At 36.3% G+C, this 144,179-nt stretch overlaps 2 protein-coding genes across 3 annotated transcripts; one reads left to right on the top strand and one right to left on the bottom strand.

The window, feature by feature from the left end:
• Nucleotides 1-35,811: 35,811 nt before the first annotated feature.
• Nucleotides 35,812-45,350, top strand: TTC14 (tetratricopeptide repeat domain 14). Of its 2 annotated transcripts, XM_079155240.1 has the most exons (12): nt 35,812-36,124; nt 36,562-36,686; nt 36,779-36,978; nt 38,376-38,460; nt 38,721-38,850; nt 39,176-39,331; nt 39,728-39,799; nt 40,193-40,312; nt 40,404-40,526; nt 42,098-42,215; nt 43,193-43,302; nt 44,019-45,350. In XM_079155240.1, the coding sequence occupies exons 1-12, from the start codon at nt 35,964-35,966 to the stop codon at nt 44,932-44,934; spliced, it is 2,316 nt and encodes a 771-aa protein (XP_079011366.1). In that variant the 5' UTR covers nt 35,812-35,963; the 3' UTR covers nt 44,935-45,350. The 2 variants fall into 2 exon arrangements, 1 of the variants encoding a protein (XP_079011366.1); XR_013766451.1 differs by having other exon boundaries at nt 42,098-42,727; nt 43,193-44,157.
• A 15,617-nt stretch (nt 45,351-60,967) lies between these two features.
• On the bottom strand, nt 60,968-136,791 carry CCDC39 (coiled-coil domain 39 molecular ruler complex subunit). The gene is made up of 20 exons (XM_079100867.1): nt 136,586-136,791; nt 128,375-128,494; nt 126,641-126,787; nt 123,963-124,121; nt 123,083-123,175; nt 122,863-122,991; nt 119,378-119,569; nt 113,225-113,328; nt 112,785-112,917; nt 110,255-110,449; nt 109,173-109,337; nt 101,913-102,050; nt 100,041-100,249; nt 84,558-84,681; nt 65,256-65,415; nt 64,722-64,828; nt 63,830-63,970; nt 63,524-63,703; nt 63,294-63,379; nt 60,968-61,692 (listed from the first exon to the last, which is right to left on the bottom strand). The coding sequence occupies exons 1-20, from the start codon at nt 136,673-136,675 to the stop codon at nt 61,545-61,547; spliced, it is 2,820 nt and encodes a 939-aa protein (XP_078956993.1). The 5' UTR covers nt 136,676-136,791; the 3' UTR covers nt 60,968-61,544.
• Between the last annotated feature and the right edge of the window lie 7,388 nt (nt 136,792-144,179).

Genomic DNA, 144,179 nt, shown 5'->3' with positions numbered 1-144,179 from the left:
ATAACACAGTTTTCTCCATTAAAATCCCCATTACTATCCCTTTCCCCCATCCCTCCCCTTAATTCCCTTCTTCTGTTCTATTGGTCTTATTTACTTATTTGCTATTTACTTATTTTTTAATTGATGCATTAGAGTTAAATATAAAACTGTATGTATTGTGATATGTGATAAATATGCACATAGCATATTTTGGTCAACTTTATTCCCCAGTTCTTCCCCTTTGCCTCTCCTCCTTCTCCACCCTTGGTACCCTGCTTCTACTCTACTATTTTTCCTTCTATTTGTCCGGGAACATATTTCCTGTTGCTGTGCACAGACTTAGAATTTATATGGATCGATCTGCTGAATGTACCACCATAAGCCATATAGGAAAAGATAATATTTATTAAGACATATAAAGTATATACAAAAGGAAAACCATCCCAGGTAGCATGCCAATTCAGCACTGGAGAGGCATCACAGGCATTTTGTAGCATACATAACCAAAGAAAGCAGTCTTCTCACCTTTGAGTTCTTCTCATCTCTCTTAAATACACTGGAGTAGACATATAAAGTTATTGTCTGGAGCCACTGGGCTCAGTGCCATCAGTATGTTTGGTCTCCAGACCTGGATCTGGCCAGGAGCCAGGCCTTGAGAGCAGAAACCAGATGTCTTTAAGTTTTTTAATGTTCTCAGACAGAGAGCTTATCTGTCCATGAACAGAGCACTGCCAGACCACTAAGTTTCTCATGGAAATTGGTACTTCTTGCCCTGATTTCACCTTTTGGAAGCACTCTTAAACAAGACTTCATTTTTCTCTACACTATTTTCACAAGATCTCCTTTTTTAATTCATTTTATTCTCCTGGAGCTTTCACATATAAGCAAAAACATTTGACCATTGACTTCCTCAGTATAGTTTATTTCAGTTAGCATAATGTCCAATTCATTTACCAGTAAATGCAAGGATAAACTTTTAAAAGCCTCAAGAAAAAAATGTCAGGTCACATTTGGAGGTAAACCAATCAGAATTACTTCTGATTACTTAGCATCAACTCTAAAATCCAGGAAAGAAAATAATTATCAACCAAGATTGCTATATCCAGAAAAGCTACCCTTCAGAATTATAGCATAAATAAATATCTACTGGGCTGGGGATATAGCTCAGTTGGTAGAGTGCTTGCCTCGCAAGCACAAGGCCCTGGGTTCAATCCCCAGCACCGCAAAAATAAATAAATAAATAAATAAATAAATAAATATCTACCAAGATAAGCAGGAATTAAAATAATTCATGAGTACTAAGCTAGTATTATAGAAAATACTTAAAGGAGCACTACACACAGAGTAAAATAAAAACAAACTCCAGAGCTCACGAAAGGTAAATTTTATTGGAAGAGTAGCTAAACAAAAAAGAAACAGGACCAAATTGAACATTAGCTCAACCAAAATGCAGGAATTAGAATATTTATAATAACACAAAATGTAAATGGTCTCAACTCTCCAATTAAAAGACTGGTAGAATGCATTCAAAAAATAAGACCCAACTATGTGTTGATTTCAAGAGACTCACCTTACACACAAAGACTGCCAAAGGCTGAAAATTAAGGGATAGAAAACATTCCGTGTAAATGAAGCCCCAAAACAAGCAGGAGTTGCTACTGTCATATCCAACAAAGCAGACTTCAAGTTGAAATTACTCAGAAGAGACAAAAAGTCACTTCATGTTGGTAGAGGGAACAATCTAACAAGAATATATAACAACAGTAAATAATTATTCCCAAAACATCACTGTGCCTAATTACATAAAACAAACACTACTAAACTTAAAAACTCAGATAGACCCCAATACAATAATACTGGGTGATTTCACTGATAGGCCATCAAGATATAAACTCATTAAAGACTCTTCAGACCTAAAAAATATAAGAAATCAAATGGACCTAACAGACATGTATAAATATTTCAACAAACAACAGCTGAATTGACTTTCTTCTCACCTCCTCATACAACTTTTTTTCAAAATAGACCATATTTTAGGCCACAGAGTCTTAGCAAATAAAAAAAAAATCAATATAATTCATTGGAATTCATGCTAAATGAGTTGATTTTAGGTGTTCTTTCTACAAAAAACAAATTTTTGGTAATTATGTGAGACAATGAATTAAAGTTAATTTGCTTCATTCTAGAAACATTTTTATTACCTATGTGTACCCATAACACATTCTGTATACCTTAAATGTACACAATAAGAATTTTAATAGAAAAAAAATGTCAAACAGATGAATTCCATTGAAGAAATATAGTTTATCAAAACACTAGCCCTCAAAAAATGACACAGGCTAAAATGAAATGGTTTCAAAAGCAGATTGTAGCAAACCTTCAGAGACTATATTATACCAAAGTTTCTGTGTTCCAAAGAGGGGGTAGGGCAAAAAAAGTCTGCCTTATTTACCCTTCTAGATAGCTTTTTAACCTGACCCTATCCTGTATGCCAATGATTGCCTGAGCTCAGATTCTCATACTCTCTTACCTGAACTCTCTGATCTTTCCTCATCTAATTTTTTGCATGTTGAATCTAGAAAGGTAGCTTTCTGAAAATAAAAACCTGATCACATCACTTCTCTCTTTAAAATCCTTCAAGATCTCCCAATTTAACCAGAATAAATTTTAAAATCTTTAGAATGGTACACAAAGTCTCTTAAGGATAGTCTCTTACAAGGTCAACCCCCACCTGCCCTGCCATAGACCTACTGAGTTTCTGCAAGGTCTTGAATGTACCATGCTATCTCACATCTCTGTACTCTTTATCCTCTATCTGGAGTGTTTGCCCCCCCCCCAATTGCCCAGTTATAATTGTATACCATTTCTACTCACACTAATTCTTCAAGGTAACTTGTGTCACCGCCACTATCCTGTAGAGCAGTTGCCACTCAGCGCTGCAGTTGATAGAAGCAATCGAGATCCTTAAATGAATGAAAAGAGAAAAACATTTTAGTATATCCATACAATGTAGTATTATTCGCTGATAAAGAAATGAGTTATCAAGTCATGTAAAGGCATGGAGAAAACTTAAATGCATATTGCTAAGTGAAAGAAGTCAATATGAAACAGTAACATATTATGTAATTCCATCTACTCTATATGACATTTTGGCAAAGACAAACTATATAAACAGTAACATAATATGGTTGCCAAGTTGGGAAAGGAAGACACAGGTTAAGAAGTGCAACATAGGGGATTGTTAGGATAAGGAAACAATCCTATATAATACTATAATGATGATTAAATGACATTATGCATTTCTCCAAACTCAAAGAAATTCACATCCCAGAGTGAACCTTAAACTATAGACTTTAATTAGTAATAATGTATCAATATTGGTTCATCAAGTGTAATAAAGTACCACACTATTGCAAGATGTTAATACTAGTAGAAAAGGAGTAGGAGGAGGAGGCATCTGGAAACTCTCTTTGCTTTCTGCTCAATTTTTCTGCAAATCTAAAAATGCTTTAAAAAATAAAGTCTATTTTTTTCAAAAGTTATAGGTTCCTATTCCTATTGATATCTGTAATTCAAATTAACTTGTTTTTAAATCAACTTCTTTGATTTTAGTCTTTCTTTCCTCATTGAAAATCTTGGTTCCTAATTTTACCAATATACTTATATTTACTTATTTGCTTTTCCTTATACATCAATAACTTTAAAATACTAGGCTTCTTTCAAAATTGTAGCAAAATTACTAATAACATTAAATCTGCTGAATGAAACTAAGATTTCTTCAGTTTATTATATCCCAGTTAAATATAAAATATATCCCAGTTAAGATGTACAAAGTATTCAGATGTATGGATAATTGGAGTTATAGGAATAAAAGTTACAACTAGGAGACCTCTGCTATCAGGTTAAACATAATCTGTCTACTAAATACAACTATTAATTCAGGTTTTGGACTTATGAAGCTTACGGGACTTTTAAGTACTCCAGGTAGTCTCTTCGGGAGGCATTATAGAATTGAAAAAGTCAGATGACTATGAAGATTATTCTAGAAAATATATCAAAGGAACTTGAAGGAAAAAAAGAAAGAGTATTTTGTGAAGAAAAGTTGAGAGTATAAGACAGATCCTCTTAGTGATTTTGTGGGATAGCCAGGTAAGTAACTCTCTCTGAAGACTTTATCTAAGAATCAAGAGCACTGTTCAACTGCATTTTTCTGTAGGAAGTTTCCTTACAGACTTGATGTCTTGGAAGTTTGAATGCTCCAAAAGGAAACCATCCTTTTTCTACCTTGGTGATTAGTGGCTTTGCTGATTAATAAGGAAATATGTTCATGTACTACACCCCAAACACTATAAAACACTCTTCAAAAAGAGAGAGAAAGGAAAACTTTTCTTACGATGTTTAGTCAAGGTCAAATAACTAGCATATAATGCAACCAGTAGTAAATCCCAGATCAGAGCCATGGCCAGCATTCTGTGCACTTCTTCATTTAGTAGTCCTCCAGTATCCCTGCCTTCTGACCTGTGAGAGCCACTTATACTGCCTCGTATTAGTAGTTTATTTCTCTTAAATTAAATTACACTCTCCTTAAGAGCCGAAGCCACATGTTATTGTACTTTTGCCATCAACAAAAACCTTTGTGACTTAAAATTTGTCAACTTTGAACTTTATCTTAAACAGTGAAAATAAGTCACTTATTTCTACCTTTTAACTTTTAAAAACCAAAGCAGTAATTTCTGCTACAGAACTCTTACATAAGATAAATTTTTATTATAACATCTTTTTTCTTTAATATTTTATCTATGAGATTTCTGTGAAGATTGGCACATATTTTTTAAACTTTTGTTGTTGAAAGAGATTGAGAGGAAGTGTGCTATACACATGACAAGGGATATCTAGCAAACCTGTGGTTTAGATTATTTTTTCTCAGGTCAGGGGCAATGTCAAATATTTTGTTTATCAACATCAGTAGATATTGTGGTTCAGAAAAATATGTCAATCATATCTTTATTACTAGTTTGAACTGTTGTCTAAAATTGTGCTGCAAAAGTCAGGAAAATCTTGATGTGGAGAGAGTATCTTGATTGATTTAAGTGTTTTCAATTCAAGGTATAAAGAATATTTTGCTTCCTTGGACTAATATACTCATAGCCTTGAATTAATATTGAAAGTCCCTGTAGTTAATCCATTATTTATGTTCAGTGTAACTAATTATTTTAATATATCATTCAAAAAGACTCATCAGTGTTCACCAATTCAGACTAGTTAACATGGTAAAAAGTTTGAATGATAAATCATCTTGAAGTAATGTTAATATTTAAAATATACAAAGTAATTACATGATAACCTAGTTGAGTTCTTCATAAATTACTTCAGTTAATAAACTTGAAATTAACATGCTTATAGTTGTATCTTTCAGAAGTATATAAAGAACCACAGAAAGTTTGTTCTTATAAGCAAGTAGTTTTTTACATAAGCTTACAATTTCATTAACATTGTTAAATTTCTTCAGAAGTCCTTTTACATAGACAGTACAAAAGAAACCACTCAGCGAATAATCATGAGATGTAAATTCAGTGAATATAAATCAATTCTTTACTTATAAGTTGTTGCCTTTTAATTTGGTGTATTTCCAAATTATTTTCCTCATTTATGCACAGAAATTCAAGTAACTCTGTAAGACCTAGAGAAATGAAAACATAAATTTCTGAGAACATGGTGATGCCTCCCTAGAGCAACTATGGATAACAAAGAAGGTGCCACCATGGTGGCACTAAAGGGTAGTTTCTGGGAGTCATGAACTGAAAAGAATCCAAATATTAAAATGATTCACAGCTTGTACAGATGTCAAAAGTCCACAGATCCCTTACCAAAGAATTCCTAGAATTCCATGCATTGCAAAAAGTCTGAAGGCTTATCTTTACATTCAATTGAGCAATTACTATCAAGCAATACATTGTTCAAGTAGCAAATCAGATTATATCTCAAAATTATTGCACTTAGCTATACAGATTCAATGCAATTCCAATTAAAATCCCAATGATGTACCCTACAGAAATAGAGCAAGCAATTATGAAATTCATCTGGAAGAATAAGAAACCCAGAATAGCTAAAGCAATCCTCAGTAGAAAGAGTGAAGCAGGGGGTATCGCAATACCAGATCTTCAACTCTATTACAAAGCAATAGTAACAAAAACGGCATGGTATTGGTACCAAAATAGACGGGTAGATCAATGGTACAGAATAGAGGACATGGACACAAACCCAAATAAATACAATTTTCTCATACTAGACAAAGGGGCCAAAAATATGCAATGGAGAAAAGATAGCCTCTTCAACAAATGGTGCTGGGAAAACTGGAAAATCGTATGCAACAGAATGAAATTAAACCCCTATCTCTCACCCTGCACAAAACTCAACTCAAAATGGATCAAGGACCTCGGAATCAGACCAGAGACCCTGCATCTCATAGAAGAAAAAGTAGGTCCAAACCTTCAACTTGTTGGCTTAGGATCAGACTTCCTTAACAGGACTCCCATAGCACAAGAAATAAAAGCAAGAATCAACAACTGGGATAGATTCAAACTAAAAAGCTTTCTCTCAGCAAAGGAAACTATCAGTAATGTGAAGAGAGAGCCTACAGAGTGGGAGAATATCTTTGCCACTCATACTTCAGATAGAGCACTAATTTCCAGAATATATGAAGAACTCAAAAAACTCTACACCAAGAATACAAATAACCCAATCAACAAATGGGCTAAGGAAATGAACAGACACTTCACAGAAGATGTACAAGCAATCAACAGATATATGAAAAAATGTTCAACATCTCTAGTAATAAGAGAAATGCAAATCAAAACTACCCTAAGATTCCATCTCACCCCAATTAGAATGGCGATTATCAAGAACACAAGCAACAATAGGTGTTGGTGAAGATGTGGGGAAAAAGGTACACTCATACATTGCTGGTGGGGTTGCAAATTAGTGCAGCCACTCTGGAAAGCAGTAAGGAGATTCCTCAGAAAGCTTGGAGTGGACCCGCCATTTGACCCAGCTATCCCACTCCTTGGCCTATATCCAAAGGACTTAAAATCAGCATACTACAGAGATACAGCCACATCAATGTTCATTGCTGCTCAATTCACCATAGTCAAATTGTGGAACCAACCCAGATGCCCTTCAGTTGATGAATAGATAAAGAAACTGTGGCATATATATACAATGGAATATTACTCCCCCATGAAGAATGATAAAATTATGGCATTTGTAGGCAAATGAATGAGATTGGAGGATATCATGCTAAGTGAGATAAGCCAATCTCAAAAACTAAAGGACGAATAATCTCACTGATAAGCGGATGAGGACATATAATGGGGGGGGGGTAGGAGGGGTTAGTGTTAGGGTTAGGGTTAGGTTTAGGGTTAGGGATAAGGAGGGTGGTAAGAATGGAGGAAGGAAGGACTGTATAGAGGGAAAAGAGGGGTGGAGGGGTGGGGGGAAGGGAAAAAATAGCAGTATGAATCAAAGAGCATTACCCTATGTAAATTTATGATTACACAAATGGTATGCCTTGACTCCATGTACAAATAGAGAAACAACATGTATCCCATTTGTTTACAATAATAAAAAAATAATAATAATAAAATAAAAAATAAAAAATAAATTTTGTATATTTTTTCAAAAAATATTATTGCACTTACCATTTTGTTTTGAAAATTATGATGAATAAAGTATATATTATTCTGGGTCCTGGCAGAAAGAGATAGCTGATAAAAACTGGAAATTTTAAGAGAATTTAATATATTTGTAAATGTATGGAAAAAGGTTAAGGGAAACCAATTAGGAATAATGTTTTGTCCTGGGGCTAGCCATTCTGAAAGGTATTAGTCCCCTAGGTCTGATGGTGTGAAGTGAAAGAATAGCTACTCGAACATGGAGAGAAAAGGGCACCTGCTAACAGGATACTAATACCAATGATGAGAATCAGGGCCAGGTCCTGTTCCCCTGATGTGAAGATTGAATACCCTATAAGAAAAATGCCCAGGCAAGTGTGGATAGCAAGTTTTTTTTTTTTTTTTTTAATTTGGTTTCCCGGTCATTTGGTTCATTTTTTAAATTTTATTTATTTATTTGTTTGACACAACTTGTTTTCTCCTTTATTTGACAATTCCTTTAGGATAATTCCTCCCTTTGCTGATTTGCTTCTTTGTTTTTCATCTCTTCCTCATGGAATATTTTGCTGAGAATGTTCTGTAATGCTGGCTTTCTTTTTGTAAATTCTTTTAGCTTTTGTTTATCATGGAAGGATTTTATTTCATTGTCAAATTTGAAGGTAAGTTTTGCTGGGTATAAGATTCTTGGTTGGCATCCATTTTCTTTCAGGGCTTGAAAAATATTGTTCCAGGCCCTTCTAGCTTTTAGGGTCTGGATTGAAAAATCTACTGAAATCCATATTGGTTTCCCCCTGAATGTAATTTGGTTCTTTTCCCTCGCGGCCTTTAATATTCTGTCTTTATTTTGTATGTTAGGTATTTTCATTATAATGTGCCTTGGTGTGGGTCTGTTGTAATTTTGTGTATTTGGAGTCCTATAAGCCTCTTGAACTTGATTTTCCATTTCATTCTTCAGATTTGGGAAATTTTCTGATATTATTTCATTGAATAAATTGTTCATTCCTTTGGCTTGTTTCTCTAGGCCTTCCTCAATCCCAATAATTCTTAAATTTGGCCTTTTCATGATATCCCATAGTTCTTGTAGATTCTGTTCATGATTTCTTACCATCTTCTCTGTTTGTTCAACTTTGTTTTCAAGGTTAAATATTTTGTCTTCAATGTCTGAGGTTCTGTCTTCCAGGTGTTCTATCCTATTGGATATGCTTTCTATGGAGTTCTTAATTTGGTTTATTGTTTTCTTCATGTCAAGGATTTCTGTTTGGTTTTTTTTCAATATCTCTAACTCTTTATTGAAATGATCTTTTGCTTCCTGTATTTGCTCTTTTAACTGTCGATTGGTGCGATCATTCAATGCTTGCATTTGCTCTTTCATCTCATCGTTTGCTTCTCTGATCATTTTAATTATGTACATTCTGAACTCCTTTTCTGTCATTTCTTCTGCTATGCTGTCATTGGGTTTTATTGATGTAACATCTAGATTTGTTTGCAGCATTTTCTTTCCTTGTTTTCTCATATTATTCAGGTATCATTGGACCGCTGAGATATTGCAGATTTCCTCTATTGACTTACAATGTCCCTGAAGATTTCTATATATATCCTCCCTTAGCCTTCAGTAGGCTGAAGTCTTGGAGGAAGTTGATAATGCAGTGCTCCACAAGGAAGCTGCCTCTCTAGGAGTGGTGGCCTTCAGGTGGGGTATAATCCCTGCTAGTGGGCAGAGGTACCTCCACTTGTTGACCAATGGTCATCCAAAGGGGACCTAGGCTGTGGGCTGAGGCAAGGCCTGTTTGAGCCTGAGTCCCTGGTTTTACCGTCCTTGTGGGGAAACCTCACCCGGCAGGGAAGACTCACCCGGTGGGGAGGTGTCGCTGGTCAATTCCCTCCTAGAGGTTCCCCTCAATTTACAGCTACCGCCTGGGCTGGGCTGCCTTCCTCTGCAAAGTTCCCAAGGGGCCCGGCCCTACCTCCTGGGCCTGGGAGCCTCACCCTTCGCTGATGAATCTCCTTAGGCTGCCCCTCCTCAGAGAATCTGCCCGCAGGCCTGGAACCTTCGCTCCGCCCCTAAGCCTGTCTCTGTGTGGCTCTTCCACCCAGAAGCCTCCTAGATCCTGGGACCCTGCTCTGCTTCTAATCGCCTGGCTATGCGGCCCCTCCTCTGAGCAGCCACCTGGGGCCCCGTACAATCGCTCTGAGACCCAGAGACCCGCCACACACCTCTTCCTCCAGACAGCCGCCCAGTATTCTGGTGCGGTCACTAGGAGTCCAAGAAACTCACTGTGTGCCTCCTCCACCCACCAACCACCCGTAGCCCTGGGCAATCAGTCACTCCGAGTCGAAGTGACCCTCCCCGTTCCTCCTCCTTCTCCAAATAACCCCCCGGGTGTTCAGGAGCGGTCGCTCTGAGTGGCTCTGAATCCACGTGACCCGCTGCACGCGTCCTCTGGGCAACCGCCCGGAGCTCTGGTGCGGCCACTCGAGACCAAGCAACCCACCGCGCTTCCCCTCCAGGCAGCCCCCCTGTGTTCAGGCGCTGTCACTTTAAGTCCAAACAACTCACCACTCGCCTTCTCCTCTGAGCAGCCGCCTGGAGCTCCAATGCAGTCACTGTGAGTCCAAACGACCCGCCACGCTCCTCCTCCTCCTCCTCCTACTCTTCCAGGCAGGCCCCGGAGTTCAGAAGTGGTCTGAGTCCAAACAGCTCGCCACACAGCCCCTCCTCTGGCAACTGCCTGTAGCTCTGGTGTAGTCACTCCGAATCCAAGCAGCCATGCTCCTCTTCTTCCTCCTACTCCTCCGGGCGGGCCCCGGTGTTCAGAAGTGGTCGCTTAGAGTCCAAACAGCTCGCCGCGCGGCTTCTCCTCTGGCAACCGCCTGTAGCTCTGGTGCAGTCACTCCGAATCCAAGCGGCCATGCTCCTCCTCTTCCTCCTCAGGGCAGGCCCCAGTGTTCTGAGTCCACACAGCTCTCCTCGCCACTCCTCCCCTGGGCAGCCGCCGGAGCCCCAGTGGTTGCTCCGAGACCCAGCGCTGTGCCGAGCGGCCTCCTTTACGGTGCTCCCAGTTGTCCGAGCTCACTGCTCCAGCGGGGGGAGGGGTGTCTTGCCGGCAGCTCTACTTCACAAAGTTCCCTGCGTTCCGGGACCACCATCCCATCCAGGACGCCTTCCCAACGGGTGAGAGTCACCCGGCTGCTTTGAGTTGGTGCCAAGTGTCTCAATATCTCCTCTTTTGAATCCTGAGTCCTGGAGCAACATGAAATGCAGCCACCCTCTAGGCCGCCATCTTGAAACTCCAACATCATTCTTAATGGAGAAAAACTAAAACCATTCCCTTTAAAAACGGGAACAAGACAGGGATGTCCTCTTTCACCACTTCTATTCAACATTGTCCTCGAAACTCTAGCCAGAGCAATTAGGCAGGCTACAGAAATTAATGGGATATGAATAGGAAAAGAGGAACTTAAACTGTCACTACTTGCTGATGACATGATTCTATATTTAGAGGATCCAAAAACCTCCTCCAGAAAACCTCTAGACCTCATCAATGAATTCAGCAAAATAGCAGGCTATAAAATCAACACACATAAATCTAAAGCTTTTTTATACGCAAGCAACGAAACAGTTGAAAGGGAAATGAGGAAAACAACTCCATATGCAATAGCCTCAAAAAAAAAAAATAAATAAATAAAAAGAAAACTTGGGAATCAATCTAACCAAAGAGGTAAAAGATCTCTACAATGAAAACTACAAAACATTGAGGAAAGAAATTGAGGAAGACCTTAGAAGATGGAAAGATCTCCCATGTTCTTCGATAGGCAGAATTAATATTGTCAAAATGGCCATACTACCAAAAGTGCTATACAGATTCAATGTAATTCCAATTAAAATCCCAATGACGTACCTTACAGAAATAGAGCAAGCAATCATGAAATTCATCTGGAAGAATAAGAAACCCAGAATAGCTAAAGCAATCCTTAGCAGCAAGAATCAAACAGGAGGTATCGCAATACCAGAACTTCAACTATACTACAAAGCAATAGTAACAAAAACGGCATGGTATTGGCACCAAAATAGACAGGTAGATCAATGGTACAGAATAGAGGACACGGACATAAACCCAAATAAATACCATTTTCTAATACTAGACAAAGGGGCCAAAAATATGCAATGGAGAAAAGATAGCCTCTTCAACAAATGGTGCTGGGAAAACTGGAAATCCACATGCAACAGAATGAAACTAAACCACTGTCTTTCACCCTGCACAAAAATCAACTCACAATGGATCAAGGACCCTGAAATCAGACCAGAGAGCCTGCATCTTATAGAAGAAAAAATAGGTCCAAATCTTCAATTTGATGCCTTAGGATCAGACTTCCTTAACAGGACTCCCATAGCACAAGAAATAAAAGCAAGAATCAATAACTGGGATAGATTCAAACTAAATAGCTTTCTCTCAGCAAAGGAAACTATCAGCAATGCGAAGAGAGAGTCTACAGAGTGGGAGAATATCTTTGCCAATCATACTTCAGATAGAGCACTAATTTCCAGAATCTATAAAGAACTCAAAAAACTCTACACCAAGAATACAAATAACTCAATCAACAAATGGGCTAAGGATGTGAACAGATGCTTCACAGAGGAAGATCTACAAGCAATCAACAGACATATGAAAAAATGTTCACCATCTTTAGTAAATAAGAGAAATGCAAAACGAAATTACACTAAGATTCCATCTCACCCCAATTAGAATGGCGATTATCAAGAATACAAGCAACAATAGGTGTTGGAGAGGATGTGGGGAAAAAGGTACACTCATACATTGCTGGTGGGACTGCAAATTAGTGCAGCCACTCTGGAAAGCAGTGTGGAGATTCCTTAGAAAACTTGGAATGGACCTACCATTTGACCCAGCTATCCCACTCCTCGGCCTATACCCAAAGGACTTAAAATCAGCATACTACAGAGATACAGCCACATCAATGTTCATAGCTGCCCAATTCACCATAGCCAGATTGTGGGCAAGTTTTATTTAAAGTATACAACAGAGATAGACTTCTCTGAAGAGTAGTGGCCCCAGAGGTGGGTGTGTGAGGAAGTGGGGTGTCCTGTCCCTTTTATATATTTTAGGTTTCCTTTGTTCTCATGCCTCCTCCTCCATGCATCCTGCTTAGTGACCAAAAGGTGGGCCGAAAAGTGGAGGCATCCCAAGGGTGGGAACAAAGCTGCCCAGGAGTACAAGCAGGAAGGGAGTGGCCCAGGGGGCATTCATTAATAACTCCTACAACTCCCTGCAGGGAGAAATAATCCCCTGGAAGCAGGTAACCTTGGCAACAACAGGTGGAGGAGAGGAAGTGCTCCGGAAGTATTAGTATTTTATTTCCTCTTGAATCAGCCCCCATCTTTCTGACCCAATCATTCATTACCTACACTGACTGTCCTTTTGCCCTGCCAGCCTCAATACTTTGGAATATTTCAGTCTGAAGAGGTAGTATCACTTTTTCCCAAGATAAATGGTTTTGAAACCTAAAGGATTGCATAGTCACAGAAATTTAAAGCTTAAAAGGCCCAGGTTGTTTAGAAACTAAGAACCAACGAAGTTCAACTGACCCAAAACTAGATAACATTTTGAACCAAATCTTGACTAAATCAAAGTCTTTGTCCCAAATAAATTATATAATGATGCAGTAACTAGAGTATGTAGCTGCTTTATTTTAACCAGGGACACTATATGACACCATAACTCATAGTTTTGTTAAGTGAGTAGCAAGGAACTGTTAGGGATAAGCCTGTATGTGTATTTCCCTTAAATAATTCTGATATTTGGGGAAGAAAAGCTTTAACCAGGTAGACATAGGATTTGGTTCTCTCAGATCATATTGACAGGGGAAATGGAGATTTTTACTGCATGTGTATATTTGCTGATAAAATAAAGAACTTAATCATCACATCTCTAAAATGATAAAGAACATGATTTATTTTTAGCATATATAATTTTTTTTTGACCTTTCCTCTCATAATGTACCTACATATTAATTTTCAGATTGCTTACCTACACAAAGTACATTAGCTTTTCATTGGTTTGCAGCTTGGATTCATGTTTATTCCTCTACAGAAATAAGCACATCACTAAAATTACCCAGGAATGAATCCAAAGCAACATGCTTAGAAGAGCAACTGGGGAGCAGGAAATCATTTTGTGAAACAAACTGAAAGTGAAAACTCAGTATCTAGTGTGCTTTCTTTTCATCCTCTTTCTCCTCCTGGTTGTTGCTGATCCGAGGGAATTAAATAAATGCCACTATGATATCAAATGAAAGAGCTATCCATCTGAGACCTTAATTGGTCTCATTGTAGGGAACTGGTATCCTTGGAGATGATGTTTCCCCACAGGAATGCAGCAGTATAGTTTTCTGATCTTTCCCTATTTTCTTTAGGAGTCTCATCCTGGTTGAAACGGATAAACCTTCTACAAGTCTGTTGAGTCTCTCCATACCTCTATACTGTGAGCTTTCTTTCTGGTGGAAATGTTCACTTCTTTTTCATACAGCTCTTGGACCAAGTATGGTCAACAAACACTCCCCTGGCCACACTGTGCCTCCAGCATTCTCTGATCCATTGCTTTCAAGTTGCTCTACAATGGTGAACTTCAGCAAGCCTGCCAAAGTTCCAGACAGAAAGGGTAAGGTCAAAGAAGAAACCCCTAAGTAGAAAAGGAAGAGAAGCAATTTACCTACACTTCTTTCCTGACATTTGAACCAGAATTCATTCCAAGGGAGATACCTGCAGTTTAAATTTTTTTTTTTCAAAATTGTGATTTTTCTGGGCTAATGTGTTTTTACAGACCTGCTGGTCTTTTTCAAATATTGATGCCTTATCTATATACCTGAAACTTTAAAAAAAATTTTTTTTAATAAATAAAACAACAACAAAGCTGATGTTCTCTTTCCGTGTTTCCATCTTCATTCCTACTCTGAATTCTTACATGTTATTTATAATTCATAAGTAAATCCTTGTTTGTTCATTCCATTATCTCATCTATTGTTTCCAAAACTGCTTCTGTTGATAGGATTTTCATCTGGTTATGGTTCACATTTTCATGGTTTTTTTAATCTCTAGTGACTTTTGATAAATATTGGACATAGTAAATCATATTGTTGCACAAGTTTTATTTATTTCTTAAGAAAAAGAGTTTTGTTCTGCCAGGTAATTAATATACTTGATCATTTTGAAGCTTCTTTTTCAACTTTGTTAATGAGGATCTAGAACAGACTTTAGGATTAGATTTAGTTCTTTTTAGGACTAAAAATAAGAGTAAGGACCATTTGGGGATCTATAGTGAATTGACCAGTGTTCAGCAGGTCTTTCTACACGAGTTGGTCAGAATTAAAACATCTCTCCACCTTGCCAAAGTCTTCTGGTTGTTTAGCTCATGGCTTCCCAGCAGTTATTCTTTCCCTGGTAGTCATTCTTTGTCTGGCCTTTGGGTTCTCAGTCTGTATATGTATTCAGATACTCAAAGGAACACCTATGCAAATTTCTGGAGTTCTTTCCTGCTTGGCTTCCTCCTTTTTGGTCCTCCACTTCATTAGTTCCAGTTTTGTAAAAGTCTCAGTCTCTGATATCTGTCTACTCCATCTCAGCAAGGCTGCCATGCTGTCTGGTCTCACCTCTCTGCACCATTGCCGATTAAGTGCCTCTAGCCAGAAAACTGGGCAATTCCAGGAATTATCTATTTTATTTCTCTTCTCTCAAATATAATCCTGCATTGACTGTAATATAGTATCTAAAAACAGTTGGTTCATATACTTTGTTCAGGTGTTTTTGGGAGGAGTAGGACTTTTTTTGGTGAAAGCATTAATCTATTACCAGCTACTCAGTCATAGCTGCAAGGAGAAGTCAAAACTTTTGATTTTTTTTTTTCATTTAAAATATTACTAATAGTCCCTAAAACAATGGTTAAATTTCTATGACAAGTGCCCAGCTGAAGAATGGATCACTATTTACTCATTTGGACAGCAAAAATAAATAATTAATTCATAAGTCATATTTTCATACCTTAGCCTAAATTTCTATAGGTCTGTCAGCTATATCGTATGGTCATATTTTATTAGTATTTTAAAGGCCACACACCAGGTATATCATTTGGAGAGACAGGGCCAGAAGACTGCTCAAAAAACCACAGCAAAAAGGAATATACTAGAATACAGAAAGGAGAGAGAGATGAGAAGTAGAAATGACTTTTGGAAGAAGAAAGGAAAAGCAATTTCCTGAAGAACAAAAGAAGGATTAAGTTCTCATATTCCAATTAAAATTTTAGAAGTTTGTTAGGTGTTATTTGATCACTACATGGCTTTTGGGAATAGAACACAATGCACTGGAAGAGTAAATAGGAGATTTGCATAAGGAAGATCTGAAAGAATTTTCATAACTCCCTCCCAGACTTAAGATATGATATGGTGCACATACGCATATGTAACAACAAATCCCACCATTCTGTACCCGTTTTTTATTATGCACCAATAAAAAATATGGAAGGAAAAAAAGATGTGACATGGTGGTTATGGTAGAAAGGAAGTGCATCACATGCTCCAGGTGAAGATGGGTCTTGCATGGATTTTAAGAGAAACTTAAATAAACACCTATGAGTTTCAGGAAAATTGAGGAAGTGCACAACCTAAACAGACAAGCATACCAAAAAGTTCCAGGTGTATAAATAAGGCATCAATATTTGAAAAACACCAGCAGGTCTGTAAAACCATATTAGCCCAGAAAATCACAAGAATAATTTGTTATTGATCTGCTTTATTATTAAAATATATTCATTTCACTATAATTGGAATAGTCTATCATAAGAACACTGTCTCACAGTTCAACTCTCTTGCTCCATAAGCATTGATAAAAGAGGTTATGTAAAATTCAAAATATTTCATAAAAATTTTTTTTCTGACACCGAGGTTGGACGTGATCTCTGAGCCTGCCTGCCCCCCTACTGCTGAGGGACACTGCACTTGCCTCTGTGCTGACTCAGCGCACTCTCACTGGGGCTCCCCAACTTCTTTGGAGGCTGGTGCAGGCATTTTGAATTATTCCTGAGGGCGTGGCCTTCATCATCAGAAGGGCGGCTACCATTCTGAGACATCTACAGGAGACTGGAGGCCCTTTGAAGGGACTCAGGATTCAAGAAGAGGAGGTATTGAGAGACTCGGACCAACTCAGAGCCACCAGGTGAGTCTCTCCCACTGAGCGAGGCTGGACAGGACAGAAGCCCCAAAACGGGGGGAACTTCTTGGAGTAGAGTTGCCCAGTGAGACTCCCCCACTGGAACTGTGAACCCGGACAACCAGGAGCATTGTAGAGGAGGGCCACTCAGAAAGAGAGTCCTTCACAGGGCCAGGCTCCCCAGCCCAGGCAGTAGTTCCAGACCCCAGGGAATGTTGCAGAGGAGGGCTGCCCAGTGAGAGATTCACTCACAGGGTGAGACTCTCTGGCCCAGGAGGTAGGTCTGGACCTCTGAGAAAGTTACAGAGGAGGTCTGCCCAACCCAGGCAGTAGTTCTGGATGAAGGGAACTTCTTGGAGGAGAGCTGCCCAGTGAGACTTCCCCACTGGGCGAAGCTTTCCCACCAGGACAGTAGAACCAGAGACACAGAACAAGACCAGCCATACCCCAGCCCGCAGTTTAGTCACCCTTTGGCTGACCATACATCAATAAGTGGAGGCACCTCTGCCCACTAGCAGGGAATATGCCCCACCTGAAGGCCACCATCCCTAGAGGGGCAGCTTCATTGGGGAGCACTGCATTGTCAAGTTCCTCCAAAACTCAGGCTACTAAAGGCTAGGAGGTGAGTTATTGGAAATCTATAGGGCACTATAAGTCAATAGAGGAAATCTGCAATATCTCAGAGTTTCACTAATAGAGGGGAAGATACTTGAGCAATTTGAGAAAACAATGGAAAAAAATGTCCCAAACAAACCTAGATGATACATCAATAAAATCCAATGACAGCATGGCAGAAGAAATGTCAGAAAGGGAGTTTAGAATGTACATAATTAAAATAATCAGAGAAGCAAACGAGGAGATGAAAGAGCAAATGCAGGCTTTGAATGATCGCATCAATCAACAGTTAAAAGAGCAAATGCAGGAAGCAAAATATCATTTCAATAATGAGTTAGAGATACTGAAGAAATGCCAAACAGAACTCCTTGAAATGAAGAAAATAATAAACCAAATTAAAAACTCAATAGAAAGCATAACCAATAGGATAGAACACTTGGAAGACAGAACCTCAGACATTGAAGACAAAATGTTTAATCCTGAAAACAAAGTTGACCAAACAGAGAAAATGGTAAGAAATCATGAACAGAATCTACAAGAATTATGGGATATCATGAAAAGGCCAAATTTAAAAATTACTGGGATTGAGGAAGATTTAGAGAAACAAACCAAAGGAATGAACAATCTATTCAATGAAATAATATCAGAAAATATCCCAAATCTGAAGAATTAAATGGAAAACCAGGTACAAAAGGCTTATAGGACTCCAAATATACAAAATTACAACAGACCCACACAAGGCACATTATTATGAAAATACTTACAAAATAAAGACAGAATTTTAAAAGCTGCGAAAGAAAAGAATCAAATTATATTCAGGGGAAACCAATAAGAATATCAACAGATTTTTCAACCCAGACTCTAAAAGCTAGAAGGGCCTGGAACAACATTTTCAGCTCTGAAAGAAAATGGAGGCCAAACAAGATTCTTCTACCTAGCAAAACTTACCATCATATTTGATGATGAAATAAAATCCTTCCATGATAAACAAAAGCTAAAGGAATTTACAAAAAGAAAGCCAGCACTACAGAACTTTCTCAGCAAAATATTCCATGAGGAGGAGTGAAAAACAATGATGTAAATCAGCAACGGGAGGAACTACCCTGAAGGAATAGCCAAATAAAGGAGAAACCAAGGCATGTCAAAAAAAAAAAAAAAAAATGAGTCAAATGACTGGGAATACAAATCATATCTCAGTAATAACCCTGAATTTTAATGACCTGAACTCATCAATAAAAAGACATAGACTGGCAGATTAGATTAAAAAGACAGATCCAACAATATGCTGCCTGCAAGAGACTCTTCTCATAGAAAGAGATACCCACAGACTAAAGGTGAAAGGATGGGAAAAAAATACCATGTACATGGACACAGCAAAAAAAGCCAGAGTATCCATCCTCAGATAATGTGGACTTCGAGCCAAAGTTAGTCAGAAGGGATAAAGAAGGACATTACATACTGCTTAAGGGAACCATATATCAGCAAGACATAACAAACATAAATATCTATGCCCCAAACAGTGACTCATACATGTACATCAAACAAATCCTTCTCAATTCCATGAATCAAACAGACCACTACACAATAATACTAGGTGACTTTAACACACCTCTCTCACCACTGGACAGATCTTCCAAACAAAAATCAAACAAAGAAACCATAGATCTCAATAACACAATCAATAATTTAGACTTAACGGTCATATAGAGAATACACCATCCAACAAAGAGTGAATACACTTTCTTCTCAGCAGCACATGAATCCTTCTCTAAAATAGACCATATTGTGCCACAAAGTTACTATTAGCAAATACAAGAAGATAGAGATACTACCTTGTATTCATTCAGATCATAATGGATTGAAATTAGAAATAAATGACAGAATAAAAAACAGAAACTACTCTAACACCTGGAGATTAACTAATATGCTATTGAATGATGAATGGATAACAGAAGACATCAGGGGGGAAATAAAAAAAATTCTTAGAGGTAAATGAGAACTAAGATACATCATATCTCTGGGACACTATGACAGCAGTACTTAGAGGAAAATTTATTTCACGGAGCACATTAAATAAAAGAAGAAAAAAATCAACAAATAAACAACCTAACACTACAGCTCAAAGTCCTAGAAAAAAAGAACAAAGCAACACCTAGAGTAGTAGAAGACAAGAAATAGTTAAAATCAGAGCTGAAAACAATGAAACTGAAACAAAAGAAATAGAAAAAATTGACAAAATAAATAGTTGGTTCTTTGAAAAAATAAACAAAATTGATAAACCCTTAGCCACACTAACAAAGAAAAAGGAGAGAGAAAATTCAAATTACTAAACTTCGGAATGAACAAGGAAATATCACAACAGACACGAGTGAAATACAAAACATAATTAGAAGCTATTTTGAAAATCTATACTCCAACAAAATAGAAAATCTTGAAGACATCAAGAGGTTTCTAGAGACATATGAATTACCTAAACTGAACCAGGAGGACATACACAATTTAAATAGATCCATTTCAAGCAATGAAATAGAAGAAGTCATCAAAAGCCTACCAACAAAGAAAAGTCCAGGACCAGATGGGTTCTCAGCCAAGTTCTACAAAACCCTTAAAGAAGAGCTCATTTCAATACTCCGCAAAGTATTTCATAAAATAGAAGAGGAGGGAACCCTCCCAAACTCATTCTATGAAGCCTATATCACCCTGATACCTAAACCAGACAGAGACACATTGAGGAAAGAAAATCAGACCAATATCCTTAATGAACATCGACACAAAAATTCTTAACAAAATTTTAGCAAACTGCATACAAAAATATATTAAAAAGATAGTGCACCACGATCAAGTGGGTTTTATCCCAGGGATGCAAGGTTGGTTCAACATCCAGAAACCAATAAATGTCATTCACCACATCAACAGACTTAAAGTTAAGAATCACATGATTATTTCAATAGATGCAGAAAAAGCATTCGATAAAATACAGCATCCCTTCATGCTCAAAACACTGTAAAAAATCGGGGTAGTGGGAACATTCCTTAACATTGTAAGGACCATCTACGCTAAGCCCATGGCCAATATCTTTCTAAATGGTGACAAACTGAAAGCATTCCCCCTAAAAACTGGAACAAGGGAGGGATGCCCTCTTTCACCACTTCTATTCAACATTGTTCTCAAAACTCTAGCCAGAGCTATTAGACAGACCAAGGAAATTAAAGGGATACGAATAGGAAAGGAAGAACTCAAACTATACCTATTTGCTGATGACATGATTACAAATTTAGAGGAACCAGAAAATTCCACCAGAAAATTTTTAGAACTCATAAGTGAATCAGTAGAGTAGCAGGGTATAAGATTAATGCTCATAAATCCAATGCATTCTTATACATAAGTGTTGAATCTTCAGAAAGAGAAGTTAGGAAAACTACCCCATTCACAATACCCTCAAAAAAATAAAATAAAATAAAATACTTGGGAATCAATCTATCCAAAGAGGTGAAAGACCTCTACAATGAGAACTATAGAACACTAAAAAGAAATTAAAGAAAACCTTAGAAGATGGAAAATTTTCCCATGTTCTTGAATAGGCAGAATTAATATTGTCAAAATGGCCATACTACAAAAAGTGCTATACAGATCCAATACAATTCCAATTAAAATCCCAATGACGTGCCTCACAGAAATAGAGCAAGCAATCATGAGCCTCATCTGGAATAATAAGAAACCCAGAATAGCTAAAGCAATCCTTAGCAGGAAGAGTGAAACAGGGGGTATTGCAATACCAGAATGTCAACTATACTACAAAGCAATAGTAACAAAGACAGCATGGTATTGGCACCAAAATATCAGGTAGATCAATGGTACAGAATAGAGGACATGGACACAAACCCAAATAAATACAGTTTTCTAATACCAGACAGAGGTGCCCAAAATATGCAATGGAGAAAAGATAGCTTCCTTGACAAATGGTGCTGGGAAAACTGCAAATCCATATGCAGCAGAATGAAACTAAACCCCTATCTCTCACCCTGCACAAAACTCAACTCAAAATGGATTAAGGACCTTGGAATCAGACCTGAGATCCTGCATCGTATAGAACTAAAAGTGGTCCAAATCTTCAACATGTCAGCTTAGGATCAGACTTCCTTAAAAGGACTCCCATAGCACAAGAAATAAAAGCAAGAATCAATAACTGGGATAGATTCAAACTAAAAAGCTTTCTCTCAGCAAAGGAAACTATCAGCAATGCGAAGAGAGAGCCTACAGAGTGGGAGAAAATCTTTGCCACTCATATATTAGATAGAGCACTAATCTCCAGAATATATAAAGAAATCAAAAAACTCTACACCAAGAATATAAATAATCCAATCAACAAATGGGCTAAGGAAATGAACAGACACTTCACAGAAGATCTACAAGCAATCAACAGATATATGAAAAAATGTTCAACATCTCTAGTAATAAGAGAAATGCAGGATCCAAGATGGCGAACTAGAGGGTGACTGCATCTCCAGTCGCTCCAGAACCCAGGATTCAGGAAGGGGAGGCATTGAGAGACTCAGACTAAAATAGAACAACGGGGTGAGTCTCCCCCACCTGGTGAAGCTCGGCACGGGCAGCAGGCCCGCATTTGGGCAGCTTATTAGAGTAGGGCAGGGGAGCTAGAGTCTCCCCCAGGCAGCCCTGAGCACTCCGGCGGTGGGCTCCTCCCACAGTGCCAGATACTCCAGCTTCTCGGAGCAGGCCCCCCAATGAGAGCCTTTCTGCACACAACCAGCTCCAAGTCCCTGATCCAGCATGCGGAGAGCTCCGACCCACCCACAAGCTGCTTCAGAGACCAGGACAGGGCAGCCAGGGACTTCCCCAAGCAACCCGGCTCTCTCCTTGGGAAGTGCCTTTTTAGGCTAGCTTCTCTGAGCAGACCACCCAGTGAAAGCCTTTCTACAGAGAGCCAGCCAAAAGTCCCCAAACCAGCGGAGACCTCCGACCCGCAAGCAGCCTCTGGGACCAGGACAGGGCAGCCAGAGACCTCTCCAAGCGGCCCTGCCCACCTCCGGCAGCAGGCTTTTTCAACGGGGCGATCCAAGATGGCAGACTAGAGGGTGATGCATCTCCAGTCGCTCCAGATCTCAGGATTCAAGAAGGGGAGGCATTGAGAGACTCGGACTAAAATAGAACCACAGAGTGATTCTCCCCCACCCAGTGAAGCTCAGCCCGGGTGGCAGGCCCGGATTTAGGCAGCTTATTAGAGTAGGGCAGGGCAGCTAGAGTCTTCTCTAGGCAGCCCTGGGCACTTCAGCGCGGGCTCCTCCCACATGGCCATCTTCTCGGAGCAGGCCCCGCAGTGAGAGCCTTTCCGCACAGAGCCAGCTATAAGCCCTGGAACCAGTAGCGGGCTATGGACACGTTTCTTCGGAAGTAATGCACTATCAAGTTACTCCAAGACTTCAGGCTACTGAAGGCTGGGAGGTGATACACTAGAAATCTACAGGGACACTATAAGCAAATAGAGGAAATCTGCAATATCACAGAGTCCCACTGACATCTGACCAATATGAGAAAACAAGGGAAGAAAATGTCCCAAAAAAACCTAGATATTACATCAATAAAACTCAATGACAGCACAGCAGAAGAAATGTCAGAAAGGCAGTTCAGAATGTACATAATTAAAACAATCAGGGAAGCAAACGAGGAGATGAAAGGGCAAATAAATGCAGGCATTGAAGGAGGAGATGAAAGAGCAAATGCAGGCATTAAATGATCGCCCAATCAACAGTTAAAAGACCAAATACAGGAAGCAAGAGATCATTTCAATAAAGAGTTAGAGATACTGAAAAAAAAAAAAAAAAACAGAAATCCTTGAAATGAAGGAAACAATAAACCAAGTTAAAAACTCCATAGAAAGCATAACCAATAGGATAGAACACCTGGAAGACAGAACCTCAGATATTGAAGACAAAATATTTAATCTTGAAAACAAAGTTGAACAAACAGAAAAGATGGTAAGAAATCATGAACAGAATCTACAAGAATTATGGGATATCATGAAATGCCAAATTTAAGAATTATTGGGATTGAGGAAGGCTTAGAGAAATAAACCAAAGGAATGAACAATCTATTCAATGAAATAATATCAGAAAATTTCCAAATCTGAAGAATGAAATGGAAAACCAAGGACAAGAGGCTTATAGGACTCCAAATATACAAAATTACAACAGACCGACACCAAGGCACATTATTATGAAAATACCTAACATACAAAATAAAGACAGAATTTTAAAGGCCGCAAGAGAAAAGAATCAAATTATATTCAGGGGGAAACCAATAAGAATATCAGCAGATTTTTCAATCCAGACCCTAAAAGCTAGAAGGGCCTGGAACAACATTTACCAAGCCCTGAATGAAAACGGATCCCAACCAAGAAACTTATACCAAGCAAAATGTATTTTCAGATTTGACGATGAAATAAGATCCTTCTATGATAAACAAAAGCTAAAGGAATTTACAAAAAGAAAGCTGGCATTACAGAACATTCTCAGCAAAATATTCCATGAGGAAGAGATGAAAAACAATGATGCAAATCAGCAACGGGAGGAACTAGCCTAAAGGAATAGCCAAATAAAGGAGAAACCAAATCATGTCAAAAAAACAAAAATGAGTCAAATGACGGAATACAAATTATATCATAATAATAACCCTGAATGTTAATGGCCTGAACTCATCAATCAAAAGACACAGACTGGCAGATTGGATTAAAAAAGAAAAACCCAACAATATGCTGCCTGCAAGAGACTCATCTCATAGAAAGAGACACCCATAGACTAAATGTGAAAGGATGGGAAAAAACATACCATGCACACGGACACAGCAGAAAAGCTGGAGTATCCATCCTCATTTCAGATAATGTGGACTTCAAGCCAAAACTGGTCAGATGGATAAAGAAGGACATTACATACTGCTTAAGGGAAGCATAAATCAGCAAGACATAACAATCATAAATATCTATTCCCCGAACATTGGCTCATCCATGTACGTCAAACAAATCCTTCTCAATTCCAGAAATCAAATAGACCACAACACAATAACACTAGGCAATTTTAACACACCTCTCTGACCGCTGGATAGATCGTCCAAACAAAAATTGAATAAACAAACCACAGATCTCAATAACACAATCAACAATTTAGACGTCACCGAATTATATAGAATATACCATCCAACAAAGAACGAATACACTTTCTTCTCAGCAGCACATGGATCCTTCTCTAAAATAGACCATGTTTTATGCCACAAAGCTACTGATAGCAAATACAAGAAGATAGAGATACTACCTTTTACTCTATCAGATCATAATGGATTGAAATTAGAAATAAATAACAGAATAAAAAACAGAAACTTCTCCAATATCTGCAGATTAAATAATACACTATTATATGATGAATGGATAACAGAAGACATCAGGAGGGAAATAAAAAAATTCTTAGAAGTAAACGAGAACAAAGACACATCATATCAAAACCTCTGGGACACTATGAAAGCAGTACTTAGAGGAAGATTTATTTCATGGGGCGCATTCAACAAAAGAAGTAGAAATCAACAAATAAACGACTTAAAACTACAGCTCAAAGCCCTAGAAAAGGAAGAGCAGACCAACACCAAAAGTAGTAGAAGACAGGAAATAGTTAAAATCAGAGCCGAAATCAACGAAATTGAAACAAAAGAAACAATCGGAAAAATTAACAAAATAAATAGTTGGTTCTTTGAAAAAATACACAAAATTGATAAACCCTTAGCCACACTAACAAAGAGAAAGAGGGAGAAAACTCAAATTACTAAAATTCGGAATGAACAAGGAAATATCACAACAGACACGAGTGAAATACAAAACATAATTAGAAGATATTTTGAAAATCTATACTCCAACAAAACAGAAAACCTCAAAGACATCAACAAGTTTCTAGAGACATATGAATTACCTAAACTGAACGAGGAGGACATACACAACTTAAATAAATCGATTTCAAGCAATGAAATAGAAGAGGTCATCAAAAGCCTACCAACAAAGAAAAGTCTGGGACCAGATGGGTTCTCAGACGAGTTCTACAAAACCTTTAAAGAAGAGCTCATTCCAATACTCCTCAAAGTATTCCATGAAATAGAAGAGGAGGGAACCCTCCTAAACTCATTCTATGAAGCCTATATCACCCTGATACCTAAACTAGACAGAGACACATTGAGGAAAGAAAATTTCAGACCAATATCCTTAATGAACATCGACACAAAAATTCTTAACAAAATTTTAGCAAATTGCATACAAAAATATATTAAAAAGATACTGCACCACGATCAAGTGTGTTTTATCCCAGGGATGGAAGGTTGGTTCAACATCCGGAAATTAATAAATGTCATTCACCATATCAACAGACTAAAAGTTAAGAATCACATGATTATTTCAATAGATGCAGAAAAAGCATTCGATAAAATACAGCATCCCTTCATGCTCAAAACACTAGAAAAAATCGGGGTAGTGGGATCATTTCTTAACATTGTAAAGGCCATCTATGCTAAGCCCATGGCCAATATCATTCTAAATGGCGAAAAACTGAAAGCATTCCCCCTAAAAACTGGAACAAGGGAGGGATGCCCTCTTTCACCACTTCTATTCATATGAAAAAATGTTCAACATCTCTAGTAATAAGAGAAATGCAAATCAAAACTACCCTAAGATTTCATCTCACCCCAATTAGAATGGCGATTATCAAGAACATAAGCAACAATAGGTGTTGGCAAGGATGTGGGGAAAAAGTTACACTCATACATTGCTGGTGGGGTTGCAAATTAGTGCAGCCACTCTGGAAAGCAGTATGGAGATTCCTCAGAAAGCTTGGAATGGAACCACCATTTGACCCAGCTATCCCACTCCTTGGCCTATACCCACAGGACTTAAAATCAGCATACTACAGAGATACAGCCACATCAATGTTCATAGCTGCTCAATTCACTATAGCCAGATGCCCTTCAGTTGATGAATGGATAAAGAAACTGTGGCATATATATACAATGGAATATTACTCTGCCGTGAGGAATGACAAAATTATGGCATTCGCAGGCAAATGGATGAAATTGGAGGATATCATGCTAAGTGAGATAAGCCAATCTCAAAAAACTAAAGGACGAATGATCTCGCTGATAAGCGGATGAGAACATATGGGTGGGGTAGGAGGGGTTAGTGTTAGGGTTAGGGTTAGGTTTAGGGTTAGGGATAAGGAGGGTGGTAAGAATGGAGGAAGTAAGGAATGTATAGAGGGAAAAGAGGGGTGGGAGGGGAGGGGGGAAGGGAAAAAAATAACAGAATGAATCAAACAACATTGCCCTATGTAAATTTATGATTTTTAATTTAAAAAAAAAAAGCCTATGAAATCTCTATGATTCATATTACTACTGTGTTACAACTAAAAAGTGATGGTTCAGCTAATGCTGATACTGCATATAGACAATGTGATGCAGAATTTCTGAACATTACCAGATCCTTCAGCTGCTCTTCGTATAACCTGGCTTCTAGTTGCTTCACCATATTTGGGTGGCATTGCTCCAGATAGGCTTCATCACCTTAAAATATGGCATTGAAGTAAAACACAATTTTGATGGTTAATTTTGTGTCCACTTGGCTGGGCCATGGTGCCCAAATCTATGGTCAAACATTATTCTGGATATTTCTGTGATGGTGGTTTTGGATAAGCTTAACATTTAAATCGATGGATTTTGAATAAAACAGATTGCTCTCCATAATGTGAGGTCTCGTCCAATCCCTTGAAGAGCTAATTAGAACACAAGACTAATCTCTCCAAAATAACAGGAAATCCTGCCACCAGGCAGCCTGGAGAATGCAGCATTAGCTCTTCCTTGATCTTCAGTCTGCCAGGCCATCCTGTATATTTTGACTTGTTAGCTTCATAATCACAAGTCCATTTCTTACACAAAGTCTTTTTAAATACACATGTATACAACGTATTGCTGCTATTTGTTCTGTAAGCACAGAGCACCACAGAGAAACTATACCTAGTCACAAATACAATGAAATCAACAACTACATAAAAGGAAAAAAACAAATGTAAACTCAGAAACCTGAGTGGGAAGTGCTGGGGTAAAAAGAAGAGAAAAGAAAATTACAATTGCTTTTCTGACTAGTATATTATTTAACCTATATCTGAGCTTACAAAAAAAAATCTCTTCTTTTACAGTCAAGTTAAAAAATAAATCAAGTTATATACTCCTGGAGTACTGAGTCACTGTGCTCCTTTCACCTATCCAAAAAGCATTTTTAATCCACTTGCATTATGGATTAAATGTACTTATGTTGTAAAATAATGCCTTTGTCTGTTGCTATTATTTCCCATTGTCACACTGTGCTTGCCCTAACTACCTCCCAAGCCACAGATGACCCTACTGCCTCAAACTAAAGTTGATTTCCAGGTCCCTTCCACCCAGCCTGTTAACTGAGCCTTACTCAGCCACATATAAGATATACTATGTCCCATCCCTTACTCTGAGTAAATGTAATATTTATGTGTAAATTTTTGTACACAGTCATTCATTCATTCAAACACATTTATTTAGTGCCTGATGTGCACCATTCACTGAGCAAGTCATTGAGTACAGAGTCATGAGCAAGACAGATATGGTTCTGCCTTTATGTATCTTAAGAGTTTAATGGGAAATAAAGGGAATAAACTAGGTTAAGTATTACAATGAAAATAAATGGAGTGCTAGGAGGGAGTAGTCTTTAAAGTAAAACTCAAAGATAAAAAGTAAAGAAAAGTAAGGGAAGCATATTTCAGAAAACAGCAAGTACAAAATCTATGAGATGAGAAAAACTTGGAGTATTTAGAAAATAACAAAATCTATGTGATTGAATCCTAATCTAATGATCACAGTGAGAAGAGCTGAAAATCAGGACACATAGGCAAAGACCAGATTACGAAGGGCTTTATAAAGAATTTATTTGAGTAAAGAATGGAGCCTTCCTAATCTTGGAAATAAGATCATCTTCTGAGAAAGTGAAACAGGAAAGATCAAAGCATAATGAGTAATAATCATCATATGTGGAATGGGATATAAGTAGAAGAGAAAGTGTGTGTATATGGCTGGAGTGTATGAGAAATGCACAATCCCTAAACGACTGAAGTAAGGACAGAGAAAAGTGACTAGCACATGATTATAACTTAAACTGTAATATAAGCAATGATACAGAAGTAATCTGCTAAGGAGTTTAAGATATTTCTTAAAGCTGACTCTCTAGTCACAATTTGATGCGTGCACAGGGTGGGAACTAAAAGGAAAAGGAATTAAGGGATTGAGTTCTCAGTATCTTCCCGTCATTGCTTCAACTACTTGCTTCAACTATTGTCATCTTTTTTGTATACTGGACTTCCATTTTCAGAATGTTTATTGGAAACTGCATTTCAAAGCAGTTTTCAAATAGACACACATCAGTATATACATATACTATATAGTGGGGCAGTGAGGAATTATGCCCAGGTGAGCAGACTATTGATCACCTTAGCAGAAACAGTCATGTAGAAGAAATGAATTCTTAATATTACATAGTTTGATGATGTCAGTCATTAACATCTCCTGACAGACTACACTGGCTTTATTGTTTGTTTTCTTTTCTTTTTTATCTTTTGTCTTTGTTGATTTTCATTTTCTTTTATTCCATGCTCACGAACAAATTTCTAATTAAAGTTGGCTTTCTGTGGTAGAACATATTGATACTTAATATTGAGATCCTGATCCACATAATAATCATATCTAACCATCAATACATTGGTCATGATTTCTACAACAGCATCCAGTTAGTTTGATTAGAAAGAATCAGACTGCCAAGCTTAATTTGAAGTTCTATACTGAGGTTTCCCTGACTGTACTGGGGATGGAACCCTGGGCTTCACCCATGCTAGGTAGGTGCTCTGTCACTGAGCTACACATGAGCCAGGGAACGTCTGCACTTGAAAAACTGAGTAAGTGTGCCCAGAAGGCAATCTTCATGCCTCATGGAACTGCCACATAGACTTGGTAACAGTGATTAGCCAATCTCTTCCTGTGATTTCTGTTGCTGGTCCTTTTTGTAACTACAACTAAAAGAAAAATAGGATCTTATTCATTTAAAGAGAACAGCCACAGTAGGAAACATACTTACCAGCACTGCAATACAATAAGAAAATAACTTCATACTGATTTCATAGAAAAAGCACAGTGGCTTAAAGACAGACATACAGTCTTATCACTTGGACTATTTTTATCATTTGACAGAGAACATTAAGTGTTAGATCTCCAAGTTCACTGTGTCCAATCCCTTAATATTAAAAGTGACAAGAAAAGTGTAGGAGATTAGATGATTTGCCCAAAATTCTATAGATATTCCTCAACTAATGCTCTTTCCATTATGGTAAGTACAGACCTCACGGTAATATTTTCTCACATCTTGGTCTGGTTTCACTGAAATCTCATGTTCTCACCCTATGAGATGAGAGACAAATTTTAAAGTGAAATTATATTTCTTAAGAAATAAGAAGAGTTGTTTATTCTTTTTAAACTTCCCTCCCTCTCTTATGAGCAATAGGTATTTAGTTGATTTCAGCCCACAAAGTCACCCAAGTGTCGCTTGTATGATGAAAATCATGACGCCCCAAGCCTAAAACTTTGAGGCGACTCCCAACCACTCGCAGTGAAACACAGGTTCCTGCAATGGCCACAGAACCCTACACCTGCATCATCACTGTTCTGCCACGTTGTCTTCCCTGTGTTCCTTAAATATACTAAATGCCTTCCTCCTTTATGGCCTTTGTTTTGGCTGTTTCCTCTGCCTTTTCTCTCAAAAAAGTTAAAAGACTAATGCCTCATCTCCTTCAAGTTTTGGCTTAAATGTCACCTTTTCAATGAAACTTTTCCTAACTGTTCTATTCAAAACTACTACATCCATCTCCCCACACTTCCCATGCCCCTTACCTTGATTTATGCCTTTTTCTGTAGGATGTACCCCCTAATGTATTACATCATTTATTTGTTTATTATGTTGATTGTTCATTATCTGTCTCCCTCCAGAATATATTTTTTTTCACTAACATTTGAAACAGTGCCTAAACCTCAACAAATATTTGCTGGATTAATGCATTAATGCATTTGACAGGCTGACCACTCTGTCTACAGATAATCAAATGCCATATGTAAAGTGTCCAGGACCAAAGTTAAATCCTTTCCCTGCTATACTGGATCTTCCTGTCCACTCCATTAAGGAAAGTAATATAATAACCAACCAATACATTTCTAATTCCTGAAATTCCCTTGGTGCTGCCATCAATAAACTAAAAAATAATTGCTATTTCATAATTAACAATGAATTACTCTCATGGTTTAAAAAATGGATAATTTGCATTAAAATGGTTATCAAAGCAATCCAGAATTATTGACAAAGAATACTACCTATTCACATTAAACTTTCAATTTTTCTTGGTTATAATCCTCCCATGTTCTTTGTACAGCATTCTAAAAATTTACTACAAAATGAGAATCTAAGAATTTAAGAAGTGTGTGTCTTTATAAGAAGTCACGACTAACTATATGAAGATTAGCACACAAACCCATTCCTTTCAGTATTGAGCACATCTTTCAACCATTTTTTTCCCCAAAATCATGATGGATTTATTCTGAAATACCTTCATTCTATTTCCCAGCTTTGTTTGTAAACAAAAGCAAACATGGAAGAAATGCTGGCTGAGGCCAGCACTGCAGATGGCTACTACATACGGTCAAGCTCTGCAGAGCTCCAGAATGCACACCGTTCAGGGGTTAGGGTGCAAATGCCCCACCACTCTGCCCTCATCCTGGAGTTGTACAATGTTCACTCTGCGTCTCTTCAAAACTAACCAGCCTGGATTGGAACCAAAACCAGTGATCATTCATTCCTCTAGAGGAAAAAAATAAACTAAAAAATCCTAAGTTAATAAGCCCTGGGCAATAAGATATGGACTTATTTATACATTAAAATAATATTCTCAAAACACTTAACAGTCACTAAAAGATGGAGAAAGAGATAGAGACACAATTATCTAAAATAACTGTATATGATAGGTGATAGTTCCTCATCTCTGAATCCTTATTTGGTTGTCAGAATTTTTGGTAAATGATACACACTTTGGTACCACAATGATCTTATAGCACCCTCAAGTGGATTACATTGACAATGTTTCCAATCTTGAAGAGATGTGTTGTTCTTTGATGGGAAAAAGAGGAGTTAGAATCCTTTCAAAGACTATTGGAATGAATGAAGATGCATCAATCCTTATCAGATGGTTTATAGTTTGAATTATTCCTCTAATAATGGGGATGGGTTTTGGCTTATTAGCTAGACTTTCTATTAGCATTACTCAATCTTTCTTGAGTCACTTTGGGTGACTTTGAACAGAATTTTGAACAGAACACAGTTAGCTACATAATATGGTAGCAAAACTGTAATCTAAATATCTTGTACCATGTGCTTAGGAATGAAACCAAATGCCCCATTATTGGGGAAAAAAAAAGGTTAAAGCCTACCATTGAATATTAGCATAATAATGGATTTTGTATTAGTCAGGATTCTCCAGTGAAATAGAACAATAGGAGTTATATACACATTTATATCATAAAGAAGTGGCTCACATGATTATGGAGCATGAGAGAGACTGAGAAATTCTTTGATAGGATATCTGCAAGCTGGAGACCCAGAGAAACTGGTAGCATAATTCAGTCTGATTCCAAAGGCCTAAGAATGAAGAGTCAATGATATAAATCTCAGTTTGAGGGCAGAAGATGAAATAAAATGTCCCAGCACAAGCACTGAGTCAGGACAAAGACACTAATTCTTCCTTCCACAGTCTTGTATTCTATTCATATCCTTAATGTATTGGATAAGGCCCACCTATGCTGAGGAGGGTAATCTACCTTACTGTGTTCACTGATTCAAATGCTGATCTCATTTGAAAAATATCTTCACAGACTTGCCCAGAAATACTGTTTAAACAGTTAACATTGCCTAGTCCAGTCAGGTTGACACCTAAAATTATTCTAATATTTTGGAAATAAAATAAGTTCCATACATATATATTTTAAAACTACATCCTCCAGAAACACAACGTCAGTTAACTCCTTAAATTGTACGGCATAGTAGAAAGATGACTAGATAAACAGTTAGACAACGAGGATTCTATAGTGTTTGAACAGCAAAAGCATTTATTAACCTCTCCACATTTGTTTCTTCATTTTCAAGATGGCAGAGTGAAAAAGGCAGAGGCTACTAGTTTGTGGCTTCTTTGTGTATTAGTTAAGACTCTTGGCTCCAAACCATAAATCTACTCAATCTGGCTTATTCTTACCACATGACTCAAAAATCACACTCCTTGGTGATTTTCCCCCAAAAGTGAAAATTTAGGTTCATATCAAAACCTGCACATGGATATTTATCACAACTTTATTCATAATCTCCAAAACTTGGAAGAACCTAAAATGCCCTTCAGTAGGTGAATGGATAAACAAACTGTGGTACATTCAGACAGTGAAATATTATTCAACACACAAAAAATGAGGCATTCAGCCATGAGAGGACATGGAGGAAATTTAAATTATTAAGTGAAAGAATTCAGTCTGAAAAGGTTACATACTGTATGACCACAATAATATATTCTGGGAAAGAAAAACTATGAAGACTATAAAATGTTCAATGGTTGCCACTAGTTCTGGGTCAGGATAGAAAAAACCCAGATGATTTTTAGGGTAGTGAAACCACTCTGTGTGGTATTATAATGTTGAACATGTGTCATTATACATTTGTTCAAATCCATAGAATATACTAAGAGTAAACTCAAGGTAAACTAGAGTTTGAGTGATAGGATGTGTCAACATAGGTTCATTAGTTATAAAAAATATGCCACTCTGGGGGAGAATGTTGATAATGGGGGAGGCTATGTATTTGTAGCAATAAGACATATATAAAAAATCTCTGTTCCCTTCTCACATTTTGGCTATGAACTTAAAATGTATTAAGAAACAAAGCCTGTTTAAAAAAACAAAAAAAACAGAAGAGCCATAAAAAGATGCTCAGAAGGGAAAGGAAGAGGTAACATAATAAACCCCCTGGGGTCTTATTCAGTCAGTACCTGGCTTCCCTGACATACTCATCTCATCCTTAACCCCAGAAGAGGATGAGGTCTTACTGAAATTGTATCAGGATCAAGGAAGAGAAAAGAAAAAACAAACTTGTCAAGAGATACTTTTTATAAACTAATAGATTACTTGTCCTTTAATGGCAATATGAAAGTTTCTGAGATAAAAAAAGACTTTATCTTTTGCAGATAAACTAACAACTGTGCATATTATTTTGGGAATCCAAGAAAAGCTACACTGAGATATGCTGCTTCTGCCCTTGCTTGATGTGACTATCTTTCTTCACCTAATTTGTGTTTTTTGCTAAATAAATCATGAATTTAATCTAGGTGTGTATATGCACACAGAGGAGCAAGGGGGTTTTATCAACAATCTGTACCCCTCCTCAAATGACACACTTATGTAATGAAAATGTCTATAAACTAAAATGTCCTCACCTACTTCAAAATGTCACACTTGTGATCTCCAGAATGCATCTTGCTTTTTCACACCTCTACATCTTTAATTATATTGACCCCTCTGCCTGGATCACACATACTTGCCTTCCCTTCTCCCTGATCCCCAGCAACTCCGGTTACCTCACTTCCCAGAGAAGACGGATCTAACAGACACCACAGTATGTGTCCACACAATACAACTTTTCACTGTGCCAAATTTCTTTCTTCTTATGTCTATTCCATCAGTGAACTGTGGGCCACTCAAGAAACAGAAGTGTTTTTTTCTTTTTTCCCACATTTTTTATTGGTGCATTATAATTGTACATAATGGTAAGATTCATTGTTACATATTCAGACATTTACACATATGACAAGATCATTTGACCAGTGTCATTCTCTAGTAGTTCATTTTCTCTCCCCTCCTTCCTCCCCCTGGTCCTTTTCCTCTACTGATCTCCCTCAGATTTTCATGAGGTTCCCACCACCACTTTTCTTTTCCTTTTTATTCCCTAGCTTCCACGTGTGACAGAAAACTGTTGACCTTTGACTTTCTGAATTTGGCTTATTTCACTTAACATAAAGTTCTCAAGTTCCATCCATTTTCTGGCAAATGACAGAAGTGTTTTCTCCATCTTTATATTTCCAGGGTCTCAAGTATTTGTTAAAGGATGTACATATGTGTTTATTTAGAGATGAAATTTGACATCACATTAAGTTAGACATCAAGGATGTGTTTTCTGTGCCCTGCCTTACTCATTCCTACAGCTCTACTGTTCCCTGCCCCACTTCACTTAATTATTCATATTGCTTAATCTGGAAGTTTCTTAGAAAAAGTTTTTTTAAGAAAGCCAAGAAGTGAAAAAAGTATTTTCTTTCAGTGCTCACCTTGAGACGCAACATACGTGAGACTACTTTCTCCAAAATGAGAAGCAAAACTAGTTCCTTCGCTTCCTCTCCTCACTCCTTCCAATCCTATCATAGATTCAGTGTTCTGTCCCCTTCAAAATCAACATTGCCCCAACAGAAAATGAATTCAAATACGCCTGTAATTGTGGGAGTGATATTTAAGAAGGCTCTCCTTGGTACCTAATGTGATTACCTCCATTTAAGGCCAGTACTACACCAAAGGTAGAAAATCTCCACCTGAGTTTCAAGTACACCTGCTTAAAGTTAATTTCTCCCGGCCCTACTCTGTATACAACGGGCATCCGATAAATATCACCCTTAATGAATCCTGCTCATCCTCTACTAGAGGTAAACCTATAAAACCAGAATGGTATATGATTATATGTCTTTCGTAACTCTAAAATCGCTAACAATAAATGGGATAAGAATGGTAAACACAACTCCAGTTGCTTAAAAACTATTAGCTCCCTTCCTTTCTTCTGCACTTCAGATACCTGTCCAGGGCAGTCGTTTTAAGGTGGTTACGTCCGACACACAGATATTAACTTATCCTTTGTGCGACTCATTTGGGGTTCTCACCAGGTACTGGCATTTTGCATCGCCTCATGAAAATGAATTATTTACCCTAGATTACAGATCGGGCTGGTTCACACGTCAATTTTTTAAAGCAGTCTACCTGAAACCCTTGTCAGCCCTGACTTCAGAATACGCGTTGCCCACTCCTTCGGGCTTCCGTAATCTCGCTCGGTTTCGCGAGAACGAGGCTGAGCTCCGCCGCGCGGGCAGCAGGGGCGGCGGCTCGGGAACACTTCCGGGAGGTGAACTTGTAAGTGCTGTGTTTCCGGCGGCTAGGCTGCTGCCTCAGCCTCTGGGATCACCGGTTCAAGTAGTAGGCACGAAACTGGGTCCTAGCAGCCCACCGGCTGTCGGGCCCCGCAGCCTCTCATCATGGACCGGGATCTTCTACGGCAGTCACTGAATTGCCACGGGCCGTCATTGCTCTCCCTGCTGCGGAGCGAACAGCAGGACAACCCGCACTTCCGGAGCCTCCTAGGGTCGGCATCGGAGCCTGCTCGGGGCCCGCCGCCCCAGCAGCATTTGCAGGGCAGGTAATGGGGCTGCTGCGCCTCTGCGAGACGGGGGGTGGTGACGCCTTCCATCCGGGCTCGGCTCCCGCAGCCCCGGGCTGCGCCTAAAAGAAGCGGAGCGGTGGCACGTGAGACTGGTTAGCTGGTGCAGAGCGCTGAGTGGAGGAGGGTCGGCGCACCAGTTCTGTGTGCAAGGAGGATTGCGAGCTGAACTTTCTGGCACTGCTCTGTAGAGCCATAGATTCCTTAGTTAAAATCCCTTGGGCTTTTGTATCTGAAGCTGGAGGCGTCATGTTCTATGTTTTCCCGCCCTCCGCTTCCAAGTTGTCGAATGGGGGAATGCCTGACTAAAACTTTTTCCGGGGCTGTACGGAGTGGATTAGTCATAAGCAGAAGTTTAGACGTAAAACGGCTTTGCAAATAAACCAATTTTCTTAAGTTTTTGTTTCTTTTTTAAGAAAAGAGAAAAGAGTTGACAACATTGAAATACAAAAATTCATCTCCAAAAAAGCAGATCTGCTTTTTGCACTTTCCTGGAAATCGGATGCACCTGCAACTTCTGAAGTTAACGAAGACAATGAAGGTGATTTTAGAGTCCAAACTTTTCTAACATTGGAGGTTTGGTTTAACAGCTTTTCAGATAAAACAATTAGTGATGTTAAATATTTTTTTCAGATCATTATGCAGTCATGCCACCTTTAGAGCAATTCATGGAGATACCTAGTATGGACCGGAGAGAGCTATTTTTCCGTGACATTGAGCGTGGTGATATAGTGATTGGAAGAATTAGTTCTATTCGAGAATTCGGATTTTTCATGGTGTTGATATGTTTAGGAAGTGGCATCATGAGAGACATATCCCACTTAGAAATCACAGTAAGTTGCTGTTTTTCATCTCTGTGGATTACTTCTGGTTTTGATAGTCATCTCTGCAAAAAATTGTTTGCATCCAATTGTGTTTAAATATATCTGCTTTGGAAATTAAGCATTGGAGAAAAATAGTTTTTCTTTTAAAAGAAATTATTGGTGAGAGAGTTACAGTCTTTCTCCATTTCTGAATTTTGAGGTTTTGTGGACTCTGGTTATAGGAAGAGTTTCCTTTTTACACGCTCGGAAATATCAGTGGACATGGCGAAGTCCGTTGATATTCTGGACTTGTATCTTCTAATTGAACATATTCTTGATTATTTTATATTTGGCATTAGATGCTTGAATGTGCATAATTTAAAAAGAAAAAATTCCTGGGATTTAGAGTCTACCTAAATATAAAATTTGTCTGTTTATAATAAGACCCAAGATATAGTCCTGAATTAATAATGCATCACTTTTAAAGATGTGTTATTTGCTGTCTGTCCAGATGCATGGAAAAGAAGAAATGCAGAACTTTGGAGAATTCATAGTTCATTTTCATTGGAATCCTGTTCTTTATGGACAGATTGTAGTTTTATTTTTGACAAGTGCAAATCTGTATTTGGTTCCTAAAACTAATGAAAACATTCATGAGATTTTAGTTTTTGAACTAAACCAAAAAATGTTTTATTGTGTTGTACATAGAAATTTCTCATAACTAAAATCTTTAAATTTAGACTTTAGCTTTATCAGCAAGTTCATTAATGGATGAATAGAGGAAATGGGATACGTATATACACACATACAATGAAAAATATTATTCAGCCATGAAAAAAGAATGAAAATCTCTCACGTGTGGCAACATGGAGGGAACTAGAGAATATTCTACGAAGTAAGGCAGGCACAGAAAGACAAATGTGGCATGTTCTTATTTATAATGTGGAACTAAAACGTTGTTCTCAAAGGAGTGACTAGAATAGTGGTTACCAGAGACTGAGAAGGAAATGTGGGGTTAAAAGGAGATTGGTTATTGAGTACCAAAACACAATTAGGCAAAAGGAATAAGTTCTAGTGTGCTAAACCACAGTATGGTGCCTGTAGTTTACAACAATCTATTATATATTGTATGAAGAACTAGAGTTTGAAGCCCCCAAACAGAAAGAAATGGTAAAAGATGGAAATGCTAATTAACTTGGTGTGATAACTACACATTGTATACATGTATTGAGTTATCATTGTGTCCTAATAAATATGTATAATTATTGCATGTCAGCTAAAAAATTAGATTTTATAATGTTGGTTGTTTAAATGTTCATGTCAATCATTAGCTGTTTTTACTGAACAATTAAAAACTATAAGGAAAGAAGATACTGTTCTCACCAAAAAGTGAAATGAATATTGTTTTCAAATACTTCTCATTGCAGGCTCTTTGTCCATTAAGAGATGTGCCTTCTCACAGTAACCATGGGGATCCTTTATCATATTACCAAACTGGTGACATCATTCGAGGTGAGCTTATTCATCATACTAATAACACTCATAGTTGATGTTGATAGACCTTTATTTTATTCATTTATTTATATGTGGTGCTGAGAATTGAACAGTGCCTCACACATGCTAGGCAAGCTACCACTAAGCCACAACTCCAGCCCCAAGTTTTATTAATTTTAAAAATGTGGTCTAATGAGGATAGTGTTTAGAAAGTTTTATTTAATATATATTGTAGTTTGTTTTATTAATCAGTTTTTTTTTTTTTTTTTTCTTTTAAGCTGGAATCAAGGATATTGACAGATACCATGAAAAGCTTGCAGTATCTCTTTATAGCTCATCTCTTCCACCACACCTTTCTGGTATTAAACTAGGTGTAATTACTTCTGAAGAGCTCCCTTTGTATTACAGGTATTTATCCATACTATCTCAACAATGCTCATTACAAATTTCTTGACTTAAAATAGCAAATTTAGTCAAGCTTCCGAAAATAATGGAATTTTAATTTTTCATACTATAAAATGAATTCATCTTATTTTTCTAATCCTCAGAGCATTTCAGACTTGGTAGAATGAACTCTTTATGAACTGTCTCGTAACGGTACCAAGTTACTTCCGGGGGGTGGGTGGGAGGGGAATGCTATTTAAACCTCATCTAATAATATCTTTAAAGAAATGGGTTATGCTAATTATTTATTATTCTTGAATTTTTGTATTTTTGTCCCACCTGCCCTAAGGAGGAGTATTGAACTAAATAGCAATTCTTTGGAGTCCTATGAAAATATCATGCAGAGTTCTCTAGGATTTGTTAATCCAGGAGTAGTTGAATTCCTTCTAGAAAAACTTGGAATAGATGAATCTAATCCACCATCTTTAATGAGAGGCCTACAAAGGTATAGTAACATCAGTGTTATTCTCTAAGGTCGTCAGGGGAATGGGCTAAACTGAAAGGCTACATCAAGAACATACTGACCATCTTAAGCCTAGCAATAGAAATATGCCAAAGGTTGAATGAACTGGGTGATTTCATCTGCTTCAGGACAGTACTCCTATTAATGATTAGTTGTGTACCATGTAACCAAATAAAGAGGGATGTAAGAACTTTATAAAAATTTCGTGTGCATGCTTAACAAAAATTTAATTGAACAGCAATGTTAATTTCTGACAGTTCAAGGATTTTGCTATGTAAATGAAATACTAATTTCTTGCTTAGGTTTTATTCAATGTTGAATGCCTGTATGTCAGGCAGAGTGAAATGTTTATAGACTGACTTTGACTTTCTTTAATAGCAAAAATTTCTCTGAAGATGATTTTGCTTCTGCGTTAAGAAAGAAACAGTCTGCATCTTGGGCCTTAAAATGGTAGGAAGATGTTTTGTTTCAATCATTGCATTATCTAGTCTAAAAAATAAAGAGTATGGAAAACCAAGCATTTTATATCATCATTAAGACCAGAGTTTGTTCATACATATAAAATAAATCTTTTTAGTCATTGGTCTATTTTATAGGTATTATATATTAGTCTATTTTATAGGTATTATATTGGTCTTATGTTGTAAACTTAACACACTTAAGTTTATCTAGCATTTTCAGTTTTTTTTCAAAATTATGTTGATAGGACTGTCATCAATGTAATTATTATGAAAATATTAAGGCAGAGTGCTTGAGTATATTGCCAAATTTTAAGACATTTGCTTTTAAAACTTATTAACATTTTAGGAAATATTTGTGATGTTTTACTAACGTATTTTTTAGTGTGAAAATTGGAGTTGATTATTTTAAGGTTGGACGCCATGTGGATGCTATGAATGAATACAATAAAGCTCTGGAAATAGACAAGCAAAATGTGGAAGCTTTGGTAGCTCGTGGAGCATTGTAAGTGAATTGATGGATTTTAAGGAATATAAGGTAAATCTGAAAAATATAAACAGCTCAAGATTAAATTTTTCTTATTTAATATCTCTAGATATGCAACAAAAGGAAGTTTGAACAAAGCAATAGAAGATTTTGAGCTTGCATTAGAAAACTGTCCAACTCACAGGAATGCAAGAAAATACCTCTGCCAAACACTTGTAGAAAGAGGAGGACAGTAAGTGTCAAATTTTATATAATAGTAGAGATCTAAAATAGAACCAGCTACTATTAAAACCTTTATATAAGGAAACAGCCTCTTTAGCTCACTCAGTTCAAAACATCTTTCATTTCAAGTTTTGGTTGAAAGTATTTTTTAAATATAGTCCTTTTGAATTCTTCCCCTCCCTGCCTTATTACTGAGGTTTTTAATGATTGGATATATTTTGGTATCTCAAGTTTATTGCTCTGAATATTCTCATTTCATAGAAATGTAGATGGAAAAGTACCAAATATTATTTTTCAAGACATATACTAGGAGTTTTCTAATAATGAAGAATTTACTTTCTAATTTTACCATTCTAGTAATATAACATCAAAAATATATATTGAGTGTTCTGTAATTGTGAATAAGATTTTGCTGTTATTTTCAGCTTGTACTTCTGTCCAGGAAAACCCACAAATTCAGATTAAGTGGTACAGCATATCATTAAGAAAAGGCATAATTACTGAGATGTTGCCTGGCGTAGTACTTATGTTGCAAATAATTAATGACCAAACAGATCGGTGGAATTTATATTATACAGTGTTTTGAAGAAATGTAATGCTTATTAAATATCATTTGGCAATAGTCTGCTTTAATAATTGAGCCAGTTCATGGGATTAATAGCATATTTTTGCTTCTAATGCTTTTTTAAAATAGGTTCATTTCTTCTGTTTCAGAATTTGCCCAGTAGTTCCTGTTTGATCATTCCAGTTTGAATGATCACAAATTCTAAATTTAATAACTTTGCAGTATTTTTCACTCACAAGTACTTCTAATTAGTGACTGAAATTGCTTTATTACTGTTCACTAGATACATTGCTAGAACCTCCTGAGGTGTGTTTGTCTTACTTTCCATGTACTAGGTGTCTTTTAGCTTAGGGAATGGCAAAATTAACCAGTTTTAAAGACAGAAATACTGGTGATCTTTGATTTATTTATCCTTTACTGCCTCCATCTAGTCTACTGCCACAAAAGTGATCCTGATGGTACCTTTTCCTTCTTTGAACTAAAAGCATCTTACAAAGTCCTTTCACTTCTGTGTCCAAACTTTCTAATTTCAGTTTTTCACAGCATAGACTTCTGAACCTTATCTAATGATTATTGAATCTAAAAACTAGTAATATATTATACACGTGTGTGTGTATGTGTGTTGGTATTTCCAAAGGATTTTAACAGTGAATTTTCTTGGAAAAAAAATTTGTAAAAAGGAAAATTTTTTATAAATTAGTAAAAGCCCATGTGTATAATTTTACGTTAAAGCTCAGGATCACACTAAGTTCGCAGATATCAATTTATCATGTATCTTCCTGTATTTCTACAAAAAAATGTGCCAATATTGTTAGTTACTAGTAATATATTTTCATTTGTTTTATGTAGTTGTTTTTTTTTTTTTTCCGCAAATAAATTAGAGTTAAGAAACACAGTTTAGGTGTGGTTTTTGGAAAATAATTTGGTAACCATGACTTTTCCCTAATAAGTTTCATCATATAAGCCTCTTACCTATTTGTGTGTTTGGGTGCTTTTATTGTTTGTATTGCTTTTAGGCTAGAAGAAGAAGAAAAGTTTTTAAATGCTGAAAGTTATTACAAGAAAGCTTTAGCTTTGGATGAGACTTTTAAAGATGCAGAGGATGCTTTGCAGAAACTTCATAAATATATGCAGGTGATTCTTTATTTCCTCTTAGAAACCTAGAGATATTTAAAAGTAATACCAAAGTATAATGTTCTAGGGAAAACTTATAGATTACCTAGTGAAGCATTATGACATTCCTTTTTAGATATAGCTTTTCCTAATTGGATTTGGCATTGCTTCGTAGTGCCTATTCCTTTTTTCGTTTGTTTATATTCAAAAGTAAAAATAGCCTTATAAGAAAATTCCTTTTACCTAAATTCATTATGAAGTTTTGAAAATTGTCCTTTATGGGCTTACCTGATGGATATTAAAATTATCAGTGTTGCTACTATCTAATTGAGCTAATTATAAAAATCTTTTTGAGACATATTTCCTCTGCCTTTTCCTGTAATACTGATGATGATGTTTTCTCATGCATTTTCTTCTGAATTGGACCATTGCTGCTGTGTCTGACATCTGGTGCTGCTCATCCCCATCCACAAACTGGAAAATGATATCTTATGTAATCATGCATCCAACTGGGCTGTGCTATTTTTAAAATGGTTTGTATTTGAACGTGGTGATTTCCTCCCTTCAATTCACCTTAATGGAATATGTTTATTTGCATCTAACTTGTAAAATTTATATCCTGTTTACATTTTTCAATTTTTTAAAAATTCTTTTTTTGTTGTTTTTGTTTTTGTTTTTTGTTTTTTCATATGCTTTTTCCCCCCTTCTCCCCCTTTCTTGCACTCTGGGTCATTGGTACCACTGCAATGGCTTCCCCTTTTTTCATGGGATACCAACTGCAATATGGTCCTCAATACTGTTCTGGCCATTCCAATGATTAATGCCAAACATCTGTATGATTAATTTTTTTATGTTGACAAATACTTGTTTAATGCTGGCTATATGGTTATTTGGTTATAATAAATTGGGTTTCTGGTTGGGGGTGGTCTTTTGAATATTATTTTGTATATTCTGCTATTTTTAACGTGTGGTTTTTTCCGATATCTGGGTTCTAAAAGAAATCTTTGGAATTAAGAGAAAAACAAGCTGAAAAGGAAGAAAAGCAGAAAACAAAGAAAATAGAAACAAGTGCAGAAAAGTTGCGTAAGCTCTTAAAAGAGGAGAAAAGGTAAACTATAATATTCAGTATTTTTTAACTTAAAGCAACTACTGAGTTGAACCCAAAGTGCCATATGGAGGTAAAGTAAGTAAAAAAAAAATGTATTTCAAATGATGTCTTAAGAATTCTTAGCAAGTTTATGTTCAACTTTTTTCCTATAAAAGAGATTAAGTGGAATCTAAGACTGTAAAAAAAAAATTAATCTTAGAATTAAAATAAGTTATTTTAATTGTCATGAAGAAATGTTTTAGAACTAGAGCAGGTTCTTATCTAAGGATGGTTTTGTTCCCCAAAAGACATTTGTCAGTGTTTGGAGATACTTGGTTGTCATAAGTGATGGTATGCCACTAGCATCTGGTGGACAGAGGTCAAGGATTCTGTTCAACATCCTGCAGTACACAGGACCTACACCCTCACAAAGAGCTATTTGGCCCAAAATATTAGTAGTGCGGAGATGGAGAAACAATGAAACTAGAGACAGTCAGATATAGAAACTTCAGTTTTCTGTGTGTTAAGATAGTTTTTAAGGTAGTGTTAAAAATGTCACTGTGTCCTTCAGAATTGATGGATTTGAATACAGTGACACCTATCTACATAGGTATTTTTCTCAGAAGTCATGCTCAATGACAAAAATTGGACCTCATAAGTGAAGCAATAAGATTAAAAATTTATGGATAATTTAGTTTTGTATGTAACATCTGATGAATGAACTACCTTTTTTGTAGGCTAAAGAAGAAGAGAAGAAAATCATCTTCCTCTTCAAGTGTTTCTTCTGCTGATGAATCAGTTTCTTCCTCATCCTCTTCCTCTTCTGACCACAGAAGGCATAAGAAACGAAAGAGGAACCGTTCAGAGTCTTCTCGAAGTTCCAAAAGGCATTCATCTAGGGCATCCTCAAGTCAGATAGATCACACTAGGAAAGATGAATGCTATCCAGTTCCAAGTAATACTTCTGCATCTTTTCTTAACCAAAAACAAGAAGTGGAAAAACTGCTGGAAAAGCAGGACAGGTTACAATACCAAAAGACACAGGTAAAAGAGAAAGATAGATGCCCTGTCTCTTCCTCTTCAGTTGAAATACCAGAAGATTTTGGAGGTAGGTCTGAAGATCCAAGAGATTTTTACAATAGCTATAAAACCCAGGCAGGTAGTAGCAAAACTGAAAAGACATATAAATCAGAAAGACATTTTTCCAGTAGAAGAAATTCCTCAGATTCCTTCTGTAGGAATTCAGAGGACAAGATAAAAATGTATGGTCATAGGAGATTTGAAAAGGACATAGAGGGGAGAAAAGAGCACTATAGAAGGTGGGAGCCAGGTTCCATGAGGTATTCCACTTCACCAGCAAGTTCAGACTACTCTTGGAAGTCAGTTGAAAAACACAAAAAATTCACTTGCCCTGGATCACGTGATTTCAGTAGACATGAGCAAAGATATCGGGTAAATACAAATCAAGGAGAATATGAAAGAGAGGACAATTCTGGGGAAGATAACAAAACAGAGATTCCAGAAGAAAGTGGACTAAATAGCAAAGAGCAATCAGAAAGCAGAGTTAAAAAAAATTTACCTCAAAATTTACTCAATATATTTAATCAGATAGCTGAGTTTGAGAAAGAAAAAGGAAATAAGCAAAAAAATTAATATGCCATGGAAATCTGCACCATTACACTAATATGCTGTTAAAATTTTGGGGATATTTAGTCTTAACAGTCTGATGCAGAAATATCTGATCTTAAGATTATTTGTATAAATTACTGAATCCCTTTTCTCAAATTTTATTTGTTTCAGTTGTAGGTCCCCTTGTCACAGCTTGAGTTTTAGACTTTTCATGGGTATGTTTATGTACAGTGTATTTCTTACTCTCTTTAAACTACTTCACCTGAAGATAATTCTCTGACAGCATTGTTTCTTTGTCGTACCATGGTGTGCGAGAATTTTGTGGCCCACCTATCTTGCTGTTTGAGAGAAAATTAAATTCATACATTGAACGTTTGGATCATTTTCATCAAAAATTGTTGTCCTCTTCTGTTCAATTAAAAGCCCTCAGCTTTTTGAAAGGTGTGTTTGGGTGTTTTTTGAGTGCTATTTTTATCTCACATTTAACTTTTTTTTTTTTTTGTACAATTTCCTTTTAGACTGGTAGATTATGTCTTAAGTTTTCCTGTAAGTTAATTACAATTAATTTTTTGTGTGTGTGTGTGTGTGGTGCTGGGGATCAAACCCAGGACCTCATGCATGCTGGACAAGCCCTCTACCACTGTGCCACATTCAATGGCTTCAACCAAGCTTAACATGCAAGATGATTAGAAACCTAGTTTGCTTATTCTTTACTTATTGGTACCATTATGGCTCTATGAAATTTTTTTACTTTAAATATTGACAAGGCCCTTAGAAACTATATTCTAGGCAAGAGTAGATCAGAATAGAACATAATCCTTTTAGCAAAAATAGCAGAGAAGCACACTAAATCTGGTTATTATTTGGAAGAAAAAATTAAGAAACTCAGTTTTGTAGAGGCTCAGTTGGGAAGTCACTGGGCATGTTTTTAAAGTTTTGAGCTTATCTGCCATTTTTTACTTTACTTATCACCTTTCCCGTATTGCCATCTTTCTCAGGATTTGAATAAATGACTAGATGTCTTAACCAGAGCCTGATTTTACTCAATGTCAATTTTGGCAGCTGGAGCTAAAGAAAGAAAGAAAACTTGGTTTTCAGAGATTCCCAAAATTACTGAAAATATAACACTCTGGAAGATACAGATAGGTGTCAGATGCTAGGCCCCTGATGTCTAGAAAAATTAAGATTCTAGAAACTATAAACAGCATTGGACTTCTATTCCTGCTGCCAAAGATGATAGAGGATGAGTATAGGTTGGTGGTAAATGGGTATCTACCTGCAAAGGCTTGAGTGAGAAAATGATCAAAGAAGTGACTCATTCCTTGTTCTGTGATGCAGTGCTTCCCATAAAATACTAAAGCTTCAATATTGGTGTATACTATTTGTGTCCTTAAAATTCTAGTGAGGGAAGTCCAAATCTGAAATTCATTTTGTAGTGGAACAGGAAAAAAACTGGCTAAAAGTGGTAGTTATGGCATTAGTAATAGGCTAGTCAGAATAAGATGACAGGCTAGAGGGAAATGGCATTTCTCATAGCTTGGCAACCTGGTGTTCAAGCAGCGGGAATATTGCTTTTCTGTGAGACATGTGAAAGAGGAATTTCATCACAACAACACTAGATAGTCAAAATGCCTTAGAGACCTAGAAATTTGGGATATACTAAATAAGGAGAAGGGACAAAAATAGGGCTAGGTTACTGATGGAAGCAGTGGAACCAGCACACAAGAATGAAAAGATGAAGAAATACAAGACACTCCTAGCATGGGAAATCCTGAAATCAGAGGGGCAGCTTTCGCTGGATCAATCCAGAAGCTACTGGGCACAATTAATTGGTACACAAATGTTGCTGTGTGTTTAACAGTTGTCCACAGAGAGCTGAGGTAGGAACCATCCTGAGCCTACCAACTACACCACTGGCCAGCATTGGATCTAAGAAACAAGGCTGGCTCCCATACACAGCCAAGGCAGACGCCAGCCACCCTGACCTGGACTGAGCTTACCAAAATCTGGAGAAAATTAGGCACAGAGAATATGTTGCTTAGGGAAATAACAAGTCAGGAAGAATCCAGTTCCCTCCCCACTTTGGACCAGCCGGGGCAGGTCAGGAATTGGAGACAAACACCAGGAGGCTGGGAAGGAACAGGACCAGCTCCAGTGGGTTCATCTCCTGAATTGGTGTGATTGCACTCAGAGATGGACCCTGGGAGGCCATTAAGGGCAGTACCTGTGAGCAAGTGGAAAGGGACCAGCTCCTCTGTCTTACAAGTAGATGCCTGGCGAGACTGCTGGGGTAGTCTCCCAGCAGTTCCCCATCTGATGTGTTCTAAAGGTCCATGAATTTATATCTTCATGACAACTAGCCATGCAATAAAGCACCTGGGGCCTCACCAGACCTAAGCCCCGTCCCTGAGAGTGCCATCTACAGGTACTCATCTCACAGAACCTACCCATGACTTCACTCTGGAACGGAGCTGACAGTATTTTCCATCCCAAACTTCATCTAACACTAAGAAGGGAAGTAGAGGTTTTAGAACTCCTACAGGCATCTTTGTGAGCAACACAATAAAAAGAAAGGTGTTGACAAACTGCAGCCACTACTCTTGCACCTGGTACATACCTTGAAAATAAATGGAAAGAAAGATAGTTGGGCACCAACAGAAAACATTCCCACTGACATTTTGTGCACAGCAATTGGAAAGGACTCCATAATTTTTCATCAAGATTTTTTTTCTTGTGTGCTAAATGATTCATGGATACATAAACATATTTGTATCTGTTTTCTCATTTCTAGCATTTTTTTAAGTTGTAGATGGATACCTATTTATTTTTATGTGGTGCTGAGGATCAAACCCAGGGCCTCACATGCACTAGGCGAGTGCTCTATCACTAAGCCATAACCCCAGCTCCTATAGCATTTTTTGAAGGTATTTTTCTTTGCTCTGTCTTTTAAGGGTTAGGAATTTCGATTAGTATACTTTGGTTTTGTATTGTTTTCTTCACTATTCTGTTCCCCTTGTTTGTCCTCTTTCTCTTACAACAGCCAAAGTCTATTGTTCTCTTCTTCAGTCCTCTTTTAATTTTTTATTTCTATTTTTTCTCCACCATGATAACTCTCACACCCTATGTTGCTTTTGCATTTCCCACATTCAACTGAAGAAGAATCAGAAATTGCAGACCCTTTTCTACACACCTATCTCTCCATTTTTCCTCTTAATTAACTCTATTCTTAACATCTCTTAGTATTCATTGGTTATATAACACCAGACCCCACGACTAATACTACGGAAGTCAAACACCTACTGTTTGATTTTACATCAGACATGATCACTTACTATTCTTAGTGATGGAAACTGCTGATCCTACCAATTCTGTTTATTGTGCCAGTTAACATTGTTGATGTCATAATAGAAACCAAGTATTTTATTGCCATTTATTGTTTCCATAGATGGTTGCTGCTATTTGGCTTCCCCTAATCTGTGAGGTACCAGAAACCAATAGGGACACTATGAGTTCATAGGGCAGAAACTCTGCTGCTTCAGATCCATTCAGATGGATGGGCAGACGTGCAGACAATATGAAAAGCAAGGGAACAAATCACACCAAATAACCCAGGTCTTAACAGACTTCATTGATACCACAGTGGATGAAATCTCAGAGAAGGAACTTAGAAAGTTCATAGTTAAACTGATCTGTGAGGTAAAAGATGGTGTAAGGAGTGAAATCAGAGAGAAAATACAAGAAGTAAAAGATCACTTAAATAAGGGGATAGAGATCCTGAAGAAGACTCAAACAGAAATCCTCAAACTGAAGGAATCAATAAACCAAATTAAAAACTCAATGGAAAGCATAACCAATAGACCACATCACTTTGAAGGTAGAGCTGCAGGTAATGAAGACAAAGTAAATAATCTTGAAAATAAAGCTGACCATGGAGAAGATATGGTAAGAGATCATGAACTGAACTTCCAAGAAATATGGGATAACATTAAAAGGTTAATTATAAGATTTATTGGGATAGATGAAAGCTCTGAAGTACAAACTGAGGAATACACAATCTTTTCAATGAAGAAAATAACAATTTCCCAAGTCTAATGAATGAAATGAAAAATCAAATACAGGAGGCATATAGGACTCCAAATATACAAAATTACAACAGACCGACTCCAAGGCACATTATTATGAAAATGCCTAACATACAGAATAAGGCAAGAATTTTGAAAACTGCTAAAGGAAAATGACAGGTCACATTTAGAGATAAACCAATCCAGATCTCAGCTGATTTTTCAAAACAGACCATAAATGCTAGGAGATCTTGGAATAGTATATAGTAAGCTCTGAAAGAAAATGGATACCAGCCAAGAATGCCATATCCAGCAAAAGTGAGCTTCAGAATTGAAGATGAACTAAAAACCTTACACAATAAACAAAAGTTTAAGCAATTCACAACTAGAAAGCCTGCACTATAAAACATACTCAGTAAAATATTTCAGGAAGAGGATATGGAGAATAAAAGTGAAAACCAGCAGAGGGAGAAACCACACTAGAAGAACAGTCAGGTAAAGGAAAATCTAATTCAACTTAAAAACTAGAAATGACAGGGAATAAAAGCCATCTCTCAATAGTAACACTGAATTTTAAAGGCCTAAACTCATCAATTAAAAGATACAGGCTGACAGATTGGATTAAAAAACAAGACCCAGCAGTATGCTGTCTCCAAGAGACTCACCTCATAGGCAAAGGCATACACAGACTGAAGACAAAAGGATGGGAAAAAAACATAATGTACATAAATCTATAGATCTCATAAACAAGCAGGGGTTTCTGTCCTCATCAGATAAAGTGGACTTCAAGTAAAAGTTAATCAGAAGGGACAAAGAAGGTCACTGCATACTACTTAAGGGAATCACACAACAACAGGAAATAATCATAAATATTTATGCCCTAAGTAATTGAGAACTACACATATCAAACAAACCCTTCTCAATAGCAAGAATCACATAGACCACAACCCAATAATATTGGATGACTAACATGCCTCTGTCATCACTAGATAGATCTACTAAATGAAAATTTAATTAAAAAAACTTCAGAACTAAAAAATACATGACTAATTTAGACATAATAGACATATCAAATATTTCATCAATCAATGACTGAATACACTTTCTTCTCAGCAGCACAGGGAACATTTCCTAAAATAGACCACATTTTAGGCCACAAAGCAATTCAGCAGATACAAAAAAATAGAGATAATACCCTGCATTTTAACAGATCATAATGTAAAGAAATTTTAAAAGTATGATAAGATAAAAAGTAGAAACTAACACCTGGAAACTAAATAATTCACTATGAATAATGAATGGATAGCAGAAGCAATCAGAAATGGAATAAAAATACTTGGGAGCAAATGAAAATAGAAATACAACATATCAAAATCTCTGGGACACTATGAAGATGATTCTAAGAGAGAAGTTCATAGCAATAAGCTCATTCATTGAAAGAATAGAAATATACCAAAAAGATAATCTAAAACTACATGTCAAGACCCTAAGAAAAGAAGAACAAACCAAAACCCAAATCAATAGAAAATAGGATGTCATTAAAATCAGAACTGAAATCAACAGAATTGTGATTAAAAAGACAATTCAAAAAATCAACATGACAAAAAAGTTAGTTCTTTGAAAGAATGAACAAAATTGATAAACCCTTGCCAAGCTAACCAAAAGAAAGAAAGAAAAAACTCGAAAAGTTAAAATCTGTGATAAGTATCACCACAGATACTACTGAAATACAAAGGATCATCAGAAACTATTTTGAAAATTTATACTCCAATAAAATAGAAAATCTTAATGACATTGACAAATTTCTAGAGACATATGACCCCAGGAGGAGATGGAAAATTTAAACAACAATTTCAAGTAAGGAAATTGAAGTGGCCATTAAAAGCTTACCAACAAAGAACAGCCCAAGACTGGATATATTCTCAGCAGAGTTCTACCAGACCTTTAAAGAACTAAAACCAACCATCCTCAAATTATTCCACAAAAGAGAAAGGAGGGAACTCTTCCTGACACATTTTATGAAGCTACTATTACCCTCATATAAAGACACATCAAGGAAAGAAAACCTCAGACCAATATCCTAGATAAACATAGATGCAAAAATTCCTAATAAAATATTGGCAAATCACATACAAAGCACATTAAAAAGATAGTGCACCATGATTAAGTAGGTTTTATCCCAGAGATGCAAGGTTGGTTCGACATATAGAAATCAATAAATGTAACTCATCACAGAAATAGACTTAAAGACAAGAATCACTTGATTATCTCAATAGATGCACAAAAAACATTTAATAAAATGCAGCATCCATTCATGTTTAAAACACTAAAGCCCCCCCCCCCCCACTGCAGACGGATGCTAGTCGCCGGGCCCACCAGCCCATGCTGCACTGACTTGGTGTGCCCTCGCTGCGGCTCTGAGCTTCTCTGGAGGCTGGTGCAGTCATTTTGAATTATTCCTGATGGCAGGGCAACCATCATTGGAAAGGCAGCTCACTTCCTGAGACACCTACAGGAGACTGGAGACCCTTTGACAGGTACCTCTATTTACTCTCTTACATCCTATACCCTTCACCATCCTCTTCATTCACCTTTAGAAATACTGTAAATAATATTCAAACTCATCATGATTATTACAATAATGTTAAAGTCTTTATAGGGGCTATTTGCTTCAGGGCTGCATTTTCTTTGTATTGGGTGCTGCTAATATTAATCTCTCCCTCAATGGAGAGGGACTGGAAAACTGCAGGGTCACAATAAGCCTGCAGGGGGGTCGGGGGGGGACTTCAACATCAGATCTTCACTGCTAGAGGGGAATATACAGAAACAATATGAAAAAACAGAGGAAGAAAGTATCCCTAACAAACCAAGATGCTATTTTGATAGATTCCCATGACAGCATGGCAACACAAATGACAGAAAAAGAGTTTAGAATCTGCATAAGTAAAATGATCCATGAAGCAAAAGATAAGAGAGCAAATGCAGCAATGCATGAGCACTCCAATAGACAGTTAAAAGAGCAAATGCAGGAAGCAAAATAACACTTTAATAAAGAGAGATTCTGAAAAAAAAAAAGAAACAGAAAAACTTGAAAAGAAACAATAAACCAAATTAAAAACTCATTAAAGCATCATGAACTGAATAGATCTTGTGGAAGACAGAATATCAGACAATGAAGAAAAAATATTTAATCTTCAAAATAAAGTTGAACAAAAACAAGCTGAGAAGATGTTAAGAAATCATGAATTAAACCTCCAAGAATTATGGGATATCATGAAAAGACCAAATCTAAGAATTATTGGGATTGAGGAAGGCAAAGAGATACAAATCAAAGGAATGAACAACCTGTTCAATGAAATAATATCAGAAAATTTCCCAAACCTGAAAAATGAAATGGAAAATCAAATACAAGAGGCTTATAGAACACCAGGTGAACAAAATTAAAACCAATCCACACCAAGGCACATTATAATGAAAATGCCTCACAAACAAAATAAAGATAGGATTTTAAAGACTGCTAGAGAAAAGCATCAGATTACTTATAAGGGGAAACCAATACCGATACCAGCAGATTCCTCAACCCAAACCCTAAAGGGTCTGGGACAATATATTTCAAGTTCTGAAAGAACATGGATGTCAACCAACAATTCTATACCCAGCAAAACTAACCTTCAGATTTGACGATGAAATAAAATCTTTCCATGATAAACAAAAGTCAAAAGATACAAATAAAGTCTGAGCTACTGAACATTATCAGCAAAATATTTTGGGAGGAGGAAGTGAAAAACAACAATACAAGTCAACAAAGGGAAGAACTACCCTAAAAAAAAAAGCAAATCAAAGGAGAAACCAAATCAAGTTAAAAACCAAAAATAAGCCAAAATGACCAGGAATACAAATCACATCACAATAATAACCCTGAATAGTAATGGCCATAATCAAAAGACACAGACTGGCAGATGGCATTAAAAAGAAAGACCCAACAATATGCTGCCTTCAAGAGACTCATCTCATAGAAAATGACATCCACAGACTAAAGGTGAAAGGATGGGGAAAAACATAACATGGGCATGGACTCAGTAAAAAAGCAGGGGTCTCCATCCTCATATCAGATAAAGTGGACTTCAAACCTAAGTTAGTCAAAAGGGATAAAGAAGGACATTTCATACTGCTTAAGGGAAGCATAAATCAGCAAGACATAACAATTTTAAGTATTTATGCCCCAAACAATGGAGCATCTATGTACATCAAACAAACCTTTCTCAATTTTAAGACTCAAATAGATCAAAACACAATAATAGTGGGGGACTTTAACATACCACTCTCTCCACTGGATAGATCCTCCAAACAAAAATTGAACAAAGAAACTATAGAACAAAGTAATACAATCAATGATATAGATTTAATGGACATTTACAGAGTATCTCATCCATCATCGAGTGAATACACTTTCTTCTCAGCAGCTCATGGATCCTGCTCCAAAATAGACCATATGCTATGCCACAAAGCAGCCCTTAGTAAATACAAAGAAATAGAGATACTACCTTGTATCCTATCAGACCAAAATGGAATGCAATTAGAAATCAATGATAAAGTAACAAACAAAAACTACTCCTACACCTGGGGACTAAATAATATGCTATTAAATGATGCAATGATAACAGAAGACATCAGGGAGGAAATAAAAAAAATTCTTAGAGGTGAACAAGAACAATGACACAACATATCAAAATCTGAAAGGATACTCTAAAAGCAGTACTAAAAGGAAAGTTCATTGCATTGAGCTCATATATTAAAAAAAAAGTCAACAACTAAATGATCTAACATTACATCTCAAATCCCTAGAAAAAGAAGAATAGTTCAATGCCAAAAAAAAAAAAAAAAAAAAAAAAAGAAGACAGGAAATAATTAAAATCAGAGCCGAAATCAATGAAATTGAAACAAGAGAAACAATTCAAAAAATTAGCGAACCAAAAAGCTGGTTCTTTGAAAAAGTAAACAAAATTGATAAACCCTTAGCCACACTAACAAGGAGGAGAGAGAACACTCAAATTACTAGAATTCATGATGAAGAAAGAAAGATCATGACAGACATCATTAAAATACATAACATAATTAGAAACTACTTTGAAAATCTATACTCCAACAAAATAAAAAATATCAAAGACATTGACAAATTTTTAGAGACATATGATGCTCCCAAACTGAATCAGGAAGATGTACACAATTTAAACAGTTCAGTTTCAAGCACTGAAATAGAAGAAGCCATCAAAAGCTTACCAACCAAGAAAAGCCCAGAACCAGATGGATTCTCAGCCAAATTCATTAAGTCCTTTAAAGATGAACTAATACCAACACTTCTCAAATTATTCCAGGAAATAGAAATGGAGGGAACCCTTCCAAACTCATTCTATAAAACTAGTATCACTCTGATACCAAAACAACACAAAGACTCATCAAAGAAAGAAAAGTTTAGACCAATATCCCTGATGAACATAGATGCAAAAATCCTTAACAAAAATACTGGCAAACTGCATACAAAAATATATTTAAAAGATAGTGCACCATGATCACATGGGGTTCATCCCAGGGATGCAAGGTTGGTTCAAAATCTGGAAATCAATAAATGTAACTCATCACACAGAAATAGACCTAAAGTTAAGAATCATATGATTATTTCAATAGATACTGAGAAAGCATCTGATAAAATACAATACCCCTTCATGCTGAAAACACTAGAAAAAATAGGAATAGTAGGAACATACTTCAACATTGTAAAGGCTATCTATGCTAAGCCCATGACCAATATCATTCTTAATGGAGAAAAACTGAAAGCATTCCCTCTAAAAACTGGAACAAGGGCTGGGTATATAGTTCAGTTGGTAGAGTACTTGCCTTTCAAGAACGAGGCCTGGGTTCAGCACCGCAAAAAAATAAAAGTAAAAAAATAAGTGAAAGAAAAACTGGAACAAGACAGGTATGCCCTCTTTCACCACTTCAACATCATCCTTGAAACACTAGCCAGAGCAATTAGACAGACCAAAAAATTAAAGGGATACAAATAGGAAAAGAAGAACTCAAGCTGTCACTTTTGCCAAAGACATGATTCTATATTTAGAGGAGCCGAAACACTCCATTAGAAAACTTCTAGAACTAATAAATGAATTCAGCAAAGTAGCAGGATATAAAATCAATATGCATAAATCTAATGCATTTTATTCATAAGTGGTGAATTCTCTGAAAGAGAAATTAGGAAAACTACTCCATTCATAATAGCCTCCAAAAAAAAAAAAAAAAATACCTGGAAACCAATCTAATAAAAGAGGTGAAAGACCTCTACAATGAAAACTACAGAACACTAAAGAAAGAAATTAAAGAAAACCTTAGAAGATTGAAAGATCTCCCATGTTCTTAGATAGGCAGAATTAATATTGTGAAAATGGCCATTCTACCAAAGGCACTATACAGATTCAATGCAATTCCAATTAAAATCTCAATGACATTCCTCATAGAAATAGAGAAAGCAATCATGAGCCTCATCTGGAAGAATAAGAGACCTTGAATAGCCAAAACAATGCTGAGCAGGAAAAGTGAAGCAGGAGGTATGACAATACCAAACCTTAAACTACAAAGCAATAGAAACAAAATCTAAATATAGAATCATGTCAAACTACAGAGCAATAGAAACAAAAATGGCATGGTGTTGGCACCAAAATAGACAGGCAGACCAATGGTACAGAATAGAAGACACAGAGACAAACCCACATAAATACAGTCACCTCATACTAGACATAGGAACCAAAAACATACAATAGAGAAAAGATAACCTCTTCAACAAATGGTGCTGGGAAAACTGGAAATCCATAGGCAGTAAAATAAAATTAAACCCCTATCTCTCACCCTGCACAAAACTCAACTCAAAATAAATCAAGGACTTAGGAATTAGACCAGAGACCCTGCACCAAATAGAAGACAAAGTGGCCAGAATCTTCATCATGTTGGCTTATGATCAAACTTCCTTAACAAGACTCTGAAAGTACAATAAATTAAAGCAAGAATCAATAAATGGTATGGACTCAAACTAAAAAGTTTTTTCTCAGCAGAAGATACAATCAATAATATGAAAAGAGAGCCTACAGAGTGGGAGAAAATCTTCTCACATGCACTTCAGATAGAAGTGGAGATAAGTGGAGACTTATCTCCAAAATTTATGAAGAACTTACAAAACTTGACACCAAAATAGAACCCAATCAATAAATGGACCAAGGAACTGGACAGACACTTTACAGAAGAAGACACACAGGCAATTAATAAATATATGAAAAAAGTGCTCAACATCTCTATTAATTAGAGAAATGCAAATTAAAACAACTCTAAGATTTCATCTTACTCCAATTAGAATGACTATCATCAAGAACACAAACAATAATAAATGTTGGCGTGGATATGGGGGGAAAGGCACACTTTTACATTGCTGGTGGAGTTGCAAATTGGTGCAGTCACTCTAGAAAGCAGTGAGGAGATTCCTCATAAAACTTGGAATGGACCCACCTTTTGACCCAGTTATCCCACTCCTGGGTTTATACCCAAAGGACTTAAAATCAGCATACTACAGTGATGCAGCCACATCAATGCTTATAGCAGTTCAATTCACAATAGCTAGATTGTGGAACCAACCTAGATGTACTTCAACAGAGGAGTGGATAAAGAAACTGTGGTATATATACTCAATGGAATATTATTCAGCCATAAAGAATAATAATATTATGACATCTGCATATAAATGGATGGAATTGGAAAATATCATGCTGAGTGAAATAAGCCAATCCCAAAAAACCAAAGGCCAAATATTTTCCCTGATAAGTGGATGATGATATATAATGTGGGTGGCGGGAGAGTAAGAGAAGAATGGAGGAACTTCAGATTATGTAGAAGGAAATGGGGGGGGGGGGGTAATGAAAAATTGTGGAATGAAACAGACATCATTACCCTATGTACATGTATGATTACACGAATGGTATGAGTCTACATCATGTACAACCACAGAAATGAAATTATGTACCCTAATTGTGTACAATGAATCAAAATGCATTCTGCAAAAAAATAAAATAAATTTTAAAAAATTTTAAAAAATGTAAACATTGTAAAATCTATGTATGACAAACCTGAGGTCAATATCATTCTAAACAGAAAATTGAAAGCATTCACTGTATACACAGGAACAAAACAGGGATGCCCATTTTCACCATTTCTATTCATTGTAATCCTTGAAACTCTAGGCAGAGAAATTGGGCAAAAGAAAGAAATTAAAGTGATACAAAGAGGAAAAGAAGAGTTCAAACTACTATATCTATTTTCATATGACAAGATTCTGTATTTAGAAAACCCAAAAACCTCCACCAGAAAACTTCTAGAAATCATAAATGAATTTAGCAAAGTTGCAGGATACAAAATTTAACACCCAGCAATCAATTGCATTCCTGTACTCCAATGACAAAGCAGCTGAAAGAGAAATTAAGAAAATCATCCCATTCACAATCATCTCAAAAAAAACAAAACCTTGGGAATCTAACAAAAAAGGTGAAGGATCTCTATAAGGAAAACTACAGACCACTAAGAAAGAAACTGAAGAAGACCTTAGAGGGCAGAAAGATCTCATATGTTCTTGGATACACCAAATTAATAATGCAAAAGTGACCATACCACCAAAACAGATCCAATGCAGTTGCCATCAAAATTCCAATGATGTTCTTCATAGAACAGAAGAAGCAGTCATGAAATTCATCTAGAAAAATAAGAGGCCTAAAAGAGCCAAAGTAATACTTAGCAAGAAAAGCAAAGCAGGAGGCATCACAATCCCAGATCTGAAATACTACAGAGCTTATATACTATCAAAAACAGCATGGTATTGGTACCAAAAAAGACATGAAGACCAATGGGACAGAAAAGAAGACAAAGATAAACCCACATAATTACAGTTATCTCATCCTAGACAAAGGTACCATAAATATAGATTAGAGAAAACATAGCCTCTTCATCAAATGGTGCTGGCAAAATGGAAAATCCATAGGTAGTGGGAATGAAATTTAACCCCTATCTCTCACCCTCAACCAAACTCAACTCCAAGTGGATCAAGGACCTAGGCATTAGACAAGAAACTCTGAACCTACTAGAAGAAAATGTCGGCCACATACTACAAAATGTCTGCTCAGGAACTGAATTCCTTAACAAGACTCCTAAAGCTCAAGAAGTAATATGGATAATCAATAAACTGGATAGTATCAAACTAAAAAGCTTATTCACAACCAAGGAAATAATCAAGAGCAGAAAGAGAGAGCCTATAGAATAGGAGAAAATCTTTGACACCTGCACCTCAGTATTCGTCTCCAAGATATATAAAGAACTCAAAAAACTTAACAATAACAACAACAACAAAATAACCCAATTAATAAAAGGACAAAGGAACTGAACAGACACTTCTCAGAAAAAGAAACATGAATGGTCAACAAATATATGAAAAAATGTTCAACACATCTCTAGCAATTAGAGAAATGCAAATTAAAACTACACTGAGATTTCATCTCATTCCAGCCAGAATGGCAATTATCAATAATACGAGTAACAATAAATGTTGACTAGGATGTGGGGAAAAGGTACCTCATACATTGCTGGTAGGACTGCAAATTGGTCCAATCACTCTGGAAAGCAGTAAGGAGATTCCTCAAAAAACTGGGAATAGAACCACCATTTGACCCAGCTATACCACTCTTTGATATAAATCCTCAGTCTCATCAATGTTTACAGCAACATAATTCACAATAGCAAAGCTATCAAGCAAATCCAGGTGTCCGTCAACAGATGAATGGATAATGAAAATGTGATATACACAATGGAGTATTACTCAGCCATTAAGAAGAATGACTACGATATTTGCCAATAAATAGATAGATCTAGAGAACATCATTCTAAGTGAAATAAATTAATCCCATAAAGCCAAAGGTTGAATGATTTTTCTGATTATGTGGAAGATAATCCACAATGGGGTGAGGGAGAAGAATAGAAATTCAGTGGATTAGACAGAGTGGAATGAAGGGAAGTGAAGGGGTAACAGGAAAAGGAAAGACAGCAGAATGAATCTGAAATGATTTTCCTATGCACATATATGAATATACCATACTGAATCCCACCATTGTGTACATCCTCAAGAATGGGTCTTAATTAGAATAAGATATATCCCATGCTTGTACAATTATATCAAAATAATTCTATTATCATATATAACTAAAAAGAACCAAAAACAAAAGAAATAGGCTAGTCACTCAAGCATTAAGTCCACAACAAGATACTTAAGAGTTATTTCTATGTACTAATAGCTCTAGTATCAACACTTGATAGTCATACATAATGAAGTTCTTAAAGAGTAAAAACTACCTCTTGGCATAGCCCTTGACCCTTGGGAATCCCAAGTATAGCTTACAATTTTACACATACCATTTTATATAAGAATTAGGATAGTGCCTTCTCCTGTTGTCTACCTGAATTTAGAAATTACAGCTTTCCTAGGACATACTGAATTGAAGGAATGTACAAACCAGTTTCTAAGGATGTGTTTAGAAAGTGCTTCACAGAAATTTTCTTTATATTTATCATATATATTTTCTATATTTATCATATATCATATATTTCTATATATAATCATATGCATCAAATATATCATACATATTTCTATATATATATCATATATATATATATATATATACAAATCAAGGATTTAAATTGTGAAGAATCCCTAGTGAAATCTTCACTAATTTTCTGTGCATCAATAAGACTTATTGTACATATCCAGGCTGGCTCTGTCTTGGTTTCCGTAAGTAGAAGCAGCATGACTTCTGGATGTAAAGAAAACACCAAATTTGAAAAGGAGTTCATCGTGTCTCACCATTAGCATTATTACACTCAAGTTGGAACTATTATTACAAGGTTTAATGTTAACTTGTATGCTGGCCTAAGAAACTAACCATTACACAAATTCTGTGCTAGGTTCTAGTTAATGACTCAAATAGGTAGAAGTTGCTAGTTATAGTGTAATTAATTACTGTGTCAAGCCCTGTGCATTGTTTAGATTATGCAATTTTTTCAATAAATTTTGAAGTACATAACTTACTATCTGTATTACAAATAATGTACAAAAGCAAAAAGTAACTCTGAAGTCAGAGGTTGTAAGACAACCATCTGCATTTATGGAACACAGTGTTTAATATTTCAAGTTCCAAGTAATTTACAAAGTATATATGACTGAGAATTAAGAACTTTGGTAAATAAAGCAACTATAAAATTAATCAGTTTTTAGAGCTTACAAATAAATCTCATGCATTGGAGCAATGTTTTAACTAAAAATTGCCTAGTATTTTACCTATATTAATCATTGGATTTTACTACTATGCTTTTCCTGGTTATTTCCAAAACAAAACCATTTTTCCAAATGCTAATCAGGAGAAACGGATTTACTACCACTACTGCTTTTCAGAAGGAACTGCATGATGGTTCTAAAACATGACAGTTGTAGTGAATATTTTTTCCCAAGGTTTTTAGGAGACACTTGTTTCCATACATGAATTATGATACCTTTATTTGAAATCCAGTTTTATAATATTCCACGCTCTATTCCAAGAATTCAGAATTCTGGGTACAAAGTATTAACCAAAAAAATTAATTATGAATCTAGTGGTTCCAATTCTAAATCTAATAATCTACTTCCAATTTAAATTTATAGAATTCTAATAGCAAATCATATCATATCTAGCTTTCTCTAAATTGTTAATTAAATCAAGAAGATTTTTAAAATATATTCTTATTCTTTATACTTGGTTGGCTGTATCTTGAGAGTAAAAGATTTAATGTGTGTATTTCTTTCAAAGCCAAAGTAGAGTAATTCTTAGGAATTTAAGATATATTTTTTATTGATAAACTGAATTTCGTTTAGTAGTATTTTCTTGGGGGGGCGGAGGAGTTGGGATGTTATCTTTTGGTTACAAATTATACCAAAAGAAGAAACTGCCTTTAACAGATTTATTTTTCCCTAAAAGTCTCGGAAATATGTCTCTTTGAATAAAGAAAACCTAATATTGGGGTCTTCTAAGGTAAATGAAAATTTTCTTATTATGCACTGAATCTTTAGAAGTTTCCTCCTGAAAGATTGTTACATTAGAAATGTGCAGTTTCATGAAACAATGAAGCAAACCATTTTTTTAACACTACAAACATCGAAATTACAAGAAAAATACCATTTTCTCTGTACTTAGATAACATATCCTTACCAACAATCTGCTGTTATTATTCTCCTCCTCTATGCATAAAATAATAGGAAAACTAAGAAAATTACCTTTTTGTTTTATAGACTATCAGTTTTTGCATTTTCTACTGGATTAAAACTTTCGTCTAATCATTTTTTTATTTCTAATACTATTTCAGTAGTCCTGTTATATCATTATTATATGGAAACAAAAAAATAGAATGGGGCTTACTATGAGACTTTAGTTTTTGTATTTAAAATATGTGCAAAAGAGTTCAAATTCATTTGCTGCTCCTTTTGTTTTTATCACTACTAGAGCTACTAGTTGGCCTAGAAGTTCTGTCTACTGGTGCAGAGTCTGGGAAGTTGAGTTCTAATACTTTAATCGAAGTCTGAGAAGCAGAAACACTTGTGGAACTTGAAGATGACCTAAAAAAAAAATTATAAATTTAATGCAAATTTCGTAGCTGACCTGAAAAAAAAATATACTATGAAATTTAGCCCAAAATTTAGATTTGCTACAGACCCCTCTTATTATTGACAAAAGATGTCATAATTCTGTAATTAAAAAGATGGAGAAGTACATATTATTAATAGCACTGATAAATTTTTAAAAAGTATGACCATTAACTGATATCAAAAAACAATTTGGAAAAAGATGAACATAGATTCAATAAATAGCTAAATATGTTACTATATGAGAAAAATGTTTTCAACGTGCTATGGTTTGTATCTGGAATGTCCCACAAAAGCTCATATGTTGAAGGCTTTCTGCCCAATGCAGCAATTTTGAGAGGTGAGGCTTTGGTGAAGTGACTGGGTCATGAGGTTTCTGACCTCATCAGAGAATTACTCCATTGAGGAATTCATAACTGAATTGACTATTGAGAGGTGACAGAAAGTACAGGAAGTAGGAATGAATTCATAGGAGTGGATTCTTAGTAGATAGGTGCTCGTCTACTTCCCAGCCCCTTCCTTTCTCTGCTTCCTAGCCTCTGCAAGGTGAGCAGCTCTGTTCCACCACACTTTCTTCACCATGACACTCTGCCTTGCCACAGTCAACTCTCAACTAAACTTCTGAAACCAGAAGCAAAAATAAATCTTTCCTCCTTTAAGTTGTTTTACTTGGGTATTGTGTCATAGCAATGAAAACTTAACACAACAACTATAATCCATTTCTTAGAGTTAGAATCATTAAGTATTAAAGGTGTGCAGGATGGTAACAAAACAGGGGCAAGATTTTGCTGCTAAGAAGAGTAATCAAAATTATAGCTTATATAATAATTGAAGAGGAAAATGAGAGGAATGTTGACAGAAAATTGGGATCATTTGAAAAATAGCCATATAACTGAAATGATAGCTTTTTAAAATATATTTTAAGAAAGTACAGGGAAATGTAAGTAACTACTTAATATATTTATGTAGAAGTCAATTTTTTATACTTAAAACATTATCTTTTAGAATTCCCTTTTTCTTGGAATCTCTACATGGACAACAGAAGGTAATAAGTAGCTGCTGACTATAGGAGACTGGAAATTCTAAAATAAATAATTTTTTGTTTGCCAACAAAGCACAAGAGTACTGATTAAGCATCACCAGTGACAGAATTCTAAATAACAATAAACTGCAGAAGGGAAAAAACAGTTTCCTTTTTATCAGAACAAAGTATTCTAATTATGTATAATTTCACTATGCGGTTTTAATCACAAACCCATATGTCCTTTTATGGCTTAAATATTTCCCCCAATCCCAATGCTAGCTATAACCCCCAAATTTCATTCTGCTTTATCCTACTAAAATAGTTGTTAGTCACAGACCATGTGTCATAATAGGAAAGGTGACAGCAGAAGTCAGAGGGAAGTCTTGCTCTACTTCCTATTTCTACATGTGACCTGTGTGATGCTGGCATAGTGAGGTAGCTGAGGGTGAGGAGAGGGCTGGCTAGTCCAACAGCTGTGATAAGGAAGAGGCCGGATGCACCCAGGGTAGCAGCTGTGAGAGTTAAGATGTTTTATTAACCTTCCACTTACCTTACTGACAGTAGTGAAGTCTGTGAAGGAGATCTGGAACTCTGGCGACTGCCTCTAGTACCAGCTGTAGGTAGTTCTAACCCATTCTGGAAGAATATTTAATAGTAATCATTAGTCCTAACAATTTTTTAGAAAAAAATAATTTAATTAGTTTTGCTGTATTATAAATATTATAAAAATTTGTATTTTCATGGAGTATAGCATTTACTTATTAGAGAGTACTGTAATACCTGTTCAAAGTATGTTTGAAGAATCAGTCTGATCTCAGCATTTTCTTCTATGACATCAGATAACATTTCATCAATGACCTTGTGAAACTGTCTCTCTTCCCGAAGTTTAATGTCTTGTTCTTCTAGTGTTTCTTCTCTTGTTTCTTTCAAAAGACGGATTTCTTTTGTGAGTTTTCCACACTGTTGATAAATAATAATCAATTATTAGATAAACAGATTTTACAAAAATTTTGAAGGATAAAGGAGAATTTGGGTTTACCATTTGCGACTTCAAAAAACTAATTGGTTTAATAAAAATATCAATACCTGTTTAGTTACTCTCTCTAATTTTGGTTTCTGGTCCTCAATTTCTCTACGTAGTTGAAATGAATAAGCTTGCTTCTCTGATAATTTTTCTTGAACATTATTTGCTAAATGTTCTATAACTTCTAAAGTGTTTTTCATGCTCTGCAAAAATAATTAACATACTTATTGGTTAGAATAAAAACTGGCATTGCTTCTCATTTGTCAAGTATTTAATTTTAATTCATTAATTTTTATATATAATACATACCTAATCTATTGGTGCCTAAGTATAATGGTCCTGTGGACTAAATTTTCTATATAAATCCACTGGAAAGGATTTTCATGGTACTTAGAAAAATCAGCAATATAAATAACTTGTAATCATGTAATTTTATAAAGTTCGTAATTTATATTATTTGTTACATCTTTATTTCTAAAAGTTTTTTATATAGGGTCTGCTTAAGAAGCATATAGTTTTGTCTTTCAGTGACTTGCTTTATTTTTTGTTTGCTTTTTAAGTAAAGAAGACTTGAACCCAGGGCTTCATGCATGCTAAGTGTGACTTGCTTTAGTAACTACTTTCTGCTATTTTTATCTTTTAAATGTCAGGTAGCAATCTTAATGTGATTACTAAGGAATTAAATAAGAGTCAGAGGATAGATTATAATTGGCAGCTATGATTCATCAACAAACAACAAATGTCCGTGCTTCTCATTGGAATTTTAACTGATTTACTTAATATTTCACTTGTTTTCTCTCTTTTAAATGAGACTCTTATATCTCTTACTATCTACTTCCCTAAGGATGTACAAAAACTCTATTCTTTGTGTAAGATCGAGAAAATAGAAGTAGTAATAATGATAGTTGACCTTTATTAAGATACTATAGAGAGTAAAGGTACTATAGAATTTACCTGGATATCTTCTTGAAGTTCTCTTATTTGTCTTTGTTTATATCTGTATTTTTCATCAGCAGCTCTTTTCTGTTCTTCTAGTTGAATTTTTATCTCATATTCATCACCTAGAATTCATAGACTTTTTAGCTAAAACTTTCAATATGTACTATGTAGAAAGAAATCTTAAAGTATTACACTAAGTTTCTAACATGTTTTGTTATGAAAGGTTACATTCCTTGTATCTACTTGAGGAAAGGCAATGTGAGCATGTAGTAGCCATTTATTGCCTAGTCACAACACAGCAGCAATATGCTGCAATTTTTTTCAAATTTGATATTAATTCTCTAGGGAAGTAATATGCCATATACAAATAGAAACAATAAAGAAAATAACATTTTAACACACCAATTACAAATAAAAGGGAAAAGAAGGGTGATTGGTTTTTCCTACTCAATCAAACATAGTATATTTTTGTTCTCCATGTCTCATGACGTTCTTCAGGTTAAAATAAATACACACTTCATTGTACATATTTTAATAACTCCCACATACTAGATGGTGTCACTTTTTTAAAAGATTGTTTGTAATTGTTGTTGCAGCTCTTGAGCACTTGCAAGGTGTTTTCCAGAGCATAGATTTCTTTTTCAGCTTTACTGATCTTAGCATCCAAACTATCACCTTCCCTTTGAAGTTCTTCTTTTTCTTGAGCAGCCTATAAAGTATAGAACAGAACTAGTTAAATAAAGGTATTTATCAGGAAGAAAAATGTCTGTCTTTGAAGCAGAAAATAGTTAACTCACAACAATATCAGTGTACCTACCTCAGGGCCTACACATGGGACCAGGAATTTATTTCCTGCACTTGATTTAGAGTAAAAGACCAAATCTTCAGGCCTCCAAAATATGGCACATAGGATACAAAACCACGATGGGAATATAACTAGCCAAAGCTTACCTAAAACTAGCCAACAAAAAGTTAATCGTGTGTAAACCGTACTGAAAACAAAAATGGGGCTTACTAGAGAGGGGTGAGAAACTCAGTATTCAGTCTGAAGAATGTTTTTGACCTCAAAGAGGTTCAGGAACAATTTCTCATTTCAAATATTTGGAAGGAGTAAAAGCTGAACCAGGTATATCCAGGGAAATAATTTCCTCTGTATGTTTTATTATAATTTAAAAATAATTATGTAAAAAATAGAGATCATTGTGATAAATATAACTAGAAAACATGAAGTTTATAAATTGCTAAAAACCAAAATTTCCTTTGAGTGTACATATACAGGGAATTTTTACTAGGGTAACTATGCCACTGAGCTATACTCCCTATAGTTCAAAGACCCTCTCCAATTAAAGGTTCACAATAAAACAAAATGTACATTGAAAATTTGATTTTTAAGTCAAAATCAACATTTTTATTCAATCCCTAGATATATATATATATATATATATATTTTCAAACCAGAATTTGGTCAATGAGAAAGTCTTTTTTTTTTTATTGTAAACAAATGGGATACATGTTGTTTGTTTGTTTGTACATGGGTTAAAGGCATACCATTTGTATAATCATAAATTTACATATGGTAATGTTGTTTGATTCATTCTATTATTTTTTCCCTTCCCCCCACCCCACCCACCCTTCTTTTCCCTCTATACAGTCCTTTCTTCCTCCATTCTTGCCCCCCTCCCTAACCCTAACCCTAACCCTAAACCCTCCTACCCTCCCCTTATGTGTCATCATCCATTTATCAGCAAGATCATTCGTCCTTCAGTTTTTTGAGACTGGCTTATCTCACTTAGCATGATAGTCTCCAATTTCATCCATTTGCCTGCAACTGCCATAATTTTATCATTCTTTATCGCAGAGTAATATTCCATTGTGTATATATATATATATATATACATATATATAACCACAGTTTCTTTATATATATATATAAACTATATATATATATAGTTTCTTTATATATATATATAAACTATAACCACAGTTTATATATATATATAACCACAGTTTCTTTATCCATTCATCAATTGAAGGACATCTAGGTTGGTTCCACAATCTGGCTATGGTGAGCTCAGCAGCTATGATGTGGCTGTATCTCTGTAGTATGCTGATTTTAAGATCTTTGGGTATAGACCAAGGAGTGGGATACCTGGGTCAAATAGTGGGTCCATTCCAAGTTTTCTAAGGAATCTCCACACTGCTTTACAGAGTGGCTGCACTAATTTGCAGCCCCACCAGCAATGTATGAGTGTACCTTTCTCCCCACATCCTCGCCAACACCTGTTGTTGCTCCTATTCTTGATACTCGCCATTCTAATTGGGGTGAGATGGAATCTTAGGGTGGTTTTGATTTGCATTTCTCTTATTACTAGAGATGTTGAACATTTTTTCATATGTTTGTTGATTGCTTGTACATCATCTTCTGTGAAGTGTCTGTTCATTTCCTTAGCCCATTTGTCGATTGGATTATTTGTATTCTTAGTGTAGAGTTTTTTGAGTTCTTTATACATTCTGGGAATCAGTGCTCTATCTGAAGTATGATTGGCAAAGATATTCTCCCACTCTGTAGGCTCTTTCTTCGCATTGCTGATAGTTTCCTTTGCTGAGAGAAAGCTATTTAGTTTGAATCTCTCCCAGTTATTGATTCTTGCTTTTATTTCTTGTGCTATGGGAGTCCTGTTGAGGAAGTCTGGTCCTAGGCCAACATGTTGAAGATCTGGACCTACTTTTTCTTCTATAATCTGCAGGGTCTCTGGTCTGATTCCAAGGTCCTTAATCCATTTTGAGTTGAGTTTTGTGCAGGGTGAGAGACATGGGTTTAGTTTCATTCTGTTGCATATGGATTTCCAATTTTCCCAGCACCATTTGTTGAAGAGGCTATCTTTTCTCCATTGCATATTTTTGGCACCTCTGTCTAGTATGAGAAAGTTGTATTTATTTGGGTTTGTGTCCATGTCCTCTATTCTGTACCACTGATCTACCTGTCTATTTTGGTACCAATACCATGCCGTCTTTGTTACTATTGCTTTGTAGTAAAGATGAAGTTTGGGTATTGTGACACCCCCTGTTTCATTTTTCCTACAAAGGATTCCTTTAGCTATTCTGGGTTTTTTATTCTTCCAGATGAATTTCATGATTGCTTGCTCTATTTCTGTAAGGTACATCATTGGGATTTTAATTGGAATTGCATGGAATCTGTATAGCACTTTTGGTAGTATGGCCATTTTGACAATATTAATTCTGCCTATCCAAGAACATGGGAGATCTTTCCATCTTCTAAGGTTTTCTTTAATTTCTTTCTTTAGTGTTCTGTAGTTCTCATTGTAGAGGACTTTCACCTCTTTTGTGAGATTGATTCCCAAGTATTTTATTTTTTTCGATGCTATTATGAATGGGGTAGTTTTCATAATTTCTCTTTCTGAGGACTCATCACTTATGTATAAAAATGCATTGGATTTATGAGCATTGATATTGTAATCTGCTACTTTACTGAATTCACTTATGCGTTCTAAAAGTTTTCTGGTGGAATTTCCTGGTTCCTCTAAGTATATAATCATATCATCAGCAAATAGGGATAGTTTGAGTTCTTCTTTTCCTATTTGTATTCCTTTAATTTCCTTGGTCTGTCTAATTGCTCCGGCTAGTGTTTCAAGAACGATGTTGAATAGAAGTGGTGAAAGGGGGCAACCCTGTCTTGTACCAGTTTTTAGGGGGAATGCTTTCAGTTTTCACCATTTAGAATGATATTAGCCATGGGCTTAGCATAGATGGCCTTTACAATGTTAAGGAATGTTCCCACTATCCCTATTTTTTCTAGTGTTTTGAGCATGAAGGGGTGCTGTATTTTATCAAATGCTTTTTCTGCATCTATTGAAATAATCATGTGATTCTTGACTTTAAGTCTGTTGATACGGTGAATGACATTTATTGATTTCCAGATGTTGAACCAACCTTGCATCCCTGGGTTGAAACCCACTTGATCATGGTGCACTATCTTTTTAATATATTTTTGTATGCGATTTGCTAAAATTTTGTTGAGTTTTTGCATCGATGTTCATTAAGGATATTGGTCTGAAATTTTCTTTCCTCAATGTGTCTCTGTCTGGTTTGGGTATCAGGGTAATATTGGCTTCATAGAATGAGTTTGGGAGGGTTCCCTCCTCTTCTATTTTATGGAATACTTTGAGCAGTATTGGAATGAGCTCTTCTTTAAAGGTTTTGTAGAACTCGGCTGAGAACCCATCTGGTCCCGGACTTTTCTTTGTTGGTAGGCTTTTGATGACTTCTATTTCAGTACTTGAAATTGGTCTACTTAAATTGTGTATGTCCTCCTCGTTCAGTTTAGGCAATTCATATGTCTCTAGAAACCTGTTGATGTCTTCGAAATTTTCTATTTTCTTGGAATATAGATTTTCAAAATAGCTTCTAATTATGTTTTGTATTTCAATCCTGTCTGTTGTGATATTTCCTTGTTCATTCCGAATTTTAGTGATTTGGGTTTTCTCTCGTCCTCTCTTTGTTAGAGTGGCTAAGGGTTTATCAATTTTCTTTATTTTTTCGAAGAACCAACTCTTTATTTTGTAAATTTTTTGTATTGTTTCTTTTGTTTCAATTTCATTGATTTCAGCTCTGAGTTTAACTATTTCCTGTCTTCTACTACTTTTGGTGTTGGTCTGTTCTTTTTCTAGGGCTTTGAGCTGTAGTGTTAGGTCATTTATTTGTTGATTTTTACTTCTTTTATTGAATGCGCTCTATGAAATAAATTTTTGTCTAAGTACTGCTTTCATAGTGTCCCAGAGATTTTGATATGATGTTTCTTTGTTCTCATTTACCTCTAAGAATTTTTTAATTTCCTTCCTAATATCTTCTGTTATCCATTCATCATGTAATAGCATATTGTTTAATCTCCAGGTGTTGGAGTAGCTTCTGTTTTTTACTCTTTCATTTATTTCTAATTTAAATCCATTATGATCTGATAGAATACAAGGTAGTGTCTCTATCTTCTTGTATTTGCTTACATTACCTTTGTGGCATAATATATGGTCTATTTTAGAGAAGGATCCATGTGCTGCTGAGAAGAAAGTGTATTCACTCTTGGTTGGATGGTATATTCTATAAATGTCCGTGAAGTCTAAATTATTTATTGTGTTATTGAGGTCTATGGTTTCTTTGTTCAATTTTTGTCTGGAAGATCTGTCCAGTGGTGAGAGAGGTGTGTTAAAATCACCTAGTATTATTGTGTTATGGTCTATTTGGTTTCTGAAATTGAGAAGGATTTGTTTGACATACATGGATGAGCCACTGTTTGGGGCATAGATGTTTATGATTGTTATGTCTTGCTGATTTATGGTTCCCTTAAGCAATATGTAATGTCCTTCTTTATCCCTTCTGACTAACTTTGGCTTGAAGTCCACATTATCTGAAATGAGGATGGATACCCCAGCTTTTTTGCTGAGCCCATGTGCATGGTATGTTTTTTCCCATCCTTTCACCTTTAGTCTATGGGTATCTCTTTCTATGAGGTGAGTCTCTTGCAGGCAACATATTGTTGGATCTTTCTTTTTAATCCAATCTGCCAGTCTATGTCTTTTGATTGATAAGTTCAGGCCATTAATAGTCAGGGTTATTATTGAGATATGATTTGTATTCCCGGTCATTTGGCTCATTTTATTTATTTATTTATTTATTTATTTATTTATTTATTTATTTATTTATTTATTTATTTAGACATGACTTGGTTCTTCCTTTATTTGACAATTCCTTTAGGTTAATTCCTCCCTTTGCTGATTTGCTTGTTTTTCATCTCTTCCTCATGGAATATTTTGCTGAGAATGTGCTGTAATGCTGGCTTTCTTTTTGTAAATTCTTTTAGCTTTTGTTTCTCATGGAAGGATTTTATTTCATTGTCAAATTTGAAGGTAAGTTTTGCTGGGTATAAGATTCTTGGTTGGCATCCATTTTCTTTCAGGGCTTGAAAAATGTTTTTCCAGGCCCTTCTAGCTTTTAGGGTCTGGATTGAAAAATCTGCTGATATGCGTATTGGTTTCCCCCTGAATGTAATTTGGTTCTTTTCTCTCACAGCCTTTAAAATTCTGTCTTTATTTTGTATGTTAGGTATTTTCATTATAATGTGCCTTGGTGTGGGTCTGTTGTAATTTTGTGTATTTGGAGTCCTATAAGCCTCTTGAACTTGATTTTCCATTTCATTCTTCAGATTTGGGAAATTTTCTGATAGTATTTCATTGAATAGATTGTTCATTCCTTTGGTCTGTTTCTCTAAGCCTTCTTCAATCCCAATAATTCTTGAATTTGGCCTTTTCATGATATCCCATAGTTCTTGGAGATTCTGTTCATGATTTCTTACCATCTTCTCTGTTTGTTCAACTTTGTTTTCAAGGTTAAACATTTTGTCTTCCATGTCTGTGGTTCTGTCTTCCAGGTGTTCTATCCTACTGGATATGCTTTCTATGGAGTTCTTAATTTGGTTTATTGTTTCCTTCATTTCAAGGATTTCTGTTTGTTTTTTTTTTTCAATATCTCTAACTCTTTATTGAAATGATCTTTTGCTTCCTGTATTTGCTCTTTTAACTGTCGATTGGTGTGATCATTCAATGCCTGCATTTGCTCTTGCATCTCGTTATTTGCTTCCCTGATCATTTTAATTATGTACATTCTGAACTCCCTTTCTGTCATTTCTTCTGCCATGCTGTCATTAGATTTTATTGATGTAACATCTAGATTTGTTTGGAACATTTTCTTCCCTTGTTTTCTCATACTGTTCAGGTATCACTGGACTGCTAAGATATTCCAGATTTCCTCTATTGACTTATAATGTCCCTGAAGATTTCTAGTGTATCCCCTCTTAGCCTTCAGTAGCCTGAAGTCTTGGAGGAAATTGATAATGCGGTGCTCCACAAGGAAGCTGCCTCTCTAGGGGTGGTGGCCTTCCGGTGGGATATATTCCCTGCTAGTGGGCAGAGGTACCTTCAATTGCTGACGAATGGTCATCCAAAGGGGAACTAAGATGTGGGCTGATGCAAGGCCAGTTTGGGCCTGTGTCTCTGGTTTTACTGTCCTTGTGGGAGAACCTCACCCAGCAGGGAAGACTCACCCGGTGGGGAGGTCTCGCTGGTCAGTTCCCTCCTAGAGGTTTCGTTCAATTCACAACTACTGCCTGGGCTGGGCAGCCTTCTTCTGCAATGTTCCCAGGGACCCGGCCTACCTCCTGGTCTTAGAATTCTCGCCCTTCGCAGACGAGTCTCCTTAGGCTGCCTCTCCTCAGAGAAGCTGCCTGCAGTCCTGGAGCCTTCGCTCCGCCCCTCAGTTTGTCTGTGTGGCTCTTCCACCAAGAAGTCGCCTAAGTCCTGGGACCCTGCTCTGCACCTATTCACCTGGCTATGCGGCTCCTCCTCTGAGCAGCCACCTGGAGCCCCTTACAGTCGCTCCAAGTCCCAGTGACCCGCCACACGCCTCTTCCTCCAGCAGCCACCTGGTGTTCCGTGCGGTCGCTCTGAATCCAATTGACCCACCGCGCACCTCCTTGTCCTCCAGGCAGTCACCCAGAGATCTGGTGCATTCGTCACGAGTCCCAGGAACTCACTGTGCACTTCCTCCTCCCGACTGCCACCCATAGCCCTGGTGCAGTCACTCCGAGCCCAAGCGCCCCGCCACGCTCCTCCTCCGGACATCCGCCCGGAGCCCTGGTGCAGCTGCTCCAAGTCCAAGCTATGTGCCGAGCCCATGCTTCTCCTCCTCCTCTGGGCAGCCCCCGGTGTTCAGGAGTGGTCGCTTTCAGTCCAAACAGCTCACCGTGCACCCCCTCCTTTGGGCAGCCTCCCAGAGCCCCGGTGGGTTGCTCCGAGTCCAAGCGCTGTGCTGAGCTGCCTCCTCTCCGATGCTCCCAGTTGTCCAAGTTCACTCCTCCAGCGGGGGGAGGGGTGTCTTTGTCGGACAAATCTACTTCACAAAGTTCCCTGCATTCGGGGCTACTGCCCCATCCGGGACACCTCCCCAACGGAAGAGACTCACCCGGTGGCTTTGAGTTGGTCCCAAGTCTCTCTATATCTCCTCTTCTTGAGTCCTGAGTCCTGGAGCAACATGAAACGCAGCCACCCTCTAGTCCGCCATCTTGAATCTCCCCACCGAGAAAGCCTTATTAGCAATGCTTTAGTTCTTAACATTTTCATCAATATTTGTTTCATTATGCTTTAGTACGTAAGTTGCACATATTTTTAGAACAAATATAATTTTTAAAAAGCCACAAATGCTTGAAGAGACAGATGAACTTACCCTGATCTGAACATTACACAATGCACACATGTATGGAAGCATCACCTGGTAGCCCGTAAGTATGTACAAATTTTATATGTCATAGTTCAGAAAAAAGAAAGATAAAAGTTGTTAGATATGTTATACCTAAGCCCTTTAAGTTGTGTCTGGAAGGGGCAACTATTTTACTTAAAATATAAATAGCATTAGTGGAGGAAAAAGATGGAATGATTCAAAACAGATGGGTTTTAACTGTGGATTGACTACCAGTGAGTTCAGTGACATTAGTAAACCATTCTCCTCCTTGGAGCTCCATTTCTTTGTTTTTCAAATGAAGGAGTTAAATCTGTTCATCTTATACAAATTCCTGCTCTAAATCCATATATACCTTGAAATTCTAAAGTTTCTCCATCTGCTTCTAAATTGGAGATTATATAATGTATTTTTTATTTGGGGTTAGAAAAGTTGGTATTTTGAATCTTTAATAGCTTTCTAACATTTCAAAGCATTTTCAAGTACCTTAGAGTTGGACAATTTCACTAGATTATGGTCATAACTGTACTTATAAAGACTAAGAGGAACTTGGAGATAAGATTTGGAAGATACCAGTTCTTCATTGGTTATTGATTGTATTTTTCAGTCTGGTTTTTAAGAGTCAGATACTGTGAGATACTAAGATTGATAAAATAAAAACAGAACCACGTATGCTCCATAGACCAGCTACTGCTGTAGGACCAAAAACAGGGCTGTGGGTTGAACTGGGTCCATGAAAAAAAGACGTGACTTTATTTGTAAACAGGGTCTTTGCAAATATAATCACAATAAGGTCATTATGGTTGGCCTTAATCCAATATAACTGATAGTCTTACAAAATGAGAAACTTGAACACAGACATACAGAGGGAGGACTGCATGGAGACGTAGGAAGAACACCATGTGAAGTGGAAGGTACAACTTCACAAGCCAAGGAACACCAAAGAGTGTCAGTAAACCAGAAGAGGAGAGAGGTATAGAACAGATTCTCCCTCAAAGCCATCAGAATGAAGCAACCTTGCCAACACTGTCATCTTGGACTTCTAGACTCAGAAGTATGAAACAAATTTTTGTTGTTTGATCCATCTAGTTTGTGGCATTTTGTTATGGCAGCCCTAAGAAACTAGTAAGAAAGTCAACAAAATTTTTCATGTAAAGGGCCAGGTAGTAACTATTTTAAGGTTTTGGGCCATTCAGTCTATGCTGAAACTACATACCTGCCATTGCAGCAGGAAAACAGTCACAGAAAACACATGAATGAGTGATTATCATGTCTTATAATACTAATTTACAAAACAGGCAGCAGGCAGCATTTGACAGGGGCCTGATTTGCTGACCCCTAGTTTACAACATGCAGAAAACCGAAGAGTTGCTAACACTAATCAAACTCCTCTTAGCCAGAGCTATAAACTTACATATATGTTCCATCAAGAAAGATCCTTTTGTAGAGAATTATTAAGAATAAGGGAAAGGGAAAGGGAAAGCTCTTGAATTGACTAGATTTTAAACCTAAATCTATTTTAAAAAAAGTGATTCTGAAAAACAGAACCACTTTGAAAGATAAAAATTAATTTCTAATTGGCAAGTTCAATTTTTTCCTAGTGAAACTGTTAAAATATTATTTTCCAAAGGTTAAAAGTTATTCTCATACAAATATAAAACAAAAAAGCAGAGTTGTGTTCCCACAGGCCAAAATTCATTTGTTTTGTTAGCATTTGTGTTACTATAGTTATCTACAAGTTAATATCTATCCCCATAGGACAGATAAAATAAATTAGTTAATATAGAGTCAAAGGTATTCACCCCAATTCAATCAGATAATCCCTGAAGGGCCTGCTAGGAAATGCCAAGAATTTGGCATCACCATGTAATGGTGTCATTGTACCCAGTAACTGCTCTTCATTTTTACACCATGGATATTTGTTCCTGATAAAAGCTAGACTGAATTTAGTTAGAAGGGCTTGACAGTCAGGGCAAGATGGTGAGTGAGGAGGTGAGGGCCAGAATAAAGGAGCATGGAGAGGGTCTTCTAATGAGGTCAACTCCTGGTTGACAAAAGTGCTCGTGAACACAAGCAGAGGACCCAATCAACAGACATTTCCATACTTGTGTGTCCGAAACTACTTACCTGCCATTGTAGCAGGAAAGCAGTCAAAAATAACACACAAATGGTGGGGGGATCCAACAGAAAAAGTGAAACAGACTCATGGACAGAGGAGCATCGATCAGTAATAGTGAGGGCAGGGGAGGAGATAGGGAAAGAGGAAATTCCAGAGACCATAAAAAGAACAAGCCGGGGGTTTCAAGATGGCGGCCTAGAGGGTGGCTGCATTTCATGTTGCTCCAGGACTCAGGATTCAAAAGAGGAGATATTGAGACGCTTGGGAGCAACTCAAAGCAGCCAGGTGACTCTCACCCCCTGGGGAGGCATCCCGGATGGGACGGTGGTCCCGGAACGCAGGAAACTTTGTGAAGTAGAACTGCCGGCGAGACGCCCCTCCCCCCGCTGGAGCAGTGAACTCGGACAGCTGGGAGCGCCGTAAAGGAGGCCGCTCGGCACAGCTCTGGGACTCGGAGCAACCACTGGGGCTCAGGCGGCTGCCCAGGGGAGGAGTGGCGAGGAGAGCTGTGTGGACTCAGGACACCGGGGCCTGCCCTGAGGAGGAGGAGAGGAGCGTGGCCACTTGGATTCGGAGTGACTGCACCAGAGCTACAGGCGGGTGCCAGAGGAGAAGCCACGCGGCGAGCTGTTTGGACTCACAATGATGCTTCTGAACCCCGGGGCCTGCCCTGAGAACGAGGAGGAGGAAGAGGAGCGCAGCCGCTTGGATTCGGGTGACTACACCAGAGATACAGGCGGTTGCCAGAGAAGGGGCTGCGTGGCGAGCTGTTTGGACTCTGACCACTTCTGAACCCCGGGGCCTGCCCGGAGGAGGAGGAGGAGGTGGAGGAGGAGCGCGGCGGGTCCTTTGGACTCGCAGTGGCTGCATTAGCGCTCCAGGCGGCTGCTCAGAGGAGAAGGCGAGTGGTGAGTTGTTTGGTCTTAAAGTGACAGCTCCTGAACACAGGGGGGCTGCCTGGAGGAGAAGCGTGGTGGGACACTTGGTCTTGAGTGGCTGCACCAGAGCTCCGGGCGGTTGCCAAGAGGACCCGTGCAGCGGGTCACATGGATTCAGAGCCACTCAGAGGGACTGCTCCTGAACACCCGGGGGGTTATCTGGAGAAGGAGGAGGAACGGGGAGGGTCACTTCGACTTGGAGTGATTGATTGCCCCGGGCTACAGGTGGTTGGTGGGAGGAGGAGGCACGAAGTGAGTTTCTTGGACTCCTAGTGACCGCACCGGAATACTGGGCGGCTGTCTGGAGGAAGAGGCCTGTGGCGGGTCTCCGGGACTCAGAGCGATTGTTCGGGGCTACAGGTGGCTGCTCAGAGGAGGGGCCACACAGCCAGGCGATTAGGTGCAGAGCAGGGTCCCAGGATCTAGGAGGCTTCTGGGTGGAAGAGCCGCACAGAGAAAGGCTTAGGGCGGAGCGAAGGTTCCAGGCCTGTGGGCAAATTCTCTGAGGAGGGGCAGACGAAGGAGATTCATCTGCGAAGGGTGAGGCTCCCAGGCCCAGGAGGTAGGGCCGGGCCCCTGGGAACTTTGCAGAGGAAGGCAGCCCAGCCCAGGTGGTAGCTGTAAATTGAGGGGAACCTCTAGGAGGGAACTGACCAGCGAGACCTCCCCACCGGGTGAGTCTTCCCTGCTGGGTGAGGTTTCCCCACAAGGACAGTAAAACCAGAGACTCAGGCCCAAACAGGCCTTGCCTCAGCCCGCAGCCTAGGTCCCCTTTGGATGACCATTGGTTACCAAGTGGAGGCACCTCTGCCCACTAGCAGGGATTATACCCCACCTGAAGGCCACCACCCCTAGAGAGGCTGCTTCCTTGCGGAGCACCGCATTATCAACTTCCTCCATGAGTTCAGCCTACTGAAGGCTAAGGGGGGATATATATAGAAATCTTCAGGGACATTGTAAGTCAATAGAGGAAATCTGCAATATCTCAGCGGTCCACTGATACCTGAACAATATGAGAAAACAAGGAAAGAAAATGCTGCAAACAAATCTAGATGTTACATCAATAAAACCCAATGACAGCATGGCAGAAGAAATGACAGAAAAGGAGTTCAGAATGTACATAATTAAAATGATCAGAGAAGCAAACGATGAGATGAAAGAGCAAATGCAAGCATTGAATGATCGCACCAATCGACAGTTAAAAGAGCAAATACAAGAAGCAAAAGATCATTTCAATAAAGAGTTAGAGATATTGAAAAAAAAACAAACAGAAATCCTTGACATGAAGGAAACAATAAACCAAATTAAGAACTCCATAGAAAGCATATCCAATAGGATAGAACACCTGGAAGACAGAACCTCAGACATTGAAGACAAAATATTTAACCTTGAAAACAAAGTTGAACAAACAGAGAAGATGGTAAGAAATCATGAACAGAATCTACAAGAACTATGGGATATCATGAAAAGGCCAAATTTAAGAATTATTGGGATTGAGGAAGGCCTAGAGAAACAAGCCAAAGGAATGAACAATTTATTCAATGAAATAATATCAGAAAATTTCCCAAATCTGAAGAATGAAATGGAAAATCAAGTTCAAGAGGCTTATAGGACTCCAAATACACAAAATTACAACAGACCCACACCAAGGCACATTATAATGAAAATACCTAACATACAAAATAAAGACAGAATTTTAAAGGCTGTGAGAGAAAAGAACCAAATTACATTCAGGGGGAAACCAATACGCATATCAGCAGATTTTTCAATCCAGACCCTACAAGCTAGAAGGGCCTGGAAAAACATTTTTCAAGCCCTGAAAGAAAATGGATGCCAACCAAGAATCTTATACCCAGCAAAACTTACCTTCAAATTTGACGATGAAATAAAATCCTTCCATGAGAAACAAAAGCTAAAAGAATTTACAAAAAGAAAGCCAGCATTACAGAACATTCTCAGCAAAATATTCCATGAGGAAGAGATGAAAAACAAAGAAGCAAATCAGCAAAGCGAGGAATTATCCTAAAGGAATTGTCAAATAAAGGAGGAAACAAGTTGTGTCAAACAAATAAATAAACAAAATTTTAAAAATGAACCAAATGACCGGGAAACCAAATCATTTCTGTATAATAACCCTGAATGTTAATGGCCTGAATTCATCAATCAAAAGACATAGACTGGCAGACTGGATTAAAAAGAAAGATCCAACAATATGTTGCCTGCAAGAGACTCACCTCATAGAAAAAGATACCCATAGACTAAAGGTGAAAGGATGGGCAAAAACATACCATGCACATGGACTCAGCAAAAAAGCTGGAGTATCCATCCTCATTTCCGATAATGTGGACTTCAAGCCAAAACTAGTCAGAAGGGATAAAGAAGGTCATTTCATACTGCTTAAGGGAAGCATAAATCAGCAAGATATAACAATCATAAACATCTATGCCCCAAACAGTGGCTCATCTATGTATGTCAAACAAATCCTTCTCAATTTCAGAAACCAAATAAACCACAACACAATAATACTAGGTGATTTTAACACGCCTCTCTCACCACTGGACAGATCTTCCAGACAAAAATTGAACAAAGAAACCACAGATCTCAATAACACAATCAATAATTTAGACTTCACGGACATTTATAGAATATACCATCCAACCAAGAGTGAATACACTTTCTTCTCAGCAGCACATGGATCCTTCTCTAAAATAGACCATATATTATGCCACAAAGCTAATGTTAGCAAATACAAGAAGATAGAGACACTAGCATGTATTCTATCAGATCATAATGGATTGAAGTTAGAAATAAATGAAAGAGTAAAACACAGAAACTATTCCAACATCTGGAGATTAAACAATATGCTATTATATGATGAATGGATAACAGAAGATATTAGGAAGGAAATTAAAAAATTCTTAGAGGTAAATGAGAACAAAGAAACATCATATCAAAATCTCTGGGACTCTATGAAAGCAGTACTTAGAGGGAAATTTATTTCATGGAGCGCATTTAATAAAAGAAGTAAAACTCAACAAATAAACAACCTAACACTACAGCTCAAAGCCCTAGAAAAAGAAGAACAGAACAGCACCAAAAGTAGTAGAAGACAGGAAATAGTTAAACTCAGAGCTGAAATCAATGAAATTGAAACAAAAGAAACAATACAAAAAATTGAGAAAATAAATAGTTGGTTCTTCGAAAAAATAAACAAAATTGATAAACCTTTAGGCACACTAACAAAGAGAAGACGAGAGAAAACCCAAAAAACTAAAATTGGGAATGAACAAGGAAATATCACAACAGACAGGATTGAAATACAAAACATAATTAGAAGCTATTTTGAAAATCTATACTCCAACAAAATAGAAAATTTCGAAGACATCAACAGGTTTCTAGAGACATATGAATTGCCTAAACTGAACGAGGAGGACATACACAATTTAAATAGACCAATTTCAAGTACTGAAATAGAAGAAGTCATCAAAAGCCTACCAACAAAGAAAAGTCCGGGACCAGATGGGTTCTCAGCCGAGTTCTACAAAACCTTTAAAGAAGTGCTCATTCCAATACTTCTCAAAGTATTCCATAAAATAGAAGAGGAGGGAACCCTCCCAAACTCATTCTATGAAGCCAATATCACACTGATACCTAAACCAGACAGAGACTCATCAAGGAAAGAAAATTTCAGACCAATATCCTTAATGAACATCGACGCAAAAATTCTCAACAAAATTTTAGCAAATCGCATACAAAAATATATTAAAAAGATAGTGCACCATGATCAAGTGGGTTTCATCCCAGGGATCCAAGGTTGGTTCAACATCAGGAAATCAATAAACGTAATTCACCATATTAATAGACTTAAAGTCAAGAATCACATGATTATTTCAATAGATGCAGAGAAAGCATTTGATAAAATACAGCACCCCTTCATGCTCAAAACACTAGAAAAAATAGGGATAGTGGGAACATTCCTTAAAATTGTAAATGCCATTTATGCTAAGCCCATGGCTAATATCATTCTAAATGGTGAAAAACTGAAAGCATTCCCCCTAAAAACTGGAACAAGGCAGGGATGCCCTCTTTCACCACTTCTATTCAACATCGTTCTTGAGACTCTGGCCAGAGCAATTAGACAAACCAAAGAAATTAAAGGGATACGAATTGGAAAAGAAGAACTCAAACTATCCCTGTTCGCTGATGACATGATTATATATTTAGAGGAACCTGGAAATTCCACCAGAAAACTCTTAGAACTCATAAGTGATTTCAGTAAAGTAGCAGGTTACAAGATCAATGCCCATAAATCCAACGCATTTTTATACATAAGTGATGAATCTTCAGAAAGAGAAATTAGGAAAACTACCCCATTCACAATAGCCTCGAAAAAAATAAAATACTTGGGAATCAAAAGAGGTGAAAGACCTCTACAATGAGAACTATACAATACTAAAGAAAGAAATTAAAGAACACCTTAGAAGATGGAAAGATCTTCCATGTTCTTGGATAGGAAGAATTAATATGGTCAAAATGGCCATACTACCTAAAGTGCTATACAAATTCAATGCAATTCCAATTAAAATCCCAATGACGTACCTTACAGAAATAGAGCAAGCAATTATGAAATTCATCTGGAAGAATAAGAAACCCAGAATAGCTAAAGCAATCCTTAGCAGGAAGAGTGAAACAGGGGGTATTGCAATACCAGATCTTCAACTCTACTACAAAGCAATAGTAACAAAAACGGCATGGTATTGGTACCAAAATAGAAAGGTAGATCAATGGTACAGAATAGAGGACACGGACACAAACCCAAATAAATACAATTTTCTCATACTAGACAAAGGTGCCAAAAATATGCAATGGAGAAAAGATAGCCTCTTCAACAAATGGTGCTGGGAGAATTGGAAATCCATATGCAACAGAATGAAACTAAACCCATATCTCTCACCATGCACGAAACTAAACTCAAAATGGATTAAGGACCTCGGAATCAGACCAGAGACCCTGCAGATTATAGAAGAAAAAGTAGGTCCAAATCTTCACCTTGTTGGTCTAGGACCAGACTTCCTTAACAGGACTCCCATAGCACAAGAAATAAAAGCTAGAATCAACCACTGGGATAGATTCAAACTAAAAAGCTTTCTCTCAGCAAAGGAAACTATCAGCAATGCGAAGAAAGAGCCTACAGAGTGGGAGAATATCTTTGCCAATCATACTTCAGATAGAGCACTAATCTCCAGAATCTATAAAGAACTCAAAAAACTCTACTCCAAGAATTCAAATAATCCAGTCAACAAATGGGCTAAGGAAATGAATAGACACTTCACAGAAGAAGATCTACAAGCAATCAACAAACATATGGAAAAATGTTCAACATCTCTAGTAATAAGAGAAATGCAAATCAAAACCACCCTAAGATTCCATCTCACCCCAATTAGAATGGCGATTATCAAGAATACGAGCAACAACAGGTGTTGGCGAGGATGTGGGGAGAAAGGTACACTCATACACTGCTGGTGGGGCTGCAAATTAGTGCAGCCACTCTGGAAAGCAGTGTGGAGATTTCTTAGAAAACTTGGAATGGACCCTCCATTTGACCCAGCTATCCCACTCCTTGGCCTATACCCAAAGGACTTAAAATCTGCATACTACAGAGATACAGCCACATCAATGTTCATAGCTGCTCAATTCACAATAGCCAGACTGTGGAACCAACCTAGATGCCCTTCAATTGATGAGTGGATAAAGAAACTGTGGTATATATATACAATGGAATATTACTCAGCCATAAAGAATGATAAAATTATGGCATTTGCAGGCAAATGGATGAAATTGGAGAATATCATGCTAAGTGAGATAAGCCAATCTCAAAAAGCCAAAGGACGAATGATATCGCTAATAAGTGGAGGATGACACATAATGGGGGGGAGGGAAGGGTTAGAGTTAGGGTTAGAGTTAGGGTTAGGGAGGGGGGCAAGTATGGAGGAAGGAACTACTGTATAGAGGGTAAAGAGGGGTGGGAGGGGTGGGGGGAAGGGAAAAAATAACAGAATGAATCAAACAACATTACTCTATGTAAATTTATGATTACACAAATGGTATGCCTTTACGCCATGTACAAACAGAGAAACAACATGTATCCCATTTGTTTACAATAAAAAAAAAAAAAAAAAAAAAAAAAGAACAAGCCAAAACTCCCCTGCTGGATTCCCAGCTCTGGAGCCCCTTTGGAGAAGTCTATCTCTGTATCTCTTTCGTCTTTGCAATAAACCTACTACTTGCTTGCTATCTCTGTGTCCTGTTCTTCAATTCTTTGCCAAAGACAACAAACCCAGCACCCCCTAGACAGTAACAGTTACAAAGAAATAAAGGCTCATTTTTTACACATGTGAGTCACATGAAGTATTATCAGTAAAAAGTTTAAACATATTACACAATAAGAAAATGGAAATAACTATGTGGCAAGCTGTGAATCCCAGAGAAGATGGAAGTAAATTGATACTTAAGTGATATCAGTAAATTGAGGGTACGGATAGCCTCAAATTATTTAACATGTTATGTATCCATCACTTTCACTATAAATAGAATCATACTCTTTATCACTAAAAAAATCTTACCTGTTTTCCTGAGTAGATTAATCAGCATCATCACAGCAATAGCAATAATAATAGCTAATATTTGAGTGCCATCTTGTGCCAAGCACTGTCCTGAGGGCTTTGCATATATTTTCTTATTTACTTCTTCCAACAAAAGTAACAATATTACCATCCTCATTGTGCAAGTGAGAAAACAGGCCTCAAGTAGTCATACAACTTATTCAGTATCACTTACTTGAAGTAAAAGCAGGATATGGACAGAGGCATGCTTAACACCAGTACATGTTGTTAACATAGCCCTTGTTGGTAGAGAAGCATAACTGGAATTGCAACATGTCAATTCTTCCAACACCTAAAGAATTAGAGCCTACCCATCACCCTATGGGGCCCTTTAAAACCTGGGAGGGGGAGTGTGTTGTTTCTATTCGGTAGAAGCCTGAGGTTATAACAAAGATTTAAGAGTTAGCACTGTTTCCCATAGGTTAAGCAGAGTTTCCAAGGGTTTCAGTGGTAGGCATGTCACACTCGATGTATGTGTTAGGGGAACTTGAAGAAAGGCTACTGAAGAAAACTTGGCTGCTTAAGGAGATATGTAGAAGTTGAAGACAGCATCCACAAGGACCATTCTCTGAAGGTGTGAATTGGGGAGATATCCTTCCTACCCCTATCCATGAGTCCAAGTTACAATTTTCATTCCTTCCTTATAGTGTTTTGAGTAATTCCTCAAACCTTTCTATGAAGAAATTCACATCTATTCATGGTATTTTCTACATGGAAAAGATGAATGTAGCAGTACACAGGAACAAAATTATATCCAATTCCTGATCAGTTCTGGAGTTCCCTCTTCTGGGTTCTTAGGTTTAAGATAACCATGGGATGGCAGACAACTCTCAAACATCAGAAAAGAAAAAGCAGTTTTTTTGGGTGCAGTGGTGCCTGCCTGTAATCACAGCAGCTTTGGGAGGCTGAGGCAGGAGGACTCAAATTGAGCCTTAGCGAGGTCCTAAGCAACTTAGTGAGATCCTGTCTCAAAATTAAAAAAAAAAAAAAAAGTGCCACTGGTTTCAAGAGAGAGAGAGAGAGAGAGAGAGAGATAAAGCAGTTTTACCTGATCTGTCTCCTTTACAGTAAGAGGAAAAAGGAGCAGCCCTCTTCCTCTCTCTACAATAGGACTGCAATGGTAACTGGAGTTTAAGACTCAGAAGTATTATAGTTCCCAGAGAATGATAAGGTCCTGGGTATGGCATATGAGTGGGTCACATAATGAAATAAAGCGTTAAGGAGTTGAACAGGTGTCCCACGCATGCTGAAGGCCCCCAGAATGATATGTCTTAGAGTAAAACAGATTTTGACCTTGACTAGATGAGGGAAAGTGACATGATATAAATGATAGAAAAAAAAGATGGTTAAAGAATTGTCAAATAGATTATCCTGAACTCAAAAGAGAAAGTTAGCAGTAGGCTTTGGGACCCAGAGGGCATACTTGAATCTCTCAGATTGGAGGTATACAGAACTGACAATGCGCCTGCCGTGCAACTGGGAGGCTAAGGCAGGAGGATCACAGGTTCAGAGCCAGTCTCTGCAAAAGAGAGACCCTGTCTCTAAATAAAATACAAAACAGGGCTGGGGATGTGGAGTGCCCCTGAGTTCAATCCTGGTATGGGAGGAAAAAAAACTGAAAATGTGATAATGCTTCATTATCTCCATCTAGCAACTAATATTTTGGACCTTATTAGTGTACTAGCTAATGACCCTAACTAACTGAAATAGTTGCTATATTTCATGGAAAACATTTGCTCTTTTGGTTCTTTTAAATCCAGAGGATTACTGTGAGTGAGTTAACAATGAAAGAATACTTCATACTATCACATCTGTAAATCAATTAAGATACCTTTATTACATAATAGGCCTGTGTTTTCTCCTCTTCTCCCTCAGGAGGCAGCATAACAACAGTAAGAATTTCATATCTATTCTTCAGCTTATTGATTTTACTTAGCCGCTCATGAAACTCAGCACTAATACAGAGAAAAAAAATTAAAGGAAAATTAATTTACAAAGTCATAGCTGTGGAACCCCAAGTGTAGGCAACCCAGATATCTCGTAATAGGAAATAAACAAATACGCCTAACTTTTACTCCAGAGTGAGATACTACCATGTGCTCCTGAGGCACATTCAAACATCTTTGAAAAGATAGTGCAGAACAGGGCAGTAAATACCTCCCCCTGCAAGGCATGCATAAATATGAGAAGCTGATAGAAAACTGTCTTCCAACATTCCAGATTCAGATTCTTAAGTTTTTACTTTTTCCTTTTGTTGTAATAAATTTATATTTTACAAGATATTTTTCAGAAGTTATTTTACAATAATACTAGTAGTGCTAATATACTCATGGCAATATGGAGGGTGAATCATTTACCCACCATAATCTCATGAAAGTAAGACGAAAAACCATAGTGGCAAGAAATCTTCAACCTACCAGTTTTCCTGCACCAAGAGGAAAGTAATGTCAAAATATATTTAGTGTCATAAGTTAAAGATTTTCTTATTTTTAATTGCCACTAATGTTTCATCAGAAAAAAAAATTTACCAGTCCTTCATGTGATCTAAAATGGCTTGCTAGCCTTCAAGCTTAACATAGCAGACTGAGTAGAAGTTTATGTCTTTTTTTTTTCTGAGATGAAAAAGTTTTTTTAAGCCATAATATCCCTAGAAACAAGAAAGACACAAATATTTTCACAAATCCATAGAAAAAAATGGAAAACAGATGGGATAAGGGTGATAGAAAAAGATAGATGCTCCTGGAAGATTACTGAGGCAGCAAAAACTGTTTTCCATCATAGAAGTTTGAAGAAACCCCAAATTCAAGAATTATAGTTTAAAAAGCAAGACTGATCTGTGAGGCTACCAGCAATAGGCAGTTAATAAAAGGATTATTCACAGACCATCTGGGCCATTCCCCTCAACACCCCCATAGTATACAGAGATGTTGACAGGAATGGTCTCTACTCTGATGATAACTGAAAAATCACCAGAGTAGCATATACGCTGGTGCTAGAGAGAAAAAGCAATTCCAGGCTTTCACAACAGTGGAAGTAAATGAAAAAGAAAGGCAGTTCCACTTAGCAACATAATGAAGTTCTCTTCATTCAAAATAAATACCCCCTAATTCTTGGTAACAATGGAAGTCCTGACCCTGCCTATCAACAATCTATGCTCCTTAGTGTAAAAACAAGTCAAGAGCCTAAAACCAGGCTCCCATTTGGGGGAGAGATCTGTTGAAGAAAGAGATCTACTTAATTACAGAGAAAACCCTTACCAACTACCTATCCCAATATCCACAGATTATTAATTAAGCATTTATTAATAAGTAAGCCAAGGATCATCAAACATTTATGAAATGCTAACAGCATGAATTGAAAGAACAAAATGAACAAAGAACAACAAATGCTGGGAGACAGATAATGCATTGAATAAAACTCTTAAAGTATTCTAATTGGTATTAGTATTTAGTATTTAATATTCTCTAAAATATGAAAAACTATCAGCTCCAAAAATACCCATAAAGCAAGATGGGCTGTTAGGAAAAGAAATGTCTAATGAAAAAACAACAATTCTTGCAAATGAGTTCTCCTTTTCAATAAACATCAGTAAAGAATAAAGATTCAGTTTGTAAGTTGCAGAGATGAAGAAATGTGGAGGAAGCTAACCAGAGAGAAAAGGAACTAGGGAGAGAAAAAAAAAGAATACTTAATAAAGTAAATAAGGTAGAAAATGAGAGAAAAGTTAAGAAACCTAGAGGACAGCATCCACTAAGAATGAGCAAAAAATGGGAAAAACAGAAAGTGTTGGTGAGAAAAAAAGGAATAGAGAAAAATAGTCCCCTGACCTAAAGAACGATGTGAATAAAGTAATTAATTGAAAGAGTTCTCCACAAGTCAAACAAGAAAAATTTAAATACCCAGACATGAACAGCAAGGATAAAGAGATTGTCCCAAAGCTTTCAAAGAAACCCAACAACAAAAACTAGGTTCCCTATAATGTAAACTGAATTAGCCTGGAATCAGACCTCTCATAAAAACATTGTATTCTAAATATAATCAGTGTTTTCAAGGATACATGAAAGATGAGAAGGGAAAAAGTAGAAGTAAAAGGTTCTAAGTCTTTTCAAGGAAGGGGAAAAGAAAAGTCTCTTTTGAATTTACAAATAACCAGAAAATAATTAGATTTCTTTTCAATTAAAAAAGGGGAAAATAAAATTCATTAAACCAATAAAAGACAGGAGAGAAAGAAGGATTAAATACATGGTAATTTCTTAATGTTTATTGAAAAGTCATATGGATATGAATGTAGATAGATGTAGATATAGACACCATGTGAACCAGCAATTTCTCTCCTAGGTATTTAGCCAGGAGAAAAGCAAGCACATGCCTTTGCCAACAATACATATGTTCATAGCAGCTTTGTTTATAATAGCTAAAAACTAGAAGCAACATGAATGTCCATTTTTCATCAGGTATATGTGTAAACAAATGTGAGTATCATTATACATTAGTTTTGAGAAAATAAATAGAGTCAGCAAATCATCCTGACTGCCACCTGTTTTGTACAGCCCATAAGTAAAGAATGGCTTTACATTTTTAAATAGTTGGAAAAAAACAAAATAACTAAATTTCATGAAAGATGCAAACAAAATTTCATTGTTCATAAGGTTTTCTGGAATATAGCCATGCTCATTTACTTATATATTTTCTATGGCTGCTTTCACTCCACAATGGCAGAGTTGAGTTATTGAAATAAAGACCACAAAGTTTGCAAAGTATTATAACAATTACTATCTAACCTTTGCAGAAAAGTGTGCCAATCTCTGATGAAAAGGAATTATTAGTGATTATACACAATATGGATGAGTCTCAAAATAATTATGTCAAATGAAAAAGTCAGGAAAGGCATATTTACTAATGATTGCATTCATATAAAACTCCTGAAAATGCTCTCTAAGGAGATCCAAGATGGCAGAATAAAGGAGGCAGAGTTCCTGGCTGCTCTGTAGCATGAAATCAAGAAAGCAGATGGGTAGCTACTCCATAAGGTGGGCGAACTAAAAAAAAAAAAAAAAAAAAAAAAAAAAAAAAAAAAAAAAAAAGGAAGGGGATGCTTTACAGGAAACTAAAACTGGACATTCAAAGCAGATCAGGGACACAGGAAGCTGGCTATAATAAAATAAGGAAAAAATCCCCAGTGGCACAGCCAAGCCAGAAGTTTCAGTCAGAAAGGTCCCTCTGTAAGCATAGTAGAGGGATAAGGGAATTAAAAGAACCCACATTTTTGGGGAGGTCCGAGGCATGTCTAGGTATTTAGTGTTTAGAGACCAAGGACATTGCCCAACAAACCTGAAGGACTTGCTGCATGATATCCAAGTGTGGGGAAAGAAGCCACCATCTCTCCAGGTAGAATGAGGAAGACAAAGGAAGGAACCATTTTACAGCTGCAGTGTGGGGGCCAGCAATTGAGGATGCTGATTCCTGGCAAACCCAAATTTGACCCAAAATACAGGCCCAGTAAACAAGGTGCACGACATAGAGTGTACTTATGTGACCAGAAGAAAATCAAACATGGAGAGAGGCTTACTACAAGGGACAACTGGTCACAGAAACCCACCTGGCTCTAGCCCTCCCCCTCCAATCCAACTGTTTGTAAGACTGGCCAGGAAAGACTCATCTGGCTGGGAATATGGAAAGGTCCAGGGGCAGGAGAAACTGTTTGGAGATTGAACTTGAGACCAGGAAATGAAGGTCTGCAGGTGACATAGGGGACTAAGAATTGGCTTCCCCACCACATGAGGGGAACCCAGGGAAGCTCTGGGTTAAAGTTCTAAAACACGGGCCAGCAAGTACTGGGTGCTGGAAGTGTGCTGATTTAAAATCTCCAGACCAGTTGGCATTCAGTGAAGATCTGGAGCCCCCCTAAATCTAAAGTGCCTCCAGGAATTCCACCTGTGGGATTACCTTTCTCACTCCAGCAATCCAGAGAATGGAGCATCATGCTCTAGATGACCCCACCTAAAACTGCTGAGAAGAGAAACAGACTATTTTGAACTCCAACTGAAAGAATTCTTTAACTTTTCATAAGCTATTTTTTTTAATTATTTTTCACTGTTTGTGACCTTAATGGTACATGGACATTTATACAGTTGCCTTTTTCTTTCTTTTTTACTTTTCATCTCTAGCATTTTTTAAGTCAGTTGTTTACATGGATTAGTTTTTGGCGAACTAGGATGTTTGATTAGTATATTTTGGTTTTGTTTTGTATTCTTTTATTTTTATGTGTAATTTTTTAATTTAAATTTTTGCTTTATGTACATTTTTTTCTCCTACTTCTGTTTCCCTTGATTCTATTTTCTTCTGCTAATAGCCAATCTCCATTGCTCTCTTTCACTCTTCCATTAATCTTTTACTTCTGTCTCTTGTCCTCCTCCCTCATAATCATCACATCCTATATTACTTTTGTTCTTTTCCTTTTCCACCATTTGAAAATATAAACCCTTTGCAAACACTGCTTTTATTATAGGCATAACTGAGTCCTATCATTTCTGCTTATTGTGATAATTAACATTATAGATGTCATAATGGGAATTATTTGGTTTAATGTTGTTTGCATTGGTTATTGTTATTATTTGTTTCCCCCTAAACAATGAGGTACTGGAAACCTTCAGAGACACTATAAGTTCACGGGTAGAAACTCTACTGCCTCAGATCCACATGTTAGATGGGCAGACATACAAACAACATGAAAAAGCAAGGGAACAAGTTGCCCCAAGCAAACCAAGATACTCCAAAAACAACAGAATCCATCAAAACTACAGTGGAAGAAATGTCAGAGGAGGAGTTTGGAATGTACATAGTTAAACTGATCTGCAAAGTACAGGATGATGTAAGACAGCAAAGACAGGTAGCAAAAGATCACTTCATAGCTTCGCAGATTGCTAGGTGACGAGGTGGGAGTACCTGACCCACGTGGCTCTTCCCCTATGGAAGAAGTGACTCCCAGACCCAGGAAATCGAGAACAAATACCATGCCCTCCCTGCTCCTCCTTTCCTCGGCAGGAAGTCTACTACCCTGAGTGGCATCCCATGACTAGGGCAGGGTTTGTGGGGACGTCTCCTTCCAGGCAACTTGAGACTGCATGTCTTCTGCATTCCAGAGGCAGCTCTATGTAGGCACCACTTCAGGACCCTGGCCCACCCATGCCCTGCACAGACTTGGTGCCCATACTGCAGCTCCCCATCTACCAATATGTTTGGAAGCCAATGCAGCCATATTGGATTATCCCCAAAGGGGAAGCCACCACTTTTAGGCAGGGCAACTCCCACCCTGAGATGCCTACTAGAGACTGGAAGATAATTAGCAGGTACCTCTTTTGCATCAGGCTACTGAAGATTGGGAGGTTTGGATAGTACATGACTGTTATATTGTAGACTTTTTTTAAAATTTTTAAGCCTTTACTTCTTTATTTTTCTTGCTCTCTTTTCCTTTTATTTACCTGTTTCCTCAGAGTCTCTTTCTCCCTTTTCTCAAGCTAACAACTAATTTTCTTTGATCCTGCTCTCACTCCTCCCATGACCTCTATGTACTCTCTTCTTACCCCATTAGCAATTACATCCTACACCCCTCTCCATCCTCTTTGTCCACCATCAGAAATTGTAGATCTCATTACAAACCTATTGGTTATACTGTAGATAATAAACTCATCCTGTTTATTACTACAATACTGTTAATGTCTTCATAGGGCTATCTGGTTTAGGGCTGCATATTGTTTCTTTTGGATGTTGCTAATATTGACCTTTCCCTTAAAGGAGAGGTATTGGAAACCTGAAGGGTCACAATAAGCCTACAGGGGGGAAACTATAATACCTCAGATCTGCACTACTAGAGGGGAAGATATAGGAACAACATGAAGAAAGTGTCCCAAACAAACCAAGATGCTACATTCATAGAATCCAAAGATAGCATGGCAGAAGAAATGTCAGAAAAGAAGTTCAGAATGTACATAATTAAAATGATTCGCAAAGCAAAGGATGAGATAAGAGATCAAATGCAGGCGATGAATAATCACTCCGATAAGCAGTTAAAAGATCAAATGCAGGAAGCAAAAGATCATTTCAAAAAAGAGATAGAGATTCTGAAAAAAATAATTCTCAACATGAAGGAAGCAATAAACCAAATTAAAAACTCAATAGAAAGCATACCCAACAGGCTAGATCACTTGGAAGTCAGAACCTCAGACAATGAAGACAAAATATTTAATCTAGAAGATAAAGTTGACCAAACTGAGAAGATGAAAAGAAATCATGAACAGAACCTCAAAAAATTATGGGATACCATGAAAAGATCAAATTTAAGAATTATTGGAATTGAGGTAAAGAGATACAAACCAAAGGAATGAACAACCTATTCAGTGAAATAATATCAGAAAATTTCCCAAACCTGAAGAATAAAATGGAAAATCAAATACAAGAATATTATACAAATACAAGAAAATTATACAAATACAAGAATATTATACAAACACAAGAAAATTATAACAGATTCACACTAAGGCACATTATAATGAAAATGCCCAACATGCAAAATAAAGAGAATTTTAAAGGCTGCAAGAGAAAAGCATCAGGTTACATATAGGGGGGAAGCCAATAGGGATATCAGCAGATTTCTCAGTCCAGACCCAAAAAGCTAGAAGAGCCTAGAACAACAAGCTCTGAAAGAACATGGTTGCCAACCAAGAATCTTATACCCAGCAAACCTAACCTTCAGATTAGATGGTGAAATAAAATCCTTCCATGATAAACGAAAGTTAAAAGAATTTACAAATAGAAAGTCTACACTATAGAACATTCTCAGCAAAAATATTCCATGAGGAGGAAGTGAAAAACAATAATGCAAGTCAGCAAAGGGAGGAACTACCCTAAAAGAAAAGCCAATCAAAGAAGACACCAAGTCAAGTTAAAAACCAAAAATAAGCCAAAATGACCAGGAACACAAGTCATATCTCAATAATAAAATTCAAATTTGACTTACTACAAATATTTCTATACTATTACATCTCAGGCCCACATCAAATTTGGAAGATGCTTTGGGGTCTTGTCCTTGTGTTCATTATTTTCTCCTAATTCACTTCCAACCCTACCAAATGTCCATTTTTTCAAAAAAATAAAGGTAGAAGTTGGAAGAAAGTGGTAAATGAACTTGGTACAGTTTAAATAACCTTGGTGACTTCCTGGTTTCAAGCCCTGAAGATCCTTCCTTTCCTTTTTTTCTGTTAACCATCATAATGGATCCACATCTCTACCCATTTCCCTGACTTGGGCAAGAACTATTCCGTACCAAGTTATATAAAACCTTTCCTCAAATTCTAAGCATGGGAAGGCACAAATTTCAGTCTCTTTTGTTTTGAGAATTCTTACTTTCTGACACCTATTGGACAGTACTCAAAATGAACTAAAGCAAGCTCTGTCTTTCAGTCATAGACATTATGTTCATGGAAAAAATGGAATTGTATGGTAATCTCATATCAGAAAAGTTATGTAAAAATTCTAACTGGAACATCAGATAAATGAAGAACCTAACTTGGGAACCAGGTAAATAGAAAGGTCTCAGGAAAAAGAAAAACAGGAAAAAAAAAAGTATTTCACACATTTTACCAATGGAAATAATTAATTATGATCATTTCTATATTCCTTTTACCAGTTAGTTCAAATTCATAACTCTTGGGGAGAGAATCTTATTTTCTAAACTTAGCTTTATGCATGATCTTTTATCTTTTTGGAAAGAGGAAAAATCAGATGAAAATATATCAGGAACTCTTCTGATCAGGCAAACACTTGGGTTTACTATCCCACAAAAACTGTATGCAGTGGGGACCTTGATCATAATGGGAACAGTATGTGACCTCCTATCACATGTATGTCAACAAACAATTTTATGGCCAACATTCATTCTTTCACTACATATGTCAGGAATTATTTCTGGCACTAGAGATTTAATTGTATATAGTTATGTAATGCACAACTGTGTATTGTATATAGTAATTTCATGAGATAATAATTGAGCTGAAAAGTTCTGATTACTCATGATGGTGTAAATGTCTTTACATCATAGCACAATGCAAGAGTCAGGTGTTTCTGGTGATACTGTGTAAACAAACCTATTATACTCTAGCCATATAAAAATGTAGCACTTTCACTTATATATAGTACATGATGCATGAAAATGACAATAAATGACTTTGTTACTCGTTAAAAGAAGAGTAAAATTGGATAACTATAATAGAGCTATATTAAAGTAATAACCAAATACTTAGGATGGGGACATGCTGGGTAGGGCCCAAATAGAGATGTGTATGTGTGGATGGTTGTATTTTTATCCGAATACATTTTTATGATAAAAATGTAAACTGGTTTTCCCTTTTATTTCACAAGTTTAAGCAAAAGGAGCTAAATAAAAAGGAAATTTCAAAGTTGTGAATATAAATTAAAACATAGTATGCACTTATTTTAAATAACCAATATAAATTTTACAGAAATTATTTAATTAAATACAAGTCAGTTTACTTTATATTCAGTCTACAACTTTCCTAATGAGCAGCTGAACACTTTATTGACTTCAGACCATTCATGAATTCATTCATTTATTCATTATATCATTCAGCAAATATGGAATTTGGCTTAAGTGTTTCAATGCTAGTTTCTGGGGATGAATAAATCAAACCCCACAGTTCTTGCCCTCTAAATACTATCTTTAATTTTGGAGGCATTTTTCTTCAGTCAAATATATGTCAAAATAGACCTAGTTTTACATCTATAAAAAATAGATGTAGCCCTACTGAGAAGTGAAGAGAACTAATTTAAATACCTTCTCTTTCTTTATCAGAGAAGTGGCTAGAAAATGTGTATGCTGAGTTGCCACACAAGAAAAAAGCAGAGGTAATCTTTCTTACCCAAGGATTTTGTAGATTAATCACAAGAGCCATGTAAAGTCATTACTGGGGGTAGACATCCCTGTAACAACTTTCAAGGTCTTTTATTGGCACATACATAGCTAAGTGTTTGTAAATATTTTGCTCTAGCCTAGAAAAATGGAGGCTTCCATTAATTCAGATTGTCCCAATAATGTTTCATCTTGAATAATCATTGAAAAAAGTCAGCAAAAGGAAGCAAACTGTGCTGTCACAATTTAGAAGTTATACATTTTTAAAAAAACCTATGACAATTTAGAAATGAGAGACAAAATTGTTTAATGAGACTGGTACTTTGGAATTGAACATCATTCAACATATTTATGTTTTCTTTAAAAAGACAAAATGGACCCAGATTTTCCTATCTGGACAGTAGCATTATTCACTGTATTAATTTCTTTAAAGAAGAACTATCAAAAAAAAAGAAGAAGAAGAAGGAGAAGGAGGGGGAGGAGGGGGAGGAGGGGGAGGAGGAGGAAAAGGAGGAGGAGGAAAAGGAGGAGGAGGAGGAGGAAAAGGAGGAGGAGGAGGAGAAGGAGGAGAAGAAGGAGGAGAAAGAGGAAGAGGAAGAAGAAAGAAGAAGAAGGAGAAGGAGGGGGAGGAGGGGGAGGAGGAGGAGGAGGAGGAGAAGGAAGAGGAGGAGGAAAAGGAGGAGGAGGAGGAGGAGGAGGAGGGGGAGGAGGGGGAGGAGAAGGAGGAGGAGGAGGGGGAGGAGAAGGAGGAGGAGGAGGAGAAGGAAGAGGAGGAGGAAAAGGAGGAGGAGGAGGAGGAAAAGGAGGAGGAGGAGGAGGAAAAGGAGGAGGAGGGGGAGGAGAAGGAGGAGGAGGAGGAGGAGGAGAAGGAAGAGGAGGAGGAAAAGGAGGAGGAGGAGGAGGAAAAGGAGGAGGAGGAGGAGAAGGAGGAGAAGAAGGAGGAGAAAGAGGAAGAGGAAGAAGAAAGAAGAAGAAGGAAGAAGGAGAAAGAAGAAAGAAGGAAGAAGGGAGGGGGAGGGGGGGGAGGAGAAGGAAGAGGAGGAGGAGGAGGAGAAGGAAGAGGAGGAGGGGGAGGAGGAGGAGGAGGAGGAGGAAAAGGAGGAGGAGGGAGAGGAGGAGGAGGAGGAGGAGGGGGGGAGAAGAAGGAGAAGGAGGGGGAGGAGGGGGAGGAGGGGGAGGAGAAGGAGGAGGAGGAGGGGGAGGAGAAGGAGGAGGAGGAGGAGGAGGAGAAGGAAGAGGAGGAGGAAAAGGAGGAGGAGGAGGAGGAAAAGGAGGAGGAGGAGGAGGAAAAGGAGGAGGAGGGGGAGGAGAAGGAGGAGGAGGAGAAGGAAGAGGAGGAGGAAAAGGAGGAGGAGGAGGAGGAAAAGGAGGAGGAGGAGGAGAAGGAGGAGAAGAAGGAGGAGAAAGAGGAAGGGGAAGAAGGAAGAAGAAGGAGGAGGAGGGAGAAGGAAGAGAGGAGGAGGAGGGGGAGGGGGAGGGGGAGGAGGAGGAGGAGGAGAGGAGGAGGAGGAGGAGGAGGAGGAAGAAACCCTCATAGGAAAATAGCTAGTCACAAGGAACTGAACCATCCTCATCCTGGACAGCAAGTTCTCACAGCAAATTGACAAACTTATTGAAGCATAATTTGGCTTCCTGCATCACTTGGGGAACAGGAACAGGAACATGTGATTGTGTGGGTCACAGCAGCTTACTTTTCACAATTACTTATCACTATAAATTAATAATTTGTGTCTCTGGTATTGTATGGAAGTATATGATTCTAGATGAATACCACCTTTGCTTTTGTAATATTAAAAATAAATCAAATTTGGTGATGCAAAAACTCAAAATTTGACCCTGGACATGACCCTATGATGATTGGACGCAGGAAGGGAATTAATGCCATTTCAGGAAATGCCTTCCCCATCCTCTATCAAGAGCATTTTAAAGTCCAAAATCACTAGCCACATGTCCCAGGGAGAGAGTCACTCATTTTCTAAAGTTTTAAAAATTTCTACAAACATGATTTTGCAACTCTCAATGTGTTTATTAAAGTATTTTGCAAAGATTTTAATTCATTCCCAAATATTAATTTGGGAGGATTTTTTTTCCTCATCTGAACACTAGATAACACTTTAAAAAAAGTATTATATTTGAGTCTTTGTGTTTTCAAATCTTTATGTAACACCTTTATAAATCAGCCTACACTGATAGCATCAAACTGGTTCAGGGTGAAAAATAAACTTCCAAACTTAGGGGAAAAAAAGAAAAAGATCACTTCAATAAAGAGATAAAGATTCTGAAAAAAAAAAACCATAAATCCTTCAAATGAATGAAACAATAAGCCAAATTAAAAGTTCAATAGAAAGCATCACCAACAGACTAGACCATTTGGAAGACAGAACCTCAGACAATTAAGACAAAATATATAATTTTGAAAATAAAGTTAACCAAGGAGAGAAGATGTTAAGAAACCATGAACAGAACTTTCAAGAATTATGGGCTAACAGGGAAAGACCAAATTTAAGATTTTTCAGGATAGATGAAGGCTCGGAGATACAAACCAAAGGAATGCACAATCTTTTCAATGAAATAATATCAGAAAAGTACACAAAGCCTGTACTTCAGAATATTCTCAACAAAATATTCAATGAAGTTAAAATGAAAACAAAAAAGTGAAAACCAGCAAAGAGAAGAACTACACTAAAGCAACAGACAATCAAAGGAGAAAGTAATTCAAATTAAAAACTAGAAATAAACCAAAATGACCAGGAACACATTTCATATATTAATAATGACCTTGAACATTAATGGCCTAAAGTCATCAATCAAAAAAAACATATAGATCAGAAGACTGGATTAAAAAATAAGACCCAACAATATGCTGTCTCCAAGAGACTCATCCCATAGGCAAAGACAGCCATAGACTGAAGGTGAAAGGATGGGAAAAAATATCTCTCTCACATGGATTGTGTAAACAAGCAGGGGTTTCTATCCTCTAAAATAGACCGAGTTATGTAAGCTATATAATTGTAATTATACAATTGTAATATTACCTTAATACATTTTTAGCATCTGTAGGGTTGTTTTGATAGCTCCCTTTCCATTGATACTTTTTCTTGCTGCTTTCTTGAGGAGACTTTTAGATTTTTATTAACTTTTATCTGTATTATTCCTTTCCTATTTCATATATTTATGCTCCTCTTATTTTTTCCTTACTATTACCTAATTTGAAAATAATTTGATAATCTAGCTTCTTTCTGATACAAATACTTTAAGTTGTAAGTGTGCATCTGAGTACTATTTCATCCCAGAGATTCTGATATTTTAAGCTTTTATTATCACTTAGTTCAAAGCACTTTTTATTTAACTTTTCTTGTGCTTTCTTCTTTGATCTATGAGATATCTATAAATGTTCTGTTTAATTTTGAAGTAGTTGAGACATGGGGGTGGGGTTCTATATATCTCAAGGTGATTGATTTTAAATACAATAAATTATGCAGGAAAAATAGTCTGCATGATTTCAAATTTTTAAAATTTCTCAAGGCTTATGACAGAAGATATCCTGTCTTTATTAATTTTCTACTTGTCATTTTTGTGTATAGTTCTCTATAAATAACAAATAGGTCAAGGTAGCTGATAATGTTGTTAAGCCTCCTATAGCATTATTCCTTCCAGTAAAGTGAGGGGGCTTAAAATCTCCAAATATGATTGTGGATTTGTCTTTCTAGTTTTATTAATTTTTACTTCATGTATTTGAAATTTTGTTATTAGGTACATACACATTTAGGATTGTTATATTTTCTTGGAGAAGTTACCCTATTATGGGCTGGAGTTGTGGCTCAGTAGTAGAGTGCTTAACTGGCATGTGTGAGGTCCTGGGTTCAATCCTCAGCACTGTATATAAATAAATAAAATAAAAGATCCATTGACAACTAAAAAATATTTAAGAAAAAAAAGAAGTTACCCTATTATGCTTATGTTCTCCATTATCTCTGAAAATACTTTTTGTTGAAATTCATTTTATATTAATAGCTATACTTCAGATTTCTCATGCTTATTTTTCCCTTCTTTCATTTTTAATCTATTGGTGTATTGATATTTAAAGTATGACATATAGAGAGAGCATAGAGTTATTGTTTGCTTTTTACATATGTTGAACAGTTATAACTTTTAATTACAGTATCTAGATCACTTATATTTAAATTATTGATATTGAAGGAAAAAAGAACTCCTGACATAAAAGTCAGTAGAATACTGGGTAAATTATAGGTCTGATGATGTAATGTTTAGGAAAATAGGTAGAAGAGCCCTGCTGTTGGTCTCAGAGAAAAGATTGTTGGAATGCTTTTGTTGGAAGAAAAAAAAAAAGAGAAAAAAACACTACCTAAAAATATGTATAAAAAGCAGTTATCTTGGAAAGGCACATGTGAAGGGGCTGGAGGGAGATTTACAATGGGGCAGAGGAAACTTGTGAGGGTCATGATATTCTCAGGTATATATTTATATTGTACAGTTTAAATATAAGCTATTTATTGTAGCTCAGTCATATCTCAATAAAGTTGTTTCTTTAAAATAAAACTTCAATTAAGACAATGAAAGGCAAGAAAGGCAAAACACAAAACATATGGCAATATCAAATTTCATGGGATGCAGCTAAAATCACACTGAGAGGGAATTTTTAGCCTTCAATGCTGAAAATTAATGAACTACATATCTATTTCAAGAAGTTAGAAAATGAACATATAAAAACACAAAAAATGAGAAAAAAGTAAAGATGAGATCAGAAATTTAATGAAATAATGAATATGCAATAGAAAAGATCAATAAGAAATGACTCTTTTTTAAACTGATAAAATTGATTAACATTTTTAAAGACTAATCCCACCTAAAAAAAAGAAGGCACAAATAAACAATATCAAGAACAAAAGGGGTCATCTCTATAGATGCTACAATATTAAATAATAAAATGATATTATAGATTACTTATGGCAGTAATTTGAAATTTTGGATGAAATACAAAAGATTTTTCCCAGGGAAAAATACAATTTTCCAAACTGAATCAAAGAGAAATACAGAATCTGCATTGTTCTATATGACCAAAAAATAAATTCAACCAATGATTGATAATCTTCCCCCACAGATAACTCCAGGCCCCCAGTGACTTTACCAATGAGGTCTCTGAAAATTCAAAGAAGATATAATTCTACTCTTTTACAAAATTATCCAGAATATAAAACAATAAGAAACACCTAAGTCATTTTAGACATAACCTTAACAACTGGATGACCTAATAAAGGTAGTAGAGCAAGGAGAATTGTGGGCCATTTATATACATGAACATGGATATAAAAATTGCTTTAAAAGGGCTGGGGATATAGCTCAGTTGGTAGAGTGCTTGCCTTGCAAGCACAAGGCCCTGGGTTCAATCCCCAGCACCACCAAAAAAAAAAAAAAAAAACAATTACATTAAAATATTATCAAACAAAATTCAGGTACATACAAAAGATAATATGTGGCAAGCAAAGAATAAAAATAGATGGAAGCTCCCTTAATATGGTAAAGTGTATCTCAAAACAAACAGAGCCAGGGATATAGCTTACTACTACAGCATTTGCCTACCACGCACAAGACCCTGGGTTCAGTCCACAGCACCGGAAAAATAAAAGTTAAAAAAATAAAAACCTACAGTAAACTCTATGTTTAAGGATTAAAACTTTCCCTTTGAGATCAGGAACAAGATTAAGGCACATGTAATCACCATTATTCAGTATTGAACTGGAGGTCCTCGCAAGTATAGAAAAGAAACAAAAGTTATAAAAATTAGAAAGAAACAAAACTATTATTATTCAAAAATGATATGAACGAAATACCTATAAATTTAGAATCTACAGATGAATTGGTAAAATTAACTAGAGTTTCAGTGAGCATGTTGAATACTTAACATACAGAAATTAATTGTAAAATAATGGTTTGTATCAGCAACAAAAAAAATAATAATAAAATGCTTTAAAAGAAGATAACATTGATAGCAACATAAAACATAACATCTGGCCAGGAATAATTTTATAAAAGATAAGAAAAACTTCTGTAGGAAAATTACTCCAATAAATGCAGCTTTATAAGGAAAAATTCATTACTGGATCCTTATCACAAGCCACACACAAAAATCAATTCCAAGTGATTTAATTATCTTAATGTAAAAGCAAGAATCTAAAGAGTGAAGAATTAGCCAAAGGAAAGAGAGGAAAGAGCCTAGACATGGCTATAATATACCCTATATCTTATATTAAAGGGCTTTTCAAGTGAATAAGAGAAAAATGGATATCAGGGTTGTGGAGGGAGCAGGCAATTCTCCTGACTTCAAAATTTTTCAAAATACTTTAGCTGTGTTTTAAAACTAATAATTACCTTATGCTTTGCCGTTCTTGATCGACATATCTTATTTGTGAGGCAAGCATTGTTTTATGAACCTTAATTTCTTCAGTTCGCTCGTCCATGGCGGTTTGTAACTGCTGTTTCCTTTTTTCCAGGGACAGAACTTCTTCTGCCTTACTGTGAAGCATTTCTCGAGTACGTTTAACTTCAAGTTTTAAAAGATTGTCCTCTATCATCAAATCCTATCAACATAACAAAATATTCAAATATCGAAATACTTTTTATACCAAAACAAAAGTATCTTCCCTTTTATTGCTCTAAAAGTCAAACTTGAGAATATGCCTGTTTACAACTTGACCAGTGACTAAGACATTAAGTAGGGTTAAATTTAAATTGCTTATAGTCATGAAATCTTAAAAAAAAAAAAAAAAGCAGGAGCAGGGAGGGTATGGCTATTCCACATCATTTTTTTATATTTCAATTTTAAATTCTGGCTCTACTAAAAACACAAAATGAAGAAGTTATTCCCAAAATTGAAACTTACAATATCTGGAAAAAACACAAAATCCTACAGATGAACATTTTTATACTCGAAATCTCACAATATAACATGAAAACACATTTCTATTGTAAAACAATTCTGTCATAAGTGGAGTCCTGACGTAAGAGTTAACAAATTGATCAATGTCAGAAAATAAAACATAGAAACAAATACTCCAGAATATAAGATTTTACTATTTCGTAAATGTAGCTTTTTACTTGGAGGACAGCCTAGATCCCTACTAGATCTCACATGTACAAAAGTATATTCTGGATGAATGAAAAACTTAATGTGAGAGATGAGATCAATGCAACTAAAAATAGCAAACATTTTTCTGTTTTTTAGGGTGACAAAGAAGCTTCTAAGCATATAAATTAGAAAGAAGAAAAAAATCCCACAGCTTAATATTTAAAAAAGAGATTTTATATCTGAATAAAAATTTAAAGGCAATTAGTGAAAATATAAATGCAACAAAATATTTTACATATGAAAATATTTCATAAAAAATTAAAATATATACACCTCCCAGTGGAAAAGTAGGCCAAAAACATATATTAGATATCCAAAGAGAAAAATTATGGAACATAATGGAAAAATATTTTAAATATTTTATTAAAACATAAATGTTTAAAATATTATCTTTAAACAAAATATTTAAACATCACACATTTAAACATGTAGAATAAAACATTTATCTATCAAATTGGCAACTGTTTTGAAAATTAGAATATCCAGCCTCAGTAATGGCAAATAAAATAAAATGTTATACACTGCTGTTGGAGGAGTATTAGTTGAAGCCTCTAGAGGGCAATTTGGCTTAAAAAGTTTCAAGGCACCAGAAATATTTCTCTCTCTTTCTCTCTGTCTCCCTCTCTCTCTCTCTCTCTGTCCCTCCCTCCTGGCCTACTTCCCTCCTTTTCTCTCTCTCTTCTGAGCCATAATTACACAGTTAGAAATTTAACCCAAGAAACTAACTGAAAAACTATACAATGATATATGTGCACTTTACATGATAGTGTTATGCATAATAGCCAAACAATGGAAAAAAACATATCCCAAAAATAGAAGATGCTTAAATAAGTTATAGTAACTCATGCGGTGTTTTTGCAGAAAGTCTTCAAGAGTTGATTTTTAAGGAGTAGTGTTTAAGGAAATTTGTGTAATATATTAAAAACTGTTAAATACAAAATAAAAAACCAATTTTCTTCAAAGCCTGAAATAATAAACTTCAACACTTTTTCTTAGGTACAGTGATCATAACAACTTTTTTCCTCTTCATTATTTTCCTTATTTTTAAAATTTTCTTCAATTAACACAAAAATGCATGGCCTTTAAAACTATATATGCATATGATTTTATTGCACCTGTTTTAAAGCTTTGGCTTTAATAAGTTCTTTCTCTGATCTCTCAATGAAAAGATTTAACTCATCTACTTTAGTCATGAGGGACTGTTTTTCATCACAATTTTTACTGTTTGACTTCTTGATGAAGTAAAGATCATTCTGTAAAAAAAGAAAAAGGTATATGAAAGTGTGTTTTAAAGAACTAAATTAAACACATACCATAATGAAAATACCTTATACATTCTCATGTTTATAATCAGATATTTTAATCTCTCTCATCATGCTATGTATCTTACATAATACAGGTAGTCACATAGAAACATTTTTATCATCTATTAATGTTTTGGGTTTAGTCTGAATTCAATCATTCTAGAAAATATTACGCATGGTTCCAGTTCAACCCAAATTATGAAGAGCTCACCATTACTATGGAGAAGGGAATTGTTCAATCCTATCCAAGTCCCAGAGTAAAAACATTATGGGTCTGAGAAAACACAGGGTCCTAAGTACAGGCTCTGGAATCAGATGACCTCTATTACCTATCAGCCATCTGCCCCTGATGGCTAACCTACTTCCTCAGTTTCCTCTAAAATGGAAATGAGAACAATGCCTACCTCCCAGGGTTATTGGGGGATTAAAGCAGTTACTGTCGAGTATGCATGACAGTGCGGGACACATGAGAAGTGCCATGTCAATGTTGGCTGACATTATTATTACAAATGCAATTACATGTTGCTAAATAGAAAAATATTTAATAAGATCTAATTCCATCAGATGCATTAATGGTTCATATCACCCAGATGCCAGTTTCCTAGTTCCATTCAGTTTGCTTCCCTCTTCCCACTTAGAAACCAGAGTAAGGTATGTGCTGTAGTCCCTTCCTGGGTCCTAAATCAAAACTTTCATGTTCCCAGATTTCCCCCAACCCCATCCCCATACACAGACATAAGCCCTGAACTTGCTCGTACCCTCTCTCTCTTCTCTCTTCTCTGCTGTCCTCTCCCCTCCCCTCTCCTTACCACCTCTCTTTCTCTCTCTCTCTCTGTCTCCTCTCCTTTCTTCCCTCTCCCCTCCCATTCTCATTGCCAGTATTTCTCTGAAGGATTAGGGCCTAAGATTGATCAAGATACTGAGAAAAGACAACTTTTTTGGCACAAATATGTGATTTCACAAAATTAAATTTAGAACAAAAGAATTAAATTTTAATGTGATTTTTCAACCTGAAGAAATGTAAAATGAGATGAAGTGGCATGGGAGAGAGTATACAGGAATGGTAATCCAATGTTACCACTGAGAAAAGCAAACCTTCATTAGGTTAACTAACTTTTAATATTTTTAAATTCACTTATATTTCATTATTTTGACTCTGTTAAAAACAAAATTGGGATAGGCATCAACTCTAGCCAACTATAAGGTGAAGAAAGCAATCAGAGTAGTTAAAAAAGGAAAGAACTGTAAGTATCCCCACATGGTAACATGGACACAATCCAGATGAATCAAGAAACAAAATTCACACTCCTCTTGTTTTGTAGCATTAATTTTTTCATATTGTAAATAATCAAAACACTTATTAAATACCTTCTAAAAGCATTATGCTAAGACATACATTGCTTCTAGTTCTTCTAAATACCCTAAAATAATATTAAATGTAATATTAAGTAATACTAAATGTAATATTTTCCATTTAATAATGAGTAACTAGAGCTTAGAAAAGCTCATACAGTCATGATGTAGACCACTGATATTCAAAACCAGAGTTATTTGATACCAGAGCATGTATTTTTTTCTAGAAAACTAAGGTAAACATTTTTAAAAAACATTTCAATGGACTACAAACTACTCCAATCAAATTTTGTCATTTTAAATTTTTTTAAGTTTTTGTGAGGAACAGAAATTTATTTTTTTGTTAAAATCTTTTTTTTATTTTGCAGACTGCATTTTGATTCATTGTATGCAAATGGTGTACAACTTTTCATCTCTCTGGTTGAACACAATGTAGATTCACACCATTCATGTAATCATACATATACATAGGGTAATTCCTGTTTCATTCTACCATCTTTCTGTCCACCATCCCCTTCTACCCCATTTTCCTCTACATCTTCCAAAGTTCCTTCATTCTTCTCTTCCTCCCATCACCCCCCTCATTATATATTGTCATGCACTTATCAGAGAAAACATTTGGCCTTTGGTTTTTTGGGATTGGCCTATTTCACTTAGCATGATATTCTCCAACTTCATCCATTCACCAGCAAATGCCATAATGTTATTCTTCTATATGGCTGAGTAAAGTTCCATTTTGTGTATATACCATAGTTTCTTTATCCATTTGTCAACTGAAGGGCATCTAGGTTGGTTCCACAATCTAGCTATTGTGAATTGAGCTGCTATGAACATTGATGTGGCTGTATCACTGTAGTATGCTGATTTTAAGTCCTTTGGGTATAAACCGAGGAGTGGGATAGCTGGGTCAAATGGTGGGTCCATTTCAAGCTTTCTGAGAAATTTCCATACTGTTTTCCAGAGTGGGCACACCAATTTGCAACCCCACCAGCAATGTTGGAATGTGCCCTTCTCCCCACATCCATGCCAATGACCACTCCCTGCCTGGGGCCCTCAAAACAGAAATTTATTAAGAACCATCTCTGCCACCTCAGAAGCATGGGAGAAAGGACAGAGATGAGCTGGGCAGAGGGAAATGTCCCAGGAAAAACAGTCTCCAGTGTCTCTTGCAGATGGGAGCAGAGACCACCCCTGATCTCCAGGTGATTATGAATGCACTCCTGGCTGGAAACCAAGGAGAGAAGCCAGAATCAGTTTGCAAACCTTGTTGTTTGGATGCCATGATGTTAGGATCCAGAGTTCAGGGGCCTCTCACTGTCCAGTTGTTTTGTCTCTGTCTCAGCTCTCCGTTTTCATTGGAGACACTTTTTTTCTGAATCAAGCACATTTCTGCCTTCCTTTCATTAGAGCTATTTTGGTTTGGGGCCTGTCTTTTGGACCAACCCACAGAAATATGGCATGAAGCAACATAGTTGTTAAGTCCTCCTAGTCACCTTCTTCCAGTCCTTGTTGTTGCCATGGATGGGATGTGGGTCCAACATGAGGTGGAAAAGGAGTTTTCTTCTGACCACATACCTTGGGAGGACTTGCTGTGGCTGACACAGGGGCATGATGGGAAGCTACACTGGGATTGGGGGTCCATATGTGCAGATGGTGGAGAGGAAGGGCAGGCAGGCTGGCTCTGCCACCCCTTTGCCCTAACTGCTTGGCCTCCTCAGGAAGCTGATGCTCACAAGGCAAGAAGGAAAAAATACAAAGGGAAGGCTCACTGGCACTCCTCTTCCAGCAGACAGGAAAACTGGAAGGATCCACAGGGTGTGGGCAAAGCCCAAGGCCCAACCTCTGAACACACAGGTTTCACCTGGAATATGCAGCCTGCCATGGTCATCTGGTGCTGAAATATCAGGTACAAAGCCATTGCCTTGTCAATTTTCCTATTAAACAAAGACATCCAGATATCATATGATCCATAACCCATGTCAAACATGATTGTCATTATTGAAGAATCTGGGTGTTTGGGGAATAGCTCACTAGAAAGACTTGGTGGATATTCCTGTGGGTGCCCCATGATTTGGCCTACAAAGGGCCTCTGCGTGGGGTACTTCATCAGTGTTTGATGAGGCTTCATTATTCGGTGGAAACATGAGAAGGAACGTGTCTCTTGTGTGCATGATCCATTTCTTCAGTCACCAAAGAGTGGACCCCGCAAGTGGGTGGCCTCCTGTGACCATAAAGTATAGAATGACACTCATGCTCCAAATCAATTAGTATGATATTTCCTCTGGCATCCACCAGGATGTTCTCACCTTCAGGTCCCTGTGCATGATGCTTTTCTCATGGGAGTAAGGCACAGCACATGCAATCTGCTTGACAGTCTCCAGGCCTCCTCCTCCTGCAGGCTACCAGCCTCCAGGATGTAATTATCCCCCATCTGCATGCTCCATCTCAAGACAGATATTTTCAAAGGTTTCAATAACATGAAACAGCTGGATCACATGTGGGTGTTCCCAAGGTCTTCTTCATATCCAGTTCAAATATGATGGGGAAGTACTGCTCTATCTTTTGTAGAATTTTCACAACCATCTCTGTCCCAGTGAGGAGACAGCAGGCTGATTTCACCTCAGCAAAGCTACTCTGCCTGGTGTTCCTCAGGACCTCATAAAGGCCTGTGAAGTTGAACTCATAGCAGGAGTTGGGACCCTGCAGCACTACACTAGTCTGACTATTCTTATTACACATCCTCAGCAGTAATACCAACTAAGGATGTTAGCTTGAAAAAAATAATCAAAACCAAACCAAAACATCAAACCAATTCACCAAGTGAGCTATATGAGAGTCTGACAGGTCACCACCAAGAGCTCCCTGTATTTCTGGACAAAAACCCAGTTGCAACCACGTTCTTCTATAGCTGATATATGAAATTCCCTCACAATACACCTGGGCGTAGATCACAATGGTCACCTTACTTTTTGGCCTTCAGGATCTTTTCCACTTCCAAAATAAGAATAAGAAAGGACTCCAGAAGCTTTTTGCTTTGGGGGGTTATGGAGACTGATATTCACTCGTTTAAAAATTAAAATTTGTAGGATACTTCAATGGTCTTTTCAAGTCTGAAAATTTGTAATACCTTTTGGTTTTTAAAGAGCTCATCTACATTCAAGGTATTCAATTCTTTCCTCTTTCAACTCAGAATGATTGGTGTCAAAAGGATGGTAGCACTTTACTCACATCATAGTACTGTAACAAAATGCTCTGTTCCCTAAGACACAGTAGAGGATGGTATTAACACCTATGGGGCTGAGAGCAAAGAAGTGTTCATCATAATTTCCCCATAAGGTTCCCACCAGATTTCTCATTAGAAACCTTGGCAATGGGTTGAAATACTCAAAGTGATAAAGGATAAAATGTATTAATCGAGAATCCTAGAGCCAGTAAAAGTGTCATTCCCATAGGGGGTTGAAAGGAGAAGTTCCCAGATGTCTTGGTTCTTTCATGAAGTTGTACCTTAAACTGGGTAATTTACTAACAACAGAAATTGACTTCCTGTTTTGTCCTCACATGATAGAAGGGTTGAAGGGCTGAACTCATTCTCTCAAGCCTTATTAGCATTAATTTTTTTTTACATATTGGTAATTGAACCCAGGACATTGTGCATGTTAGGCAAATGTTCTATCACAGAGGTACATCTCCAGCCCTTTTTATTTTGAGATTGGATCTCATTTAATTGCTCAATCTGGACTTGAATTATGATCTTGCTGCCCAGCGTCCCAAGTAGATAGGACAAAGCCTATTACAGTTTGAATATGAGCTGTCCCCGCAAAGCTCCTTTTAATGCAGAAATATTCAGAGGTAAGATGGTTAAACTGTGAGAGCTGTAACCTAATCAGTCCGCCCTAGTTTGAGTGGACTGGGTGATAAATATAGGCAGGCTGAGTGTGGCTAGAGGGAGAACACTGGGGTCATGCTTCTTCCCTGTGGCCCCTTCTCTTCTCCCCTCCCTCAGACATCTATGGACTGAGACCTCTGAAATCATGAACACCAAATAAAATTTTCCTTCTCTAAGTTTTTCTTGCTTGTTTTTGTGACAATGACAAAAGAGCTAACTAAAACAGAAATTCATATAGAGAAGTGGGGTTGTTACTGTGACTAACCTGACCACATGGTTCAAAAATGTTTGGAAATGGTTTGCAGGAGGAATTTTTAAGTTTAGAGATGCAAGCTAGAAAAGCTCTAGAATGTTAAGCAGAGCTTACTGGGCAATTATGGTGAGAACCCAAAGGCCAGAATGCTGATAGGAATGCAGACCATGCTCATGAGGTTTCAGAAGAAAATGAGGACTCTTGGGAATTCTACTGTACTAGAGCAGGCTCATGTTATATTTTATCCAAGACTTGACTATATTTTGCCATGTTCTGAAACTTTGTATGAGACTTAATTTAAAAGTGATGAACTAATTAATCTAGTGGAGGAAATTTCAAGACAGCGCAGCATTCAGACAGTGGCATGGATATTGCTGGCAGCTTTTAGCCAAGATTACTATGAGAATGGGAGCAGAAAACAAAGCTAAAGGATTTTCAAAATTTTCAGTTTGGACAGAAAAGTACATGTAAAATCGGGGCTAAGGAGGGTGTGCTTGTTGAAGAGATTACAGCCCCTAAAAAGATACTAAGCACTTTCCGCAGATCAAATAAGAAAGATGTCTTGAGGGCCCCAGGAATTTACAAGACCACACCTACTCAGGCTTCAGGGTACAGAAGAGAAAATTCCTTTTAGAAAATAGGGGAAAGTGGGGGTTAAAAAACTGTTTCACCATGCTGAGGTACACAGGCACTTGGGTTACTTCAACCTTGATTCCATGGGGCCCAGGTTTTATGTGAGCTGGCAGAAGACCCTGGCATCACCCATGTAGTGCTGGTTCTACAGAAATTAAATTTTTTTAAAATAAAATCTCTGTTTTCAACTTTTGTAGTCCTTAAGAAATTCAGGGCAATTCTACTTATAACCACTTAAGGACACTCATCACTAGTCTTCCCAGCCATAAATAACATTTTAAATTCTTCCAAGTTCTCACCTGGTTCAGGTCCACACTCTCACTCCCTCTTATTCTACAGTTAAACTTTAGCATAAGTTTTTATATTCCCATAAACATAATAAAACTCCTAAAATGAAGAATATTCTTCCCTTACTAACTGAATGAAGTCAGCTGAAATATTATAATGTCATTAATGTAATAACCACAATAGATGGACTCCAAAAAAAGATCTGCTTCTTTTAAAGAGCATTTCAGAGATAATAGGCAATCAAGTTATTTAGTATGGCAAAAAAAAAAAAAATGGAGTTTATCAATGTTCTAAAAAGTATACTCTTAAAGAGGATATCTAAGTCAAAGAGACCAAGGATCAAATTCAGTTTTCTAGGTACTAACTGTGCAACCTTGGATAAGTTACATTCTTTGTAAAATGGAAACAGTACCTTCTTCACAAGGCATAAGAATTAAGTGAAATAAAATACTAGAGGAATGTAATATTTACCATAAAGTAAATGCTTAATCCATGGGAATGTTACATTCTAATAGTATCAAAATGTGAACCTTTGTTTATATATTTGGGTAATTGAGCAATCACCCTAACCAAAGTAGTCTTGGGAACCTATTCACTTAAAACTGAATGACTATTAACTAAGATACCAGAAACATAACAAATTTTTTGGCTAAGTTACATGTAGTTTCTTCATTTGTGTCTCCAAAAGGCCAAGTGTAGACTTTTTCTCTTCCACCAACTTCCTAAGATCAATAATTTTTGCTTCAAGGGCTTGTTTTTCTTCTGAATTAATCTCTCCCTTTAATCGTGACATCCTCCGTTCCACTTGTTGAATGTAAAAATCCTGTTATAGTTTTAAAAAAGAAGTTAATTAGGAGAAACAAATAATTCAAAGTTTCTCTGTAACATAAAAACACACTGAATATCTTGTATGCATTTGGCCTAGGCATCATCACTTACTATTAAGTCACTCTAGTCCTTTAGTGATTCAGGATAAAATCTTTCTTTAAGAGGCACAGCAATAAACCATTCTTCAACAGAGTGCATGAGAATTATATGAAAGTAATCTAAACACATAACAAAGTCAGGAGTGTTTATCATACTGCCCTAACACAGCCTTAGTAAATCTACTGGATTTACATAGACATGGATCTTTAAGGGTACATTTTCTAGAGGATGCAAAAAAGATAGTCACAAATAACTATGAAAGGCTCAAATATGATAAACTTCAAATTAATAATTTTTAAAAAATATACTAAACACATAATTTTGAGAAATCAAGAATATATCAGATGAGGAAATTAAGATGTAGAAAGGAATAGTGTTAAGAAAATATCATGCATATAAATGAGATGTGTACGTGTTTAAAAATAGAGAAAAATGAAAAATACTTTTACTGATCGTCCTAGGGGTAGGGGGAAGTGTCTATGTTGGCATAAATAAGAATTAACATAGTTTTTCTAGTTTTCAGGTATCAGCTGGGTTTTATTCTGGGTTCAGCTGTCCCAGTTTCCTTTAAAACATAGGTCTCCCTCACTAGAGTTTTCTCTCCTATTGCCTGTTTATGTTAGATAGAGAAAATTAGTAGCTTTTAAGTTTCCCTATTCTACTATGGCCCTAACATGATATCTCACCTTTAGCATCTGTCTATCCTTCCCAAAGAGTGCTTAGAAACTGTTCTTTTCTTAGGATATTGGGGTATCCTGGCCATCACAACTATAACAAATCAATATGGAAGACAGTCACAAGAGTAACATCTACCTGACAGTACATAATTTCTTGTTGCTTCAAAGTTTCAAAATCCAGTTTATATAATCGATTGTTGAGATGTTTCAGAGAGGAACGGGTTCCTTCAATTTCTGATATGACAGCTTTTTCTTTCATTGTCTCAGTCTGTAATTCTTGAACTTTCTTAAATAGCACATCTTTCACTATATTCAATTGAACTTCCACTTCCTGGTAATAAGAATTATAGTGATTAATGAAATGATAATATCTTTAAATGTTTTATGTATATGAACACTGTAATTTAGGAACTTATAAACAAAATTGAAATCCTGCCACCAACATTGAAGCCCTTGAGAATATAAAGTCCCATCCATGATTTCAACAAATTCCCAACATTTCTTGTCATCTCTTCTAGTAGACTAGATTAGGAGCTTTCTATTCCTATATCATGCACTTTGTCCTGTCATCATAATTCCATCCCACATAGCCCTAGCCTCAACATTAGGTCCCTCTACTGGGTTCCTCAAAAAACAAAATCCACTGGAAAAATATAGGTTGTAAGTTCACAAGGTTCACTGCAGTCTTGAGGGTGTAGGAGGGAAGAAAGAGCATCACCCAATCTCCATCTTCTTTACAATTAATGAGCAGGTAAATGTTTAACCATCAGCTCTCCAGCGGAGGCAGGGTTCAGAAGAGAATATGACTTCCATGGTATGAACATTCACTGTGGCCAATTTCAAGCTACTATCATGATGCCACTAAAGACAGAGTTGTAGAGTGATACACAGAAGCAGAACATTATGCAGAATTTCCAATATACAGATAGGAGACGTAAGTAATTTTAACCTTAAAACAGATTATAATAAAATACTTTGGAAGGGATGAATGCTATTTATTACTTTTGCTTTTGTTTTGAATATAATTTATTTAATTATAAATAGAATTTGATTTTAATACCTGCTGCATTTAGCAGCCAACATAAAGAATTCCTGGAAATTTAAATACTGATTTTATGAGCTAGTAGAGGGCAGTCCCAGCACACCACTGGCACTCTCCATCACTCATACTTTGTTGGCCTCCCTGCCATGTGCCGCCCTCTAGGAAATAGAAACAAGTCCCCCATGCCCATTTCCCTTGTTGAAAACAGACTTAATCTTGACCTAGAAACTTTACCACCGATGTATTCTTGGCTCTGGTTGATTTGCCAAGCCAAGATCAATTGAAAGTTATCATTTTTAAATGTTGAAATAATTTCCCTCTGTGTTCTTATACCCACGCAGGCATATTTCCCTTTGATAACCAGTGAATCTCCATAGAAGTAAAAGAAATCTATGGTTGGCACATTTTAATCTTTATAAAGCAAGATAACCTGAAAACCAACACATTATTTTTCATAAAACAGACAGTTTTCATTGGGTTTAAGATCTCAAAGAGTACTGGCAGAAATTTAAAGTCAGTGTTTCATGGTAAATAATATGATACATATCCAATAGAGACAGGATTAGGCTTTTTCCAGACAAACAAAAGACAATAGCAAGGAAAACTAAGAAAATGAAAACATCCCTGCTAGAATACTATTAGTACACCTGCTGCCAATCATTTTATTTTCTAATTTAGTTAATTTCTCTAAAAATGATTTTTTATTCACTGTGAGCAAAAGGTCTATTTCATATTAATTTTATAGTCTTTACAAGTTTGTAGTAAGTTCGAATGCTGCCCTCTATCATGTGCTATGGAAAATTATGCTATTAGAAGGTAAAAACAACTTCAAAAAAAATAAAATTGTGTGATTTGGACTCAAACACCACTCATCAAGATTACTACTCAGAAATTTTACACCACACTGAGGAAGGTGGATTCCATCCAAATATAAGTGAAGCCATATTTCATATATGCCTCATAAAATGTCTAGGGATTTTGCCATCATCTTTGGCTACTCCTTCTTCCTCCCCTTTGGTGCCCAAAAAAGGATAAAAGCAAGAAGTAGTGCCTACTGCAACAGAGCATGCTTGTAGGTCACTTTGAAAGTTTCGGAAAGGAAATGATGCCCAGCCTTTTCCAGTGCCTCGAAAATTGGCTGTAATGCTACCAACACACCAGAGGCTGGGGTAGAAGAGGATGCCAGTATAATTAATAAAGTAATACAGTTTGGAGTTCATTCGTCAAAAAAAAAAAAAAAAAATGTTACCATATTGTAAGGGGTTAAAAAGATACTAGATAAGGATGAAAAACAAATAATGAATATACACCATCAGGGGACTCTAATCACAAAGACACAAAATTAAAAGATAATCAGATAAGAATCAGTATTTTTCAATACCAACAGAACATGCCAACAGAGGTGGATGTGTGGATGACGGCAGGGACATGGACACAGGAGACACTGGGAAAGAATGGAACTCAGGCCACGGTGGAGGGCAGCCTTTAAAAGGCACTGGAGGTAAGTGCTGTGAAGGTGCAAAGCCCCCCATAAGATTCCCTAGTCCTCTGATCCCAAGAGTCTAATTAATTCACTCTTGCTAAGTGTGCTGGGATTTTTTTAAAAATTAAAAGTAAACTTTACCTTTACACCCTTTTCTTCCTCCTTTAACATATCTTCCAGATTGGTAGCTTTTTCTTCCACAGACATGGCTTTCTCAGTTATCTGATTTAATTTCTTTTTTACAATCTGATTATGATTTTTAATTTTTTGTAACCTAAATAGGGTTTATGAGAGAAAAATAGAAACATACCCCAAAGAAGTATTTAATGAAAACAAAGAATAATAATTTATTCTAAGACTTCTTTTTATCATTTGAAGACTTCTTTTCCTATAAACCTTTTTACTATGAATTGTATATCTAGAGCCTTTGTGATAAAAGTCAGAAAAAAAAAACATTTTAAGCTCAATAGTGTAGTTGCTATAATTTTGCAGTTATTTTGTAGAAAATAATCTTAAATATCTAGTTCTTTTCTAGAGTTAGTAAAAAACCATAAACATATTTAAATAGCTTTTTTTCTTACCTTTCTGTTTCTTCATGAATATCTTTCTTTATTTTGGAAATATTCTTCCTCAGAGCTTCTAAATCACTGGAAGTTCTATTCACAGTGGCTTTTAAAGAATCCAGCTAATAATAATTAAGTGACAAAAATTATTTATTTTCTTATAAATTAATTTCATTTCTAAGAAGTTCTATTGTGCCCACTTTTAAGTTCTAACCTATACCACACCCATAAAAACTTTTTTGTAATTAGTATTTATGTATTTTCTTATTGATTTTCATATCAATTTTAAATGGTCTGTTTTATGATACCATTAAATTATTTAAAAGCTACATATATGTGTTGAAATGCAGAAATGTCCAATATTGCTAGACCTACTCAGGAAAAACATTTCATAGGATTCAAGATAAATTAATATCTGTCTATAAAGTACTTGTGAAAATCATATGAGACACAGTTGGATCTGAAGAGAAATCTCAAAGATTCTAATACATCATCCTAAATAAACACATCTTCCTAGTGACCTCCATTTTACCAATAATCTAAATTGTTAAAAAAAAAAGTCCAACTTACAAATTTTCTCCTTCATTAAGACCCTTTGCAAAAACCTAAGGACTCTACCAAAACATACGTTAGAACTAATAAACAAATTCAGTAAAGTTACAGGATACAAAATCAACATCCAAAATCTAGTTTATCTCTAAACACTAACAACAAACTATCTGAAAAAGAAATTTTTAAATAGCCCATTTACAAAAGCACTAACAAGAGTAAAATATTTAGGAATAAATTTAACAAAGAAGGTGAAAGATCTTACTCTGAAAAATATAAAATATCGATAAAACAAATTGTACAGGACACAAGTAAATGGAAATAGATATCCAGTATTCATGAATTAGAAGAAATAACACTGTGTGAATATTCATAATACTTGAAGCAGATTCAATAAAATCCCTATCAAAATTCCAAAAGACCCTAAATAGCTAAGTAATCTTGAGTAAGAAAAGCAAAGCTGGAGGAATCACACTTCCTGAGTTCCAAACTATATTATAAAGCTATAGCAGAACAATCAGAAATAAATAAACATAATTCATCACATCAGAAGACTTAAAAGGTTGGGGTTTCGGCTCAGAGGTAAAGTGCTTTCCTGGTACGTGTGTGGCACTGGGTTTGATCCTTGGCACCACAAAAAAATATATAAATAAAGGTATTGCATCCATCTAGAACTAAAAATATTTTTTAAAAGAAGACTTAAAGACAGGAATGATATGATCATCTCAATAGATACAGAAAAAGCATTTGACAAAATATAGCACCCCTTCATGTTTAAAACAGCAGAAAAACTATGGATAGTAGTTTACAATGTTGTACCTCAACATTGTAAAAGCTATATATGCTAAATCCATGGCCAACATTATTCTAAATGGAGAAAAGGTGAAAGTATTCCCTCTAAAAACTGGAGCAAGACAGAGACAAGCCTTCTTTCACCAATTCTATTCAACATAGTCCTTGAAACTCTAGCCAGAGCAATTGGACAAAAGAAAGAAATGAAAGGGATACAAATAGGAAAAGAACTCAACCAACCCTATTTTCCCATGGATATAATTTTATATTTAGAAGATCGAAAAAATTCCACCAGAAAACTTCTAGAACTCATAAATGAACTCAACAAAGTAGCAAAATACAAAATTACCACCCATAAATCAAATCATTCCTATACATCAATGATGAATCCACTGAAAGAGAAATTAGGAAAACTATCCCATTCATAATAGCGTCAAAAAATTAAAATATTTGGGAGTCAATCTAACAAAGGACCTCTATGATGAAAACTACAGAACACTAAAGAAAGAAATTGAAGACAACCTTAGAAGATAGAAAGTTCTCCCATACTCTTGAACAGGCAGAATACACTGTCAAAATGGCCACACTACCAAAAATATTATACAGATTTAATGCAATTCCTATTAAAATTCCAATGACATTCTTTCTAGAAATAGAGCAGTCATGAAATTCATTTGGAAAAATAGACCCAGAATAGCCAAAGCAATCCTACTGAGGAAAGTGAAGAAGAAGGCATCACAATAACACACCTTAAATTATACTACAGAATTGTAGTAACAATTATGGCATGGTACTGGCACAAAAACAGACATGTAAATCAATAGTACAGAATAGAAGACACAGAGACAAACCTACATAAATATGGTTATCTCATACTAGACAAAGGCACCAAAAACATACATTGGAGAAAAGATAGCCTCTTCAACAAATGGTGCTGGGAAAAAATGGAAATCCGTACGTAACAAAATGACATGAAACCTCTATCTCTCACCCAGCACAAAAATCAACTCAAAGTAGATCAAGGACTCAGGCACTAGAACAGAGACGCCGCGCCTAATAGAAGAAAAAGTAGGACCAAATCTTCATCATGTCAGCTAAGGCACCAGCTTCCTTAACAAGACTCCTAAACCACAAGAAGTAAAATCAAGAATCAATAAGTGGGATGGAATTAAACTAAAAAGCTTCTTCACAGCAAAGGAAACAAATCAGTAACATGAAGAGAGAGACTACAAAATGGGAGAAAATCTTTGCCACATGCACCTCAGATAGAGAATTTATCTCCAGGATAACAAAGAACTCAATAAATTTAATACTAAAAATAAAATAAAATAAAATTACCCAATCAATAAGTGGGCTAAGAACTAAACAGATATTTCACAGAAGAAATATGAATAGTCAGCAACTATATGAAAAAATGTTTAACAACTCTAGCAATTAGAGAATACAAATCAAAACTGCACTGAGATTCCACCTCACTCCAGTAAGAATGGCAATTATCAAGAATACAAGTAACAATAAATGTGGGCAAGAATATGGGCAAAATGGTTCATCACTCATACATTGCTGGTGGGATTCCAAATTGGTACAACCACTATGGAAAGCAGTATGGAAATTCCTTAGAAAACGTGGAATGCAATCACCATTTGACCCAGTTATCCCACTCCTCATCTTATACCCAAAGGACTTAAAATCAGTATACTACAATGACGCAGACACTTCAATGTTTATAGCAGCTCAATTCACAATAGCCAAAGCTATGGAACCAACCTAGGTACCCTACAACTGATGAATGGATAAAGAAAATGTGATATATATACAAAATGGACTATATTACTCAGCCATAAAGAATGAGATTATGGCATTTGCCAGGAAATGGATGGAACTGGAGACTATCATACTAAGTGAAATAAGCCAGTCCCAAAAAAACAAATGCCAAATGTTCTTTCTGATATGTGGATGTGGACTCACAACAAGGGAGGGAAAGAATGGAAGTTCATTGGACTAGACAAAGGGAATGAAGGGAAGAAAGTGGGCATGGGAATAGGAAAGACAGTAGAATGAATCAAACACATCTTCCCTATCCTTACATATGAATACACCACCAATGTAAATTCACATCACATACAACCACAATAATGGGATCCTAATTGGAACAAGTTATACTTATTCTATGTATGTATAATATGTCAAAATATACCCTATTGTCATGTATATCTAGGAAAAATTTAAAAAATGGATTAAAGAATGGAACCATAAAATTCTGAGAATAAAATATATGGAAAAAGCTCCTTGACATTAGTTTTCACAAAAATTTTTTGGATTTAGTATAAAAAGCACATGCAAAAAAGCTTACACTCAAGATTACTTTTATCAAAAAATAAAAAGTGTTGGTGAGGATGTAGTGGAAAGGAAATCTTTACACACTGGTGGTGGGAATGTAAATTTTTAAAGTTATTATGAAAATAAAGTATAAAGTTTCCTCAAAAAATTAAAAACAGAACTACCATATAATCCAGTAATCCTACTTCTCAATCCCCCAAGTCCATTGTAGCATTATTCACAATAGTCAAAATAGGGAAACAGCCTAAGTATCCATGAACAGATTAATTGATAAAGAAATGTGATGTATGTGATACATACACACAAAAATCCTGGTATTTCCAAAACCAAGGATGAAATGTGAGGGTGCTATGCTAAATTATGCAAGACACAGACAAATACTGCATGATCTCATGTATATATGGAATCTAATAAAGTCGAACTCACATTAGCAGATAACAGAATGGTAGCAGGGGCTAGATATTGGTCAAAGAACATAAATATTTAGTTATAATATAAAGAAGTTCTGGAAATCTAAAGTATAGCACAGTTAATACTAGTATATTATATAAGTGAAATTTTCTAAGAGAGTAGTTCTGAAGTTTCTCACCACACACACCCAAATAAACTGTTATGTGAAGTGACAGGTATGTTAATTAGCATGATCAGGGTAATCATTTCACATTTTATGTACTGAACTGATCAAAACACCACATTTTATACCATAAATATACACAATTTTATTTGTCAATTGTTTGTCTATGAAGCCCCAAAAAAGAGATACATGTATTTTTGAAATAAAAGAAAATTTGTAATCTATTAAACAGAATTAAGAGTAACTATCTCAATGTAAGACAGAGGTTCTAACATCCTAGTGTGTAAAATATTTTTAAAATTAATAATGTATACATGAATGTTCTCAGCAATATTATCCAAAATAACTTTTAAAAGTGGTAATAACCCCAATGAATGGTTAAATGATGGGGTATATTCATTCAATGAAATATTATTCTGCATAAGAAGGAATGAAGTACTTATACATGCTATTATGTGGATGAACCCTGAAAATATAAAGAAACCAGACAAAAAGCTATATGTTATATTCCATTTTATAAAATGTACATGATAAGAAAATCTCTAGAGAAAGAAACTAGATCAGTAGTTGTCAAGGGTCCAGAGAAGGGAGAAAAGGATAACTACTATTGAAGATAGGGTTTCTCTTTGGGGTGACACAAACTTTCTAAAATTAGACAGTAGTGATGGTTTCCCCAACTCCATGAATATACTAAAAACTTTTGAATGGGACACTCACTATAAAAGGATAAATTATTATATGGTAGTTATATCTTGATAAATAAATTATGACTGATTAAAGGAATAAGTGAATCAATCAAATCCTGAGAATTTTTTTTCTTTTTTTTTTTGTGGTGCTGGGGATTGAACCCAGGACCTTGTGCTTGACAGGCAAACACTCTACAAACTGAGCTATATCCCTAGCCCCCCTGTGATCTTTCTTGCAATTGGTTTAAACCGTGAAATTTTTAAGAATGAGCTATCAGCAATGAGTTCTAATTTAAGCAAGAAATTATTTTTATGACCTTATATAATTATTCTCTTTAGACAGAAAAAAATCTTTCCTTCTCCATCAGAGATAAAAATGATAACACCTGACAGAGTAAAATAGTTTACAATATTCCAATTTTCTACCTCAAGAGTGGTAACTTCAGATCATAAGACCTCAACACAGAAATATTATAAAGATCCTCTTTTGCTAACTAAGGAATTGCTCTCCCCATGAATAGTCTAATTGACATGGATGCCTGAGAAGTTTTGTCCTCTAATTCTGTTTAAAGGTACTTTATCACCACATTAGGCTACTACCAGACTAAAATATCATTCCAAATTAGCCTACTACAAGACCAAAATAATATTAGTGAAAAAACTGAACTTAAAGCAGGTATCTCCAGTAGAATTTTAGAGTTAAAATTACACATGGCAATGGAAAGAAACTTCACATTATCACTCATAATTCTGTGTTTATATTCATTTGCCTGTTATCTTGCCATTACAATTTTCCATCTAGATCCTCAGAAACCATTTGTCCCTACAGAACACCATATGTGGCAGGCAGATTGGGCACTGCACAACTCCATAGGGGGAGCCCTCCCAGGTACCTCATCATTCTGGGGCTCAGTGGGAGTATCCTAGGAGTTTCATAAGAGATGCAGCAAGAATAACTAGAAGGTAGTTCTTCAAACCAAGGAAAGACTTAAGGCTAACTTTATAGTAATCTTCATGTTTGCCAACTTCCTTTTACTTCTTTTGATCTTTCCCTTAAATGCATGCCAGTGTTAGACTGACAGTATAATTAATAATGGGTAAGTTGTTTATATTATATTGTATAATTGTTAACTAACAATGAATCATTCAGTCTGATATAAACTTATAAAGGGAGAAGTTGTTTTTCATTACTTATATGAACACACAAACCTGTCTTTTTAGTTGACATACCTCATCCTTCAGCTGACTTCTACTAGTTTCATGCTGTTGATACTCCATTCTGCATTTAAAAGCTTTACGCTCAGCAGCAGAAATTTTTTTTTCATATTCTGCATTATTCCCAATCTCACTTTCCAAAAACTTAATCTTTTCTTTGACCAAATTTTCTTTTTCTCTTGTTTCTTGCTTTACCTTTATTAATGCCTAGGATTGAAACAAATGTGTTCACTTATATTATTTGTTTAATTTAACAAAACTAAAAGAAACTTCATTTTTATTTTTCCATTATTATATCCAGTATTTATTTAAAAACTTAGAACATTTTAAGAGAGACTTTTATATGATTAAAAACAAAATACTAATACATTACACACTAGTATCTATAAACTCATATTGCTAAAAGTCTCTGTAAGAAAAACAGTTGGGCCTTTACATAAGAAGGGTTAACACCTAAAAACATAGTACTGAATACTTTTCACATAGAAACTTGCGTTTTAATGAAATTTTCCAAATATTGTATAGATCAGTATTTTTCATCTTTCAAAAATAACATTTTAGTTGTTTCCACAGGAATCTCTTCACTTGGACCTTTTGCTGGTCTTAAAGATACAATAATAAATGAAATGCATAAAGTGCATACCTGAAATGTGGACAAAATATTATGGGAACAAAGAGTGATGAATTCTACCCCAGAAGAGTCACTAGAAGATATATTCAAGGGGCATCATTTGAGTCAGGCCTATAATGGAGCATGGAGATGCATAAATATTCTAAAGTTGTTAGAGTGCAGAGTGGTGGGGGTGGGAGCAGAAAGGGGATGGGACTAGATTAAGAACAGGTGCAGGGAAACAGATGCAAGGAATGAGGCTGGAAAGGTAGGGCTTAGGTCAAAATTGTGAAAAATCAAATGCCATTTAAAAGAGGGTCAACTTTTAAGCATTGTGGAACAAAGATTTTAAATATGGGTAATGAAAAGATCAGATGAGGTTTTTACAAGTAACTCTGATGACAATAGATTTGATGAATTAAAAGGAAAAATTACCCTGATGGTTTTTCTTTTCAAGTTTTCCCAAATGGGATCCTACCAAATAACCAGTCCTAGGAGACTGGGGGAGGAGATGTGCATTCTGAAATCAGTAAGTTTTTAAATGCATAAGGTTTTTAAATGCACATCATATTGTACATACTTGCATATTAAATGGATGTAGATCTGAAATTTAATGTACATTTAATAAAATGTTTAAATGTGTTTAATGTAGTATTCCTATATATTCTCTATAATAAAAAATTCTATATAATTATAATTATAATTCTATATAATTATTGGGTTCATTCAAACAAAAGACATAGTAAAACTTCCTATGTTTAACTATTTCTAATGATCATTTTAAAGTTACCTGCATTATATTAATTTTTCTAACATTTAGGCAAATGCTTTAAACCTATGTCAACATTTATTTTTCTTAATAGTGCTATTTTTGTTTTCATATGGGTGGTGCTTATAAGTGATATTCCAACATTTCTACCTTGGAATAAAAGCATAGTAGAAAAAAAAAAGCATAGTAGAAAAATATTTTTTCTTTTCTAAATATTGTTTCTTTTGAGAAGCCAATTTCAGAAATTTTTTGGCCGAACTCCTGCCAAGGTGGCACTAAAAAGGCAAGCATCGTTTTGGAGTGAGACAAAGAATACAATTTCAGTTATAGAAGATCAAAATATGCCAGCCAAAGAAAAAAATGCCACTTCAGCTTATTGACTATTTTCAGTTAAAGGCACTTGAAAAACTGCAGATCCCAAGAAGGGTTTACTCTGAACTGTTTTCCTCCCACTGAAAGCAAAAGGCAAAACTCCTATGTGAAAGGTGCCTTTCCTAGAGCAGGTGAAAGATGTTCACATCACCAGAGACCAGGAGTCAAGGCCAAAAGAAATCTGGACAAACAAATCTCGTCAAACTAACTCTTACCATCCTACTTACTTTTCCAAAATTACAATTCTTTATTCAACTTAGTATGTAAGCACTTAGGTCTTGCCACTTCTGTTGAGTCTTTGTATTTCTTGTGTGTGGGCTTTTGTATTTGTAAATAAACTATGTATGCTTTTCTCCTGTTAATCTTTTTTTTTTTTCTTCCCAATCCTAAAAAGAAAACCTAACAGGGTAAAGATAGAAAAACCTAACCTCACCTTCCTTACCCAATTCTAAATGCTGTATCAGTGTGAAACTGCTCTCATTGACTCGCAAGAACTGATTTACACATCTCTACTCAACTCTGTGTTCAGGGGAATCGCGTTGGTATGGAAGTAGTTATACCATAGAAATCAGAAATACTTAAATCAGGAGGTCTTTCGTTTGTTCAACTTGTTTTGTTCTCAAAGAACAATTGTAAAAACATTTAGAAGCATATCACTGCCTAAAGAAACCACCTCTGAGTACCCTCCCTAGTCTCAGACAAGAACCCACTTTGAATATGACCAAGCAGCTACTAGTTGTTCTGCCAAATCAAAGGGTTGAGTCAATTTAACCAGGGAGTGGCTATAGATTGTAGACCTATAATCTTGAATCTGACACATTTAATATACATAGGGGAGACAGACAGGTCTTGATTTTGAAAGTAGAAAGAAGTTAAGAAATAGATAACAATATCTGCACTAAGAATTAAGAGGACCTCATAGTATAATTAATTCTCACTCATTCCTCCTACAGAGACACAACCCATTTACCAATAAAACATTGGTCTCTTACAAAAATTTAAAATACAAAAATCACAAATAAACCATATCCATTTATCAGAATTCCAAACTCCCAGTGGCTTTGGCTGCTGCCGGCCTTTTCTTGGAACAGATTTGGAATGGAATTTAACACATCTTCTCAACCTCCTTCTTTCCTCCTTGATCACTTCTCCTTTCCAACTCATCCTAATCTTCCCACTTTTACTCACCAATACCTTCATTCCTCATTTGTTTCCCAAAAACGTTCTCCTAAATTATCTCTGAAAGTAACAAGTGAGAACAATAGGTCTACATTGCTATTGTGCCATCCTCCTCCAATTCTACAGCATTATTGGGGTGCCCCAACTTCAAAAGTTAAACCTCATGACCCCCTAGATTTCTTACTGAATTTCCCTCATTGTATCTTGGTTATGCACCAAGACTTATTTCCCTACACCTGTAACTTATTGCCAAATTGCATACATGTTAAATCTAAGGCAACACGGACAACCAGGTATAAGTTAGGGCCTTGGTTTTACTGCGATAATATTTGTGACACAATTCAGAAACAGCAGGATTCAGCCTTCACGGATTATAATACTATAAGAAAACAATCTTTGTAAAATCACATTTAGAATTGCATAGAATCAGCTTTGAAGAACACCTACCAAAACTATTGAATCCTGTTGCAAAAATGACTTCCAAATAACACTGTGATTTACATTTAAAATAATGAGTTAAATACAAAGAGACAAATACAGCTGAACTTTAAAAGAGCCAAACTACTTTACCAAGGCACAGTTATCTATGTCTTGATCCCTTCTCTGCATCTGTTCTATTGTGTTCTCCCACTGTTGAATGAGTTCTTGTCTTTCGTCATGAATCTTACGAAAGTCTTGTGCTGCTTTATCCAATTCTAACTGTCAATAGAGAGCAGAGGGCATTTCTGTGAACTTAAGTGCTTTTGTAAACATCACCTTGAAAATAAATAAAAATCTTCATTAGACCAACCTGTGCACTTAGAGTCTCTATGAGTTCATTGTCAAGAACCTTTCTTCTCTGATTACATTCCAAAGTCAGTCTTTCTAATTGCAGGGTCAGGGCCTAAGATGTGGTTTCATGCAAAATATTCATAATTATCATTTTATAACTTAAAAGCTGTTAAGATACTACACCCAACATTAACTATTTTTATACCATATTATGCATTATTTGATATCTAAACCAACTAAAAATAATATACATTTTCCTTATCTTTTAACCCTACAGGGCTAAGCTGTTTACATATAGCTTCATGAAAATTTAATAATTTCTAAAATGACTCAATACTTCTAAAATAGGAAAAAGATTAAATTATAATCAGACATTTGAAATGATATTTAGTCTACCAGAAAATAGCATGTTTTATAATACTAACTTTGTTAGTATTACCAGACGTAAGTGAATTATAAGTGGTTATGATAACAGATAATTAAATAGCAAACTATTCTCGAATCAGCAAAAAATACAATATTCAAACTGTATTTTAAATAAAATAGGTAAAATATCAATAACAAGTTCTACTATAATACTTTCTGTTCTGAAATACTCTCAAGAATCCTCCTAAATCAAAATAGTCTTAACCTGAGGTTCATGGATCCCTAACTGATCAAAGGAGAATCTATAAAACTGTCAAAGATCTGTAAAACTACCAGAAAAATTTTGTGAGTATTTAAGTATAGTCATTTTTTCTACAGAGAAAATATTTGGCTTTATTGGATTCTCAAAGGAGTCCCTGGCCCTGTTTTAAAAATTAGTACATAGAATTATAGGTAGGCAGATAAGAAAGAAGGAAAGAAGGAAGATGACATACTACAAATTCAGAGCCAAACCAACAATTATAATATCTCACCCTAATTTTATTATCATCTTGTTGTGCATATTTCTGAAGAGTGAGGGCATCGCTATCTTTGCGAGCTGATTCTTCTAACCAGGTCTCCAGTGCTTGCTGGTCCCAGTTCATTTGACATTTCAAACCATCCAATTTTTGAGTAGCTTTAAATATGCCATTCTTATTTCCAAGGAATGTGAAAGATAGATTACAAAATGTTATTTATTATACAAATTAAAATAAAACATAACATTGTATACAACAGAACATATTAAGCAGAAATTCTAGCCATGTCTTAGATATTTATAATGTCACATTTAATTACATAACCATCATACTCATATTTAAATTCTTTAGTCATAAAATAGAGAAGAGGTAATTACACAAAGTTGAGAACAGTAGTTGAGCCAGAAGTCTCTTGAAAAGGTTTTTGGAACAGCATGGTATTGATACAAAAACAGATAAGAAGACCAGTGGGACAGAATAGAAGACACAGAGATAAACCCACATAAATATAATTATCTCATACTAGACAAAGGTGCCATAAACATACATTGGAGAAAAATAGCTTCTTCAACAAATGGTGCTGGGAAAACTGGAAATTCCTATGTAGCAAAATGAAATTAAACCCCTATCTTTCATCCTGTCCCAAACTCAACTCAAAGTGGATCAAGAACGTAGGCATTAGACCAGAAACCCTGCTCCTAATAGAAGAAAATGTAGGACCAACGCTACATCATGTCGGTTAAGGATCCAACTTTCTCAACAAGACTACTAAAGCACAAGAAATAAAAAAAAGAATCAATAAATGGAATGGAATCAAACTAAAAAGTTTCTTCACATCAAAGGAAACAATAACATGAAGAGAGAGAGCCCACAGAATAAGAGAAAATCTTTGCCACATGCACCTCTGATAGAGCATTAATCTCCAGGATATACAAAGAACCCAAAACACTTAACGCACAAAAAAACAAATAACCCAATCAATAAATGTGCTAAGGAACTGCACAGACATTTCACAGAAGAAGAAACACAATGGTCAATAAATATATGAAAATTTTTTCAAAATCTCTAGCGATTAGAGAAATGCAAATTAAAATTACACTAAGATTCCATCTTGCTCCAATCAGAATGGCAATTATCAAGATTACAAGTAACAACAAATGTTGGTGAAGATGTGGGGAAAATGGTTCAATCATACATTGCTGATGGGACTGTAAATTGGTGCAATGACTCTGAAAAGTAGTGAGATTTCTCAGAAAACTTGGAATAGAACCACCATTTGACTTAGTTATCCCAATCCTTGGTACATACCCAAAAGACTTAAAAATAAGCACACTACCGTGACTCAACCACATCAATGTTTACAACAGTTCACAATAGCAAAGCTATGGAGTTTTTCAACAGATGCCATTCAACAGATAAATGGATAAAGAAAATGTGATATATATACACAATGGACTCAGCCATAAAGAAGAATGAAATTATGGCATTTGCTGGTAAATGGATGGAACTGGAGACTATCATGCTAAGTAAAATAATCCAATCCCAAAAAACCAAAGGCCAAATGTTCTCTCTGATACGTAGATGCTACACACAATAAGGGGAGCAGAAAGGAAGAATTGAAGTTCATTGGATTAGACAAGGGGGAATGAAAGGAAGGGAGAAGAGATAGGAATAGAAAGACAATAGAATGAATGGGACATAACTTTCCTACGTTCATATATGAATACATAACCAGCAAACTCCACATCATGTACAACCACAAGAATGGGATCCCAATTAGAATAAGTTATACTCCATGTGTGCATAATATGTCAAAGTATACTCTACTGTTATGTATATCTAAAAAGAACAAATTAAAAAAAGAAGTTTTTTTGAAAGCTCCCTCACAGCTACTCATCAGTCATTCCACCAAAACCACTGAAACATATACACAGTCTTAGGTAAAAACCACAAGTTCCTGTCAGCCTCATTTCCAATCATATTTGGAAGTCTCTTATCATATAAGATATAAATATCTGAAGTACCCCTAATGGAAGCAAGAACAGTAAAAAAGATAAAAATATTTAATATTTTAAATTTAGTCATTTAATAAATCTAGAGTCATAAAACAGAATAATATATAAATCTGTGCAAATTAATACATATGTAATGATATTACACATACAAATACATTATAAGATCATAATAAAATTTTTATGTGCATATTTCCATATGTACATGCATCTGTAAAGAAAAGAATCAGAATTTGGAAAGAGCTCCTAACTCAAATAACTATAAGCTAAAGAAAAGAGGATAAAGTAGCTTAATATTAGTCAAAAAGCTGACAAATTAATACAAAAGGTAAAAATTGTAAATGAAATTTAAACCTAAAAGTGATACAGCTGTTAAAAATTTAGTACTTGCATATAAATCATGCCTATTATACTATAATAGGCAACCAGCATGACACTTTGCACAGAGTCTCAATATGTAGTTGGTGAATGAATAATGAAGGAAATGTAATATTCTATCATTATTTCATTCAAATCATAGCTCCATGCCCTTTTGTTATCCAAAAAACAATGTAAGTAAATGCCAGGAAACTAACGAATGCCTTCTTTACACACACACACACACACACACACAATCATTGTTTATTTGATGAGAGAGAAGGTCCAGTAGCACAAATTTTTAAGTAACATTTCGACACATACTTCCTTATCATTTTTTTTTTCTTGTATTGATGCCATCTCATTTTCTAGTCGACGGATTTCATCCTTCACTCGTCCCAATTCTCTTTGTGCAATGGCCTTAAAATGCTCTTCACTTTCAATCTCGTGTTCCCTAGCTTTGTAAAGAGACTACAGAATGATACACAAAATAGAAATACCTTTTAAATGTTAACATTATAAAATATCTACACTAATCCATTAGACAAAAAACAGTTCCCACAAAATGCTTAGATTAAGTACTATTAATTCTACTACTCTGAAACCTATACCACTTTATCCTGTAATTATAATGTACTTGGCAGCTTACTAGTTTCAAGGAAGTTAGTCAATGAACTGGTGGGAGAGAATATTGTCAGTAGCTTTCATATATTATGTTGATCTAGAAAAACCAAAGTTTATAAGGTGAGATTTAAAAACTGTAATTCATTACTTATCTATAAGAAATGCCAATTTAATAATAATTAGAAAATGGAATGTTTATATAGAACTGATCACATATTTTAACAGATAGTTTTAAAATAATTATTTAAACATTGAGAGTTATAAATATTTCCCAGAATATATTAGTATACAATCATACTTTTATATTATTTTATCTAAAGAATATTTCTTAACCACTGATTTTGTAATCCTTCAAAATTAATACTCAAAATTAATTACAGTATTAAAGTTGCTTGTGTTATAGGAAAATTATCATGTTTCTATTTAATCCAAGTTTGTCTATTTAGTCCAAATTTGAAAATAAGAAGATATATCTATAAAGAATCTCTCTCAAATCCCCAACTCATTAGTTTAAAAACTTTCAAAGTTTATTGATTACTACTCAACCATAACAGGATTCAAGAATCTTGAGTATTGTTTTCAAAGGTTAATTGGATAATTTTCTAATGAAATTTGTAAGCCAGGAAAAACTTACCTATAACTTATATAAATTGTTTCTAAAAACACGGTTGTGTTCATTTTTTAAGAGTTTTATACTTTTTCTCAGAAAAAAATGTCAGATTAAAAAAAATAGTTTGGAACAGAAGTTTGTAAACCCTCCAATGCTGAAGTGCAGAGCTTCTGCTTTGCTGGGAATCATCAGGAAATGAGTTTCTGTAGTTAAATACAATGCTCATAAAACAGAAGCCTATTTAATTGCTTCAAGTTTTAATTTTATTTTATTTGTGTATTTCTAAAAATGAATTATGCATTTGGCAGGTACCTTAAAGTCTCCTAAATATAATTTAACTTTTGAATCAAGATTATCACTAAAATTTTATTTCTTGAACTATAAAATACCATGATGCCACAGCAGCCAATAATGTGTAGCTACTGGCCTCCATTCAAAATGACCCCAGTTGGTTATACTGAAAAATGAAAAAAAGAGACAGAAATTCCATTATGTATTTATATTAGCCCAGTTTCTGCCAATAGCCATAATTTCTCACTGCCATCAATGTATTCTTCTCATATTAATCTGCTACTTAATATATTAGTTTGATGATTTCTTCTTTCAAATGAATCAACTTTCATTTAAAAATGAGAGCAATAGTTAATTCCCCAAAGCCTTTTTTCTATATACTTTCAGATTCCAGTTATGTTCACAATAATTTAATTACTCTAAAGTTTCCTATTCTATCTCTCAAATAAAATCACAAATACAAATACACTGTGAATATTTGTTCCATGACTACACATGACATAATTACAACATAAATTTCAATATTACTATACCTGTATAAATGATAATTCTTGTTTAACATCTTTGAAATGAGAAGTCATAGCATTAATTCGATCTTCATAGTCACGTAGTTGATCTTGCAACCTTGATCTTTCATTCTGCAGCTTTGACAACTATAAATAATAAATGTCATGATTAACCAAAGTCCTATTAAGTTTTACCATATTAGACAGGTAGTAAAAAACTCAGTGATAGAGAACGTGTCAGCAGGTGCAAAACGATGAGTTTGATTCCTAGCACCTCCAAAAAATAAAAAAATGATTTTTTTTTAATTTTAAAAACCTTCCTAATTCTTTGGGGCTAAAGATGTAGCTCAGTGGTAAAACAATTGCCTAGCAAGTGAAAGACCCTGGGTTGAATCCCTAGCACTGCATAAATATGTATATATACATACACATATACATACATAAAGTTCTACCATATTTAAGTCCTTAAAATCAAAAGAAAATTAAATCTTTACTTTTGTATCTTAGTTTGGCTTATGATAACAAAAATATCACAGACTGGGTGACTTACACAATAAAAATTTATTCCTCAGAGTTGTTAAGGGTGGAAAGTCCAAGATCAAGGTGCTAGCCAATTTGGTTCCTCCTGAGGACTCTCTTCCTAGTTTGTGGATACATGACTTCTTGCTGTTTCCTCATGTGGCAGAAAGATCATCTCTCTCTTGTCCCTCCTTACACAGGGCACTAATCTCAATGACGAAGGCTCCACTCCCATGATTTAATTACCTCCCAAAGGCCCTACCTCCAAAACAGTGATTTTTAATGCTCCAAGATGTGCAAAAAAATGTAAGAGTACTAATTTCTTTACCTTAAAAAGCAGGGAGTTTACCAGTACTGTCTATGATTGAAAGTTTTTTTTAAAAAATAATAATTAAACTATTTAATTTTTCTTAAGTAGTTCTTCTTACAGAAATTTTTAGCAATCAGTACCTCTTGCAATCAAGCAATACCTAAATTCAAAAATTCTTATTTTTCTTCTCTCAAATTCTAAAATTAATATTTTGTGTTAAAAAGGTACATATAGAGGAGATCCAAGATGGTGGACTAGAGGGTGACTGCATCTCCTGTCGCTCCAGAACTCAAGATTCAAGAAGGGGAGGTATTGAGAGACTCGGACTAAAATAGAACCACGGGGTGAGTCTCTCCCACCAGGTGAAGCTCCACCAGGGTGGCAGGCCCGGACAGTGGGAGGCTTCTCAGAGAAGGGAAGGGCAGCTAGAGTCTTCCCCAAGCAGCCCTGTTCCACCCGGCAGCAGGCCCAGTCCACAGTCAGCTTCTCCAGGCAGGCCCACCCAGTGAGACCTTTTCCGCACAGAGCCAACCCCAAGGCCTGAACCCAACGGCGGACCCCAAACCACAGGCGGCTTATCCAACCAGGGTAGGGCAGCGAGGAGACTATCCCAAGCAGCCCGGCTCCTCTGGCAGCAGGCATGATCCACAGCCAGCTTCTAGGAACAGGCCCAGTGAGAGGATTTTCACAAAGAACCAGCCCCCAGCCCCCGATCCAGTAGCTGGCTAGGGGCAGCTTTCTTCAGAAGCACTGCATTACCAAGTTCCTCCGAGACTTCAGGCTACTGAAGGCTGGGAGGTGATACACTGGAAATCTATAGGGACACTATAAGCCAATAGAGGAAATCTGCAATATCTCAGAGTCCCACTGATATCTGACCAATATGAGAAAACAAGGGAAGAAAATGTCCCAAACAAGCCTAGATACTATATCAATAAAACCCAATGACAGCAGAGCAGAAGAAATGTCAGAAAGGGAGTTCAGAATGTACATAATTAAAACAATCAGGGAAGCAAACGAGGAGATCAAAGAGCAAATGCAGGCATTGAAGGAGGAGATGAAAGAGCAAATGATCGCACCAACCAACAGTTAAAAGAGCAAATACAGGAAGCAAAAGATCATTTCAATAAAGAGTTAGAGATACTGGAAAAAAAAAAAAAAAAAACAGAAATCCTTGAAATGAAGGAAACAATAAACCAAGTTAAAAACTCCATAGAAAGCATAACCAATAGGATAGAACACCTGGAAGACAGAACCTCACATATTGAAGACAAAATATTTAATCTTGAAAACAAAGTTGACCAAACAGAGAAGATGGTAAGAAATCATGAACAGAATCTACAAGAATTATGGGATATCATGAAAAGGCCAAATTTAAGAATTATTGGGATTGAGGAAGACTTAGAGAAACAAATCAAAGGAATGAACAATCTATTCAATGGAATAATATCAGAAAATTTCCAAAATCTGAAGAATGAAATGGAAAACCAGGTACAAGAGGCTTATAGGACTCCAAATATACAAAATTACAACAGACTCACACCAAGGCACTTTATTATGAAAATACCTAACATACAAAATAAAGACAGAATTTTAAAGGCCGTGAGAGAAAAGAATCAAATTACATTCAGGGGGAAACCAAGAAGAATATCAGTAGATTTTTCAATCCAGACCCTAAAAGCTAGAAGGGCCTGGAACAACATTTTTCAAGCCCTGAAAGAAAACGAATGACAACCAAGAATCTTATACCCAGCAAAACTTACTTTCAGATTTGACGACGAAATAAGATCCTTCCATGATAAACAAAAGCTAAAAGAATTTACAAAAAGAAAGCTGGCATTACAGAACATTCTCAGCAAAATATTCCATGAGGAAGAGATGAAAAACAACGATGCAAATCAGCAACGGGAGGAACTAGCCTAAAGGAATAGCCAAATAAAGGAGAAACCAAAACATGTCAAAAAACAAAAATGAGTCAAATGGGAATACAAATCATATCACAATAATAACCCAGAATGTAATGGCCTGAACTCATCGATAAAAAGACATGGACTAGCAGATTGGATTAAAAAGAAAAATCCAACAATATGCTGCCTGCAAGAGACTCTTCTCATAGAAAGAGATACCCACAGACTAAAGGTGAAAGGATGGGAAAAAATATACCATGCACACGGACACAGCAAAAAAGATGGAGAATCCATCCTCATTTCAGATAATGTGGACTTCAAGCCAAAACTAGTCAGAAAGGATAAAGAAGGACATTACATACTGCTTAAGGGAAGCATAAATCAGCAAGACATAACAATCATAAATATCTATGCCCCGAACACTGGCTCATCCATGTACGTCAAACAAATCCTTCTCAATTCCAGAAATCAAATAGACCACAACACAATAATACTAGGCGATTTTAACACACCTCTCTCACCACTGGATAGATCTTCCAAACAAAAATTGAATAAAGAAACCATAGATCTCAATAACACAATCATCAATTTAGCCTTAACAGACATATACAGAATGTACCATTCAACAAAGAGCAAATATACTTTCTTCTAGGCAGCACATGGATCTTTCTCTAAAATAGACCATATTTTATACCACAAAGCTACTGTTAGAAAATACAAGAAGATAGAGATACTACCTTGTACTCTATCAGATCATAATGGATTGAAATTAGAAATAAATGACAGAATAAAAAACAGAAACTTCTCCAATACCTGGAGATTAAATAATACACTATTATATGACGAATGGATAACAAAAGACATCAGGAGGGAAATTAAAAAATTCATAGAAGTAAATGAGAACAAACACACATCATATCAAAACCTCTGGGACATTATGAAAGCAGTACTTAGAGGAAGATTTATTACATGGAAGCATTCAACAAAAGAATAGAAATAAACAACTTAACACTACAGCTCAAAGCCCTAGAAAAAGAAGAGCAGACCAACACCAAAAGTAGTAGAAGACAGGAGATAGTTAAAATCAGAGCCGAAATCAACGAAATCGAAGCAAAAGAAACAATCGGAAATTAACAAAACAAATAGTTGGTTCTTTGAAAAAATACACAAAATTGATAAACCCTTAGCCACAATAACAAAGAGAAAGAGGGAGAAAACTCAAATTACTAAAATTTGGAATGAATAAGGAATTATCACAACAGACACGAGTGAAATACAAAACATAATTAGAAGATATTTTGAAAATCTATACTCCAACAAAACAGAAAACCTTGAAGACATCAGCAAGTTTCTAGAGACGTATGAATTACCTAAACTGAACAAGCAGGACATACACAACTTAAATAAATCAATTTCAAGCAATGAAATAGAAGAGGTCATCAAAAGCCTACCAACAAAGAAAAGTCCGGGACCAGATGGGTTCTCAGCCGAGTTCTACAAAACCTTTAAAGAAGAGCTCAATCCAATACTCCTCAAAGTATTCCATGAAATAGAAGAGGAGGGAACCCTCCCAAACTCGTTCTATGAAGCCTATATCACCCTGATACCAATCCAGACAGAGACACATCGAGGAAAGAAAATTTCAGACCAATATCCTTAATGAACATCGATGCAAAAATTCTCAACAAAATTTTTATCAAATCGCATACAAAAATATATTAAAAAGATACTGCACCACGATCAAGTGGGTTTTATCCCAGGGATGCAAGGTTGGTTCAACATCTGGAAATCAATAAATGTCATTCACCGTATCAATAGACTTAAAGTCAAGAATCACATGATTATTTTGATAGATGCAGAAAAAGCATTCGAAAAAAATACAGCATCCCTTCAAGCTCAAAACACTAGAAAAAATTGGAGTAGTGGGAACATTCCTTAACATTGTAAAGGCCATCTATGCTAAGCCCATGGCCAATATCATTCTAAATGGTGAGAAACTGAAAGCATTCCCCCTAAAAACTGGAACAAGGCAGGGAGGCCCTCTTTCACCACTTCTATTCAACATCGTCCTTGAAATTCTAGCCAGAGCAATTAGACAGACTAAAGAAATTAAAGGGATATGAATAGGAAAAGAAGAACTCAAACTATCCCTGTTCACTGATGACATGATTATATATTTAGAGGAACCCAGAAATTCCACCAGAAAACTTTTAGAACTCATAAGTGAATTCAGTAAAATAGCAGGTATAAGATCAATGCTCATAAATCCAATGCACTTTTATACATAAGTGATGAATGTTCAGAAAGACAAGTTAGGAAAACTACCCCATTCACAATAGCCTCAAAAAAAAAATAAAGTACTTGGGAATCAATCTAACCAAGGAGGTGAAAGACCTCTACAATGAGAACTACAGAATACTAAAGAAATAAATTAAAGAAAACCTTAGAAGATGGAAAGATCTCCCATGTTCTTGGTTAGGCAGAATTAATATTGTCAAAATGGCCATACTACAAAAGGTGCTATACAGATTCAATGCAATTCCAATTAAAATCCCAATGACGTACCTTACGGAAATAGAGCAAGCAATCACAAAATTCATCTGGAAGAATAACTCAGAATAGCTAAAGCAATCCTTAGCAGGGAGAATGAAACAGGGGGTATCACAATACCAAAACTTCAACTATACTACAAAGCAATAGTAACAAAAACGGCATGGTATTGGCACCAAAATAGACAGGTAGATCAATGGTACAGAATAGAGGACACGGACACAAACCCAAATAAATACAATTTTCTCATACTAGACAAAGGGGCCAAAAATATGCAATGGAGAAAAAGATAGCCTCTTCAACAAATAATGCTGGGAAAACTGGAAATCCATACGCAACAGAATGAAATTAAACCTCTATCTCTCACCCTGCACAAAATTCAACTCAAAATGGTCAAGGACCTCGGAATCAGACTAGAGACCCTGCATCTTATAGAAGAAAAAGTAGGTCCAAACTTTCAACTTGTTGGCTTAGGATCAGACTTCCTTAACAGGACTCCCATAGCACAAGAAATAAAAGCAAGAATCAATAACTGGGATAGATTCAAACTAAAAAGCTTTCTCTCAGCAAAGGAAACTATCAGCAATGTGAAAAGAGAACCTACAGAGTGGGAGAAAATCTTTGCCACTCATACTTCAGATAGAGCACTAACTTCCAGAATCTATAAAGAACTCAAAAAACTCTACACCAAGAATACAAATAACCCAATCAACAAATGGACTAAGGAAATGAATAGACACTTCACAGAAGAAGATCTACAAGCAATCAACAGATACATGAAAAAATGTTCAACATCTCTAGTAATAAGAGAAATGCAAATCAAAACTACCCTAAGATTTCATCTCACCCCAATTAGAATGGCGATTATCAAGAACACAAGCAACAATAGGTGTTGGTGAGGATATGGGGAAAAAGGTACACTCATACATTGCTGGTGGGGTTGCAAATTAGTGCAGCCACTCTGGAAAGCAGTGTGGAGATTACTCAGAAAGCTTGGAATGGAACCACCATTTGACCCAGCTATCCCACTCCTTGGCCTATACCCAAAGGACTTAAAATCAGCATACTACAGAGATACAGCCACATCAATGTTCATAGCTGCTCAATTCACAATAGCCAGATTGTCGAACCAACCTAGATGTCCTTCAATTGATGAATGGATAAAGAAACTGTGGTATATATATATACACTGGAATATTACTCCACCATAAAGAATGATAAAATTATGGCATTTGCAGGCAAATGGATGAAACTAGAGAATATCATGCTAAGTGAGGTAAGCCAATCTCAAAAAACCAAAGGACAAATGATCTCGCTGATAAGTGGATGATGACACATAATGGGAGGTGGGAGGGCGGCAAGAATGGAGGAAGGAGGGACTGTATAGAGGGAAAAGAGAGGTGGGAGGGTGGGAGGGTGGGGGGGAGGGAAAAAATAACATAATGAATCAAACAACATTACCCTATGTAAATGTATGATTACACAAATGGTATGCCTTACTCCATGTATAAACAGAGAAACAACATGTATCCCATTTGTTTACAATTAAAAAGGTACATGTAATAGAATTTCATTTTAATACTTATATTTGTTTCTTCTTTCTGTATAGATGTATACCAAATATCTGAAATGTTTATTTAATGTTATGATAGTCACTTCTGCAGTCACCAGTGGGTGCTTCTGGGAAGTGATTTCTTATATTCTTTTTATACCTATATATTTCTATTTGAATATCTTAAACTTATAAGAGTTGCTTTATTAACAACAAAGTTTATTCAGGAGAAATAATTATGAACCTCATTTTTCTTCTTTTCCCTGCTCAGTAATTCTTAAGCAGCTAATAAAAGTAACATGTACATACAATCTTGTCATACAGATATAACAATAACACTTAAAACTAACATTTAACCTACATTATGTCCTTAGAGCCTTATAACAATTCTGTGAGGTAATTATTTTTATTTACCTCTATTTTACAGAAGATGAAACTGGATCAGGGTGGGTAAATAGCACCTGAACCCAGGACTGGATACTTCTTATTTCTTAATACTCAGTGGTAAGATCTCTTACATTTCCTAATGTTGTCTTTCTTAAATATAGGGAAAAATGAAGCAGCCTTCTACGTTAGACATGAATAAATAAGACAGAATACTCTGAAAAGTGTTTTCCATTCTTTGCAAAGGACAGCATTCGGGATTTTCATTTTCATTTTGTAGAAGGAGAGAAAATTCTTGATCTTGTAAAGTTGCATAAGCATCATGTGTATTTCTTAGATTCTCTTCCACACAACAGATCACCAAACTACGGAACTTTAGACTGACTGCTAAATGTTTTTAAAAGTTTGCTGAGACAGTTGCAATTCTTTAAAAACAAGTGCTAAGAACTGTAGTTTATCTCAGTTCGTCCTTACAACATAAAATACTTTGTCATACTGTGACAACCTGATGCCCACTTGAAACTTCTACATTTCATATTTCACATTCTTGTTGGACTGTCCCTCCTGAAAACATCTTGAGTCACTTTAAACATCATAAGCAGAAACTCAAAGAAATGTCAATCAGACGTGTTTTGTTTATTAACATGCGCACACAGCTGTTGCTAGGCAAACCTCGGAGATCCCTCTCTAAGCCCCGCTAAATTTCAAAGATGGAAAAAGCGGGCATGGAAACCAATCTTTCCTTTCCTGCCCAGGAAGCTAGAAATGAATACCTGGAGCAGGAGGGAGGAAAGGAGTAACCATTCGGGTTTTATAATCCCGAGTTATCAATGAGTTTCAGTTAAAATTTTTTAAATGCTTAACAAAAACTGAAAAGGGCAGGCAGGGTGAGGGTGGAGGGAGACGGCATGGGCGAGCGTTAGGCAGAACGGAGGAGATAAGGGGAGGAGAGAGAGAAACGGGCTACGGTAGCACAGACCTCCCTTCCTCCTCCCGGCCCTTCACCGGGTCCTCACCTGATCTTCCAGCGCCTTGTTCTCCTCGTTCGCCACGGGGATGGCAAACCCGTCCTCCCAGTGCAGCTCCGCCAGGAACTCGCTACTCATGGCCAACCGACAGGGAACGCGGCACACGGAGCAGAACAAAACCCTGCCCTGGAGAACCGCCGGTGAGCAGGTCCGGGGTTGCGCCCAAGCTCCGCCGAGGTTGCCACCGGAGCCTTAGCAACGGTCCCGCGCCCTTAGTTACCAAACAGGAAGCGCTCAGGCCCGGGGGCGGAACTTCCTGTTGAGAATTTTCCACTTCCAGCCAGAGATGAATCTCCGTTTCTTGACGGCTGAGGAAAGCTAAAGTTCTCCCCTCCGAACTTTTCAGGGATTTGCAGGCGGCGGCACGACTTTTCCATCTAAAACAAGGCTCCCGGAGGGGGTGAAATCCGTGGCCCCAAGTGCCGGCCTGAGGACCAGGGGGTACCTGAATCGAGCTGCGCTGCACCTTTGCTTGGCAGAGAGGGAGCATACCAAGGAAATAAATCCGGTTTTCTTTCCAAGTGACATTTACTGATTTGTGTAGATTTTTAGATGAAAACAGACCGAGGTGGAGGTATTTCGAAACAGAATTCACTCTCCAGAATCGTTCCGGATGCTCTAATCTTCATATTTCAATTGCCTGAACTTCCCCACAATGCTCATCTGCCCCATTGCAGACGTCCTAACTGACCACACAGGGTGGACCGCACATACCGCAAACTTGCAGCGCAGAGTTTGGAGGTTCCTCCAGCGCCGCTTCTACATTCTTAATTTTCTTTGCATTTTCATTTGCTAACATTTAAAAACACGGAATTTTACATTAAAAAAATCTTCATTTCTTTCTCTGGACGAAAGCTAGATGACAGAACCCATGCTATCAAAAGGCAGTATTCACCTGGAAAGCTTTCCCTTTGAACCAGCAAACTTTTCACCAGATCACTAATTTGAACTACCTGCTTGGCATGGATTGGCGTTTGCACTGTGGTCTCTGTTTAGAATCTCAGGACTTGAAGGGACAAAACAATCAACTAATCTACTTCTTTTGTTTGCTAGATAAATGAACTGAGGCTACCTGAGGTGAAATAATTAAAGTATGTATTGCGAACATGAATTAATTTTGCACATCTTGTGGATTTAGAAATGGTATCTTTACCAGAAACCTTGTGCCTACTCATGTGGGCTCAGGAACTGACTTCCTTAACAAGACTCCTAAAGTGGTGAAAGTAAAATCAAAAATCAATAAATGGGAATTCATCTAACTAAAAACAGGTTCTTCACAGCAAAGGAAACAATCAAGAGTATGAGGAGAGAGCCTACAGAATGGGAGGAAATCTTTGCCACCTACACCTCAGATAGAGCATTAATTTCCAGGATATATAAAGAACTCAAAAAACAACACACACACACACACACACACACACACAAATAACCCAGTTAATAAATGGACAAAAGAACTGAATAGACACTTCCCAAATGAAGACATATGGTCAACAAATATATTTTAAAAAGCTCAAAATCTCTAGTAATTAGAGAAATGCAAATAAAAACTACACTGAGACCCCCATCTTACCTGGTCAGAATGGCAATTATCAAGAATACAAGTAACAATAAATGTTAGTGAAGATGTGGGGAAAAGGGTACACTCATACTTGTGGGTCGGACTCATACCACCGTTTACCGGTGATGAGTTCTGCTTCCTCAAATGTTGAAGTTTGAACATTAGAGAAGCATGCCAAGGCAAGCATATTAAGCAGTTTTTATTTGAAGGTAATAATACAGACTTCTCCCAGGAGGAAGAAGGAGGTCATGGCTGATGTTCTAGAGTTCCAAGAAGTAAGCACACCCTGCAACTCTAATAGATTAGGGTCTTCTTTGTTCTTTTCTCTCCCCTCTTATTGCTCCTTCCTGTCCATGTGACTAGGACCAGGAGTTGACCATGACATAGCAAAAAAGGTGAGCAGCAGGGGGAAGGGGTCAAATGGAGAGTCAGTTAGAGGGTCCAGGGGACATTAATTAGCAATTCCCTACTTGCAGCATTTTGGGAGGGGTAGTTAGGCAAGAAACCTTGGTGATCAAAAGGGCTCTGGAGACATGGACACTCCAATCTCTCAGGGGCAGTCGCCAACTTCCCAGACTCTGATGGCCTCCATTCCTCGACTTGACCAGATTTCCTATTCTACACTAACTGCCTATCCTCCATTCTGGCTTCAGGGCTACAAATTAGCACAACTATTCTGGAAAATAGTATGGAGATTCCTGTGCCAGTAAATGGATGGAACTGGAGAACATCATGCTAAGTGAAATAAGCAAGACTAAGTGTCAGGAGTTGAATAGTTTCTCTCATATGTGGAAGCTAGAGAGAAAAAAGGAATAGTAAAAGAGGAATCTCACAAAAGTAGTAAAGAGAACACTGAAGTAGAAGAAGGGAATTGAGGGGGAGGCAGGAGGAATGAGAAAGAGGGGAAATTACTGGGGAAAGAGAAAAACTGCAGGATGAAATTGACCAAGTTTTGCCATGTGCATGTAAGAGTGAATTACACTTTTGTGTATAACTATAATGCACCAATTTTTTAAAAATTCAATAAATAAATGGAAGGACATCCAGTAGAGTAGAAGAGGAGTCAGGGGGAAGGAAGAGGAGAAAAAGGTAAGATTGGGATTAAAATAGAGTAAATTATGTTATATGCATCTATGAATATATAAAAGTAAGCCTACTATTATGTATAACTTATAATGCACTAATAAAAACATGAAAAAGGAATACTCAATATTAAAACTGCAAGATGACAACCTTCCATTATCTTATTTCCGTGTAGGTAACTTCACCCAAATCAGGTTAAGGCCAAAATATAAAGAGAATTTTTGTTTTGTTGGAAAATAATGTTATCTTTGTTTAAAAAAATGTTTTTAATTATGTATAAAGTAAAAGGAAAGATTATCTTTTCACCTTCAAGCCAATCCTATCCCTTGGAGATCACCACTGTTTCTTATTTACTGGAGTGCATATTTTAACAAAGCTATAAACACATACATATATAATTTTTTGTGGTAAAGAAATAGAATCATATTATAAATGTAAGCACAAAAGAACGGTAAGCAGACCTCCATGGACTCAGAGAAGGCTTTATTCCTTCACGGACTTGGGGACCATTCAGGTCCACTTTCCAGATGGGAAAATGGCCACCAGTTACAGGGGGGATTCTGGTTTTATAGGGTACTGAGGAGGAGGATGTAATAATCATTGTGTACAAGCAGTTTTGACCATCAGGGGCTAGTTCTACAGGTTAAAGCCAGACCCCAAAGGATGAGTATTCAAATCTTGTCCATTGTCATTCAAGACTAGGTTGACAAGCGGAAGGCCAAGGTTTAGGGCCTGGCTTCCATTCCACCCCTTTCCTTTAGGGCCCATTGTTATCAGGAAAGTACTAGGAGAGGTTTAATGTTTGGCCAATTTCTTTTCCCACTTCCAGAGTCACACTGTCCCTCCATTTTCTTGGGGAGTTATCTTATAGGAATATTATTTTCCATAACCCTTCAATAAATATGCTGCAAGTCCATTTTTCACTTCACAGTGGTGGCCATGTTTCCATGAGTACATTTAGATCTTCCTTAGTATTTTAATGAAAGCTTAAAATTCAATATTACCAATACTGCAGTGAACATCCTTATAATACCATATTTTATAAATTCTGGAGCGTGCTTATTTTCACATTTTAATATCTCTGAAATTGAGATTCATCTTTTAATAGTGTCTTACATTCAACAATATAAGATATAATCTCGCACACCTGTGTGCTTTTGCAAAACATGCTCTTAGAAGTAAAATGAATGGAAAACAGGTATAAACTATTTTATTTTGAAAGATACCCCTAAATCATCTCCCAAAAAGACTTTAAATACTCATGAACAATACAAGAATATCCTCACAAACTCTGGATATTATGAAATTACTTATGAAGTAAGATGTTAAATATTTCACAATCTAAAGGCAAAATGCAATATGTAATTATTAATTGACATTTCAATGAGTGAGATTAAGTATCTATTTCTGAGTGACTGAGCATCATATTTCTTCCAAGAATTTCTGTATCATATCTTTTACCCATTTTTTCCTATCCCATTGTCTTATTATAGTAGTGCTTTGTAATATTATAGATAGTATTACATGTGTATAAATAGTATTTTTCTCACAGTCTGGTTTTGATTTTATTTTTAACTTTGTTTTTAATATCTTTTACCATGAGTAGCTCAGAATCTGCTTTTGTTACAATCAGTATGCTTCCTATTCCTCAGGATCTTCCTTCATCGATCTATCTGACCTAACACCAGCATTTGACTCAGCTGTTCTCCTGCTATTAAAATATTTTCTGCTTTTGGTTGGTTCTCTGTCTCTGTCTCTGTCTCTGTCTCTGACTCTCTCTCTCTCTCTCTCTCCCTCTCTCTCTCTCTCTCTCTCTTTCTCTCTCTCTCTGTGGTGTGTGTGTGTGTGTGTGTGTGTGTGTGTGTGTGCGCACACGTGTTTGGTACTGGGAATTGAACCTCAGTGGGGAGGAAGGAGCACTCTACCCTGAGCTACACCCCCCACCCCCTTTTGTTTTATTTTGAAACAGGATCTCACTATGTGGCTGAGGCCAGCTTTGAATGTCATTCGCCTATCTCAGGCTCCTGAGTCTCTGGGATTACAGGTATGCACCATCATGCCCTGCTTTCTCTATCATAAGAGAAAGTTTCCAATTTACCTTATCAATTTTGTTTGCTGCTTTCTCTTGTCCTGTTTGGCTATTAAATACTGATCATCCTCAAAACCCAAAGCTGCTCCTTCTACTGTCCTCTTTTTCCTCTTGTTTCCCTGGTGATCATATCTATTTCCATGGCTCTAAATAACCTGACTGGTACATTAGTTTGCTAAGTCTGTCATAACAAAATGCCACAGGCTGGGTGACTTAAATGACATAAATTTATTTTTGCAAAGTTCTCAAGTCTGGAAATCCAAGATTAAGATTTTGATGGGATTGGTTTCTGGTGAGGCCGTCTCCTTGGACACTGTATCCTCACTTGACCTCTTTTCTATACTTTCCTAGTGTCTCTTCCTCTTTTTCTAATGATACCCACAATCCTAGGTTTAAGGCCTATCTCTTATATTATCATTGGACCCAGACTGATGTAAGTATGTTCTTGCTAATATAAGGTGTTTTTTCTTCTCTTCACATAAACCTTTTTGATATTTATCCATATGATGCATACATCAATAGCTTGTTTTTTAATAATTGCTAGATTGTTTCTAATTTGGGGCAATTACAAATAAAGTTATTATAAACATATTTGTTTCAATCACCAGTGTGCAAAGCAAAACAAAGCAAAAACATATTTGTACAAGTCTTTTTGATGCACTTTCTACTTTAGAATAATTTTGGATCTGTATGGAAATTGCAAAAATAGTAAACAGTTCCTATATATCCTCACCCAGCTTTATATCCCCCGAGTGTTATCATTTCATATTACTATGGTGCATGATATTTGTCAAAATCTTTTACTGTTCCAGAATCCAACCCAGCATATCACTTTGCATTTTGTTTTTATGTCTCCCCTAGTCTGTGACAAGTTCTCATTATTTTTCTTATATTTCATTTGTGTTGGCAGTATTGAGAAGTACTGGTCAGGTATTGTGTAATATATCCAATTTTATTTTGTTCATTGTTTCATGTAGGCAGAAGTTATGGGTTTGGGGAAAGAAAGCCACAAAGGTACAGTGCCCTTCTTATCATACAAGAACGCATGTCTCCCCGAGATCTCTGTTCAGCAGGGGCTTAGACTCTGGGAAACCGATATTGGATCCTGATGGGTGAAACAAGATTCAAGGCACAGTTGGGATGTAGTCATGCTTTATTCAGAGACAGCAATTCCTTCCATAGGCCTTTTTTATATGCAGGCCAAACAAAGAAGGTACAGTGCCAACAGGTGACATAAAGGACCACATGCTCACAAGTATATGTTTATGACCTTGAGTACGCATGCTGAATCAGATTGTTTATGATTTTGATTGAATACTAAAATCATGGGCTGCTGAAAGTGTTGGAAAGGGAGCCTAACTATAGCCATCTTAGGCCTGCCCTACAACCACAGGGGTGATTTCGCCCTCAGACATTTTGTTAAGGTAGTGTTTACCAGCTTTCTCCACTCTAAAGTTATTATTTTTCTAATAGATGGGAGATCAATAGAATACAGGAAGGTTATCAGCATAGAGGGCAGAAGACAGAGAAAGGGGAAGTGCTTGGGAATGGGATGGACCAAATTGTTATGAATATTCCACATCGAATCCCACTATTATGTATACTACACTAATAAAAACATGGATTAAAAGTTATTATATTTTCCCTTTCCAGGCACTATTTCTTGAAAGCAGATTACTACTATCATCCTTCCCCCAAGGAGAGAGTTTATATTCTCCCTCCTAAAGGAAGAGTAACTACATATGTTATGTCAAAATTTTCTGTAAGATTCTCTCCTCTCCTATTTATTAATATATATACAATCATTTATTGGTCCCTGCAAGCCTTTGACATGACTCCATTCTTTTTTTTTTAACATCTTCTTACTTTCTGACATTGTAAGACTTTTCAAGTTCATCTTGTATTTTCACCGACCCAGTCCAAAAGTCAGTCAGTTCTCCAAGAAGTCTCTGTTTCTTATCATGAAGAATGATACTTAGATATCAAGGTCTAGATACAAATAATAATAAATGCTAGAGAGAATGTGGAAAAAAGAGGAACACTTTTACACTGTTGGTGGTATTTTAAATTAGTACAACTCCTATGAAAAGCAGTATGGAGGTTCCTCAAAAGACTAGGTATGGAATGTTAATGGTCTCAACTCCCCAATTAAAATGCCCATATTAGCAGAATGGATCAAAAACAAGATCCAATAACACACCATTTACAAGAGACTCATCTCATAGACAAAGATATCCACAGGCTGAAGGTAAAAAGATAGAAAAAAAAATTCCAGGCATATGGTCCTAGAAAACAAGCAGGGGAAGCCATTCTCATATCTGACAAAGCAGATTTCAAGCAAAAATTAATCAAAAAAGAGAAGACCACTACATTCTAGGAAAGAAAACAATCCAAAAGAAGATCTAACAATGGTAAATATTTATGCCTCAAATGTCAATTACATGAAAAAAAAAAAACTCAATTACCTGAAAAAGAAAAACTCCATGATATTAAATCTCACTTAGATCCCAAAACAATGATACTGAATCATGTATACATCCTTATCACCAACAGAAAGGTCATCAAAACATAAAATCAATAAAGATATCTCCAACCTAAACAACACTACAAATCAGATGTACCTAATGGACATCTATGGACTATTCCACCCTGAAAGAGCTGAATTTACCTTCTTCTTAGCTATGCCTGAATTTTCTTCTAAAATAGATCATATTCTACACCACAAAGCAAATCTTAACAAATACAAAAAAAGTTGCTATAATCCCATCCATCCTATCAGATCATAATGGAATGAAACAAGAAATTGACAGCAAGAAAAATACTAGAGGGGTTTCAAGATGGCGGCCTAGAGG

The sequence above is a fragment of the Sciurus vulgaris genome (assembly GCF_902686455.1).
Source record: "Sciurus vulgaris genome assembly, chromosome: 10".
In the NCBI taxonomy this organism is placed as follows: Eukaryota; Metazoa; Chordata; class Mammalia; order Rodentia; family Sciuridae; genus Sciurus; species Sciurus vulgaris.
This window is presented reverse-complemented; position numbering and strand designations above follow the sequence as displayed.

Coding starts and splice junctions, on each gene's coding strand:
- CCDC39 (XM_079100867.1), bottom strand. CDS start 136,675: ATGAGTAGCGAGTTCCTGGCGGAGCTGCACTGGGAGGACGGGTTTGCC. Junction 128,495..136,585: donor ACAAGGCGCTGGAAGATCAG/GTGAGGACCCGG, acceptor TATTATTTATAG/TTGTCAAAGCTGCAGAATGA. Junction 63,380..63,523: donor TTCAAACATACTTTGAACAG/GTATTACAGTAC, acceptor ATATTCTTCCAG/AATGGGTTAGAACTACCTAC.
- TTC14 (XM_079155240.1), top strand. CDS start 35,964: ATGGACCGGGATCTTCTACGGCAGTCACTGAATTGCCACGGGCCGTCA. Junction 38,461..38,720: donor AACTGGTGACATCATTCGAG/GTGAGCTTATTC, acceptor TTTTCTTTTAAG/CTGGAATCAAGGATATTGAC. Junction 39,332..39,727: donor TTAATGAGAGGCCTACAAAG/GTATAGTAACAT, acceptor TTTCTTTAATAG/CAAAAATTTCTCTGAAGATG.